At 38.4% G+C, this 130,990-nt stretch overlaps 12 protein-coding genes across 17 annotated transcripts; 9 read left to right on the forward strand and 3 right to left on the reverse strand.

The window, feature by feature from the left end:
• Nucleotides 1-14,135: 14,135 nt before the first annotated feature.
• Nucleotides 14,136-20,702, reverse strand: dbf4 (DBF4-CDC7 kinase regulatory subunit). The gene is made up of 12 exons (XM_079469167.1): nucleotides 20,214-20,702; nucleotides 19,799-19,959; nucleotides 19,243-19,425; nucleotides 18,853-18,903; nucleotides 18,688-18,763; nucleotides 18,404-18,480; nucleotides 18,115-18,160; nucleotides 17,967-18,012; nucleotides 17,753-17,884; nucleotides 17,486-17,606; nucleotides 17,224-17,339; nucleotides 14,136-17,057 (listed from the first exon to the last, which is right to left on the reverse strand). The coding sequence occupies exons 1-12, from the start codon at nucleotides 20,248-20,250 to the stop codon at nucleotides 16,274-16,276; spliced, it is 1,830 nt and encodes a 609-aa protein (XP_079325293.1). The 5' UTR covers nucleotides 20,251-20,702; the 3' UTR covers nucleotides 14,136-16,273.
• slc25a40 (solute carrier family 25 member 40) lies at nucleotides 20,478-24,292 on the forward strand. Its single transcript, XM_079469168.1, has 11 exons — nucleotides 20,478-20,973; nucleotides 21,064-21,171; nucleotides 21,415-21,474; nucleotides 21,560-21,666; nucleotides 21,784-21,851; nucleotides 21,950-22,074; nucleotides 22,178-22,351; nucleotides 22,436-22,542; nucleotides 22,898-22,979; nucleotides 23,082-23,162; nucleotides 23,488-24,292. Exons 2-11 carry the CDS (start codon nucleotides 21,072-21,074, stop codon nucleotides 23,670-23,672), a joined length of 1,089 nt encoding a protein of 362 aa, XP_079325294.1. The 5' UTR covers nucleotides 20,478-20,973; nucleotides 21,064-21,071; the 3' UTR covers nucleotides 23,673-24,292.
• Nucleotides 24,293-26,517: 2,225 nt separating this feature from the next.
• Nucleotides 26,518-38,278, reverse strand: rundc3b (RUN domain containing 3b). Its single transcript, XM_079470413.1, has 11 exons — nucleotides 38,054-38,278; nucleotides 35,346-35,461; nucleotides 34,055-34,188; nucleotides 33,494-33,579; nucleotides 33,165-33,254; nucleotides 32,883-32,963; nucleotides 32,614-32,785; nucleotides 32,270-32,427; nucleotides 28,509-28,655; nucleotides 27,735-27,862; nucleotides 26,518-27,093 (listed from the first exon to the last, which is right to left on the reverse strand). Exons 1-11 carry the CDS (start codon nucleotides 38,146-38,148, stop codon nucleotides 26,948-26,950), a joined length of 1,353 nt encoding a protein of 450 aa, XP_079326539.1. The 5' UTR covers nucleotides 38,149-38,278; the 3' UTR covers nucleotides 26,518-26,947.
• Nucleotides 38,279-40,760: 2,482 nt separating this feature from the next.
• Nucleotides 40,761-47,997, forward strand: sema4aa (sema domain, immunoglobulin domain (Ig), transmembrane domain (TM) and short cytoplasmic domain, (semaphorin) 4Aa). The gene is made up of 14 exons (XM_079470406.1): nucleotides 40,761-40,944; nucleotides 42,221-42,381; nucleotides 42,680-42,736; nucleotides 42,839-42,934; nucleotides 43,215-43,308; nucleotides 43,528-43,647; nucleotides 43,845-43,978; nucleotides 44,129-44,304; nucleotides 44,862-45,000; nucleotides 45,078-45,267; nucleotides 45,376-45,491; nucleotides 45,660-45,823; nucleotides 46,283-46,359; nucleotides 46,631-47,997. Exons 1-14 carry the CDS (start codon nucleotides 40,785-40,787, stop codon nucleotides 47,305-47,307), a joined length of 2,361 nt encoding a protein of 786 aa, XP_079326532.1. The 5' UTR covers nucleotides 40,761-40,784; the 3' UTR covers nucleotides 47,308-47,997.
• A 228-nt stretch (nucleotides 47,998-48,225) lies between these two features.
• Nucleotides 48,226-52,368, forward strand: LOC306901891 (membrane-spanning 4-domains subfamily A member 4A). Of its 2 annotated transcripts, none has more exons than XM_079470074.1 (7): nucleotides 48,226-48,462; nucleotides 49,397-49,601; nucleotides 49,786-49,887; nucleotides 50,179-50,235; nucleotides 50,741-50,896; nucleotides 51,029-51,130; nucleotides 51,483-52,368. In XM_079470074.1, exons 2-7 carry the CDS (start codon nucleotides 49,428-49,430, stop codon nucleotides 51,546-51,548), a joined length of 657 nt encoding a protein of 218 aa, XP_079326200.1. In that variant the 5' UTR covers nucleotides 48,226-48,462; nucleotides 49,397-49,427; the 3' UTR covers nucleotides 51,549-52,368. The 2 variants fall into 2 exon arrangements, with proteins under 2 accessions (XP_079326200.1, XP_079326201.1); XM_079470075.1 differs by having other exon boundaries at nucleotides 48,456-48,859.
• Nucleotides 52,369-52,818: 450 nt separating this feature from the next.
• Nucleotides 52,819-56,800, forward strand: LOC306901276 (uncharacterized protein). Of its 4 annotated transcripts, XM_079468949.1 has the most exons (8): nucleotides 52,819-52,929; nucleotides 53,088-53,184; nucleotides 53,673-53,783; nucleotides 53,878-53,934; nucleotides 54,224-54,340; nucleotides 54,723-54,791; nucleotides 55,342-55,455; nucleotides 55,578-56,799. In XM_079468949.1, exons 2-8 carry the CDS (start codon nucleotides 53,125-53,127, stop codon nucleotides 55,662-55,664), a joined length of 615 nt encoding a protein of 204 aa, XP_079325075.1. In that variant the 5' UTR covers nucleotides 52,819-52,929; nucleotides 53,088-53,124; the 3' UTR covers nucleotides 55,665-56,799. The 4 variants fall into 4 exon arrangements, with proteins under 4 accessions (XP_079325075.1, XP_079325077.1, XP_079325078.1 ...); XM_079468951.1 differs by lacking the exon at nucleotides 54,723-54,791 and having other exon boundaries at nucleotides 55,578-56,800; XM_079468952.1 differs by lacking the exon at nucleotides 55,342-55,455 and having other exon boundaries at nucleotides 52,900-52,929; nucleotides 55,578-56,793.
• A 243-nt stretch (nucleotides 56,801-57,043) lies between these two features.
• On the forward strand, nucleotides 57,044-62,509 carry nudt17 (nudix (nucleoside diphosphate linked moiety X)-type motif 17). Its single transcript, XM_079470607.1, is given in 9 exon segments — nucleotides 57,044-57,474; nucleotides 58,793-58,909; nucleotides 58,998-59,181; nucleotides 59,409-59,434; nucleotides 59,842-59,859; nucleotides 59,863-59,928; nucleotides 60,351-60,449; nucleotides 60,529-60,665; nucleotides 62,003-62,509. Coding segments are annotated over 9 exon segments (939 nt in total). The 5' UTR covers nucleotides 57,044-57,354; the 3' UTR covers nucleotides 62,175-62,509.
• A 14,940-nt stretch (nucleotides 62,510-77,449) lies between these two features.
• On the forward strand, nucleotides 77,450-94,332 carry mtx1a (metaxin 1a). The gene is made up of 8 exons (XM_079469519.1): nucleotides 77,450-77,579; nucleotides 88,577-88,646; nucleotides 89,132-89,211; nucleotides 90,365-90,457; nucleotides 90,531-90,713; nucleotides 90,980-91,056; nucleotides 91,162-91,319; nucleotides 91,604-94,332. The coding sequence occupies exons 1-8, from the start codon at nucleotides 77,499-77,501 to the stop codon at nucleotides 91,822-91,824; spliced, it is 963 nt and encodes a 320-aa protein (XP_079325645.1). The 5' UTR covers nucleotides 77,450-77,498; the 3' UTR covers nucleotides 91,825-94,332.
• Nucleotides 94,333-98,136: 3,804 nt separating this feature from the next.
• thbs3a (thrombospondin 3a) lies at nucleotides 98,137-109,786 on the forward strand. The gene is made up of 23 exons (XM_079469516.1): nucleotides 98,137-98,604; nucleotides 99,180-99,386; nucleotides 99,458-99,711; nucleotides 100,508-100,610; nucleotides 100,719-100,745; nucleotides 100,823-100,905; nucleotides 101,019-101,070; nucleotides 101,410-101,558; nucleotides 101,728-101,868; nucleotides 102,615-102,689; nucleotides 102,777-102,929; nucleotides 103,015-103,125; nucleotides 103,834-103,941; nucleotides 104,032-104,191; nucleotides 104,272-104,390; nucleotides 104,511-104,563; nucleotides 104,704-104,906; nucleotides 104,996-105,174; nucleotides 105,601-105,649; nucleotides 105,726-105,922; nucleotides 106,360-106,532; nucleotides 109,067-109,206; nucleotides 109,423-109,786. Exons 1-23 carry the CDS (start codon nucleotides 98,532-98,534, stop codon nucleotides 109,482-109,484), a joined length of 2,871 nt encoding a protein of 956 aa, XP_079325642.1. The 5' UTR covers nucleotides 98,137-98,531; the 3' UTR covers nucleotides 109,485-109,786.
• A 2,672-nt stretch (nucleotides 109,787-112,458) lies between these two features.
• On the forward strand, nucleotides 112,459-117,289 carry hjv (hemojuvelin BMP co-receptor). Its single transcript, XM_079469099.1, has 5 exons — nucleotides 112,459-112,703; nucleotides 114,132-114,204; nucleotides 114,479-114,727; nucleotides 114,855-115,360; nucleotides 115,710-117,289. The coding sequence occupies exons 3-5, from the start codon at nucleotides 114,625-114,627 to the stop codon at nucleotides 116,310-116,312; spliced, it is 1,212 nt and encodes a 403-aa protein (XP_079325225.1). The 5' UTR covers nucleotides 112,459-112,703; nucleotides 114,132-114,204; nucleotides 114,479-114,624; the 3' UTR covers nucleotides 116,313-117,289.
• A 968-nt stretch (nucleotides 117,290-118,257) lies between these two features.
• On the forward strand, nucleotides 118,258-120,893 carry txnipb (thioredoxin interacting protein b). 2 transcript variants are annotated; one of them, XM_079468581.1, is made up of 6 exons: nucleotides 118,258-118,880; nucleotides 119,052-119,127; nucleotides 119,231-119,378; nucleotides 119,467-119,826; nucleotides 119,913-120,212; nucleotides 120,303-120,893. In XM_079468581.1, exons 1-6 carry the CDS (start codon nucleotides 118,625-118,627, stop codon nucleotides 120,309-120,311), a joined length of 1,149 nt encoding a protein of 382 aa, XP_079324707.1. In that variant the 5' UTR covers nucleotides 118,258-118,624; the 3' UTR covers nucleotides 120,312-120,893. The 2 variants fall into 2 exon arrangements, with proteins under 2 accessions (XP_079324707.1, XP_079324706.1); XM_079468580.1 differs by having other exon boundaries at nucleotides 120,367-120,886.
• A 5,110-nt stretch (nucleotides 120,894-126,003) lies between these two features.
• On the reverse strand, nucleotides 126,004-130,990 carry polr3glb (RNA polymerase III subunit GL b). Its single transcript, XM_079468582.1, has 6 exons — nucleotides 130,300-130,990; nucleotides 130,050-130,115; nucleotides 129,908-129,964; nucleotides 129,330-129,400; nucleotides 128,300-128,416; nucleotides 126,004-128,173 (listed from the first exon to the last, which is right to left on the reverse strand). The coding sequence occupies exons 1-6, from the start codon at nucleotides 130,436-130,438 to the stop codon at nucleotides 128,087-128,089; spliced, it is 537 nt and encodes a 178-aa protein (XP_079324708.1). The 5' UTR covers nucleotides 130,439-130,990; the 3' UTR covers nucleotides 126,004-128,086.

Below are 130,990 nucleotides of genomic sequence, written 5' to 3' on the forward strand. Positions count from 1 at the left end.
AGCAGGATTTAAGCTCCATTCCACCTTATGAGCATGTTCCTGTTCAGGAACAGCCTGGACTTCAGATGAAGATCTATAAATACATAAAATATTGTTAAGACCTGTTGAACATTCGAACAACAAGCAATTTATGTCTGATAAAGGACAACAGGTAAACATTGCAAACATTTAAGATAAAACTAAGAGGATTTGCTAAACTTACTGAGACTTATCGAAGGGAGAAACTTCTGGATCACTGAAGACCACTGAATTTGGTGGTTTTGGGGCGAGTGGAGAAGTTGCTGAGAACAAAGCACAAACAGTAAATGAAGCACATTATATGTTGTTGCAGCCTTTAAGTACTTGAGTAAAAACACTCCTTAAATGTTTTATAAATGTCTTTGTTCTGATGAACACAGAAAGAAATTTGGAAGAATACCAGACAGATAGTAGGAAAAACTACTTTATACTTTTTTTGTTTTGTTGAACACAAAAGAAGAAATTTAGAAGAATGTAGGACAGCAAAAAGTTCTGGGGCACTTTTGACTACCACTTAAAATGTTCCTACTATAAAGTCAACAATATGCAAGTCGCAAAATATGTCTGGTTATAAGAATTCTTCCAAAACTCTTTCTTTTTTCGTGAGTAAATGATGACAGAATTTTCATTCAAGTAAGTAAAGCGCCAGGGTAACTTTAACTGACTAAAAAGTGCAGATTTCTCACATCGCCTAACTAGAAGCATCTCACACACATTTTCAGTCAATGTTTAAACTTCTTAATATAAAAAAAGTTCAGCCTTCATCCACCAATATTGTGATATTAAGACAGATGTAGCAAACAATCTCTGAACGCTAACCCGATTACACATTTGCTAAAGAGTTGACAGTGAGTTGATATCAAACACTTATCAGCTAGACAGTAAAGCTTCATTCGAAGAACAACTGTGAAAGACAAACTTACAGATTTTCTTCTCGTCAGAAGGCGGTGGAAAATAATCGCTCCACTTAGGCACATCTATCTTAACATTTTTCTGTGATGTTGAAGCGATGTCAAGCTTCATCTCAGTCCGCCTCGAACAACGTGCAGACTGGACACGTAGCGGCTTCCTTTGTAGCAACATCTCAAACTTCTCTATACGCCTTTGCTGTAAATACAACAGACAGAGAATGAATACATGTGCCACATTCATGGAAAAATTCAAGTTTCATGTAGTCATTGTGGTGAGGTATCAGTTATAACTCTAACCTTTGAATTATCACAAATGTGACGTCTGTGAGGACGATAATCTACTATACATTTCGTCGCCCCAAAAACAGGGGAGGGGACCAGAGCATATTACAGTGTCTGACATAGTTTTAGCCACGTCACACACCTCTTTAATATTAATTTTGCTGATCTCGGACAGACGGAGTTGAACCTCGTTAATGCCTAGTTGAATAATAATTCTGTCAAATCTATGCTTAGCATTAGCCAAGACAGTTAGTTTGTTTTTAATGTCAGACGCTCTGGCCCCCTTTATACAATTAACCACGGTCCCTGGTGACTCTATTTGTACAAGTTTCAAAGTAGAGTCACCTATTACCAGGGTGCTTACCACAGGCAATCCAACCGGATTATCTTCGCCGGAAGTGGATCTGTCTGAAATTATTACAGGAGCAGGATTTAAGCTCCATTCCTCCTTATGAGCATGTTCCTGTTCAGGAACAGCCTGGACTTCGGATGAAGATCTATAAATACATAAAATATTGTTAAGACCTGTTGAACATTCGAACAACAAGCAATTTATGTCTGATAAAGGACAACAGGTAAACATTGCAAACATTTAAGCTAAAACTAAGAGGAATTGCTAAACTTACTGAGACTTATCGAAGGGAGAAACTTCTGGATCACTGAAGACCACTGAATTTGGTGGTTTTGGGGCGAGTGGAGAAGTTGCTGAGAACAAAGCACAAACAGTAAATGAAGCACACACTGTTAACGATTTGCTTGTATTTTTACAGTACGTTACTGGCAGCACGGTTGCCAGTAAGTTACTGTATTTTGATTTACAGTGCTGTACTGTAATAGATTACTACAGTACAAAAAATATTGCTGTATAGATACAACACAGTACTTTACTGTATTTTTACTATATTTTTACTGCAATTTACTGTAATACCTATATTGACAAATTACTATTTAATTCGTATTGGCAATAATTACAAATATTATTATATATTTTAGCTAGTTTGGATATAAATCTGTAGTTATTAATATTATAAAACTGCTATACTTGACATTATGAATCAAAAGGCAATCCAGGTAAATTTTTTATTGAATCATTTCATTGAAACAAAAAGTATTAAAACATTTAAAACAGTATTGAAGAATGATGTATTACATTAACAACATATAATGACTATGTACAGTAGTCAACATTTAAAGTGGATCAAAAAGGCGAGAACAATACCTATTCTTGTAACTTTTTTGACCCACTTCAAATGTTGACTACTATATATATTACAACATTTAAGTGAGCAAAAATATTCATACATTACATATCAAAACAAACAATAGCAACAAAGTGACAGGTGTCATCTAACACTGGCAAAGAAAACACTGGTCTGTAGTTAAAATGTTCCATTCAAACTGAGTGTCGTGTGCAAGAGTGTTGTGTGTGGCTGTGTGAGAGTGTTGTGTGTGAGAGTGTTGTGTGTGGCTGTGTGAGAGTGTTGTGTGGGGCTGTGTGAGAGGGTTGTGTGTGTGTGTGAGAGTGTTGTGTGCGGGTGTGTGAGAGTGTTGTGTGTGTGAGAGGGTTGTGTGCGGGTGTGTGAGAGTGTTGTGTGGTGCTGTGTGAGAGTGTTGTGTGGGTGTGGGTATTTTTGTCGAGAAACTACATGACTTGCAGTTGTAACTGGACATCCTGGGATGACTTGCTTGGTTTAAAAATGACCAAATCCAGCCAAAATATCAACGGTGAGACTGTAACACAAAAAGCCAAAAATAACAAAATCTGTTAGCCATTGAAATAAGTACAAATTGTGAAGTAAATGGTGAATGAAAATTCAGTAACACTTTACTATAAGGTTTTATTCCATAACATTTATTAATGGTTTAGATAATATGAACTAACAATGAACAATATATTTTTCAACATTAATAATATTTGAGAATTCATTATGAATTAACTAATGTGAACAGAGATAAATTGATTGATTTAAAAATGTATTGCCAAATGTTAAAATGTATTAACATCCTATGTTAACAAATAGAACCTTATTGTAAGTGTTACTAAAAAGTCAGAAGTAAAACCAGAAACAAATTTGAATAAAAGTTGTATTATAAATACATGGTGAATACTTACAGAAACTCATAAGCCCAGGGTGCAAAAGTGGACCAAACTGTGACGTTAGAGCTGTAAGAAGAAATATATAATGATATGTTACTTGCTGAAATTTAGAAACCATTCTGTTTATTATATACGCTTAAGTTAGTCAATCAAAAATGTAGCAAAATGATCATTTAAATGTTTTCCCCTGTATACATTAACATTAAGAGTTCAAATATTTGGGATTGCATTTTCTATACCGTTGGTGTAGCGAAAGTCAATGTGTTTTTGGAAATGCATTTAAAGCTTGATCGCGCTCCTCTTTCTGTACAGCGTCATTACGTAAAGGCGGAGTCAGCAGCGCTCCTTAACAAAGTACGTGCATTGATTTGCAATATCGCTACAAATATATTGTCATACAAAACTTTTTGGCCAACTGAATGTAAAACACTCTAAAGAACATCATATCTGCTTCTGCGGATATACCGTAAATACAGAAATAAGCGCCGCAAACACATTTATAAATCTGTTAGTAATGAAATCTGTATGGATCGCACTCTTCACAGTTAAATATGACGTTTCACTTTGTGTGAATCAGTTTGGTAGCTGTGTGGGCTACTTTACAGTGACTTTGTTATTTCGTATGAGATTTATTTAGGAGGAATCTTAGTTGAATTGGTCAAAGATTATTTTATTTGAACACAAATGCGAGTTTATCTATTACCAAATACAAGTCGGTTTACCTAGCTTGCCATTATAAACGAACTTCAACTATTCGACAAAAAATAAACTCACCAAAACCCTCATAAATTGTTGAAATAATCCTATATTCATTAAGTGAGATGTGTAAAACGGGTTTAAGCAGTGGGCTGACTTAGTTTAATTTCTGAGGTAGAAGCAGGTAGTTTGTTGGCGACCATATCTCTCTCATTCCACGTTTAAAACAACACTGTGACAAACTGTTGTGCAAAATACAAAAACAAAATAATTTATTTGTACGAAACACATAAAATAAACCAAGCTAAAAACTTACCAAACTGCCAGAAATCGATTATCCTCCTCCAGCTGCAGCCAGTAGATGTGCTCTGTGTGATTTGACGTGATGACATTGTGGCGCACTTTCGCTACACGTTACAGCAAAGCTACAGCGAGGTTACAGCGAGACCAAAATTTACTGTAAAAGTTTCCCGCTCAATGAAAATTACCCAGAATGCATTATGAGCTGCAGTATTTTACTGTAATATACAGATGCAGTATTGTACTGTGGATTTTTACAGTAATGTGCTGCTAATCTACAGCGACATCTAACAGTGCATTATATGTTGTTGCAGCCTTTAAGTCCTTGAGTAAAAACACTCCTTAAATGTTTTATAAATGTCTTTGTTCTGATGAACACAGAAAGAAATTTGGAAGAATACCAGACAGATAGTAAGAAAAACTACTTTATACTTTTTTTGTTTTGTTGAACACAAAAGAAGAAATTTAGAAGAATGTAGGACAGCAAAAAGTTCTGGGGCACTTTTGACTACCACTTAAAATGTTCCTACTATAAAGTCAACAATATGCAAGTCGCAAAATATGTCTGGTTATAAGAATTCTTCCGAAACTCTTTCTTTTTTCGTGAGTAAATGATGACAGAATTTTCATTCAAGTAAGTAAAGCGCCAGGGTAACTTTAACTGACTAAAAAGTGCAGATTTCTCACATCGCCTAACTAGAAGCATCTCACACACATTTTCAGTCAATGTTTAAACTTCTTAATATAAAAAAGTTCAGCCTTCATCCACCAATATTGTGATATTAAGACAGATGTAGCAAACAATCTCTGAACGCTAACCCGATTACACATTTGCTAAAGAGTTGACAGTGAGTTGATATCAAACACTTATCAGCTAGACAGTAAAGCGTCATTCGAAGAACAAAGATTTTCTTCTCGTCAGAAGGCGGTGGAAAATAATCGCTCCACTTAGGCACATCTATCTTAACATTTTTCTGTGATGTTGAAGCGATGTCAAGCTTCATCTCAGTCCGCCTCGAACAACGTGCAGACTGGACACGTAGCGGCTTCCTTTGTAGCAACATCTCAAACTTCTCTATACGCCTTTGCTGTAAATACAACAGACAGAGAATGAATACATGTGCCACATTCATGGAAAAATTCAAGTTTCATGTAGTCATTGTGGTGAGGTATCAGTTATAACTCTAACCTTTGAATCATCACTATTGTGACGACCGCTTGGAGTAACAAGCAGAGGACGTGCACTCCAGGTGGATACAGGACCCTGAGATGAAGGTCTATAAATACAAAATATTGTTAAAAACGTTTCTGTAAACATTCAAGGACAAAGCATAATAGTTATTTTAATTAACACGGATAAACCTAAACAAATCTGTCTCTTAGAAGTTATTTTAAAACTTAGTAACTGTTCATTAGACTTTCAACTGGTTCTTTATGTTAACTGCGCAGGATCTTTCGTTACCCTGCAGCGAAGGAACTGTTAGTCCCAGCCATCGGTTCATAAGATGTGCAGTCCACTCTTCTGGTCTTAACAACTGGATCTGTATATACAAAAAAAGATCATAAACATAACAGTACAACAAGACTGAAAGAGCACAGCAGCATATTGTCAGATGGGTGAGAAAGACAAGTGATGTCAATAACATTAAATAAATAAATAAATGGGTACGTGACCTTATTAGGTTAACTCTACTATACAAGATAAGCAAACATCATATTTATTCTAGATTTGAGCAGATACCATTACCTGAGCTTCTCAAGTTATTTTTAAAGGGTGCAGCCAAAAAGTAACAATAAAACTAAAACGTATATGTAGGGCATCGTGTGATTGGGCCGTAAAATAACTTCAGTGACAGACACTGTCCGATGAGCAACACAATCAAATAAATAGATATACTTTATGGATGTAAATTGTTAATAACTTACAGATTTTCTGTACGATTTTCTGCAGTGACTCGAGCGCAGGATCTTCTCTGTTTTTGACCAGGCGCATATAAGGATGGCCTGTCGTCCTCTGGCGCTTCAAACGGAGCTCAATTGAGCTCAACGCTTTCCGCTGAACAGAGAAAACCTTTGAATCATCACTAGTGTGACGACCGCTTGGAGTAACAAGCAGAGGACGTGCACTCCAGGTGGATACAGGACCCTGAGATGAAGGTCTATAAATACATACAAAATATTGTTAAAACTGTTTCTGTAAACATTCAAGGACAAAGCATCACTTTGACTTTCATTCTAAACTTAAAAGAATCCGTCTCTTAGAAGTTGTTCATAACCTAGTTGCCGTTCATAGACGTTCAACTGATTCTTTATGTTAACTGTGCATGTCTTTTTTACCCTGTAGTGATGGAGCTGCTAGTCCCAGCCATTGGTTCAGAAGACTCGAGGTCCGCTCTGCTGGTCATCACAACTGCCTTAAAATGAAAAGCACATCATAAGCAAAACAATACAACAAGACTGAAGGAGCACAGCAGCACTTGTCATACGTGTCAACGACATTAGAAAAATAGTGACCTTAAAAGGTTTAGCATACTCTACTATACAAGATAAGCAAACATCATCTGTACACTACATCTGAGTAGATATGCTTTACGTGAGCTTCTCAAAATATTTTTACGGAGCAAGTTACAATAAAACAAACACTTTTAGGGCATCGTGAAATTGGGACGTTAATGCTTCGGTGACAGACACCGTCCGATTAGCAAAACAGTCAAATAAACATATATACTTTACGGACGTAAAGGATAAATGACCTACAGATTTTCCTCGATATCTCGAGCGCGGGATCCTCTCTGTCGATTGTTTGTTTTCCGTCGAGAGTGTCGCTGAAACCGTAAAGTCGTTGCAAGCACGGAACGCTGAACGCTGAACGCTTTACTGAACGCTTGGAAACGCCAAAATGCAAAACAAACTCGATAAAGCACCGTGAGCTCTCACAAGCATCAAACGACCGAACCGAGTGAGTAAAGCTGGCAAAGCGCTAGAGTTTAAATAACTTTTGCTCCACTATGACGTAATGACGAACTTTTTTATTTGTATTTGTATTTTTTAAAAATAGTTTTTTTCTAATAATCTCTCATTTTGAAAAGTAATCTGTGTTAATTACATGATATTAATGGTTTTACTTTAGAATGTGTTCAGAACTCTCCAGAATGATATTTGCATGTCGTGTAGTAGTAGTAGCCAATAGGCTGTCTTCCCTGGGCTCCAGTTCGCTCAGCCCTACAGTGCTGGAATTTAAGCCAATGATTCCCCGGTTGCTACGCAAAAAAGTTTATATTTCGCCAATCATCGTTGTCTAATTTTAAGGTTTAGGGGCTCTGAAAACAGCGCCCGTAGTACCAAGATTAGAGCAGTGCACCACGGGACATTTACCTCAGAGCGGAGTGCGAGTGCAGTATGGCGGCGCCGGCGACGTTGAATAGCATTAATGTAGTCGTGGGAGTTAATCTTGCCCCAGATTCAGTTAAATCTCTACACCTGTATCCATTCGAAAGAAGAACATTAGCGGAAAAACTAATTGTAAAAGAACTCGGACCAGACAAGCCAGAAGTGAATGTAACCCAACAGGTGCGAGAAAAGGAGAAAACCTAAAAGAACCTTTTCCCGAGGTTGGTTCGATCGAAAGGTTTGCTTACTAGCTGTGGTTACGCCAATGCAATATTTTGCTTCCCTTGCTTACTGTTTAAAACAAGTGCTTGTGATAGCTCGTGGACACAGACAGGGGTGACAGACCTGAAACATATGTCAGAACGCATTAAGAAACATGAATGGGCAAGAGTGCATATGGACAACTCTGTGAAGCTAGCCCGAATTAGCATAGCCACACAGCTAGATGAGGGACACCGCATTGCCATAAGAAGGCACAACGAGGAGGTGGACAGGAATCGGCATATTTTGGCAAAGATCATTGATGCCGTGAAATTTTGTGGTGCCTTTGAACTTGCTTTGCGTGGTCACGATGAGAGTGACACATCAGAAACCCCTGGCATTTTCTTGGATCTAATTGATCTTATGGCCTCAATCGACCGTGAGTTGGAGGTGCACCTGGAGAACGCCACTGTTTTTAAAGGCACTTAACTTGCTGAAACGTCAGACATCATTTAGTCCGGAATGGACAAAAGAGCACAACTTTATATAAAAAAAAAAAGTACAGACACTTTTCATGGATGTCGCCGTGAAGTGGACGTTTGTAGTAAAGGGACCTGCGACATGCCAGCACAGAAAAACAAAAAGTCACCGACAAGCTGCAGGAACATCTTCCCTTAAACTTAGGTCAAATATTCATTGCCAGACAATTAAAAAAAACGAGTAGACGGTTTCAGAATCACTGTATCATGAGACCATCGATATGATGCACAAAATTGTATTGTAGTTGCGAGTACACCAGAGTCCTATGCTATTATTCATGCCTCACTAAATGCTGCAAAGTGTCCTCCTTTTTGGTGTTATGGAAATAGCCACCCTAACGTTGTGAGAAAAGGTGAGTTTGTGATGTATAACAAACGAACGATCATCATCAAGTTTTATGAAATGAATTAATCTTCAAAAATCCAGGCTGAGTTTGCTACGTTTAGCCTAAAAAATAAGACAGATAGCTTGAAGACAAGCAGCCTAGGCTACTATTTTTTTTTTGGTAGGTAGGCATTAGGCAAACTAAGCTACTGTCATGGTTCTCGTGGTGAGACACGGACAGAGGACCCAGGTGCAGACAGCGGGTAACAAGGGGTTAACATATTTAATAAATAAAACAAACATCCACGAGGGGGTAACATAACAAAACATGGATACAATAACATGACTAAGAGTAACTACACTTAAACAAGACTAAAATAAACTTTCAACATTAACTACAAAACTACACATGCCTAAACTAGACTGACAAGAACTCACCACACAACCTCAATGAACCAGCACAAGACAGAAGACACAAGGGCATTAAATAAGGGAGCAAATCAAGAGGGGAACAGGTGAAGGGCATTAATCAATAACGAGGGTAACGAGAGGATGGGAACAAAGACGAGACCGGAGAGAGAGTATGGAAGGCCATAAGAACAATAATTGCCTCTCTCCACATTAAACATGAGGTTCTGTCATGATCCTGCCACTATACTAAGAGAAACATGACAGCTATGTGTCTGCTGATAGTTAGTTTCTCACATTTCGTTTGAGCAAGAAGAATGATTGATGGAAGCAATGCATCACATTAATTATTTTATTCTAAATGGTTAAATGCCTAAATCCTTTCACTATTTTGGGTATTGTTTGAAGCCAAGATGCCCACTGAAAAGAGGCGGATTCAGGAGAGGGAGAGATATTTCAGGGAGTTATGTTTTTCTGTGTTATTATTAGCACTAGTTACGGTGATTGAGTGCTGTATTTCAGTGTTTTACTTCTTTATATATATATATATATATATATATGAATAAAGATCCTGTTATTCTCAGTCCTTCAGCCTGTGAGGTTTTTTTGGGGGGGGTTGCCCTTTTTCTGGTCAGAGCAACTGCCCCTCAAAATTCCTGTGCACGTCCCTGATGCTTATAACCAAACAGATCTCAACGCCCATTGACTACCATCGTAGGAAAAAGAACAATGGTAGCCAATAGTGCCCCAGAACTGCTTGCTGTACTACATTCTTCAAAATGTCTTCTTTTGTGTTGAACGGAACAACAAGTACAGACCTACTAAGGAAAGCCTACATGGTAATATTATTGTTAAACCACGGTTACCCCGAAATAAAAATTCTGTCATCACTCGGCCTCTTTTCATTTCAAACCCGTATGACATTATTTTTTCTTCTGTAGACAAAAGAAAATATTTGTAAGAATATTGGTAACCAAACAACGGTGGTATTCATTTACTTCTGTTGTATTGACACAAACCCAATGTGAATAGGTATATCTTTTGTGTTTTACAGAGGAAAGACATTTATACAGGTTTGAAATGAAGAGGGATTGTAAATAATGACAGAATTCTCATTTTTAGGTGAACTGTCCCTTTAAGGGCCCCATGTATAGCATATAGCAAGGAATAATTGACGAAGGCCCGTTCAATTATTCGAAAGGACCGGACCGGAAATTATTCCGCTTATACCACAGTTACCACACACCGCAGGACATTGTTCAAATGTTTAATTCAACCTGCGTGTTTGCAGAAATGTGACAGAAAGCCAGTGATAATATTAGGCTATTATTATTCGATTTCAGGATATGTATTTCCATGTTGTTTTTTAAATGCTTTTGTTTAATGAAACATAACTATACACACGTTTCCATTAACAGAAAAGTTTGACATTATAAACATCAGATCAAGAGCAGAGTGCTGTGGGAGGTGATGGAGGCTACTCTAGTGTAACACTGGGTTCACACCAAACGCGAATTAAGCGTTTGGCGCGGGTAAATTACAAAGTCAATGCAAAGACGCGCATAGATACGAGCACGAGGCAGGCGTTGCAAATGATGCGAATCGGGCGTCATTCTCGTCTTTCGCGAAGGTTGAAAATATTTGTCATTTGTCATCGTTTCCCGCGAGTAATAAAAAGCGTGCAACGAGATTGTTCGTGTTTGGTGTGAACCCAGAGTTAATAAACATTGTTTTTGTGGGCGTATCTTAGGTGGCGGCAGAAAGATCCCCCTGACCTATGCTAGGTAGCACGTTTTGTTGCTTGCTTTTTGACAATGACTAGAAAAAATCGGATTAAATTTCACACGCATGTTCAATCACTGTCTAGGACCGCGATTGTTTTTGAAAAAGTTAACTTTAAAGTCCCAGTGAAATTTAAAGTAGGCCTAACATTCCTATTTTTTCTTGACATGTTCCAGCTTTTATCTTAAACAGCTTATCAATGTAGGTCCTTCTCTTTTTAAAATTCATGCTCCCTCATAATCTTCAATTCAAATCTGAAAATGCATGTCTTTCCTGTAATGACTATCTATCTCAAATGGACAAGTTAGACTGCTTGGGCGGGGCATCCGTTTTAACCGTTTTAATCTGGTTTTAATTTTATATTTTTTCATCTTTTCATACTTCGTGTTTTGGACATAAAATGGTCACTATCATCATAGATTGACATTGCAATACATTTCTATCACATTATTTTGGCAGTTCAAATTTGAGCTGGTTTTTGCTGGAGTGGGCGGGTTTTAGTGAAAAATTGGGCTGGGCTTAGGGCTGGAAATTGTACACCCAATCTGGCAACACTGTTCACCATGGCAACGGCACAAAAAAGCCACATGGGGCAGAAAGTGCTTGAGAGCGAGGCACACTCAGCTCTGCATACTGTGCATTTACTAATATGCTGAAAATGTTTTGTTTTGCCTCCTAATGCTGTGATGTAAGAGTGACGTCTGCGCAAAAGGGATCTATAGATACCAAGAGGCTTTCTCAGGCCATTTCGTCAAAAATGTCTTTAGACATAACCTGTACAAATGATATAACGCATGAATGCGGTTTTGGCTTTAAAACTGCAGACACATTCTTAAAAACATTCACTAGCACACTTAAAAAATACTGTAATGCACTCTAGTGTTCACTGTATAGCCTGGTAATGTATATAGGGATAGTAGCATTAGTAGGCTGTGTTATGGAAATTATATTTTTATGTATATTGCAGTGTTCTGTTGTGTTAAATATTGTAAACTATAATATCTAATAATTTTACAAAAATTTACTTTACAAAATTAAATAAATATCCATAAGCAGTTGAACTACAAACATACGTTTCTACTGCATAATGCTTGGGTAGCATAATCACCATATAAAATATACAATTTTACTCCACAGTGATACCAAACACTTACTTGGTATGACATCGATGTTTGCAAAGGTCTTATCTTATACAATGTCCCAACCTCGTATACTGTAGAACTCCAAACATCCCGTATCTAATGGCGGCCCTGATAGTTATTTTTTACAATGTACTAAAGTACCAGGGGGCAAAACTCAGGACGGTCACCATTACGGCGCTCAGCCGCCACCTCCAGATGTCTTTGAGCACTAGCATAAATGGAAGTCAAATACTCCTGACGCTGAGCAACCCAAGGGGGTGCGGTCCTCTTCCATTTCATCACTATTGCCTAAAAGCTGATCAACAGGAAATTTGGGGTTCTGTCCAAACATCAGCTCATAAGGGGAGCGTTGGGTTGACTGATGTACCGTGGTGTTATACGCAAAAAGGTGTTGGGGGAGCAATTGTGGCCACTTTCGCTTCTGTTCCGGGAACAAAGTAGGAAGTAAGTCATGCAAAGTTCGATTGATCAGGATGGTATGGGGTCGTCCTACTTTTTGCTATCCCATACAGTGGTCTATTCTACCCCTGATGGCCATGATTGTTATGGGGGCTGGTGAGCACTTCAACTTGGAGCACCTTAGGCAGTAGCAGCTACCACACCAGGTCTCTAGAGGGAGGGAGGTACCTGAACAGTCCTTTAGGACCCCATCCACTTCTCTTATCCGGGACCACTGCTTTACCAACTGCTAAACATCCTTCGGCAAGATCTTCCGCTCCGGTAGAGCAAGCTGTTTCCGCTGCCCCACCATTGTAAAAAAGTTTTAATGCATGGGTACAGCCTACTCTCAGATCAGACTTATTTCTAGCCGGTTTCTACCGTTGCTACTTCAACTATTTGGGGATCTAATCGAAGTAATCTTTCCTGTATTGGAATTGGGTCAGGACCAGTAACACCTGATACCACCATTGCTGTCTGATCTGCTGGATGTAGGGAGAGTCTCGAAAGTGTATATTCATTATGATTTGCAGTGCTGGCCGGTACTTAATCTCATAATTGAACTAATTTCACAGCCCCCAATTTTGCAGACTCAAGAAAGTGCAATGGTTGTTATCGTATAAACTGTTACTTTGCTGCCAAGAAGGTGTTCTCTAAACTCTTCTGTCATGACCCACTTAAGGGCCAACAACTCCAACCTCATTGCACTATAATTAGTCATATTCTCCTCACTTGGCCTAAACCCACGACACACACAAACACAAAAACAAACCAAAATGTTTAAATGAACCACATTCATGCATGTCTTCATTGAATCCTAAGAGAGAAAGAGAGAAAATGGACAACATTTTTAACTCTCTAATTTCTAATTTCTTAGAAAGTTCTAAGTTACCACAGAGCACTTTTTTTACTTCTGCATAGATTCCAAGTATGCAGCAGTACCTACCAATTGGATGTTCTCACCTCTTTTCTAATTTTTTTCAGTATTCTTCCACTTCCACAATACTGTTAATGCTTACAAAACATTGGACATTGTGTAAAAAAAAAAATACTCTTACCTGTGATGATAATCTGGACCAGAGATGAAGGCCTGCTCCGCATCCTGCAGTAGCAATTTTTTCAGGCCAGCCAGGCCATATATGATGGCCTATCAAAATAAAATGGTAAATTGAATTATACACAGGTCTGTACATACTCAGCATACAGTATACTATACAGAAGGCTATGAAAGGACAGAAACACGCACAATACATTACATGTATACAAGGATCTCCCTTCTTGGTTTGTTGTGTTTCTTGAAGAAGAGTCCCCAAGAGATCAACTAAAAATGTTAAAGTTCATTTAATATATAAAGAGACTTAAATTAGGCCGAAGCCTTGACCAATTTATTTATTAATCTTTTGCCAGACTATTGCCTACACTGAACTGGGTCCTTGAATAGACTACACAGTGCAACAAAATCTTAACTAGGTAGGGATGCACCGATATGTCAATTTTTGGGCCTATGCCGATAATTATTTAACATTGGAAGCCGATAATGATATATGGTCGATATACAGTATCTAAATATTCATATTAAAATTCCCTAAGACTGAAACAAAAGGCAAAAAGACAACTGCTTTTATTTGAAAACATTGACTGCATGTGACTATAAAGAAAACATTACTTTATAGTCACATGTCTAACAGGTCTCAAGACAGACAGCATTCAGACATCAGTTTGATTCAAACAATATGCTTTTGTTCGTATAATTTACACATTTAGAAATACTGTATACATACTGTACCTACATCAAAAATGTTTTACTAATAGCAGTAAGTGAATGATCACAACAGAAAGATACTGTACTGTTTTTAACTGTGAGCAGTGTGCAGCTGAAGAAGTTTAACCAGAGGAAATTATTTTTTTATTTATCGGCTATAATATATCGGCATAATATGTATTATCGGCTAATACGATAATATTAAAAATGACCATTTATCGGCCGATACCGATATGACCTATAATTCAGGCAATTGTTTTAACAGACAATAATTATGATAACAAAAGTAACAATAAACATTATAGAAACAGTGTCAAAAGGAAGAGACATGCATCGTGGGATTAACCAATTGACTGTGATCATGAGAAATTAAAACATTAAAATTTATTTAAATGACTTAAAACGGAAAAACAATAAGTAATTAACAAGGTTTCACAACGAAGAGTGCTACACTTTATAGTGCTGGCTAGGATAATGGTCCCATAGTCACAAAATCAACATAAACTTGCCAGTCGGGTTTCGTTAAAAGAATATTTCGTTTTACAGCATTAGAAGCTAAAATATTGTGGCTATATATTGCATTCAAGACTATTTAGCAAGTCACTTCGGCTACATTAACTTTCCAATAAACTGTAAAATGTTTTTAATTTTGAACTCATAAAAATGTATTCACATTTGACTGAAGTGTAAAGGTATGATAATATACTCTCATTTTTTGTATTTGTTATTCCTTGTATCCTTTTAGCAACAAAGGCCACCTACAAGATGGAGAAGGTGCTAATGATCAAGCATGTTCTTGGTGATGTAAAAAAGCTGAACCCTCTCTACCAAACATCTTCCTTGGAGAATTTCCAGTGTGATTTTGCGGTTCGCACCTAAAAACATGGGCAGCGCGTGTGCATCGGGACATCTACCCATTTTGGTGCCCATGTTGGAGTAATCCCATTTAATCCATATAATTTCAGACTATACTTTGCGTTTTCATGAAAATAGGGGAGAACTGCGGTTCCAAATAAAATTTCCAAGAGCGGAGAACATGCTGTGTGAAGCATTTATAAATATGTTCATTAATGATTAAAAAGTAATTGACAAATGCATTATAAAGCAGTTATAACTACATGAATAAAAAGGGGGATTCTAACGAAATGCCTGTCAAATAGTGGGCAGGTATAAGAAAAACAACATAATACCCTACAGTGTCCAGTCTGACAGCCTATATTCTATACAACAAAAGTTAATGCATACCCATAGAACGTTTGTCAACCACTCAGATTGAAGCATTCAACAGCCGTGTTTTATAAATATAAATAAACAAGTGGGATAATACAATGACCTCTGTTTTACTGTAAGATTAAAAACTAATATTAACAATGGTTTGAAATACTTTGAAATTACTTCCTGCTATAGTCTTTCGGTTACCCCTCAGCCACTTGAAGCGCCTTAATTTGATTGTGTATAGTATTTCCATTTGGATAATGGAGTTGTTACTCTGTGTACAGATTACTATTAAATTAGTGTTTCCTATATAGATGTTACGAATAGAAGGGAAACAAACGCATGTTATAATGTGCCAGAGACCCTGCTACTTTTTTTGAGCATGCGCCATAGCCAAAATAACATTTTTAAAAATACTGTAAAAATATTTGCAATTTATTACAGAAGCCAGAGAATCATAAGCTTCATTCCATTATGATTCAGTTACATACACGACATAAACTTAAAAATGCAATTAGCAAACAATGTATGTTTTTTCAGTAGGTATTATCCTGCATGCTTGTTCCAGTTTATAATAGAGTTTCTCTTAAAGCCGGTATGGTTAATAGACACATTTTTCATCCTACCGATTAAAGAACACAAATCTATGAATATATATATATATTAACTGGTGTATTCATAACACACTTAGATGTTCTCCACTCTTCATGCTGTTTGCATACTTCGATTTGTGCTCCCTCTAGTTTTTTTCAGTCCTATCTGGTTTTTAATCTGAAAAACCTTTGAAGTCTTCATGCATGTTGTCACTGGACTGGAATAGCTGCCACAGGTCCAGGGCACACACAGATGTATTCTCATGCTGCTGTACAACTCTAACAGGTGACAGAGAGCTCAAAGATTCTCTCTCTTTACTGGACTGGATGCATAGGTTTGGTCTTTCCTTTCTCTTCGGTCTAACATTTCGAACCTTACGCTGCAGGGAACTACAGGGGCTGTCCAGGCCTGGTTCAGGATCTGTACTGGCTAAAGGCCAAAAAGTTGAATTTTCAGCCTGATTTTCCAGCACGCTGTTTGTGTACAAGTCACTGCGGTTAGCCCTGAAGCACTCCCTTCCTGGTATAGATTCTACGTTTCCGTCACTGAAGTGTTGACCTGGGTTCAGGTTGTGGTCTGTCCTATATTTAAGTGTATAGGAGGCGCAGTCCTTCTCACCGCCGAGTAAAGATTTACGCTCATATGTCCGTACAACAGATTGCGAGCGGAATTCCCACTCAAAAGATCCACGCTTGGATTGGGATTTCTTCAGATCAGACAGGTCCAATAAGCTGTCCCTGTTGCTCCAGGGGAAATCATATTGGCCCCTGCTGCGTTTACGAACAAGTAGAGATTTTTCTCTGGTTTGGTCCGACAGAGATTTCTTTGCTGTAGAGCCCAAACGTAAAAAGCCCTCGCTTTTTGGCTTGTCATCACCAACCAGAGCTCCAATATCTTCCTTCACCACACATATGGTTGCTGCATGCAGAAGGGGGGTGGATACACTGCATTTCACCCTACAAGAGATACACATTGACGGAACAACCGGTTAAGGGTTTAACTGAAACAATAAATAAATGTATAGAACCTTCAATGATGTTTTGGATAAAATCATCTTCTAAAAGCACAGTTGTAAATGTGAACATCTGTCGAATTCTTGAAAATAATGACCTGTGTCTGTACCTTTTAGAGTGTGTGCTGATGTCAATGAGATCACAGTTGAGTCCCGCAATGACGCGATCCACAACTGCATACTCCTCGCTCTTAGAGAAAGTCTGATGTTGTGCCCCATCTAGGTGCTGGGGGTCAGAATATCACACGGTGAATACAGATGTTACACATTTAGCTAACATCCCAGTTTCAGCTAAAAAATACCATACTGTCAATTATCTGTTGCATGGAGAGCACAACCAATACTTTTTACACTTTGATTTAAGTCACATACCGCCTTTAGGTTTTCGAATTTGACCTCGCAGCACTCGCAGTATCCTCCTTTCCTTTTCTCTCTCCCGTCGTGTCCTCTTTGTCTATCTTTCTTTCCTCTAGCTCCACGGTCACCACCAGACCTTCACCAAAACAAAAATGTTCATTCACACACACAAAAGCCTTGAAAACTTACACCATGGCACATATAACTATGTGCTTTTCAACACAAGTAATTTGAATATGACTCATGGCCACGCTTCCCCTAACTAAAATTTTCTCATTCTACCTCTCCTCTTTCAGTTTCTTCTTTGGATCATCTTTTCCATGTTCCTCCATCAGAAAGGGACTGCAGGGTAGAGCAGATTGTAGGTTGCATGTAGGCATGTTGGTCATAGGGAGGTAGATGGGTCGATAATGTCTGAAAAAAGAAACATTTGACTTTAATCTAAAACACCGACTAGTTCCTTACACATATAATTGAATCAAAACAAAGTAAATACCTGCTTGAATCTTCCACTTTCACAAACGGTCGACTAATTCTTCCAGCTGAAAATAGAAAGTAAAATTGTAATCAACTGCAACTTTTTCTCATCAGGAGGAGATAATGAATTACACTATAAACAACTAATGCGGCAAAATCACGCTTACCACGGTGTCTAAGAAATGTATTTTTCTCTGGGGGTTTGATTTTGGCCTACAAATAAAGAGCAAATAAACAACTGAATAGATACTGAATAAGTGACCTATTATATAACCCTGTCTGAAATATGCATGCTCAAAATTATACAAAAAGATTTTCAGTATTTCTGTAGAATTCAAACAAATATCATTGAAATATTCTAATTAGAAATGAAGAGGTAACATTTTAATACCACCCAATATGCAAACATTAATTATATTTCAGGATAAACTGTGTGAAGTAATATAAATTACTTACAGGTACTTTTATGACTGGTTCCACTGTTTTTGTTGGAATGGTTTTTTCCTTCCTCTTGTCGATGTATGAAATAACATCTGTATAGAAACAAGAATATAAACCTCAACCCTTAAGCTTGCAGAAAACACAAATCACAATTAAAATATGTAAAACACCATGAATTACATACTCTGCCTTTTGCCATTATTGATTTAGCTGGGTGACAACAGCTCATTTTACTAACAATGCAAGCATTAATGGTGACAAAAATGTTCACAAAATGTTGACAAAGGTGTTGATGATACCATCAACATGCAGGACTTTGACCCCCCATTCCACAGCATTGGCCAAGATTCCATTCATCTGAATACGTTCCTGAGACTAAACCGAAAACACACAATTTACAAACGTCTTCACAGAGTTAATCTACAAACAAAACAAGAGAATTAACAAAACAAAGAACAACTCACTTGTTCCTTAACTACCCTCTCCACAAGCGATTTTCCTCGACTCACAGTTGCCTGAAAAATGCAAACATTTTGAATAACCTAATAGGAAAATGTTGCATAAAAATAACATGTTAATTAAAATATTAGAAACATTAAAAAAAATAACAAAGACAAATTAAAAACATAGCATATAATAAAAAACATACATGCAAGCATCTCAACTCTCCTTCACTTCAAGTGACAAACATTTGTAACATAAAAATGGACAAAATGTTACTGCAGCAATGATGTACCCCGTTTAGGAGAGTGACATTTACGCAGAAAAACACAAGATGAGGAGACTACTATACTTTAAAAGTATAGCAAAGCATAATTTTACAAGTACACAGATACAAAAGTGTCATCGCTAACCGTATCAGTGGGTCCCTGTGAGCTGCCCCTGTGTCCGTCCCTCTTGCTGCTGGGACGAGGAGAGCTGACCCCTGAATCGGGGCTGGGTGCTGGGGAGTCCGGCAGCAGACGCTGGGCATATCGAGCCTCTGGCTTGCTGGACACAAGATACTTGATCTCCTTACTGAAGAACCTCTCCACGGTCTGATAAAGAAAACAGACGAGAAAAGTGAAATTATAATAAATTGAAGTGAAGCAGAATGTACAGAATAAAACGTATGGAATACTGAGCTAACCATCCGACACAATCCAACCATAGCATAAACATCGGATTTAAAAAGGTAAGTATATTTACCCATCAAAAAAGAATAGCAAATACAGGAAACCCTTTCATACACGTCTTCAAATTGTTTGTTCCCATTAACTAAGAATAATTAAACTAAAACTTTCTTTAACGAAATAAAAAGTTGTTTGCATTCTGAAGCATTCAAACAAGTAGCTTTGTTTATAAACTCCCTTGGTGATAGTAAACAACAGAATTCTCTTTCAAAAGGAAAATAATTGACATCCGGCTTACCCCACCAAGACTTTTAATGTCATTTTCTAAGGTTTGTGTCCTCTTATTCCATGGCAAATCAAAGTAAAATATTCTTCCTTTGAAGGGTTTGTTTTGGAGAACATCACGTGTTGGTTTTACGTTGCTTTTAGATGATGCAACATTTTGTTCCAGTTTTGAATCTGTTAAGACCAACAACGGTACAACATCAGCTAAATACATGTATTCATTCCAATTCATACTCAGAAACACGCATATTTCAAAATGGACGTATACTACAGTACTTTAAGCTACACCGTGGTTTCAGACAATTACTGTGTTCATGCATTTAAATGGTAGTCATTTTAAAGAATACACGTCAAAAAGTACAGCATTGCCATCATATTTGTGTTAGTGTGATACACAACGATATGTAACCAAAGCACAAATACATTACCTCGATCCTTACATCTGGGGAATGATTCGTGCTTCATAATGTAAGTTTAAAGTCCTAACGGCCCTAAGACCAGCCTGTTATACCTTCAACCCGACGCACCATTACTCGGTCAATTTAAGCCATTTAGAATTAAAACAAACAACCGCGTTTTAGATGTTATGTTGCTTATCCGTGTTTATAAATATCTTCATAACAAACACTCGACGCGAGCTCTTTCTATTTTCCCGCTTCGCCATAAAACCCCAAGTCAACGTGGCAATTAACAGACGTAGATTCGACATATATTCGACGTCAGTTTATTAAACCAGAGCTTTAAAAATGTCAAACATTGACCTACAATCATTCTAATATGAAGATTGTGGCTTAAATTTAGGATTTACATATTTAAAACGTATATTCATACGGCACGAGACTTCGATACGGTTTCATGACCGTTGTGCGAATGGCGAAATTTAAAAAGACAGCAGTCACGAATGTGCTGCTGTGAATGATCAGGCACCGCGCACGTCATGTGTTGTGTAAGCGCAATGGCGCACACTAGCGTAGCAGCGTGAAACTCCAGGCGAATCAATTTGTTTTTAACTTTGTATTTAACTAATAGTAATGACACCGATGGCGTTGTCCAGTTTCGTCGGGTTTGGTTAGTTTTTACCGCTGACGTTGTTAAAAAAACGCAGTAGCGTGGCAGTTGACAGCTGATGTAATGCAACCGGGGGGGTGTTCTTGTAACGAACATGTGAGTTTTTAAACAAAGTCCAAGGTAAGTGAGACAAGTTCATAATGTTCATATCGGACACGTCTTCTAAAAACAAAGGAGTAGTTAATGATCCGAGCTTTGATTACATTACAGGTCTTGAAATGGTCTCTCAGAAAAGTTCTCTAGTAGCCACAACGGGCATTACACCGTTCCAGCAGATGGTGGCGTCCTGCTCTGGGGCAATTGTTACATCACTGTTTGGTAGGTTGATGGACAGATGACAATGAACTGTTTATATTTTAAACAAATAGCAAAGAGCATCTTACTGATGCTGGATGAATATGTCAAGCAGGCTTGTTTTTGAATGCAGATCTGAATTTCATAAAATATGCAGTTACATGTATGTATATGACTTTATACACGGCTGTATGTTCCCGGGTATAAAACCCAAGAACATAATAATATTAAAAGAGGATATGCAAATTAAGGCTGTTGTGTTCGCAGTGACGCCTCTTGATGTTGTGAAGATCAGACTGCAGGCGCAGAAGAATCCTTTTCCCAAAGGTAAACGTATGTGATTATCTAAGTGTCAGACTTTGATGTGGTTTATTTATTTGTTTGTTTGTTTGTTTATTCTTCTGACGGGCAGGAAAGTGTTTTGTGTACTGTAATGGCTTGATGGATCATATATGCGTCTGTGAGAATGGAAATGGTAAAGCGTGGTACAAAGCACCCGGCCATTTCAACGGCACCCTGGTAAGACAAACCATTCAAAGCAGTTTTAAAGATAAAATCGTAATCTGCAAGGACTGTTGCTGTACATGTCGTCACCTTACAGACTGAAGCGTTGCAGAATAACATTTTCTGTCCTAGGATGCCTTTATTAAGATCATACGCAGGGAGGGAATCAGGTCTCTGTGGAGCGGCCTTCCACCAACGCTGTAAGTGTTCAGCTTCATTTCTCCACCCTGAGGATGTTTGCTGCTTTCTGGACACAGCTGACCTTTACTGCGAGAACAATGAAGTGTTTTTATCGTAGGGTGATGGCAGTGCCTGCGACTGTGATCTATTTTACATGTTATGATCAGCTCTGCGCCGCTCTCAAGGTCCGGATGGGAGACAGATCTGACACGGCTCCACTATTGGCCGGTGCTTTCGCAAGAGGTACTGTTTATCCAGATTGATTAAGTGTTTGACAAGTGCATCCCATTCTTACCTACGGTATCAAAGCGTGCTTTGCTATAGCTGAGTTTTGTGTGTGTATCAGTGGGCTCGGTCACAGTAATAAGCCCCCTGGAGCTGATCCGCACAAAGCTTCAGTCTGAGAAACAGTCGTACCGACAGCTGAGCGCTGTGATCAGGTCATCGGTGCACAGCGAGGGCTTGCGGTCTATGTGGAGAGGCTGGGGTCCAACACTGCTCCGAGATGTCCCCTTCTCAGGTGATTTGACATTAATAGACACATAGCTAACACCGGTTAAATAAAGACTACATATGAACCCATGTGTTTGTTTTTTCTCCTTAGCTATGTACTGGTATAACTATGAGAAGGGGAAAACCTGGCTGTGTGATTACTACAGCTCAAATCCAACCTTGTCTATCACGTTTACAGCTGGAGCCGTGTCTGGATCGGTGAGTCTGTGTGATGTCTCATGGGAATTATTTATAGCTGTTATTAACATCTGTTGGATCGAAAATAAATCCAGATTAGTGAAATGCTGAAGGCATCCTGATGCATCCCACCTAATAGACCAAGTTACTCTAAACAAATCATGCGGTCAGGTTTCAAGCTTATACGTGGCTTTAAATGAAAACACATTTATGAATTTTGAAGAGACCTTGCATATACTGTACATGGGCAAGAATTTGACATATCCGACAGTATACACATAACACTGTATAAATATACAAATAACTTTTTCCAACATTAATATGAACTTATGAGTTACACATACACATCCGCCAACGTACTTTCTTATTGTTTTAGATTGCAGCGATTGTCACGTTGCCGTTTGATGTGGTGAAGACGAGGCGGCAAGTGGAACTTGGTGAATTGCAGGCAACGAATTGTGAGAATCAAAATTCAAGATGCAAGTAATCATGAATGACTGGAAAAATCGGTCATTGAAATTCATTGGTCCAAATGTGGGAACCATGTGTTTTCTTTGTAGTGTCCACACAAATCTCATCCAGCACATACAATGTGATGAAGCGGATAGTAGCAGAGAATGGCCTATCTGGACTGTTTGCAGGTATGTACTGTATTACATTTCTCCCACTATCATTTCAACTGTATTACCACAAATAAAATGTTTTAACTAGACAAGTTACTATAACAATAAGGGCTGCTAAATTATCAAAATGTGCATATTGCAATATTCATATCGCAGTGGTTTTCTAGTAACCAAATGATTTTATTACTTTTAATACAAAAAGTTATGTATAGTCGTTAAGTGTTAGGTTAATACAGAAGCAGATGCAAATAGTAATGCTTTTTTTTCTTAATATTGTGCAGCACTAATAACATCTACCACAAGATGTCTCTGTGTAACCGCTCTGACTCTATCTCATCCTCAGGTTTTATACCCAGGCTGATAAAAGTGGCACCTGCGTGTGCTATAATGATTAGCACATATGAGTTTGGAAAAGCTTTGTTCCGCAGACGCAACCTGGAGAAAGACTGGACTGCAGCCCAGCACCTGATCCATCACACACCTGAGACACCAGCTCTGCAGCAAATCACTGAACGATTTAATAGATAGTTTTCTTTAAAAATAAGAGGAATTAATTACACACTTTATCCCCATCATGCATGATGTCAAGCTGTGAAATAACCTGCCTGTCTAGTGAAGAGTAAAGAAGTTATATTCATTTTATTGTGATTAAAAATCAGATCAGATTTATTCTTTAAAATGCTTATTTATTTGTTATAATGGAACTTTAAATCGTCACATGAACAATTGGGATACCATTGGATATCATGGTTATTAATGTAATTGATTTAATCGTTTTTGTATATGATTTTTTTTTGTCTCTGTATTCCGTCATTTTGTAATGTCATTATTTGTTTGTTTTTGTTAATAAATAAGGACAGTGTGTGTAAATGGTGCCAAAAGCCCTGAAACTCAGGTAACGCTGTTATGTAAAAGCCCCATTAACTGATTGGATCTTTGATTTCTTTCTATATCGAATATTGCCTTTCATTGAATTGAACTATGCCCAGCTCTCAATATTTCAAGGGTTAGAAACTGTTCTTTGCGAGTCTAATATCGACAAAAAAAGAAAGATTAAAATCCCCATTCACAAAACACTACAGATGACAAAAGTCTATGTTTGGGACAAAACAGGCCTGTAGGCAAGAACCAATTTACATTTCGGTTTATTGAAAAATCATGGACGTAGATAAGGACATCAAATTAAATGACAGAACTAATTAATGCAAAATGATACTGAATATATGATATTCATCTCAGTGTGCCTTCATTGTGCTCACAGCATTTGTTTCTGTCACACTGTAATAGAACAGAAAGTTTGACACATTTTAACAATAGCTAAATCACCCAAAACGTAAAAAGCCATAAAAAAAGAATACATTCAAAAATGTCAGTAAAGGCATTCAAATTCAGCAGTCTAACTCAAACAAATGATAACTTCCATTTAAAAACAATGACTGTCAGCAACCTAACCTGAAGAAAAAATTAAAGAGTAATTCCTGCAGTATTTCAAGAGCATGTCTTAATGCACACAGCTGCATTCCTTCATTCCACTTGATACATCAAATATGTTTCGTTGCATGAGTTGAATCAGACAGTACTGTATGAATGCATTTGAAAAACATCTTCAGCTTGTGAGATGAACTGGCTTCTGAAGACATTTCAAATCTAGCTCTGAACAGTGTACACCATGCGTTTACGTGTAAAACGTATTTCTGTGGTACGTAAAGAAAATCGCACAGGCGGACGAGACAATCTTAAAGGCTAAAAAACACAGATGCTCCGCAAGGCAACATACAGGAGGAGCCAACAAGACAGTGATGCAACTAACAGGAGCTCTGCATATGCTTTTGCCTTGAATCTGAAATTCTATTACGCATTTCTGAATGTGAAGTTATTATAAATCATGGCCTAGCATGCCACATAACCTGATTTTTTCAAACCAGTCTTGCTACTATTAACACTTTTTCATACTTTTGTATCAAGTATTACAAGGAACCTGCTAGATTGATTAACAAATCTTAAACTAAGAAAACAACTATTTAATTCCAGTTCTGTCTACTATACAGTATTTTTATTGTATGCACATTAGCCACTATCTGAATAATGGTGAGAAAATATGCATAACTTATACCCTGTGTTTGAGGAATATGTAGTGGTGTGTGGATATGTAAATTAGATCATACATATGCATGCGCACTCCTTGTAAGAGGGCACTTTCACTGATTGAAGAATTCTGAATACGGAGTGAATCTTAAACGCTTATTTAAGATGTGTTAACATCTACATACAGCACACCAGACGTATGTGTGAGAATTAAATCAAACATAAAAGTTGAACATAATGTCAAACATCAAGACCATTCGTAACCCTTAGGTTTCTGTCTATGGTGAATATTTTAAGTCAAAATCACTTTTTACACTACTGTGCATGAGTCATGTTGTTTTGAAAAAAAAAGTCTTGTGTTTTCTGTCCCGAAAATGTTCCTGAACTGCTTTTTCTTAACAGTCAATGTCACCAAACCCCATTACATTTTAAAAAACACTTTAAAACCTCTTGATAGTTTCAGGGCTCAAAGGGGCCAAAAAGTGCCAAGTAAACATCACGCGGTTTTAAGGCCTCTTGTCTTGTCTTTTTTAAATCGCTTGATACAAAATTCAGACAAGGTGACACCTCCGTCCAACAATGATGAAGGAAATATTCCTGACAACCACCATCATGAAAAATGACTTTAAAACTGTCTATTTGACAGTTGTTTGATACATGAAAGGCGATATACCCACACTGTTTGTTTATGTAAACCTTGTACAATTTTAACACTGCAGCTTAAATGCGGTGCGAGATTCCCATATTCTCATTACAAATACCAAGTACTTATACTGTGAATTCATTAGGCCATTCAAGGGATTTATTACACAAATGTCTACTGGGGCATTATGAGTTTTAATATTTTCGTATAATGACCACCATAGCGTTTAATTGACCACAATCCTGCTGTGCTGATTCGTGTATAGCTATGCCATATTTATGTTTCTCATATCGCTCTGCCTCCTCTCTCTTCAACTCAAAATCAATATTCTGTTCATTTATTTATTTATCGCGTCAGTTGCCATATATCAAGGAACGTAATGTAGACTCAATGATCAATATCACAACGTACAGCTCTTTAGGATGATACAAGATTCCCTATATGCCCTGTGCCTAGATTTGACTGTACGATAAGCTTTCTCCAAAGCAAGATCTCATTGACTCATCTCAAAATAAATAAGTGTTGGAATTTTTAAATTTAAGAATGAATAAATATTTTAATATATAAATTAGCTGTAAATGTATCTAATAAAAGCAGAAAAGTCCAAATTTAGCTGGAGCCACAGTTCCACATTTCTACACAGATGAGATTTTACAAACAAAATTTAAATAACAAAATAACTGGTAAATGTAAATACAGCTGTGATTTGACATTGAAATCAGTTTTTTTTACAAAAGGCTCGAATTTCTGATGTCCTGAGTCAAGATTGTCGCTCCATACGATTCATTTAACAGATGGAAAGTGTGAGGAAGTCAATAAACAAAAATAAACACAAACTTCAATGACATACTGAACAAATTAAACTAGACTAAAACCAGTCAGGACAGAACAGGGGCGTTGCCTTGTCCATCAGAATTGTCTCTACGAGAAACACTGAGGATGGTAGTGTAGTTTTTCTTTCTAATCGTTTATCTTATATTTTCTCTCAATGTAAAGTCCAAACCATTGATTGTGACGTTGTGTTTGTGTGAACGTGCCTGTCTGTGCGTATAATATCCATACTTTTCTGGCCTGTTCAAGATGGAGTAAGTCCCGGGCTGGTCATGTCTGTTGTGGGACTGGCCAGATACTCACTTGACTTTAGGCTGGCTAGAGATTTGTAACTGGCCATCGAGGTCAATGATCCACACAAACCCCTAAGCGATGGAGTATCCTCTTTCCCTGTGAAAAACACAACCGTACATCGGCACACATTAGTGAGTAGACATCAACATCTCACATGTGATCTCTTCTAATGTTATTAGTGATTCTTTAAAGTGGAAAAAAAAACAGCGCTTCAGATACAACATCTGAGCAAAAGAAAAACTGACAGGTCAGAGCATGGCGCTAGCAACACCAAGGTCATGGGTTCGTTTTCCAGGAAGTGCACTTAAATGGTATAATGTACAAAAATCGCACAAGGCCCGAATTCAAATTTGACCACAAAAATATACAATATTTGTATATGGCAGTATTTACGGATAAACTTGTTATAATACTACAGTAAAGAATCTGAACAACAAGACCTTCAGTACGCATTATGGTAATGAGAATCTGGGGATAAATGACTAAATAAATAAAATAAAACGAGATTTGATGCAAAAAGATATATCATTTGAGTTTAAGGTTAAAATATGACCCAGACGTTGTCTCGTGCTTTCATGAGGTTCACGTGAACACTGCAGGAATAATGCTGCTGAAATCTTCCCTCAGGTGGTATGAAGATATAACATCATCTATAATTAAGTCAGTTCTAGATGTCAGATATCAGAGAATGATGATGTCACCAGAGCTGACTCATAACACACAGACATAACACAAACCTTCTCTATGCCAGTGTGAAAGTCCTGCCTTGCTGTCCAGACTGTGAGGGTTCAGCTGTGGTGGATCCAGAGACGCCTGAGATAGACTCATATCGGCAGAAAGATGCTCCAAACTCTGGAAGCTTTTACTGTGGGACACACACACAGGTGAATTTGATTAAACTTGTCAAAAACATGTCACATTTCACCCAAAATAACGCATAAAAGGCCTATTTTAATTATGATAACACATAAAGTGAGTTGAATGAATTATGTTCCTTTGCCTTTCTGTGGTGTGAATTATTTTGTTTTCCACTTTTGTGTTTAACAGAAGATACATTCATAAACATGTTTTGGATAACATGAGGGTTGCACTAATATAGTACTGTATTACAGTAATGAAAATCTAATAAAAGTCACCACTTTTAATAAATGAAATAACAAAAGCTCAAAACTAAAATGTCAGGACATTTTTTAGATTGTCCCAAAAATTTGCTTTAGAATGACCACAGCCCTTCAAAAGCCCTCTTTACGTTCCTCGTGAATGATAATGATGGCTGTTTAAAGTGTGCCAACACTATAATGTGATTTCAGAGCTGCATACATCAGCAAAAACCAAAATGAAGCTGAGATAAGGGGCCAAAAATACAGCTGCGCACAGCTGACGTTTGCTTATGTTAAACAGGAACAGAACTTGATTGAAATCCAATAATGTATAAGCTGTGAGGTTAAGCTGCGTGTATCAATACTAGGTTCATCCTTTGGATGTAAACTACAAAAACAGGAAGCACATACTCATCCCATGGTCCTGTGCGTTTCCTGTAAAGGAGCGTATCCAAGGCAACAGCGTTAGTATCCAAGGCAGCAGGTGAGGGCCACTGATTTGTCAAGTGGGAGGTAAGCTCCTGTCTGGAGCGCAGGTCATGGTTCTTCATAACCGTTCTGAGCGAAAGAAAAGGACACAAAGAGATAAGAGTAGAGTGATGAAGATGAGAACAACAGAGGACATTACGGAGGACTTTGTGTCTAACTTTAAGTTGTTAAAGTCACCTCCTATCCTAATATTTTAAAGTCTTGTAGACTACAGTTCCTGGTAGAGAATTGTGATGGCAGCGCGATCATGGGTTTGAACACACATACTCGTCAAATGTCTAGTATACTTTGGATAAAAGCGTCTGCATAAATGTGAGTTTTTTTCAGGTTTGCTGCAGAAACATGATGAGGGTCTGTTTATCGATCAATCACTCAACCTGCCAAAATCCTCAAACAAACAAACAGTCTTCAACCTCTGCTCAAAACTGCCCACAGCTGGAAATCACCCATTGTAAATCACTCACAGCAGTCTGAGAACAAACACGCTCATTTGTATTGATCCAGCCTCTGATGTTGCAACCGAAACAGGGATACACATACAGCTTTACATGGAAAGAGATAGCTTTAAATCTTCTCAGATTACAGCTTTAATCTCTAAACGTTTGTTGTGAGGTAAAGTGTTGCTTTTTGTTAGAACATTCATCATCACCAAGGTTTCTTTTGGACCGAATTAACATTTATTCCTTGCTTTACCTATAAAGCAACATACAGTGCATTCAATCCATACTTTTCTATTAGTATATGTGTTTCTTGGAGATCAAACCTTTGACTCAGGAATAAATTTAAATAAGATGAGATACTTAAATCAATCATTTTTTAAAGGTTCAGTGTTTGCATGTTTTCGGAAATAATCGTACAGCTGTCTTTTATAAATGTGTTCAATCTACGGATATTTGAAGGGTGCGATACTATTCTTTAAGTACTCAAGATTAACATGAGATGTGTGACCCTTTAAAAGAAAAGAGGATGTCTTTTATAGGTTTTGTAGCAAGGGGGCCGCCATCTTGCAGTACCGCTTGACGGTGACGTCACCGGGTTGGGAGAAACACTGTTAAATACAGGATAGTGGAGGACATATAGGGAAAGATAACAGTTGAGTCGTGAAATATGGAAACTGTAAAAGCACGGGATTATACAACCATTATCAGAGGAAATATTTACAGTTAGAAAACGAGAAATTCATAAAAAATGAATAGCGAACAGATTAAATAAAAAATGTATTTAATCCTCCGTGTGAGGCATGATTATATAAGTAAATAAGTAAAAAAAAACTATTTTAACAACGTGACTGTTTGGTCGTCAGGACGTGCTCATCACGTCTCCAAAACGTTACTTGGTACGTCGCGGCGATAAAAGAGGTACGTTCCAGGTATGTCTTCAGGAGGTCATCACCATGTCCCAACAACTCCAATGTTACTTCGTCACGACGAATATGGGAATCACAAAGTTACGTCGCTGGAACGTTATGATGGTACGTTGTGGCAACGAATATGGTCTGGTCCAGGTAATCCTATGTACCCTAACGTTCCCTAGACGTCTTCAGAATGTGGTCAGTAATGTCACGGTGACCAAATGAAGACGGCATGATGACGTCGTCAGAACGCACTGTATTAGCTGGGTAGTGCATTTCTGTCAATAGATCCTCGTAAATATAACACACTGGACCTTAAACACATATACACTCACCTAAAGGATTATTAGGAACACCTGTTCATTTTCTCATTAATGCAATTAGCTAATCAACCAATCACATGGCAGTTGCTTCAATGCATTTAGGGGTGTGGTCCTGGTCAAGACAATCCCTGAACTCCAAACTGAATGTCAGAATGGGAAAGAAAGGTGATTTAAGCAATTTTGAGTGTGGGGTGGTTGTTGGTGCCAGACGGGCCGGTCTGAGTATTTCACAATCTGCTCAGTTACTGGGATTTTCACGCACAACCATTTCTAGGCTTTACAAAGAATGGTGTGGAAAAGGAAACATATCCAGTATGAGGCAGTCCTGTGGGTGAAAATGCCTTGTTGATGCTAGAGGTCAGAGGAGAATGGGCCGACTGATTCAAGGTGATAGAAGAGCAACTTTGACTGAAATATCCACTTGTTACAACCGAAGTATGCAGCAAAGCATTTGTGAAGCCACAACACGCACAACCTTGAGGCGGATGGGCTGCAACAGCAGAAGACCCCACCGGGTACCACTCATCTCCACTACAAATAGGAAAAAGAGGCTACAATTTGCACGAGCTCATAAAAATTGGGCAGTTTAAAACTGGAAAAATGTTGCCTGGTCTGATGAGTCTCGATTTCTGTTGAGACATTCAGATGGTAGAGTCAGAATTTGGCGTCAACAGAATGATAACATGGATCCATCATGCCTTACTGTGCAGGCTGGTGGTGGTGTAATGGTGTGGGGGATGTTTTCTTGGCACACTTTAGGCCCCTTAGTGCCAATTGGGCATCGTTTAAATGCCACGGCCTACCTGAGCATTGTTTCTGACTGTGTCCATCCCTTTATGACCACCATGTACCCATCCTCTGATGGCTACTTCCAGCAGGATAATGCACCATGTCACAAAGCTCGAATCATTTCAAATTGGTTTCTTGAACACGACAATGGGTTCACTGTACTAAAATGGCCCCCACAGTCACCAGATCTCAACCCAATAGAGCATCTTTGGGATGTGGTGGAACGGGAGCTTCGTGCCCTGGATGTGCATGCCAAAAAATCTCCATCAACTGCAAGATGCTATCCTATCAATATGTGCCAACATTTCTAAAGAATGCTTTCAGCACCTTATTGAATCAATGCCACGTATAATTAAGGCAGTTCTGAAGGCGAAAGGGGGTCAAACACAGTATTAGTATGGTGTTCCCGATAATCCTTTAGGTGAGTGTACATCAATGTCGTGAGGTAGACGGGACGAGAGCCGGCAGTCGAGGGTCTCGTATCATGGAGGAGATCGGGAGCATAAGAGGACGAGCGATCGGACCGTCAGTGATAGAGGACCAGGCCTGGCTTTTAGTTATGGTTTCTCACGGGCGACTGCCGGCTGTATGTATATTTACTTTTTTGTTTATTTATTAATCAAAAGTTGTTTTATGTTCGCCGGTTCCCGCCTCCTTCCTTCTTTTATTGGATCTTTGTTACAATCAATGTTTCTCCATCAAATCCCCTCCTGATTTACATGCTGCAATAAACTTCTATGCATCTGTCTCCATAGCAACCCTGCTCTTGTCTTAGGGGTGACATCTCCCTGTGCTCAGATGAACCATGAACTTCAGTCTGACAGAGTGAAAAATCCAGTCGACATCTTTTGACATGAGTATCGAGATTCAGATAATGCATCTACTCCACAAAATAAATAAATAAATGTTTGCTTCGAACTTCTTTAGTTTGTTTTAATCCAGCTCTTATAAATATGTAAAGCTCTTGACAAAATTATTGTGGTCTTCCCCATTTGTAAGTCAATTTGCATGAAAGCATCTCTTAAATAAATGTAAAACTAATATTAAAGAGCTAAAAGATGCATACAAATAAAAGAGATAAATCAATACACTTCACAGACCTCTTGGAACAATATTTCGCATCAGCACCAACACTTTTCATTACCATAAATCAATTACTTTCACACAGAGAGTGAATTCACTAATGCTTCCACTTGTATAATAGTTTTAAAGAGTCTTACAGTTGATCCTGAAGCTCCAGGATGATGATCTCCAGCTGATCTTTCTCCACTTTGTGGCTGGTTTCAGTGTCTGTGAGGCGCTGCCGGAGAGATTTATTCTGAGACACGGATTCGGACAGCTGAGCTTCTCTCAAACGCACCAGCTCCTCCAGATAACCCTAGACACACACAACTGGAATCAGGGCTGACGGTACGACGTAATAAACCATGCAACGATGGAATTGCTCACAGCGAAATGGAATGGTCAAGTTCAGCGCAGTGAATTGTGGGATGCAATTTTGCATGTACCAGGAAGACACATCCAAAAATGCAATTTATGCATACTGCAGAAACAATTTTCTCACCTTCTGTTCCAGCACGACTCTGTATTTCTGCTCCAGTCTTTTACTCTTGCTATACCAGCTGCTCTGATCGGCCATCAGACTTGCCACCATGTAGGTTTCAGGAGTTCCTGCTTCACTTCCACTGCTGCCCAGCGTCCTCATCTCCTCTTCATCGCTGCTGATGCTGTCAGATCTGACACATGAACATATCCCACAGCCTGAATTAAGAGATGCGTTAACAGACGCGCTCACACGTATGGAAGGTGTGTATGTGTCTGTGCGGCACTCACGTTTGTGTGAATTTAAGGTACGGTGTGTAGTCAATGACCACTGGACAGCTCTCATCAAGCCCCTCCCCCTTTAGACAGAAACTGTCAAATTGAAGATGTAAATTTGAGCGAAACGCTATACGTGCACTTCATCAGTCACAGGATGGGATGTGATGAAATAAGTGTGTGTGGGAGGCTTATGTCAGCAGGTGTTTATGAAGTGCAACCCATATAATGACTGATCAAGATCCGGTCCCGCTGAATGTCACTGCCACCCAACAGACAGGAAACGAATGAACGTACCTAAAGTCAATGGTATTTAGGCCAATCAGAGTGTCCGCAAGAAGCCCCGCCTCCTCGCACAGAACTACCGCCCCCTCCTCATAGAACCTCCTGATAAACAAACACAAAATTAATCTGATGAAGACCAACAATTACAAAACACTTTTGTATTTTAGATTTCCCACACCTTGTGATTTTGTCTTTTGTATTTACTCAATTCTTTTCTTTTTAGATTTTTAGATTCACAAAGAGCAATTTCTATCATATGGAGCCCAGCATATAAATATATTTACAAGTGAACTTTCCGTGTGAAATTTAATTCATTTCCATGACACATTCAAGGCTCAAACCTGGTTGTTTTAAAGTCTTTTAGAGCTGCCGAAATGTATTCAGACAAACGTTTCTCCATTAACGCTACTCTGATCCAGGCACGACCCTGAGAGAAACACAGAGAGAGAGAATCCTCTTACCTGTCAACCACAAAAGCCTTTAAAACTAATTCAGCAGAGAGATGACAGAGGATGGCATTAACAATCATCTTGGACAGCACGGAACACAAGACCAAAACTTTTTTGCGATCGGATTCTTCAAACCACGTTAGAGATGGTCAGAAACGCATTTGACCACATCATATTTGTAGAGGCTAATGCATCCTGATGCATTCCGGACAACAGGGAAGGGCTGTCTCCTCATATAACAAACCAAAACAAGGTTAAATAGGCTGTACGCGAGGATTAAAAAATACAAAAATAATTCGTTCAAACAGTTATACATAAACAAGACTTGTCACACGTATCCAAAATTCTGTTTATAATACAACAATTAACTATTATTCTTCTCTTTAAACTTGTAGCGATGTTTCATTTCTTGTGGGAAGTAAAACGTTGTGAAGGTTTTATGTGTGTTCTGACCTTTGCCTTGGAGCTGCGGACGTTCTCCATGTTTTCAATGCTGTGGATGCAGCTGTGCGGTACTTTACTACAAGCTACACGTATGTAATCCCAGAAACTGCGTGGACTCTCATAGCCAAACCAACTGACCTGACCTAAAGAGAGAAAACGGGTATAAAGACAGCACATTAGTATAAGCAGATGTATATAACTTATTTCTATTAATCGGTTTACAAATATACAACAAAACATTATTTTAAAGTCTTCCATTTAATTGACTTAGAAGTCATTTTTGTGACAAATAACATAACGTTCTTGGTTCGTGTATTAAAAACATATTACATACCGACATTTACATTTTTAACTGTATATTAATGCATAGTTCACAAAAAAATGATGTCATCAATTATTCATCCTTATGAAAAGGTTGAAAACCTCTTTAAGACTCTTTCTTGTCTGGAACGCAAAAGAAGATATTTTGAAGAATGTTCGTAACCAAACAACGGTGGCACCCAATGACTTGAATCGTATTAAAAACACAGAGAAATCAAAGGGTGCCACCATGATTTGGCTACCAACGTTCTTCAAAATACCTTCTTTTGTATTTTGCAGAAGAACGCCATACAGGTTAGAAATGACAAGAGAGCGAGTATATGATTAAAGAATTTTCATTTTGGGGTGAACTTTCTTCCATATTTTAAAACGGTGTGACAAATATATGATTTGGTTGAAATGATGAACAGAGAAAAAACGAGAGTATCTTCTTTCAAAAGCCTCAAAAACTGTGGATATATATTTCCCAGATCTATAACTCATATACAGAGCCTGAGTCTATAAACAGATTAGAACTGAGAGAGAGAGAAACTGTTATTGTGTCAGAGTCTGATCTTCTCGAACCCAAAATGAGACACTCACTGTTCTTTTTATACCTCATTAACTCTCCTGGAGTGTGTGTCTTCGAGCAGCATACATCAGAGCATCATTATATAATGCTGGTGGATGCGTGTGAGACATCAGGCTTCTGGGATAATTCAATTTCACAGAGACTGTGTGTGTGGGGGATATTAATATCTTCATTTCACACGTGAGAAAAAATGCGTGTGGCCTGTTACAATTGTTCTGTTGTGACCTGAATATTCCTGCACGACTATCAAACTTCAGAAGATCTGGCATCATCTTTTTCTGTTTTTATAATGACCTGCATTCACTTGATCGAATGGAAGGGTTGTGTCACACATACACACAAATAAGAGCAGAAAAAGGCTTTCTGAAACAAATAACGTGCACCAATATAACACAGTTTCTGTCTCACCTTTCAGTCTGTGGCTCAGAATATGTTCCAGAATAGACACAAAGTTGATGAACTCAGCAGATGCGTCATCTATCGTTTCAAAACACGAGCGATCAATGAGGGTCTTCACCGAGAACCTGTGAACTCACAACACACAACCGTGAGCATTACGCCGACAGTTTATCTGCATAATCCAGTTTTACAGCCAACACTGAAACATTGCGAAACACTAAATGAGCTTTTAGGAGTTCTTTAATGGGAGACGCCACGTGTTTTATGGAGGCTTTTATTACGTCTTCATTACATGTAATTCTGGCATAATGAAAGTTCAGTTTATTATCGCCAGCTTTTTATGAGTCGTGATTTTTTCATTTCAGAGATAATTTCACATCTGACATTTCCTTCCGATAACACATCTAAAATGTGGAAAAACACAGACGAAAACGAGAATTTTTTTTCACCTTCTTGACTCTTTCTTTGACCAGGCGGTCACTAGTACAAAATAAAGTTGGACTAAAAATGCAAAATATCCATTTTTATTTATGAGCTCATGAAGGACTTATACTCTATGAATTAAACATGAAACATGGTGAGGTCATGTGACACAACCGTTCAAAATGTTTGCTGATGCATAATACAATCTCACTTTATGAAAAGAAATGCAGTCAGGATGCACTGTGCAATATGCAGAAAGATTACAACATAAGCAGACTCTAAATCACTTTAATAAAAGGTCACATAGGAAATATTAAATTGGAAATATACGCATGCTATTTATTTATTTATAGGCTATAAATCAAACAGAAAAATAAGCAACAGGGTTGATGCACAACCTGTGAACACAGCTACAGCACCAAATAACATTATTTCAACTTTTTTCTAAACATTATATAGAAAGAATTAACTTTTCGCTATCAAAATAAGGGTAGGCATATTCAGTTTGCTCGAGGAGTTGAAAAATTGTCAGAAACAAAACACAGTGCTAACATAATGTCTTAAGGTGTAATGTTAAACTTACAATTAATTTGCTCCATTACATGATTTTATCACAATGTTTCATTTTGAACAAATAAAAAAAACCTCAAATTCGAATAACATATTTTTGCAAAACATTAACAAAAAGTGTGTTTTTTACAAAATTCAAGGATTAAGAAATATGTTAGTAATTTCATAAAAACTGAATACTGTTTAGGTTTGTCCCAGAAACTCAACCAATAAATGCAATTAAAAAACACGTCATACCATAAAAAAATGCTACAGCTCTTTAACACCTAGCCTACATTTTTGGTATTGCACGACACCATGCATATAATATTACACATATGTTTGTAACACCACACTGAACGTCAACATGTTATCACCAAAAACCCACCTGAGGTGATTTATTCTGGCTCTGAATGAACTCTGGATCAGATTTCACAGGATAAACGGGAGGAAACTGCTTATCTGTCCCTTGTTCTCCCACAAACAAACATCAAAATGACTATGACAATCTGAGTCTCACACACATACACGTCACACTCGTAGCCTTTCCATTGGCTCATACCTGCTGTGCCCAATTAATAGGCATGACATTTATTTGTGTTGCTTTCCCTGCTTCAAACAGGCTCTGTGCGATGCTGTCTCATTAGACTTACTAATAAATAAGTCAAATTCAGCTAAATGTCTCTGAAAAATACATTTCTCAAAGTCACAATTAAGGAAAGCCAGAAACTAACAACTGACATCACTTCTTTCACCGGGTTGTGAAAATTTCACATAAATAATGATTTTTTTGTTATAATTTAGATATTTTGAATCGGTTGCATGCTCAACAGTATCAGTACTTCATAAAATAGTATGTATGCATTTACATTTAGTCATTTAGCAGACGCTTTTATCCAAAGCGCCTTTCAAAGAGTTTGGGGAGCAATAAGCGATATGTCATAAAAGAGCAATAGTACAGTTACTAAGTTACTAGTTACTAGTTTCAACAAAAGCTAGACCACTACCTGTTGAGAGGGAAGTGTACTTTTTTTTCTTCATTTATCTGTCTAGTATACACAGTAGAGGGGTGTTTTAGGTAGTTTTTTGAAGGTTGTGAGAGATATGCAACAATAAACAATTCAGCATGATATTTTGTTGTCATACGACCTCATTGCATTCAGTGAGTGAGGTCCTGTTATCATAAACAAATAAACACCTTTGTGTCTATTGTCTAAAACCCCTTTGTAGTTTGATCAAAGGAAGTCAAAATTGAAGATGCTACTAACAATTTGGCAAATGAAAGTCTAGAAATCTCCCTCATTTGTATGGATGAAAGCAGAAATAATAGGTAGGCCTAACATGTAAATTTCAAAAAGCTCAATTCTAGTATTTGTGGTAAAACCACAGCAACCGCAAAAGTACTTCTGTTTTAAGTATTAAGTATTTATAGTAAGATAATACAAATGCTGATCCATCAACACAGTGAATACAGTGGTCAGTACAATTTGTCATATAACAGTAGCTACTATGGTATTACCGCAACACTTTTTTGTAAGGGCTGTCAATTATGACGTGATGCTCACTGACGACAGACCTCAGATCGGCGTTTCTGTGTGCAGCGCACGTACATCTACACGATCGTCATCATCTCTCCCGGTCCAACATCAGCAACGTGCAAAAAACCAACTTGTAAGCAATGACATCAGCGCACAGGTTCGCTGCTGCGGTATGTCAGACGCAATTCATGTGTGATCAGACTTTACCTGCACACGGTGATCAGATTCCTCCTCTCCACGGCTCTGATTCGCGCTGCTGCTTTTTTCCGAGCCCCGTTAAATCCGAGATTTAAAGATGCCATGGTTTCTCCCGTACAGGTCTTCGTTGGTCTTTCTGGGATGCTTTTATCAGTCTCCGACTGGACTGACTTTCGCTAAAGCCATAGAAATATACGCACGTAGAGAAGCCAGTAGCAGGTAGCCTAGACATTATTGGGCGTGGTTTAGCGGCCCGGAAGCTCTCTATATTTGGTCAGGGGCGGTGGGTAAAACAATGGTTTGTTGTTATCTTATTTTGACCGTCAACGCGTCATTTTCAAGTCAATCGCTATTTTATGATTTAATCTTGTGTAAATTATCGTCCACGTCGCAATTGAAATGGATGTTTTGACCACGTGATACCCGCATACCTGTCAACATTGAGATTTGAAAACAACCATTTTATAACCAATTGAATTTAACCCATTTTATTATGACACAATTCTTTGCAAAACACAATTTACAAAGTCTCTCTGGTTGGGAGACTTAAGTGCAGAACATGGTTAACACAGTTAAGTAGAACAAATACAATAAAGAAAGTAAATACAAATAATATTAAATTAAATAAGCGAAGGCATTACAGTGCTTAAGGCATGTCAAAGTTGTTCACATTCATATATTGTTCTCAGTCTTCAAATATTCTTAAAGTAAAGTTACCTGGAAGCTTAACAAATAATGACAAATATTTGAATACATCTTCACATAGAGCGTTAATATTATCACTGGAATCTTTCAGGAGTTTCAAAGAAGCGAAGTGATCCCTCAATTCAATTTTAAACACCATTAAGGAAGTGTTTTTATTTTGCCATTTACATTTATGGATATGTTCGTCCATCCTCGGGATAATCCCGCCCTGCAGCCGATTCTAAAGATTTAATTGGTCATGGGAATCACAGTACCGATTGCCTACACCAATCACTGATCTCTAAACCTACCCGTCGTTGTAAGGCTAACCAATGAAATTAGCTGCAGGGCGGGACTTCCGCTTAACTGTTTTGCGCCCAGTGTTTTTTAAATAGAAATATTAAAAATACGAGAGAAATACGGGAAATATTTAAACGGGATGATAGCGGGATAGCAGGGTAAAATACGGGTCTTTCCCGGTCAAAACGGGACACTTTACAGGTATGTACCTGTTACTTTTTTCAACGCTGGTAAATCGCGGGTCTTATCATTCATTGCTCGAGAAGGATTTGACATATTGTTTTAAGAACAGTTTAATTGTCCTTCAGTTTCATGAATCAAATCTGAGATTTATAACATTTAGCTTGTCATACGTGATAATCTACTCGCGTGACGTCACCGGGAGGAGATTAAACGGGACTCAATGAAGGATTTACCTTTGTGAGCTTCCGCGCGCCCCCTGGAGGATTGCGCGTTCCGTGTCCAAACTTGACTGACGCTCGTTTGCGCGCATGAGATCAGCCTCTCATTACGCATTAGCAAGCATCCATAGTTTTATAAAGCCTGTGACACGAGGAAAAACTGGTTCTAATAAAGCTGTTAAGATTAGTTTTTATAGTTATCGTACAGTCATGCACCGGTAAAATCGTTACTGGTGGTTGGAGTATTTGTAACACACCACAGTTAAAACAACAGACAAAACCTTTATAGGCCAAATAAATACATGAAAAATACAAAAAAATATGATCTATGGCATTAAATATGATTATTATCGTTATTCATATTCATATTTTAATTATTAGTTGTATATTCACAGTCCCTGTTTCATATTTTCACACAAATAAAAAACACACTTTATAAAATGAACAAAATGTGTAGTCGTATGTGCTTTAGAAATAATCGAGTTACAGTTTGAGCTACGGTGGACTTTAAAAGGTGTTTTGCAAGACCTGTCTACATGCAAAACATATAACAAAAATAGTCAATTGTTGCAATGAAAAAGATGTTTTAAGTCAAACGGTGGTAGATATGTGTCGCTTTCGGGGGCCCAGTAGCACGTTTTAGCTGTCAAATCAGACACATCCCATTCAGGTCAAGAAGCTTCTGCTTTTCATCCGAAGAGCTGCGTGTGTTTGAGAAGTGCCTGAGTGCCCACTGAAGGCGGATGTGAGCCTCAATGTGGCAGAGAGAAAACAAGCCTTTTCAAAACACATCAAAGTTGTCAGTCATTACATTGCTTTCGCTATTATCCTCGTGAGCGCATGCATTTGGATCAGATAAAGGATAGTGTAATACAAAGCGAAAGTTCACCCGAAATTGTTTCGCTCACCTTCATGCAGTTCTAGATCCTTAAAACCTTGAAAACAAAACCGTCCTGAAGAAGTGGAAACTAATGGGGAACGATTAATGGTTGTGGTTATGAAACTGTGTGCAATTTTTGTAAGCATCGCTAAACTGAATTAGAATCAAATGTGGTACCCATAAAGCGTCTTGACTGATGATGGCTAAAATAGCTGTCTGTGTTTCTAACCTATGTACATTTCCCCCCAAATCGCCTCTTATAACCACATCCTGTCCGCTCTCTGTGCAAGGGAGGATTTATGTACTGATTGAATATAAATAGAAGATATAAGTATAATTCAAATGCACATAGCTCATTTGATGCTGCTGACAGAAAATGTGCCATCATTGAGTAAGTGAGAAGCAAACCTAATGTGGTTTGAGGTTTTCGTTTTCTTTCCTTCTGCTCTCATCAGAGGAAGTGGACAGACACCAAATGTTAGAGTGTTTCGTAAACACATGCGAGCAGTTTCTGTGCCGAAAAGCTCTTGTCGGGATGGCAGGATCACGTAGGATCTGGATTTTTACTGTTTTGGTTGTGGGACTGCTAAATTCGTTGGAGGCCTCTCTGCGCCCTCGTGTCTCTTTCCCCCAAGGTGAGTCAGTAGTCAAATATATTCTACCCATTTGTTATTTCATTCAAGGAATTAAGGTATGTTTTTTTTAATAAATCAACACAAAACAACTAAACTGGCTCATGGGTTTAACATATAGGGTAGTATTGTATGAAAAAGAAAGAAAACAAGAGTCTATTGTCACAATGTTGCATCACTTATTGTCAAGTGCGGGTTTTAAACAAACTGCTGTCTAGGTTTTGTTAAAATTAACAAAGCATTCAGTGGTAATGGGTAAACATGTTTAGTGACAGTAGAAATGTTACTGGTACAACTGCTTTAAAATAATTGACCAATCAACCAAACATCAACTGAACAGAAAGATTTTGCTGGACTGTTTCATTTGTTGCCACACAGTAACAAATCTCGTGTCACAGATTTTTTATGTGTTACAGTGTTTAGCAAAAATCTTATGGTTATATTGAAGATTTGTTAATGTCTTAAATGTGATGCCAGACACCGAAAAATATATAAGAGAAGCTTAAGCTATTAGCGTTCAGTTCAGGAAATGACACTAATGTGCATATTAGTTGCTACCGGGGAAACACCGCAATGAAACATTAATGACAAAAGGGCTTTGATGTATAGGGTACATGAAAGTCACATTTTTTAGGAAAACAGTTTGAGCAACCAATAGTTAAACAAAAAATAACAGGGTTACAGTTCTGTGTGTGGGTAAGTATTGCTTAACTTATTTCCTCAGAGCCAAAAAGAGGAAAAGAGTCTGATCTCTGCTGTTTCATTACTTATAGTGTCATACAAATGCTGTATAAGGGTCATGCCAGATTACTGTAAAAAGATACATCAAACATTCATGACCAATCGCTGTATAAGGGTCATGCCAAATTACTGTAAGATGATGAGTCAAACATCCTTAAAAAATATATGCGCTAAATTCTAAGACTTAAATGATTCTCATTTTTATATTCATGTTAGTTTAAAAATAAATAAGTAATCCTTATTTTAAATAATTTAAAAAAGATATTTTTAAATAATCAACATTATTGACTCACATTATTGAATCACATTACTATTATATTAATTGTATTATTATGTAGGCTATTTAATATTATGTAATATTAATACTATGTATTTTACATTAAATTAAAGACATCAAGTAATATTTCTTTATGTATTCCATACATGATAGTATTAATTATAGTATCATAAATATTAAAATTAGTTATAAAATTAGTTTTTTCCATTTGGCAACTCAGACTAACATATCTAACTAGTTGTCTTACATTATCTTTATCAGGTAGTCTTGAGCGTGGTTTGAGCATCTATCACAGCTCTACTGTAAAGAACACAACCACCCTGCTGCTCAGCAACGATGCTAACACACTGTTTGTCGGCGCCCAAGATGCTGTGCTCTCACTGGACGTCAGCCAGCCTGATAACATTACACTGAAAGACAAGGTGAGCAAGTTTACGTTTCGGGTAGAAACATATATGTTTCAATTCACAGATGTTTTTTTGTGATCATCTTTCAAGATCACACGATCATATTTAATCATTGACCAGATGTTGACATACTGTAAGGGACTTACAAATGAGGAACATCAAAATCAATTTGCCAAACAAGGGAGTGTTGTAACTCGCTGCCAAGTCTCAACAGTAAGCCAGTAAAAGAGCTGGAGCAGATGACAGAATGCCAAAGTGGAAAGGAAGTTTGGATGGAATGTTATACAACATAATGTTGTTATTGTTTTAATAGTTGCAATGGACACCATCTAAAGACAATCTGGATAAATGTGAAATGGCCTCAAAGACGGTATGTGTTATTGTTGAAATGAAAATACTTTATGATTAATAAATGTTGAATCTTGATATTACTGTAACACACCTGCTTTACGTTTGACTTTACCCCCTTCAGGACTGTGGAAACTTTATCCGTATTTTGCAGTTTTTTAACTCCACACATCTCTATGCATGTGGGACAAATGCATATGGACCGCAAAGCATCATAATTGTAAGTTATAATATATTGATAGTATTGCAAATTTTATTAAAGGGCCAAAAATGAAAATTCTGTCATCATTTATGCACTCTCTCTATTCTGTGGAACACAAATGAAGATATTTTGGGAAACGTCTCATACACAAAGATTACAATCAAATGCATCTTTCAATGAATTACATGCGTTTGGGTCACAGACATGAGCAAGAAATGTTTTAAGCTTTAGTTTTATTGCTTCAGTTTTGGATAGGGTAGATGTCACCGTTCTAACAGTTTTACCATCTCTGTTTTAGCCAGCCGATTCCCTAAATGAAAAGAGGGACGAAAAAGACGCCAAAAACTGCTGTCCTTACAGCTCCACTCAGAGAAACACAGCCACCATTGTTGGTGAGGATGACTTCATTTTTTTCATTTGTTATGATGATTTTTAATGGTTGAGGCCTATTGTCAAACATCCAAAAGCAATGTCAAGACAGAAATTGTATTTATTTGTCTGTGACTCCGAGACCATACCCATGACAAGGCCAAGCCCAGTGCTCTACTACAGAAACACCAAATGTATTAATATTTCAGTCTTCCGTACTGTTCTCATTCTCTTTTTTACAGATGAAGAGCTGTATACAGCAACCAATATTGGCTACTTTGGTGACAAAGTAATTTCTCGCTGTCTTAGCAAAGGGACACGCAACAACCTGGCGCTCGACAGCGAACCGAAATTATTAAACGGTTTGTATGTGTACCTGTACTTTTGCTCTGCTTCATTCCGTTTTATTTCTACAGCGGAATATTGTAGCATCTTTACATGCAAATGCTAAGTTGTGCCGCAATAATCACGTTTGTGAGAAGTAGGAATTTCCCTTTGTGCTCTATGGATGAAGAATAATAGTGCCTTTGAGAAGTGAAATATTTTCTTCTTCTCTTAGCTCCGGTTTTCATAGGTTCCAGTCACATCTCCAGTGAAGGAAAGATCCTGCTGTTCTTTACTGAGGTCGGGGATTTGTTCGGAGACTCATTTGTGAAATCGTTCACCGTGTCTCGAGTGGCCCAAGTTTGCACGGTGAGATTTGTCTTGATTCCGAATCAGGTTTTCCAGTCTGTGAATCCTCCTCAACCAGAGACAGTTTCAGTTTGCAAAAACTGCAAGCATTAGTTTTGATAGTCTTATTAAAACTCTCTCCTCAAACAATCAAACAATTCTTTATACCAGGATGACAACGGAGGACACAGGGTCCTACAGAAGCGTTGGACATCTTTTGTTAAGTCTCAGCTGGTGTGCCAACAAGGCGATGAGCTCCAGTTCAACGTGCTCCAGGATATTTTCACGCTGTCGGACGATGACTCCCCTGACAACACTCTGTTCTACGGTGTCTTTACTTCTCAATGGTGAGCGATTTCTATTACATACAGCCGTGGAAAAAATTAAGAGAACATTTCAAAATCATTTTCTGTTTTTCTGAATTTACTATTTATAGGTATGTGTTTAGGTAAAATGAAAGTTTTGTTTCATTCTGTGAACTACTGACAATATTTCTCCCAAATTAAAAAATATATATTTTAACTATTGTATTTATTTGCAGAAAATGAAAAATGGGTAAAAAAAAAACGTAAAGATGCTCTGTATTTTTACAGACCTCAGATAGAAAAGAAAACAAGTTAATATATACTTTTATGCAACGAAATTAAAATTTTCATAGTTTTCATGTGTATTGTCATGCTGTCAGTCTTTTTCACATTGCTTTTGGATGACTCTATGTCACTCCTGAGGTTTGATTTTGTTGAAATTCAACAGAGACTGAAGAGGAATGGCCACAATACATCTAGAAACGCTGATTCAATGAAAGATTGGAATGGTCTCTTAATTTTGTCCTTGATTGTAAATTGATTGTTTTGAAAGATTTTGTGCCATGACAGACTCATGAATCTTCACGTCTCTCTCTCAGGTCATCTTCCTCTGGTCAGTCAGCAGTATGTGCTTTTAGTCTAGGAGATATTCAAGTGGTTTTTTCAGGGCACTACAAAACATTTGATAATGTAAATCACTGGTCACGCTACTCAAACGGAGATGGCAAACTCGGGAAGGTAACGAATACCAAATGCATGTAATAAAAAATATTTTAACCCCGAAAATGACCCACAGTTATTTTATCTTCTCACAGTGTGGATTGTTTAATGACACGGACAGTGTGTTAAACACTGTAAAAAGGACTTTCCTCACTGAACGTGCAGTGCGTCCTGTGGGGAACAAACTCCTCCTGTCCTCCACCAAAGAGCTTTATAGCCGTTTAGCTGTTCAGAGAATTCGAGCTGCCAACGGACAGAAGCACATCGTGCTGTACCTGCTCACAGGTAACCACATCAACTTATTTTACTCTCAATTTAACGTTTTGAGAATTTGTTATTTCTGATGTTCATTTAGGCCAGAATGTTTTTAAGTTGTTCTACTGTTGTCTTTAGAGTCTGGGTTTCTTCATAAAGTCGTACTGCTGGATAAGGGTCCTCATACCATTGAGGAGATCCAGATTTTCAAGCGACCACATATTGTGAAAAACCTCATTCTGTCCACCAGCAAGGTTTGAAAGCTTAATGCGTTTTATATATTTCTTTATTTGTCCTTCTGCTGATTTATCTAGGACACTTTTATCTGAAACAAGAACTGGAAGTGCCCTATAACTTTGTATTCTGCATAATGTGATGGGTTTCATTCATTGCCATTCTCTGGCCTTTGTGAATTCCTGTAGGGTGTAATATTCGTTGGCAGTTCTGAGGGTGTCTTCAGAGTGCCTGTGTCCAGCTGTTCAGTCTATCCAAACTGTGCAGAGTGTGTGTTGGCCCGTGACCCGTTTTGTGGCTGGGATTCAGAGAATGGAGTGTGTACGACTGTATCCAGCACGAGGCCCAATCTGTAAGTCCTGTTTTATTGTGATCTAAGCAAGTGGTCCACAAACTGGGGGCCGTGTCCCCCTGGGAGGCCTGAAGATAGACACAGATTTTGTCACATTTTGTTCAAATATAGAAATGTACCATACTGTACATTTTATGCAATCAAACATCAGAATAATAAGCCAACCAATTTAAAGAATTGAAGTTCCAGCATTCTGTTACTGAATATGTTTTGGTTTAATTAAAATTCTAAGTTTAGGATTATAAATCTTTAAGGGGGGCGCAAAGGGATGCACCCTACTCAAAAGGGGCCATACAACTAAAAAGTTGATCTAAGCTATTTCTAATCTGTTTTCATGATGTATTGTACAAAAGTGTCCCTGATCTGCCTTGTATTTGTGTTGTCAGTGAGATTTTGTCGGTGATATGGTTGAACAAATTGACTATGCATAGGTCTGATGGTGCTATCTTTTACACACAGAAAACAGGATGTAGAAGACGGAAACGTCACAGAGCAGTGTACAGAGTTTAAAAATACAGCTGCAGGTCCTGCGACAGGTGAATGCGTTTCCTGTGCTACCCATAAATTCTGCCATTGGGTTTCATATCAAACCTAAAAATATTTATTTGCAAAATGTGCAGTGCTGTGCAAATGAAACACAGTGTCAGTAGGACATATTTTGGATTATACTAGATTAAATAAATAATACTATAGATTTCGAAACATTCTTTGCTATTACCACTAAAAATAAAGTGATATTATAAAATGTTTAAGTGTCTGTTTAACCTTAGGTCAAATTTAACACTTCACGCATGTGTTTCTCTCTAGTGACACGCCCTGCACAGTTGAATGAGATTGTGGTATTACCATGTCAGTCTAGAAACAGACTGGCTGAAGTGACGTGGAGGTTTTCAGACAACAGAGTTGTGTCCCAGTATCCATACGTGCACCAGGCCGACGGCAGTCTGACCTTTCGGGTAACTCCGGACACTGTGAGCACCTACCGCTGCGTCTCTGAGGAACTGGGCTTTAGGCAAACCATCGTGTCCTTCTATGTCACGCTCCCCGTCACCCCCCGATCATTTCCTTACCCATCACACCAGCAACCCTACATCACCCAGGACTCAAACAAGGTCACTGAAATGGAGCCTATCCCTAAGGATGAAATATTATTTGATAAAACTGAACCCTCTGAAGGAAAAAAGACAACTGCAACTGCATTGACAACTGGGACGGAAAGTGGCATGCGCATACGAAACAGAAATAATCGCATGAACTCTGCTGAAAAAAATGTTTGCATCTCACAGAAGAGTTACTATGCTGAAATGGTTGCTTTTTGTCTGCTGTTTGTCATATGTTTATGTTTGTTTATTGCTTTCGGGGTTTTCTGGAGGCACAGCATGATGCGATATAACAGAACCACTCCTGAAAAAAAACCTAAAGACTCAGAGACAGACAATATCTGTCAGACAGAATTGGAGGATAAGCAAACTCCGAACAGCTGATTCTAAAAAAACGGAAGTATCTATGCCTGGTGTCACAAAGAATTTCTACAAAGCATTATGAAATGAGACGCTTGTGTCATGTCAATGTCTTCAGTTTCTTTTCTGACACGTTTTCTTTTGCACTCTTTAAAAAACCTATGTATTTATAGCTTCGTGAACTGCGTAGGTTAACTGAGACCGGCATTGAAGCATTTATGCATTGTCGTCTTTTTACTGCGGCAAAAATCGTTTGTGAATGTCAATCTGACTCTTATTTCTGTGGAACACAAAAGAAGAGATTTTAAGAAATGTGTGGTTTTGTGTCCATACATAGCAGTCAATGTATGGAGGCCAGTTCATTGTGTTACCAAAGTTTGTTAAAACCTTTGTGTTCCGTAGAAGAAAGAAAGTTCTGGAATGACACGAGGGTGATGAAATTATGAAAATCATTTTTAGTGAAAATTTATATTTAACTGTATGTTTATCATCCAGATTTTCAATACATTCTCTGGGTTTTCAGTCCCATAAAGGTCCTGTAAAGTGTGTTTAATATGAAAAAAACTTTATTTTTAACTAACAGCCAAGAACCAAGTGTACGCATGATACAAAGTATAAATCATAAATTATGTTCTTTCCAACATATTTATCTGTTTGTGAAATCTCCTTGTGTTGCAGGAATTGAAAATAAAACCTTGTTGTTTTGTTACTGTTCCTGTATCCTTGACATACTTCTCATAATTTCAGTTAATCTGAAAAAAGTATCTCGCATGATACCAACAAAAAACGCCTTTTCAATACATCTAAAGATATTTAAATGTATAAAAACAATAAGTTTTAAATAAATTGAAGGAAATACGTTTATATTAAAAATCGAATTTAGAAGATATAATGATACTTTTTCGAACAGTCGTTTTATCTTAGTTATGAACTGAGCGAACCGATTCACAAGAATCAAATCCAACTGAACTAAGAAATATTGATTTCAGTGGAAAATGTATTTCTGTGTAAAACACTATTGAGATTTCCCACTGCTGTACTTTAAACACGTTAAGAAACGTTTTGCGCTCCAGAAATGTGGAATCAAAGGGTTAAAGAAGTTCAGTGGGCGGAGAATGAGTCGTTTCCCGTCAAACGTTTGTTTGTCGTCGCAGGTTTAAAGGCCAGTCTGAAGACTCGGTAAGTAAATGTCGTTTGTTCTGTATGGAGACAAACTGTTTATATGTAAATCTGGTTATATAACGTATTCGGAGGTCCTCGTGTATTACATTAGTTTTCACTGTGCTTTCATTTTGTTTTCATGTGTCTGATGCGCAGCGCTTTGAGGGCCATAACTAGTCGGCAACGTTTATGGGCTTAATAGTCTCCAAATTTACTGGGGTTTTGGGGTATTGTGTGTGTTTAGATAACTGTTACGTGTTTCTGAAGAAATATGTAACTTAAACAGCATAGCATAAACAGTACATAGCATTACTTCCTAATGCTGCAATAATAGTGTTCCCTGTTATATATTAAGGGCACGAGATTTGGATTCCTAGGTGTTTTTATAGAACCTGCTATGCCTACACTTTTCACGGTATGCCAAAATATCATACTATCTCACCCACAATAAGTGTCTTTTGTGATGCGAATAAAATAATTGTATTTGTAAAAATCGTATTGTGTTACAAAATATTAACAAATGACAGAATTTGAGTTAATCTATAGGAAAGGGATGAAGTGAGGTCACGTCGCGTGACAACAGGGTAATACTAAAAAATAATTCAAAATCAATATGGCTCTTGCTTCTTACTATTTTGTATACAACATACTACATGTAATAGAAGTACACGGTGTTCAGTTAGTAGTAAGATAAGAATATGTTCACAACACAGCCGTGCCATTAGTATTTGAGACACAAGCACTGTATGCGTGTCTCCGGTGTGTATTTGAGGAAGTAAGTTTTCGCCTTCGTCACACCTGTTTATTAGTACCATATAACGTGGATTAGACACAGTCAACACATTTACAAGTTAACTTCAAACTATTATGGCAGATAGACCTAAAGACTTTTCTGACCAGGAAACAAAAAGCAGGTTTGGCGAGTGATGTGTTTTTGGTTTCCTTGGTTCAGATAAAGGCCGATTGACGTATTCCTGTGAGATATGGTGTCTTCAATGATTACTACAGCGAGTGGAGTGAAGGTTGTGACTCATATTATCCCACTGGGTGAGAAAGTAGAATCTACAGACCTGACAGCGAGCATGGGGGAGACGGGAAAGGCCAAACCGCCGCCCGTAGCGAGGATGTTTCTGAAAGGAAGGCCCATGACGCTGGGGGTGAGATTTAAGTCCAGTTTCACACCGATCATGTAATAATACAATTCAACTTGATTTATATAGTGCTTTTCTCAGTGCATATTTAGTTTAAGTACTGTGTTTTAAGTTCTATTTCTTTTAAAGTTTCAAGTACTGTTTTTTGAGATGGACCGAACAGTTTCCTGATGTTCCTGTGTTTATTCAGTTGATGCAGGTGTTTATTGGTGCAGTGATGATATCGCTGTTGGCCATCACATTGGTGGTCAACACCCTGCATGCTGATTTTGTTGTCACTCTTGGACTTCCTGTAAGTGACAAACAAACTTTTACATTACCTGTGATTCAACTACCTATCCAATTGAGACTTGTTTACATATTTGCGTGTTAACCTTGTTTAATCATGATTCATCATTACATTTGTATTAAAGGATTTTACAATCGTAAACACCAACTTAAAGACCAAACTTAGACTTTGTTAAGCCCAATAATTTTGCATATAACTTTGTGTTTTCATTTTTTAAATCTAGAGTCAAAGAAAAATGTAATGTAAATGAGTGATTGCAATATGTTCTATTATATATTTTTGTTTGTTTTGCAGTTTATCTTGTCTGGGATTGTGGCCATTACTGCACACAAGCGTCTCAGTGCTACACTGGTGCATAAATCATAATATTTCTTTGAAAAATAAAACAGCTCTCAGTTATTAGAATAAGGCTTCACATTGCCTGTAAAGCACCTCGTGTTGTGCTTTATAGTGATGAAAATTTAAACAAAAATGATTTTTCTGTCGTCATTTCAAATCTGTATGAATTTGTCTCTGCAGACCACAACAGAAGATATTTTGAAGAATGTTGTTTACCGGCACCCATTCACTTGCATAGGCTTTGTGTTCATACAAGTGAACGGCTGCCGGCGCTCTTCGGTTACCAACTTTCTTCAAAATATTTAGTGTTCTGCGAAAGAAAGAAATGACAAGAGAGTGAATAAATTATGACAGAACTTTCATTTTAAGACTTTTTTAGCATTTATTAAACACACCAATCAGAACTATCAAACTTTTGGATCAAACTGCTTATTGACGCAGTTTAAATAATTTACATCATGTTACACATTGTCAGGTATATATTCTGTATAAACCACTGTTTTTTGTCTTGGAGCAGATCAAAGCCACACTGGCCATGAGCATCATCTGTGCTCTGCTGGCTGCGGCAGGAATCGGCTACTTCAGCTGGGAGCTCAGTCTTCGATCGGAGAATGACGATTGTAGTATTCTGGACTACGACCTGGGCTGTTCATTCATGAAAAGGAAATTTTACGTATGTTTCTAACTATTGATGATCTCAAGATTACATTTCAATTAGTAGATGTTGTCATTTTGTCTTACCTAGCTTTCCTGATGTATTTTATATGCATGTCATGTGCATTCATTTTTATAATATGTTATTAAGGGTTTGTTGGATGGAATGAGGGGTCTCCTGCTGGTGCTGTCTTGTCTTGAAGTGTGTGTGTGCATCACCCTGTCTGTTTTCTCCATCCGGGCCATCCGCCAGGTGAGACTGAACTCTGCGTAAACCTCAACCCGGATTCATATTTATGATCCACCCATTGGAACATATGCTGGTGTGAATTAGGGCCTTTATGCTTCATAACCATTAATTCGGTACACTATGACTAGACCGATAAACACTTTTAATTAATTCCTTACAAACAATGGTCCTTTATACAAGCATGATGGCTAGTGATAAAGTTTAAGGTGGTTTCTTGTTTTAAATTTCATTCTGTCACTTAAATTATACATTAGCAAAGCAATAGTAAATTATATTCTAAAAACAGCAATAGGGCCTACACTGAAAACACAACATATAGATATGATTTAACGCATCAATGATCTCTTTAATCCAGATTAAAACAGATTATGACTACACTGGCAGTGACTGCAGCCTTCTGAAGGATGAAGTGGATCCCTGAGGATTTGCACACTCAATATTCTGATAAGATCAGTCCAAAGGTTTAATCGTAGATGGACAAATGTCACTTTTTGGTTTAAATGCACTTCTGTATTAGGTTTTCTCTGTGGGACCTAAGGGGTGTAGGTCCTGCAAGCTCTACGTAGTTTCTGTGTATCACCCCAGAGCACTTTCTATGAATAGAATGTAATCACATTGAATTATATAAGGGTTTCCATTTTCATAAATATTGCATGCAAGAGAAAATAATTACAAAAGAACCGATTATGGGTTTCATATAACATTAAAAAAGTTTGAAATGTACTGTATATTCTTTTGTCATTATTTTAACAGACCTATAATACACTAACTTTATGAAATGTTCCTTATTGTCTTAAATAGGTTTTCGTCTGAAGGTGTATGCTTTAATGTCTGAAATTTGTTTTATAGACAAAAATATAATTGTGCAAATATAAACTTTTTTCATTATAAATTGCATGCAACTTGTAAGTCGCTTTGGATAAAAGCGTCTGCCAAAAATGAATAAATAAATGAATAAAATTGTATTTCCTAAAAAATACATTTGAAATGGTGACTTCATGCAAAATGCTATAAGTTTTAGTCTAAACAACCCTCATTGTTCCCTTTGTGTTATTCCACATTTTGATCAGTTTACCACTTTTCTAAAACGTGGAAAATATTAATAAGTGTGTGAAAGTTTTATTTTAATTTAAAGTTTTGTCACCATCCAGTATGAATATCCAGAAATGAACTATGATGCAGTACACTTGGAAGTGCTTCACAGACGTGCACAGAAAATAAATCCACACTTTACACACCTTACATACCTTTCAAATATGCAGCATTGCTCAATTTACAGGTTTCCCATCTACTATGCTTATAGTTACTTATAGTTACCAAACTGATATTCGTCTTCACGTACTGTATATCAGACAAAAAGCTGTCCAGAGTATTTAATCCTAACAGGTTGCAAACCTACGACCATCCCATTCCCGCACCATGGGTTCCATCCCGATACACATGCTGATGAAAAAAGCGTATAGATTGAATCCAAAGTAAATCACTTTTGATAAAAGTGTCTGCCAAATGCAGATATCTAAGAAGATACAAGTGAAGAATATAAACAGATGTTTCGTGATTCCCACTTTTCCCCGCGCGCAATCTCTGCTCGAGTCGTCTACATAATTCATACCCGAGTTTCATAATAGGCTACCTCGCGCGTTCAGGGCTGCAAACGGGCATAAAGGCCGGCGGAATGAGTGAGAATTTTCGGGACACAGCCAACCTGGATGTCTGCTTGTTTAGCCGCCTCCCATCATGACATCAACACTGCGGAGACGCGCACTGCGCGCAGAGTCTGCAGCAGATCGCCAGTGCGCAAGGTAAGCGAGCGCTCCTCTCCACGCGCGTGCATGTTCTATTGCGTCCAAAGCGCGCATTTAAAATAGCCACACATCCAAAAGTGCATGAAGAATACATGCGTTTCATTCACGCGATAGCGGTGCGTTTTTAATGCGTTGTGTTGTGATTGCGTTCGCAGTGTGTTATTGATGAGTGATCGGTGAGCTATCAAGAGGATGTCGCTGTACGCGTCTCAGATCAAAGCGTTTAAGAGCGCGGAGCCCAAAACGCTTGGCGTGAGTTTCACACAATATCACGTTATTGCATCGATTGTAGCACTCTTTACTCTGTTAGAAACACCTGATCGATCATCCTGCATCGTTATAGTTTTGAACAGATTGTTTACACGTTGTCTAAGATTGCGGTTTGTTGTTATTAAATCTGTTATGTATTTTAGGATGTACTATTCAAAAGGCTTCAGTTGTTATCATTTTCAAGCACACATGCATTTATGAAATGATAACTGGCCGACATCCAAGGACACACCCATATCTTCACATACAGACATAAACACACATTGTTGTAATATTATGATATAAAAGGACATTTTGAAACATGAATAATTACTGTGTGTCAAAATAATATTGTGTTATTTAGTAATATGCAAAGTAAGAACGCGTATTCTCGGATGAGAGTTTTTCTAACACGCGTTGATGCCTTTCAGAGAGCTTATGAAAACATTACAGTATATTTGTACTTGTAATCCTTTTTGTAATCCTTGTAGGCTATTCAGATCATCATTGGAATTTTGACTGTGATTATGAGCACAATTGTGTATAAGCTTCATTATCACATTCAGCGTGAAATCATCATCCTCATCGTCAATGGTGCTCAGGTACACACAGCTTGGGTTTTCTTTTAAAACAATTTCATTTAGTTCAGTAAACTTGAATATCTGTCATGTGTGACATGACTTGTGTTTACCACAGCTCATCATAACTGGAATTGTTCTGGTGCATACCGGGAGGAAGCCATCAAAATGTTTGGTATGTTCATAATGTCTTCATTTAAATAAGTGCAGTATGTTTCCATGCATCCTATTTTACCCAAAACTGAAGAGAAGAGATTGTTTCCCCGATGTTAATGTAAAGTGATCGTCCACAGTTTGTGCCATTTGTAACCACAGATATATGAAAGTCGATATGTTTCATACAGTCTTCATACAGCATTCTCTCATTACATAGTATATCACAGATCAAGTGTATTTGTTTTGGTATCTGTACATGCATATGTTTGGGATTGAAGTATTGTTAAAATAGATTTCCTTTGTCGCAGGTGCTGACATCCATTGTTCTGCAGTTACTAACAGCAGCATTTGATATTGTTGGATTTGGGCTTATGGCCAGACACTTCCCATTCAGAGGAGAGTCGTACTACTACAGGGACACAGAGGTAAACAAATAGAGATGCCCCGAGATAAAACCTCGTCCGTTCTACAAACATCTGAACGTTATAAATGCTGAAGCTATTCAGAATAAATCAAGTTGAATTATTAAACAAATGGGAAAATGTTATACTTCAATCAGCTTCTATTTTATGATTCTATTCCTTGTTTGTTGCCGAAAATTGAACATGGTCATATCTAAGACATCTGTTTAGTCGTCATTTCTTTACATAGAAACGAGGAGCAGATCGTTTTAGAGTAGGCGTTTGGAAGTAGAAAGCAATGCGCGTGTCAAAACGAGACCGAACCTCAGACGGCAGACTGTGGTTGAGTGTGTATCAGCATACAGAGCGAGAGATGTGATTTCAGGCTCTGTCCTGCTTGTTTCAGTGGTGTTGTGACCCACTTCACTCTGTTTGGGCTTGCTGTGGAGAAGGAGAGACAGGTGGACACAAAGAGGTGAGTCACACAAGCTTCACGATCCAGCAAGACTATCACAAACACATCTTGCGAGAACCCTTGGAGTAGGGCTAAGCCTTCAAACAATGTGCTGAAACCATAATTCAGATTCTGTATTTGAATCGGAAACTTGGTTTAAGACCTGTATAGATGTTTTCTGTATATTAGGAAATAACATTTGCTCTTTTAGAAACAAAATATGTAAAGTTGCTGTGAAGTTTGAACCGTAATGGTAATGGTTCAAACCAAAATGGTAATGGATCCATTTTTTAAATTGAAGTATAACATTTCCCCCCTTTACGAATTGTATCAAACCATTTGTGTCTGTTGTGTATGCATATTTAATTTAATTTAAAATTAAACTAGAGACAATTTTCTATGGGAAGTACATAACTTGAAGTGGAAATTATACATTTTTTATTTTATTACCAAACACAGACCGTGATTTATCTTTGGGCCATGCATGCATCCGATAACAGCGTCTATGTAGCTGTAATCTGCATTTATATTTGCTCATTTTTTACTTTGGGTTTCCTGGTTTGTATTACAGTTCCTAGTGAACGGAATCCTGGGGACACTGATCGGTTTCCTTGTGTTAGCATGTATCATCGGTTTGGTCGTTTCTCTCTTTGGAGTTTACGCTTTGTCTGTTAGTGCTATAAAGGTACTTATTTTATAATTACCATAAGGATGATTTTAAAATACAGGACCTTCATATTTGATTTATTGTTTGGTGTTTTTTGTTTGTTTGTTTTGTTGTTTTTCTAATTCAATGTTTGCTATCAGGAGCTGACCCCCATCCCGCATTCTACAGCAAACCAACATTATGGTGCTGGCCATCAGGCCCAGAATACAATCCAGGCTAAAAATTGACAAAATAAGAGACGTTCAGAGCAGAAAGGGCACAGTTTTAGCACAGTTTTACACCATCTGAAAATAAAGAGGAATGTTTCACCTACAAACCACTCACAGGTAAACTGCAACAGATAAAAAATCTTTTGTGATGTTGTAAATAACGTTTTGAAAGTAAAACAGAAATCTCGTTTTTGCTTGGCTGTCGCTCTCCCATGCTTTAGGAGTGCTGTAATTCTAAATGCTCAACTTAATAGTTATTCGCACCTTGATTGATTTTGCACTTACAATTTAAAGCTTCCTAGCATGAAATTTAACCAAATGTTTACCCAGAATCCAGTGTTATAGATGTATGATAGAGGGGGACGTGTATTTGTCTTTGTCTGAGAACTTGTGAAATTCAGCTTTAGGTACATTAGGTACAGAACATTATGGAGAAATTACAGTGAATAGAAACGGTAAGACAGATCTGTAATATCCTCTTGTTTTGTAGCATTTTGTACCATCTTTTGCATGAATCTTTGTGGGGTCAACTTGTTTGTTTTAGTCACATGAGGACATGCGGGGCAACATTTATCAAGTTTATATTTGTTAGTATGAATAACTTAAAAATGAAAGCACTAAAACTAAAATTCCCCACCATTGTAAGCAGGCCACACTTTAATTGCTTGTGAAAAAAAAAATATTGAATAAATACAAAAAGCTTGATAAATGTGGCCCATGTTCAAAGAATCCCCTCTTAAGCAGAGTTATCAGAATTTCAACACCAGTGGATATAAGTAAACAGCATCGCTTGGCTTTTTGTCATCTCGTTTTATCCGTACTGACTCTTCAGGAAAGCTATGATGACTGCCAACTCTGTAAGTGCCACCACTTGTGACCAAAATCATGGACACGCTAATGACTAAAGGTCAGAGGTTGAACCCTCAGTCAAGGGCTCGACTCTGGTGATGTAAAATCCTCTCGGTGAAGCATGTGTCGTCTGTTTCGTGTCAGTAGATCTTTGTCATTATGACAGCATGTGAGATTTACATTGTGCCTGTGGTCGGTGATCTCTTGACATGTAGTAACATGAAAATGTAGTCTGTAGTAACATGGCTGTGTTTGTGTTTGTATTCGACTGAACGATATTTCAAATAAACTTGATTTAATACACAATCTGTTGCTCTCGCTTTATTTAACACCACAGTTTTTCACGGTGTACAAATGGTGTTGTTGTATTAGTTAGAGCATATATGAAGGTCATGATCAGGGAGAAACAATTTGAGGTGCTAACAAGGCAAGATGCTTTTGTTTAATTTCTAATATTTAAAAAAAATATCATGAATAGACATGGTACTGTTCAACACTACAGAAGACTTTTATTTTGAAACTTCATAAACAAAGCGTGCTAGAAGCGTATGCGACATTGTGCCACCAGGTTTGCGACAATGTTTTTAAATGTATGGCTCCAAAATATATGAATGTTAATATAGTGACATCACTTAACGTACTTGGAAACTGTCAAGCAATCCCGCAGTTATTTGGCATGATAATTCCCGCTTGTTAGACTTTTATTTTGAAGCGTAATGTATAGTTTTCCAGGGGTGTCATGTTTTGATGGTCGGTCTAGACTGGAAGTGTTTTGGGTGAAATGTCAATCGTGTTTTTGGATGGTCTCCTCATGGACAGTATAGTCTAAACTTACTTATATATGTTACGAAGGCAATGAATGAAAGAGGTTAAAGTGTCATATTTTGTGACGGTGCCATGCAGCATGGAGAAAGTCCGAAAGATTCTAGTTCATTTGTCGAAGGATGAAGCCGCTCCGAAGTGCGCGCGATTCGTGCAGGTCAGTACAACTTATATGTGTGTTTAATATCAAATATATAATCGAGCTTAAATATAACGAATGTCAACGTAATCTTTACCTATTTATATACGTAAGCATAATATATTATTGACAGTGACAAATAGAAATGAATTTAGTCGGAATGATAACCTTTAGTAAAGCGGCACGGTATTGCATTTACATGAATTAACACTCAAATGTGTTATTTTCAAATGTCTGCGTTTACAAATAACCACTTTTCAACTGGAAATAAATACGTGTTATTTTTGACCAACATTCATGGAATTAATATGTCAATATTCACATCAAACATCGCATTGCATTACTTAATTATTAATTTTTTCCTTAGAAACGGTATCACAGACAATAATAGTGGTTTTGGAACCGACTCTTTCAAACCTCGGTATGCCTTGAAACCGGTATTCGGCCCATGCCTGGTGACAAACAAAATAATACATATCCCGCAGAAATTATATTGGATTTAAAATAGTAATTGTATGTGTTTTAAAAGAAGCCATTATGGTCTCTAATGATAATGTTTTAAGTTCTACCCTACTAAATATTTACCGTGATTATACCATAGTAGTGTAACCATCATGTTTTTGACAGTTTTAATGCATATATCATGATTCAACTATAGGTTACAGCAGGGGTCTCCAACCTTTTTGTAAGCGAGGGCTACCGAAATATCTAAAATCCTCTAGAGGGCTACTTGTTGATAACATACATTCAAACTTTAAACATGTGATGCCTTATTTTTACGCTCACAGAACCAAATTCAGTTTTCTTATATTAAAGAATATATTAAAGCTTATAACACTTGCTTATAAGAAAACTTTCATGACAATGTAGCACTTGGCTGATCGGCGTCGTCACAGATTTATTATTGGTGAGCCCTGTGTTTAGCGGGCACCTTACAGAGTTCATGCGGGCTACCAGGTGCCCACGGGCACCACGTTGGAGACCACTAGGTTAAAGTATGGTAATTGGTAAGTAAATTTGTAGTTGCTATGTGTTTTTTACTGCAAATAACATGGTAACCAGTTAAACTATTATTGGGAGGTTATCTGGCAAAGGAAGAGCAGCTGAACACGTTAAATCCCACTGTAATAAGGACCAAAACACAAAAGAAAACATAATTTATGTATTTTTTACAGTAATTTTATTGTTAAACGATGCATGGAAGTGAAACCATCAATAAATTGTGTTAATAGAAAATATTCTAGGTAAATAGATTTTAAATTAGGCTTTTCCTGATTATATTGTCTCATTTTGATAGTTGGCTAAACATGTTTGTGTAAAATTGTTTCTTTAACAGAGCATAACTGGACATTTTGTCGGGGATGTTAAGGACAAGGTGACAGTGAGCTGTTCTCTGCAGAACAACAGATTTATTGTATGTGATCAGCTGTGTGGTGCAGGTGTTCCTCTTAAGGTAAGATCACACACTGAACTGAACTCACTGTCGTGTCAGATATGATGCATTACTGTTAGTTTTTATGAATCAAACGATCTGATTCTAGAGGGCATCGTTTTGCCCCATCAAGTACCTCTCTCACTCAGAGGCAGCATCCCTGGCCCCTGATACCCTTGCGCGCGGGGTAGACGTGGGCGTTGCCATTCTGCTGCAGTCTGCCAATCAGAAGCTGTTGCTAACGCGTCGTGCCTCCAGTCTCCGGATCTTCCCCAATGTTTGGGTTCCACCTGGTGAGTGTGTCATGTTGCACTGACCCAAATGCCTAAGCGTACTCCTTAGCGCTATGTGTATAGAAGATCTTTTTAGTCGTTTTATGAAATGGTTTCTTTTCTTTCAAATCTGAGATCCTGACCTTAGTTTCTAAAATTGTTATTTGGGAATAACATATATGTGGCCTGCGTATATGTGTCACAATATTTAGGTATTTAAGACTAATGGATGAAATTTGTTTGGTCAGGTGGTCATGTGGAGCTGGATGAAAAGGTACATTCTCCATTACATAGTACTGTAAATAAATGAGTGAGTCAAAGCAATAAAAAACAATACAAGCTATTTAAAATTCTTCTTAAAAAGAAATTGTTGGGGAATCATATACTGTATGTTTTGTTACAATGTAACATTACTATTAGTGACCTAGAAACAGTACAGAATCTTGATTATTTAATATTTAGAATCCTAAATTATTTTACTTGTTTGTAATTCTTTACAACTCTAAATTTTGGAAATTAACATTGTGGTCAGCTGTAAATGTATAAAAAAGCATTTAAAACATCCTATATAATGTTTATACAATTCTATGTCATTTTTAAATACGTAATTTCATATTAATTTACTATCAAATGAATGGCCCATTAGCTCGATTTCTTCTTTCTGTGTTTGTAAAATTGTAGCTGTTGGATGCAGGACTCTGAAAGAAAGAAACGGGTTTGAGACTCAGTCCTGATGAGATCTCTTCTCAGCTCCTCGGCTTATGGGAGGTGTGTGTTTACAGCATGTCGGAATGATAAAAGTTGTGTGGTTTTGAAAAACAGAACTACAGCCAAAGTCCAACAGGTCACTTCACAGAGACTCTTGACTGTATGGATCCCAGCAGACTGTTGGAAACCACAGTTGTTTGACTTTGGACTGTCCATTCACTGTACATATACAGTACACTGTCCATCTCAAAGTTTATATTTATTGTGTTGTTGAATTTAAATCAATTCAAACTGAAGATTTCCTTATTTTCATATGGTAAAGACAGTGTAAATCTTCGTCATCTTCCACTGGGTTGCAAAAGACCAGCACTGATTTTTATAGCCTCTCATTTAGTGTTAAATGAACACAAAACTATTCCTTGGATTCAGATCATTGTGTTTTGTTTAATTTGATATATGTTGCACACTCATTCTCTGTTCAGTCTGTGTATCCCCCCATGCTATGCAGAGGTCTGCCACAGAGACACCACATTGTCACCTACATACTTCTGAAGAGCTCGCAGTCGCACCTGCAGCTTCAGGTACTGCTTCGGCTAACCCACCGAAAACAACTTTCACTGCTGATTTAATGTTAGAATCGTTCCTTTTCTCCTTTTTCAGGCCTGTTTAAGGCCTGATCCTGCTGAGGTCAGTGGATGTGTCTGGGTTGATGCGGGTCTGGTTAAAGCTGTTGTATCCGCTGTGGACGGCGAGGAGGATTCTCTGCAAATACCAGATGACATGCCACGTACCGTCAGGTATCAAGATCGTTTAGATCACATATGTCAGAGTCAAGGCCCGCGGGCCACATCCGGCCCGCGAGAAGGTTTTTTACGGCCCCTGGGATGATCTTGATTTATTATTAGAACCGGCCCGCAGACCGCAGCAAGCCGGCAGCCCGCAGATCTTTTACACGCACCAATACTACATTTCCCACAATGCAACGGTGACGCACCGAGCAGTAGGCTGCTTCATTTCAATATTTATTGGCACAGCAGTCGTCAGCATCACAGTAAAATTAACTTTCAGATACCCATCAAAAATGGCAAAACGGAAGGTGGACACTGAGAACCGGGGGTTTCAAACAAGGTGGGAGTCGGAGTATATGTTCACGGAGGTAGCTGGAAAACCTGTGTGTCTTCTGTGTGGAGAAAGTGTGGCGGTACTGAAAGAGTATAATCTGAGACGACATTATGAAACGAAACACGCGGACAAAAACAAGAATATGGACATGGAACAAAGGCTACAAAAGGCAGAGGAATTAAAACGAGGCCTCAAATCTCGACAGGCTCTGTTCAAAAAAGCCAAATTACAAGGCCAGGCTGCTGTCAAGGCCAGTTTTATTTTGGCAGAAGAGATCGCTAAATCAGCCCGGCCATTTACGGAGGGGGATTTCATCAAAAACTGCATGATTAAAGTTTGTGACGAAGTTTGCCCAGAAAAAAGGCAACTCTTTTTAAATGTGAGTCTGAGCAGAAACACCATTGCCTCTGAGTAACACTGTATGTAACATTTTAATCATATACCATGTTTTTGGTTGTTTTAGCAGCTACACTAATCATATTTCTGTGGTGAAACAGAATAGATTTTAAATTCATTTTACATGGCTATTATTCATAATATAATTCATAAATTCATCAAACAGGTCAGAGAGTGTTTAATTTAAATTCAGATTAAAAATATAACAATTACTTTGACCATAACACGACTGTTTCACCCTCAACCTCAAACAAGTGAACATTACTGTGCAATCACATATTTAGAGCCATAAGAAAATATTGCTTTATTTATCTGATCATATTGGAATATATTTGTTAGGTTTTCAGTAGGTTCAATTAGGTTCACTAGACTATATGCGTCATTTAAAAATTTTTCAATGAACATTCGAACAGTCCGGCCCTCGGCTTGTAGCTAAATTTTTTATTTGGCCCTCCGTCCATTTGACTTTGACACCCCTGGTTTAGATGATACTGAGTGACCCCGAACCTATGACATTTGCACTGCTAATGCAATACTGTACCAAGTGTGCTACAAACACGCTGTAATCCTTTGTAATATGTCAGCATTTAGATTTTTTGTTGGTTTTTGTTTCCAGTGTAACAGAAGTGTCTCTAAGCGGGGATTTAGAAGAGACCTCGCTGCCCGTCTCTCTGTTCTGTAACCGGGCTCCAGACCATGGTGAGGACATCGAGCGAGTCAGTACTGGAACCAAATTTGCCTTAGAACTGTGGTTAAAAACATTGGAACCTCACGCCGAGATGGGCTGACGACTACCGTCTACGTAGATCTTCTGTTCATGCAAACATTTAAGAAGCGCCTTCAGGAACTTCATACTGGAGCTGTGTCGGCAGGGCACGTTCCTCAGTCATATGTCTTAAATTAGGGGTGTCACTATATACCGGTATTGTAAATATTAAAAACATGATTATCAGTCAATGATAATTCACACATATGGTAAACTATTCAGCACCCTTAATTCAACTTTTGCCTCGAGAGTCACCCCACACCCTCTCTCTCTCCTTAAATTGTATTTTGAGTGTGATTCATTGACCAAATAAAAAGCAAAACATGAAATAAACCAAATTAAAGATGAATTAAACGTAAAAAAAAATTATCTTGTGATTTATTTTTGGCCACATTTTCTTTGTGTTTTTTTGTTGCCATTTTTGCAATGTCTTTTCCCACCACAAGAGGACGATAGACACTGCGTACCTTTTAAGAATGAATCTTTGTTTTAACTGTATGCTCACCATGGTGCATACAATGAGATTTGTTTAGCAGCTCTTCTTCAAGACTCATAAATATCAGTGTAAACAAACTAAGCATATACAATTGAGCAGTATCGACATTAATTAATACAAACAAAAAATAACACACGCTGAAAAACTGCATTGTTCATGTTAGTTGATGCACTTACTAATGTTAAGAAATACAAACTTCAAGTGTTTCTAAGGAAAGTCTGTTCAGCATCAGCAATGTCTATTTCCACACCAAACACTTTTTAAAGCTAAGCTAAGCATTACCCCCACAAACTAACAGAACTTTTAACAACACTGAAATATAATGAAATGACATAAAGCCACATGTTACTCATCATAACCCTTTAATAAGCGGACGTTTTAATTACAGAATAAAGTAAATTGTAAATAGTTTTTCTTCAATAGTCAGCATTGAATCCGTCAAGCAAAACGGAAAACACAATTTACTTGGTCCACCTTTAACTAAATTCAGATCATAAGATGAGAAACTTGGCATGAATGTATTTATGTCATTGTGTGTCCCAATGTGTTCTGCTAGCCGGAGGTATTGCATGCTTGCTTTCTATCCAATGGTACTCTACACTTATTTTTAGTGCTAATGATTCAGCAAAGTGTCAATATTCATGTAGGTCAAAGATAATAACATTAATTGTAACATCCTGTAGCAATCTAAGCCAGTATAATGTTTATTTAAAATGTATCTGTTGATAAATATTTGATACTGTAGAGGAAAACTTATAGTTGGGTAACTAGGAAATCAGGATGCTTAGGTGTGGAAGTTTCCTAGGAATTGTAATGCAGTTGTTATGGTTTTCTAGGGGGTTGTTGTTAAGGAGCTGCCATGGAGTGTTACTCTTGCTTGCTTGCTTGCTTTCCGGCCAAAGTAAAAAAGGCCACCCTGAATTTTATACTATTCTATAGAAATGGCTTTTGTCATTTTGAACATCGTCTAATTTCAACGTCTGCCATATGAAAATGGGAATCTATTAGAAAGATACTAGCAGACATCTCTCTTCAAAATGCCACGTGTCACAAATTGTGCAGAATGATTAAGGGTCCGGGGGTTTGTTTTAAATCCCTATCTTTATGTAATTCATGAGTAATATTAGTAGTCATGTTTGCTTTGGCAATCACCGCTCATTAGGACACATGTTATATGGTTGTGTGCATCATGACAGACACACCTTATGCTAACTTGCTTCAAGACAGAAAGCAAGACAGGAAGGAAAGAGTTTGTTTACTGAAGTAGGATCAAATATTTTACACGCCTGTTTGGATGAATATTCATATCTGTATCTGACTCCTTTAATAACCATACCAATAAATACAGAATTGCTCGATGACGTGACAAGCAACTTGGGCACTATTTTAGAAAGCTAGCTAACACATTAGAAGCTGTCGCACCTATGAAGTAAAGAAAGATGAATGAGAAAAACATAGCACCATAGTACAATATCACCACTCGCGCCTTTAAAAGAGAAAAAACTGGAGCGCAAATGGAAGCAACCCAATTGGAGGTCCATAAAATTGCGTGGAAAGAGAGTGCAAACTTTTATACAAAGGCACTAAAAGCAGCAAAGGCTGAGCATTAGCTAAATTAACTAATAAACAGACCTCACCTGACCTGGTTATTCCGCCGCACCTTGGTAGCAATGAATTCATGAACGTTTTTACTGAGAAAATTAAAAGACAAAATAGCAAAGACTCAACCTCAAAGTCTGTCCTATGAATTAGTACCAACCATCGTCCCTTAAGAAAAGCTACAGTGTTTTTCACCTATAAAAAAGGAAGATTTATTTAAACTTATTGTAACATCTAAACCAACAACATGCTTCTTAGACTCCATACCAACTAAATTAAACCAACTACCTGTTGCTAATTGAGACCATTTATAAAATTATCAACTCGTCAACTAATCTAGGCCATGTCCCAGGACCCTTTAAAGCCACAATATGGAAGAATTTAGTTGTGAAATATCCCAAAATCACTTGCACAGTGTGATATATTTCATGCAGTTGTGTACTTAGATTATCCCGAATGTTCTCCCGAAGAGAAATTCCTAATTAAAATAATGGCCCGTCCCTTGTCTTCCTTGTATTTGTTGCATATCAGTGATATTCGGTGCTCTGCAATACCCTCAGTTTCCGGTATATGTTTATGGTGGAAACTACGGCAACCCGCTATTGTGGAAGTGGTTATACCGCATCTGCGATGCAGCATATGTTGTTCTGTTATTATGGATCACGATTACTCTTTGGCGAGTAAAGGAAACCCAAAAAAGTGTAAATGTAGTTTACTTTTTAAACGACGACTGTATTACTGTTTTAATCATGTAAAACTGTGTAGCATAATGCTACCAAATCAATTGAAAACGTCTGATATCATTCGCGGGCTAATGTAGCTTTACATTCCACGTTTCTTGCAAGCTAATTCATTACCATGACATAAAATAAAATTCATTCATTACCTCGTCCGTGAACATGATAGGCGATCTCCATACGCCTCTGTATTGTGAAAAGGACATGTCCAATAATTCCACTCACTTACCTAACGTCTTTTAGCTTCGCCTTTTGTTGCACTTTCAAAACAAAGTGCACCATCTAGCGGTCCAAATTTTCATATTGTGGCTTTAAGTTGACCGTCATTATCAAGAAACCTAACTTAGACTCCAATGAACTAGGAAGCTATAGACCGATTTCAAATCTCTCTTAACTGTCTAAAATACTAGAAAAGTAGTGTCCACTCAGTTGTGCTCTTTCTTACAAAATAATGACATACACGACAAATTCTGGGTTTAGACCGCATCATAGCACTGAAACTGCACTCAAACGACCTGCTTATAGCATTAGATGAAGGTTACATCTCACTCCTGCTCCTGATTGCACTTAGTGCTGCATTCGAAACCATAACATACTTTTGATCACTTACACAATCTTACCGGTATTCAGGGACAGGCACTACCATGGTTCAGATCTTACTTATCCGATAACAATTTGTACATTTCAATGGGGAATCATCAAATCTAACGCAAGTAGATTATGGACTACCTCAGGGATCGGTTTTAGGACCCTTGCTATTATCCATATACATGCTGCCCCTTGGCAACATTATTATAAAACATGGAATTAGCTTCCACCGTCAGGCAGATGATACTCAAATATCAAAAAATATCAATATATTTCATCAAGACCAGATGATAACGCTAAACTTAGATCACATGACAGCAGTTTGAAGTTATAGCTGCACTCAGTTACATTATGCCGGTACTACTGCTTATAACATTCCTCTGTTTTCTAATATCAATCACAAAATAAGACCAAAATTGACCTAAACAGTTTCAACAAATGCTCTCCCTATTTTTCATAAACATTCACTGACGGCAGCTGTGACACTTCAGACACTTCAGAGGAGAACTGGTCCTCCCGGCTGAGACTGGCTTCTCCCGAGGTTTTTTCTCCATTTATTTATCATTGGAGTTTGGGTTCCTCAGCACAGGGCAGTTTTGGCTCACTCACCGTGAGACTGCATTTATTAGATCTTGCTTGTTCTATAAACGCCATGTTTTCAGTTTTTCTTCTTTTCTCCTGTAAAGCTGATTTGGAACAATGCACATTGTGAAAAGTGCTACATAAATAAAATTGAATAAAATTGAATTGAATATTCCCGTTATCACCGGCTACTGATAGACATGCTGGTTGGTGGCACAGAAGCACTTTTTAAATTAAATTATATTGTGTTTTACCAGCTGTGCCAAAATTAATATGGTTTATTCTCAGGTATATTTGATGCATTTTTGTGCAAATATAAATGTGTTGAAACAAAAGAGATGTGATGTCAACCCTTGATTTGCTGTTTGAAGCTATCATGATTGCAAAGAAGAATGTAAAGTGTGCCCTTCCCAATGGGCCACTGCAGTGGGTGTTCCATTAATGGCGTCCTATTACACCTTTAGTAAAGAACATGGGCTGAATGTTCTTTTATTATATTCAATCATCATATCTGACTTTGATTTCAAATGCAAATAATCTTAAAGGAATCGCTCGTCATCGCTCTGATAGGAGCCGCTGTTTGCAAACAACACACGAAACAATTTCTGTGTAAAACAGTTCAGCCTCTTTCTTAACTTTTAACCTTTAATCTGATGCCAATTGAAATGATTAATAAGGTGTTTCTTGTACGTATGGCTGATATGGTCTTGTATATGATACATTTTTGATGCATAGATAGTTTCAAATAGCAATTTTGTATTTTTAACACCACCAGAATTTTACTGGAAATTGTACCCACCAATGCCATCAGACACACTTTCACCTCCGACCCACCCCCCTCCTTCGTCGGCAGAACTGGTGGAGGGCCGATGTGAGCCGAATAGTCCAGGGCCGAATTTGCTTCCCAGTTCGCCCTGAATCTTCTTGTGTAACGTTAACACCAAGAGACTCTGATGGCAAGACATCTAATTTAGGCATCTTTATATTACAAAAAAAATATTTCTTTCATCCGAACTACCAGAAGATGTACAATATATGTGATAATAAAATCTAATTTATTTCCTTTGTCAGTGATACCATTGTATACCGTTTCTTAATGGCCAGAATGATGTTAGTAGCGTTTTGTTGTTTTAATTGTCAGGCAAGGAGCTTACCCATTTTTTCACATCCTTCATAAAACCTAGTCCGTTGTCTAAATATTGCATATTCAGCTTTTTTACGTGTTTACAAATATCCTGATATAAATCATTAGAGTAATGTCTAGCCAGCTCCTTTTCAATTGTACAAATACTTGTTTCCAATCTCTTAACTAAACATCTCTTTCCTATTTCTTTTTTTGCTGCTTGAGCTATACATTTCCCTCTTATTTATGCCTATGAGATGAGGCCTCCCGTACAGATGCCAATCTGTCAGTGCTTCCAATTTTCATCTTAAGAGTGTCCAAACCTTTGAGAGGTAATTTAACTAAAATCTCGACAAACCAATAGTCTCATGAATGTGTAATTTTATCACAGTTAAAAAATCTACAAGTACAGTGACTGAGCAGAAACATCAAGAACACACGTGATGTTAAGACTGAAATTCAATTTATTTGCCTTTATCAACCCTGATAGGGTAATGCAGTGGGTGAGCCTCACATGTGCTGTAGCTTTTTTTAGATGAATGTGTCATATAACTAAACAGTTTGTTATTGTTTCATTGTGTTGTAGTTTATTAAGCGTTATCAGATTCAGCTCCACCTCCCATCGATCTGAAGAGGTGGGACCAGGGTGTGTCCATCAACAGCTGCATCAACGGCTTTGAGGCAAAAGAAGTTAAGTTGTAATTTTGTAATATTTTTTCTTAAAAACATTTTGAACAGTAAAAGGATTTGAGAATAAAGAATATAGTCAATGCAAAGAAACAACAACATCTGTCATCAAACAAACACAATGGCACAAAGTTATTAAATGTCATAGAATATATATATATATATATATATATATAGCAAAACAGATTTATTTAACAAAAATTTATGAATACAATAATTGGAAAAAATCTGACAGTTCAAAAGAAACATTTGTTGAATATTTCATATGTTGCAAGGTTCTTCTACATAGGATTCAACAGTGTAAATGTAACATTTATGAAATAACATTTAATTCAAAATTAAAGCTCTAATCTCTACATATTTTAATGGATTATTTAGATTTGTTTATATGAATTTTACTTTTTAACCAATTTAATGTCAAATGTAAACCATTTATTCACACTTCAGTGAAAATGGCTGTTTTATTTACTACATTTCTCAGGAAAATAATTTAAATTAGGCTAAATCATAATAATAAAGCACACTGATGTTAACCATACTGTAAAAGAAAATTGAGGTTTTGTCTGAAGTAGTAAGAAAATAAATGGACATGGAAATGGACTCTGTCATGTTAAATGTCATGGAGAATCTTATCCCTGTGCAGAGATCGTCCTTTGGAGATTTCGTCAGTCATTCACTCTTCACACACAGGGAGTGGAAGGGGGTGGGTCAGATAACCTAAATGACGAAGATAAAATTGAGCTCTTTTATTTACAAAATATGTTACTGAAATGACTCATATGTTTGTTTCTCTACCTGTTGGCCTTCATTTGTTCACGACGTACATTCCTGTCCGGTTTTTGGGAGGTTTCTCTCTGTCGTCCTGTCGATACAGAGTTGGGTAAAATTAGTTATATTTATGAAAACTAGTAAAAATTATTTACAATGTGTTAAATGTCCAGTGTATGAAATTAAGCAGCATCTAGTGGTGAGGTTGCGAATTTCAATCTACGCCTCACTCCCCCGCGTACCCTCTCCCTTTCGACCACTATGGTGGCTGACACAGAACTAAGATGACATTACATTTTTGCTTATTTGCCGAAGGAGATAACGTACGAAATGTGCTCTGTAGTTTAGATGTAAATCACTCAATGCTCTGCTCAGTTGTCGACCAAAAATGACTACTTTGGTTTAGCCCTGGAGGCCTCTGCGAGGGTTCGATTCAGAATTCGATTCTTCTCTCTTCTGTTTTTGTTTGGATGTGGGCAGGTATTGTGAGCGGTGACGCTGTGGCTACTGGACGATGGAGGAGACACAGATGAAGGCCTCGCGGTCTCTGAACGGGAATCGAGTTTCCCACGCTTCAGGTTACCCAGTCACAGCCGCACAAAGAGGTGCCTGTGTAGGCATTAGGGACACTGGAAGGTTTGGAAACAGTAGCCAGTTTTTCCTACTTCAGATCTGTGATCGTAAGGTCAGTGTTTAACATGCAAGGAGATGCTGGTGGAGAAAACCTTTTCTTGTTCCATGCAAAACATATCAGCAACATCTACAGTAAACTTAAATGCAACTTAAGATTCATGAAACATATTTGCAGTTAGTTATAAATAGGTTTCCACTCCTCCCATTTTTCAGGCAAACGTTTGGTCCCATCCAAAACTTGGCATTATGTTGTCAGAATGCCCAGATGAAGTATTTTTTAATAGTGCCATGTGTTTACACTTTTCAGGGAAGTCAGTCTAGGAATGGCTTATCTATGAGGTGGTCCTTGCATATAAGGAAAGATAAGAAATGGAATTTTGTGATAAAAAGCAGTTATATAAATGACACATATTCATTTTATATTTTGTTGTTTGACTCTTTGTAAATTTAATCACAGCTAAAAAATACATTCTGAGAACGTTTTGCTAACATTCCCATTAAGTTATGAAAACCTTTCCGAACGTTTTTGAACTTTTCGCTATCAATATAAGTGTACTGTTTTGATACCAATACGGTTTTATAACATTTTCGAACATTTTGCAATGACATACAATTTTGCTGATGATCTTTTAATGTTAATGGAAGAACATGATTGATACCTTTGAGAAACCTTTAAAGAACGTTACCAGTTAACAAGGATTCAACATGTACCCTTTTGATGTCCTGAGTCATTTTAAGAACTCTTAAGAGATTGAATCTGGCGTTGAATGCGTTTCAACCACAAGACGCTGGATATGTGAATCACAAACAAACAGCTTCATCATTAACAAAAGCAGAGCTGCTTAAGAATGACATGTGGAAAGCATCTCACCACTTGTTTGCCGTTGGGTGAATCAATCGTGCTGTGTGTCGAGTACATGGGGATGTCTGGATTGAAGTACATGGGTGGAATAATGACTTCTGGCTCTTTAACGACAGTTTTTTTGTTCGGCCAACAGCAGCACATCACCAGCTAAGTGGAAAAGAACATCATGATCACCACATATCTTATGACCTGATGATTTTAATCATGCCATTTTCAACTATATTCCACTATATTCATATTGCTATCCAAAAGAGACAAAATATCACACTGCCAAAATGACATTCTTACTAAGGATTTTTCTCTTGTTTTTAGTGAAAATATCAAAAACTTCTTAAATCAATATACGATATATTGACAAGAAAAGTTGCATAATATATTTAGTCTTGTTTTATGAAAAGCATCTACTGATTTAGTTGAAGTTAAAAACAAGCAAAAAAATCCGTCCATGGGGTGAGAAAAATAAACTTTTCACCTTTTTTGAAGTACCTAATTCAAGTTTATGTTTCTTACCCGGTGAACAGATTTTTTTGCTTGTAAGCATAAATTGACTTAATTCTTATTTAGTTTTACATAAAACAAGACCCAATATCTTCCGTCACTTTTCTTGTCATGTAATTGTATTTTGATATTTCCTACAAAACAAAACAAAACAAAAACACTTAGAAAGAATGTCATTTTTTGCAGTGCGGTTATTCACCTTATTTTCAGTTATATTATATTACAAGCATAATCATATTACCCCTATTCATTTGGACATATTTTTTGTCACTTACCAGAATGATTAGAAGAATGATGAGAAGCAGGAGACTTATGGCTGCCAGCACTAACAGAGCGATGCCCCAGCCAGGTACCAGAGCACCAGCTGTGGTCAGTGAATCTGTTGGTCTGGAACTGATCGTGGAGATGCTGTTGGTTTTGTTGGGAATTGATGATGAGATTGTGGCATTGGATGGTGTGGTGGTGTTGGTACTGTGGTGGGGTGTAGTAATTTTGGTTCCGTTGTGAGGGGATGAGGTTACGTTGGTTCCGTTTTGGGGTGTAGTGGTGTTGGTGCCATTGTGGGGGGATGATGTGACGTTAGTGCCGTTGTGAGGGGATGATGTGACTTTGGTGCCGTTGTGGGGGGATGATGTGACGTTGGTGCCATTGTGGGGGGATGATGTGACGTTGGTTCTGTTTTGGGGTGTAGTGGTGTTGGTGCCATTGTGGGGCGATGATGTGACGTTGGTGCCGTTGTGAGGGGATGGTGTGACGTTGGTGCCGTTGTGGGGGGATGATGTGACGTTGGTTTGGTTTTGGGGTGTAGTGGTGTTGGTGCCATTGTGGGGGGATGATGTGATGTTGGTGCCGTTGTTTGGGGAGGATGTGACGTTGGTGCTGTTGTGGGGGGATGATGTGATGTTGGTGCCGTTGTGGGGTGTAGTGGTGTTGGTGCCATTGTGGGGGGATGATGTGATGTTGGTGCTGTTGTGAGGGGATGATGTGATGTTGGTGCCGTTGTGGAGTGTAGTGGTGTTGGTGCCGCTGTGGGGGGATGTTGTTATGTTGGTGCCGATAGGGGCCGCTGTGGTTGCTGATTGAGTTGAACTGGTGTTTGGGTGCATTGCAGTGTTAAGGGGTGTTGAGGTGGGGTTCAGAGTCGTGGTGGAGTGGAGGGTGTGTGTGGTGGTTTCTACAAAGGTACTGGTTGTTAGGGTGGTGGTGTGTGTTGGAGAATGAGTGGATGTACTGTGGCTGGTGGGGAAGGTGCTGTGTGTTGTAATGTTTGAAGTGGAAGTGAGGTCTGTGCTTAAAGTTGGTGTGGTGGTGACTGGTATTTGGGTGGGGACTTCACCTGCAAGTGGAAGAAAAGATAATTTACGGGAATTACACAGATTTTTCTTTTTAGAAATCCCTACATACTGTATATCTGGTTTGTTTCATAAAAATATAAACAACTCTGATCTGAAATAAACCATTATTTGCCGTTTATAAATAACGCATCTGTTATTTTACCTTCAACAAAATTGGTGTCTATCATTAGTTGTTGTTCAGATTCATTGTAGCGTTGAATAAAAAGGTTTTTCTCTAGTTCTGGGTTGACCCAGGGTGCCCCAAACAGCAGAACAGCACCAGCAATAACAGAGCCATTTCTACAAATAAAATAATACAGTTAGACACTCCATGAACCCAAGAGCTTGTGAATAGTATAAATATTGTATATAAATATGAGATAAAGTAAATTGCTTTCTAACCTGAAGATCATTTCGTCTGTGGTTATGTATTCCACAGGAGTAGTGCTATAAATGTCGAAAAACTGAAAAAAGAAAAGTAATAGGTAAATTTTTTATGTATGTCAAGTCAAGTCCAAGTTATATAGCGCTTTTTACAATTTTCATTGTTACAAAGCAGCTGTACAAGAAAACATTGCCTATAAGCAAAACATATAAGGTTATGCAAGTCAAAAAAAGGTCAAATATCAGACAGACTATAAATTCCTATATGCAGTGTTAATGAAATAAAACTATAAAATTCTAGCAGGCCAGGCAAACAGTGCAAAACAGTATGCAAACGGTGGCGAGGAACCCAAATCTCCATTGGAGGAGAAAAAGAAACTCATAGGGAAACCAGGCCTAACCAGGGGATTTTCTGTAGAATATGTCATCTGGAATAAGTGCTACTTTGAATAGTTTATAGAAAGGTTTATACATCTGCAGAAACATTTAAGAGACCATTTCAATCGTAATCTGCACTTCTAGATGTATTGTTGCCATTCTAGTTCAGTGTCTGTTGAATTATATCAAGGAGTGACAACGTCATCCAACAGCAATATGAAAGACTGACAGGATGACAAGACAAAGGTATAAAAATCAAGGTTTTCACATTTTGTTTTACTTTTCAGAAATACATGTGAAAATATTACTGTTGTTGGTTAAAAGTGAATAAGAACGTGTTTTCTTTGCAGTATTTGAGGTCTGAAAAAATACAGAGCATCTTTCTGTTATTTGATCTGTTTTCCAGTTTTCATTTTCTGCCAACAAATGCAAATAGAAACAATATTTTTATCGGAAATTTGGCAGAAATATTGTAACAAGTTCACCGAATGAAACAAAAATGATAATTTACCTAAACACTATAAATGGTAAAATCATTTTTAAATGGTCTATAAAAAAAATTCTGTGGCAGTATAAGGTTTATTGACATTTACACTTACAGATACATGGTATCCTCTTCTGACAATATCACTACCATGGTCCCAAAACAATAGTAACACAAGCATGATGTATTAAAAAGAGACCCTTACCAGCTGATCCACCTCTTGCCTGAGTGTTGCATACTCTGGTGATTTATGGTCTTTCAGTTTGGTATTAAAATTCCGGTTGGTGATCCTGATTTCCATGTAAAACATAGATTTCGTAGGGGGGGTTGGGACAGCAGTAGTTTCGGTTATGGAGTCCTCCGCAAACATACCGACAGAGTTCACACCTGAATGGGATTTTTCGTGATAGAACTTTTTAGTTTAAAATAAAAATATCTGATACTTTCTTAGTGTGCTTTGCTTATGCATTTTTGTAAACTAAAAGATGTAATATAGAATATACAGAAGATGTTTTACTTGCAGCGTAGTCCAGGTCAATTTCTAGTGTTGGTGAAGGAGATTGCTTGTACGTTGATAGAAATAAACTTCTTCCAAACACGGGATCGATCATGGACGTCCCAAACAGCAGTTGAGCGCTGACAATAACAGACCCATTTCTGCAGGAGTTGATTTATAAGATCAAATTTGTGAAGAGTTTCTAGTTAGACTGTCGAAAGAATCTACTTTTTAAGATCCAATCCTTTTCATGGTAAATGTGAGAGTTTGTTACAAACCTGAAGGTCATCAGATCTGTCCCCAAATATTCCAGGGAAGTAGGACCATAAACATGAAAAAACTGAAGAAGAAAAATTATAGAGATTATACAGTATCATAAACATTTCAATTGCGCCATGTTATCCCTTTTCTATGATCGTGTCATGACAATCCCAGTCTATTCTTGCTCTATGTACTTGTTTTTCTGAGGGGATGAGACCAGGGTAATGCTACAATGGTACCTTAGACATGTACCACCTGCTAGATGGTGTATTTTGCATGCTTTACCACCCCAAAATTCCTGTATTCCCCATATTTCCAGGGAATACAACCATGAATCATTCTGGATACAAAACATAACATGATGTATTAAAAAGACCCTTACCAGTTGCTCCACCTCCTGCTTGAGTGATTGATACTCTTCTGATTCCTGATCACTTAGTGAGTCACGATAAATCCGGTTTGTTATTCTAAGGTCCATGATAAATTTAGTTTTTGGGTGTGGAGTCGTGACGACTGTATTTTCAGGTAGGGATTCCTCCGCAGGGATTTCAAAAGAGTTCACACCTGTCAGGTTTTAATAGATTTGTAATGAAATATTATTATTGAGAGTAACAATATGCAGATTGAAAGATTTTATATATTTATGAATTTTAAATGATAGAAATCACACACTGTTCATTATATTATATCATCAAACATTCTGTCAACATTTCTATATGATTACTTCATTGTGCCATTGAATTAAGGTTTCATCACATAATTCATCACATAAAATAAATTTAATCTTGAAATTCAAGAATCAGTATTGATGCATTTAATCAAAGCAAAATATCACTTTTATGCTCTTTTTACATACACAACAGCATCTTAAATTTTTTCTCATTTTAACACATTTGCAAAGGAACAGATAAAGTTAAAAGTATCACACAAATAATTTTTAAGTAAAATCAATGCAATTCACAATCATATTTGTAAAACATTTACACTTACCCATGAAAATTACAAGCCAACCAAAAGCTAGGGTAGCAGGCATAATCTTAATCATGTTTAAAGAGGAATAAACGTAAGAATAGTTTGTGTTCTCGGCCAGCGGTCTGAGTCAAAATCAAGCAATGCTCAGGAGATAGTACCTCTTTATTAGACCGAACAGTCTTTTATTGTTTAAGCACCTGAGCAGGTACTGAACTCAAGTGGGTGGAGCTCCTGTGCTTCCTTTTCTCCAAAGGAGAGACAAAATATTTCAATGCTTTCCAATGGAATTTACACAAAGAAATATCTTTCATATATCTCAGACAGAATTGATTTTTAATGGAGATTTTGTTTTTCAGACTTTCTCGCTGGAAAGATACTAACAAAGTTCTTTTAGAGTTTCAGATATTTCAAAAGTGTCTTGCACATCAATTTACTCTCAATTCAATTCTTCTACTCCCTTACTGTATGCCGACAAGTTTCTTATCATGAATTTTAAGAGAATCATTTGATAGTTAACACTTAAAATACGTTAATGTCTAATCAATCAAAGAGGAAAATAAGTTATCAGGTTTTTTTAGATTCTTATATGAATGTGCATGAAAAATAACATCTGATCAAGTTCTGTAAATATTCCAAAAAAAAGCCTGAAGTGAATAAGTCTGGTATGCTTTGAAGAGAAAGATGAAACGTCCACATGCAGCTGCCAAGGGGTTCATTGTTAAGTATTTCTTACTCTGAAGCGCCAACTACTGGCAGAGAACAGATGATTTTATTTAAAGGTTCATGGCTTTTATAAACTAAAAGTTCATAATCTCAAACATTTAAACACTATTAGATTCAGTCTGTCCAGGTAAAAATATGCAGATTGAATACATCGTCTGCCAAAGACTGGCAAAGCCCTTTTTTTCTTTGCATACAAATAGAAGGCCTAAAATAAACCAGGAAGTAATTACTAATTAAACATATTATCCTGTAATACGTTAAACATAAATGATAACCAATGCACCGTATGGATATCTGTGCCAAAAGGATGACATCACTTGTGACATAAGCAGTGATGTCAGCTGTAATATTATCCAGAGATTTGCTTTTCCACTGGCTGCACCAGGGGTCTCTCTCTCTCCTTGTACATGTTTCATTAACTGCCATAATCTTTCAGACACGTGAAATTTTGTATGATTATTTGATCAATGTTTTTGTTTTAAGGGGATACTCCATCCAATAAAGAAAATGTTGCACCCTCAAGTTGTTCCAATTTCTTCGTTTTGTTTGAACACAAATGGTAATGGTAGTCAACGGTGCCCCAGAACTGTCAGTTGCTAACATTCTTCCAAATATATTTCTCCGTGTTAATCAGAACAATAAAAATGTATACAGGTTTGGAACCACTTGACGGGGTGTAATTCATGACAGAATTTTCCTTTTTGGGTTGAGGATACCTTTAACGTTTTAATGAAGAAAAAAAAGTATATCGGTCCATTCTGATCATGCGGATAAACAAATAGGATTTAGGAATATTCAGGAATAACATGCTAAACTAAAATAAAGTTGTTTTGGGAAAATGATGTGCAAGTAAATGTGCTCAATAAGGAAAAGGGTTAAGATCACTCGACTGTTCTTCCATTATTTAGCCTGTTTGTGGACCTATTTCGCAGAACTGTTCCAACATCATCGATCTATTCCATAGAGCTGTCTGTGATACATTATTTGAATAAGAACACACAAACTGGTTACATATGTGATTTATTGAGGCCATTTAGATTCAGAAAATGTGCTCCGGATAAAACGAAGGATTTGAGAAATTGCTAATGTTGCTCAGATTAGGGGAAAGGATGGGTCGCCATGTCCTGAACAGGAATTCTTGGATTTGTCTTTGTCTCTTGGGACTGATGATGTCATCATGTGTGCATGTAGTTTTGGCTTGTGGACACCTGGCAGCTGCTTCAGATGGAAAGTTGCAACACATGCAGCTGAATGTACATGTGCACAAGGGTTTAAGCCTACAGCCTTATGTTTGTTTAAAATATATGCTTTACAAACATGTATGCTCTATACATATCTGTTCCAGCTGGATAAAGAATAAAAAGAAAAACATGCCAATGTATTCTGCAGTTGTGTTTCTGCACTGCTGGTGGCTCATGCTTTGACTGTTGTGTTTTGCACCTTTATTGTACACACATGGTGAAAAAGTACAGTTTGTTTAATGGGCTGTCTAACTTTAACCACGGGCTATATATAACCTTCATATTGAAGCTGTTCGTACAGTAACTCCAATAACTATTGTAAATTGGTAAAAAAAAAGGAAAATGGGTTGGTATTTTCAACGGTTATAATGAAACAATTTCGCTCCGAATCTGCATTTTGTGCTGTTTTAGACCTAAATCATCAAACCCCAGACTTTTGCGGGGACTTTTATTTGGGGAATCATCACTTCCGTTTTAACGACGTTCGCGTGGTAAAGATGGCGGCGCCCTGTGAGCTGTTTTGCTGGAAAGCTGGTTTGGGGTTACCCTCAGTAGATACAGACTGTCTCATCGTTCTGGTGAGTTTTTTTATTATAACGGTGTAATGCAGATTGCAAGCTCTGATGGGTTGTGCTCACGTGTTTGTACAGAGATTCGGAAAGTTACATCCAAACTGAGATCCCTTACAAACACCGTGACACTAACACGGTTCAAGTTATATAATGATGCAGCGTGTGTACGTTTTATAAATGAATGCCATGTTACTGTGGCACATGTAGACGATGTTAATGATTTCCCCATGATAGATTAACATTAGGCTCTTCTGTTTCTATTCTGCATAATTGTAGATTACTGTGATGTTTGTGTGAACTTAATTTTAAGACATCCTACGTCATCAATTGACAAGATAATAGCATCCGTCTATTTAAACATGTTTAGTTTTTGGACAAACATCAGCATATTATGTTTTAACATGTCAAGTTCATATCCGTCATTGCAGATCTGCTGACATCATCTTTTGTCACATATATCTGGAAACTGTAGTCAATGATCAAGTATTCGTTCATGATATTTTCGTGCATATTGTGTTTATGTGTGTAGAACACATATATGTGAACAATGGTTTTATTAACACGTTTCCGGTCCTTGTTACTCCTGACCCAAACTCATAGCATTCATTTATTCACTACCTACGGTGCTGATCAATACATATTTTGGTTTAATAAATCATGTGGAATACATTTTCTCTATTTTTCCACTTCCGTTGCTTCAACTGCACACCACAAAACCATCCCTGTCATTTCCAGTAAGCATCAGTCTCATCTCCAATCAGCTTCCTTGGATACTGAGATCAGATTGTTGTTGTTTCTAATCAACAAAGGATGAATGTGGCCAAAGAGACAGTGTGATTGTTGCTGAATTTGTGTGTTAAAGCTATTATGTTACATCAGTGCTGTGTTTTTTGGAATCTCATGTCATGACTGTGGTGAGATTTTTCCAGCATGTTGGCGGTTGGGTAAATGGCGTGTGTGTTACAGTGTGTCTGGACCTACTGTGGGTGGCTAGAAAAACCGCAGGTGTGCTTTTGCTCCCTCCGTTAGGAAATGTTAAATTCATTCAGGTTTTTCCAGGTTATCTCGCCGTGCCAAAAAGATCCAGTGGCATGACATTATTATTGACTTTTCCCCATCATTGTGTTTTTGGCAGCTGGTAAGGAAGTCTCCAACTTCCTGAGGGTTTTGAAATATTACTTTTGAATCGACCAATAATGGAAAATATTTGAAAAGTTGATCTGTTAGGCACTTTAATGTTTAGTTCAGAGAGTTTTTTTGTATTATTGTTTGTTCTGTGTGTATCTGTTAAAATTTTGAACAATTATATGCTTATACTTAGTTTTTGCTTTGCGTTTTGATTCATGTTTTCTGGTTGACGCAACCGTGGATTTTTATGGTAACTCCTACCGAGATTACAGCATTATACAAAATATGTTGTTCATCAAATGTAGAGTTGCATAAATACCCGATTTGCAGGTGTTTGTTACCTTTTATATAATGGCAAAAAAGGATTGTTACGTATTTTTAATCCATTTTGCAGACAAGACTGCTAGTTATAATGCACTCTTGTTTATTTTTTATCAGCTTGTTTTAAACCCATAGATACACAGAAACACTAAATACTATGGTCCAGCAAAAAACAGGCAACAACATTTGTTTATTTTATGAATGAGTGAACCCCTGATGTAATGCTCTCTTTTTAATGACAGAGCTCTGATTGGACAAAACAGTAGGCAGGGGCGGGACATAAAATCAGGGCAGCCCGATTCTCATCTGCACCAAGCTATATACAAATCTAATTATTACCATCTGCACCTTCAAGGGCAGCCGTTCTGTCATCCGTGGCCTCATTTTGGCGTGTTTATGTGTACGCCAGGAGTCTGATGAACGTCTTTCCTTTTGTGAACTGTAAATTCTTCCTTGGCAAAGTGAACTTGTACTTTTCCTCCCCCGTATTTGTTTTGGACGGCACCGCGTGTTCACGTAAGTGATTTATTTCTAAACTTGATCCTCTCCACTTTACGAGCCGCAGTTTAGGATTCAGTCGGAATCGGTCCAGTAATAAATCTGAGGCGATGATGTCAGCCTTAAGGCCCCTTCCAGCTCGACAGTAGGCCGCGGGCGGGAAAAGGTGGAAAATCTTGAAACTCGACTCTTTCCGTTTACAGTCTCCACCATTTACAGTCAAAGTGAATTTTTGAGGCCTGCTGGTAACCTAATTTCACATGAGACTGAACATTCTGTCATGTTCTTCCAAACTTTTTGTTATGGTCACTTCATAGTGACCATAAATGACAAAAGCCACTAAAGACAAAATAAATCAATTGCACTTTTTAAAGCTTAAGGTACAATTCAGATAAATGTCCATACAATGGTAAATAAATGGGACCGTTGCCCCAAAAATGACAATTCAATTCCAAAGTATGTCAAAAGGTAACACCGTTTGTTTGGTTACCAACGTTCTTTAAAGAAAATGAAACCGGTTTGAAATGACTAGAAGGTGAGTAAATGACAGAATTAAAATATCCCTTTTACAGCCATAGTTACTTCAAACTGTTGATGATTAACAGTTGTTTTCCACAGCAAATAACGATTTTGGTGTGCAGTAGTCCTTTCAAGAATCAGAGTTGGCCATTATACAGTGCATCCGGAAAGTATTCACAGCGGTTCACTTTTTCCACATTTTGTCGTGTTACAGCCTTATTCCAAAATGGATTCAATTCATTTTCCTCAATTCTACAACAATACCCCATAATGACAATGTGAAAAGTTTGTTTGGAAAACAAGTTTGGAAAAAAAGGCACATGTACATAAGTATACACAGCCTTTGCTCAATACTTTGTTGAAGAACCTTTGACAACAATTAGAGCTTAAAGTATTTTTGAGTATGATGCTACAAGCTCGTAACACCTATTTTTGGGCAGTTTCTCCCATTCGTCTTTGCAAGATCTCTCAAGCTCTACAGGTTGGCTGGAGAGCGGTGCATAGCCATTTTCAGGTCTCTCCAGAGATGTCCAAGTCTGGGCTCTAGCTGGGCCACTCAAGGACAGTCACAGAGTTGTCCTGTAGCCACTCCTTTATTATCTTGGCTGTGTGCTTAGTGTCATTGTCCTGTTGGAAGATGAACCTTCCCCCCCGGTCTGAGGTCCAGAGCGCTCAGGATGTCCCTGTACATTGCTGCGTTCATCTTTCCCTCGATCCTGACTAGTCTCCCAATTCGTGCCGCTGAAAAACATCCCAACAGCATGATGCTGCCGCTACCATGCTTCACTGTAGGGATGGTATTGGCCAGATGATGATCGGTGCCTGGTTTCCGCCAGACAAAGAGTTCAATCTTTGTTTCATCAGACCTGAGAATCTTGTGCTGCAGCGATGGTTGTTCTTCTGGAATGTTCTTCTCTCTCCACAGAGACGTGCTGGAGCTCTGTCAGAGTGACCATCGGGTTCTTGGCCACTGTGCTCATTGGGACCTTCAATGCTTCTCCAGATCTGTGCCTCAATACAATCCTGTCTCGGAGGTCTTCAGACAATTCCTTGGACTTCATGGCTTGGTTTGTGCTCTGACACGAACTGTTAACTGTGGGACCTGATATAGACAGGTGTGTGCCTTTCCAAATCACGTCCAATCAACTGAATGTAAAACAGGTGGACTCCAATCAAGTTGTAGAAACATCTCAAGGAAGATAAGTGGAAACAGGATGCACCTGAGCTCAATTTTGGGTGTCATGGCAAAGGCAGTGAATACTTATGTACATGTGCTTTATTCGTTTTTTTAATTTAAATAAATTTGCAAAGATTTCAAACTAACTTCTTTCACATTGTCATTGTGGGGTATTGTTTGTAGAGTTTTTGAGGAAAATAATAAATTGAATCCATTTTGGAACAAGGCTGTAACATGACAAAATGTGGAAAAAGTGAAGCACTGTGAATACTTTCCGGATGCACTGTAGTCCCATTCTTGGCCTTGGGCACAATAGTATAACAGTATAAAATAACGTATATCTTTGTGGAAAGAATCTACCAAACAACATGCTGAAGTAGCGTGCGCATAGTATGGTATATTACTATAATTAAAAATTTCCGTCACACCCCTTGCGATTGAGCATTCACAACTGGTTTTGTAACCATTTTAAAAAAAATCATCTTTAGCTGTTCTTTTTTTTAAGGCGTTATGTGTTTACATTGAATACCGTACATACTTTTAATTAGGTCTATTATTAAATCTCTATATATGATTGTATGCATAAATATTATGCACACCTTACATTTCTTGTAACTTCAGAACAATTTATTAAACATTTGCATCTCATTACTCTTCCCCACTAACTATTTAATATTTGACACATCTCAGGGCAATTGTGGTGTAATGTTTAGAGAGATGGACTTATAACCCAAAGGTTGCATGCCTGATTCCCAGTATATGTTGTATTATAGTCCCTTTATCATTGTGATTCAGATACATATAAATAACATTAGAAGACTTCTAAGTGTGTTCATACCATCTGTATTTCTTAATAATGTTTTTCTGATCCTCTACTGTATTGAAATGCCCTTTTCCAAATTACAAGTTGTTATTGATCTTTGAAGATAGGACTTTTAGACCTCATTTAACATTTGGAAAGCCATGGCCTTTTAGCAAACAAAGTTTTTCTATATGTATTTGAAAGAGATATATATTAGGCTACATTACTTATTGGACATGTGACTGGGCCTAACATTTTAAACCTCTTCCTCTGTCCCAGCAGACCTTCAGCCTCTACTCCAAAATAATTATCATACATAGTGTAGTGTACTGAAAAGCATCCCAAGTTTTTCCAAAATTATAAAAACTGTAGCAGTTTATACAATTTAGAAATATTTTGTATTTAATATGACTACATCAGCAGGTGAATATAAAGCTGACTCAATACAAAATCCGTTTTTGGAAAACCAAATAAAGGTAGATTTTTTAAGGAACATACAGGGAAGGAACAAAAAAGAGGTTTAATACTGTCTATAAAATTAATGTAATCAAACACATATACACAACACAATTTTGGTAAAATACCATAGTAGACACAATAAAATAACAGTTACAAACATCTCAACAAATCTACACTTTTTGTAACAAAGATAGCCATGATGAGTATATTTGTTTTATATTTCGGTTCAAAAATAGCGTTTAGCATATAAATGAAAGGGGTCATATGACACTGCTAAAACAAATATTATCGTTCGTTTTAGATGTAATGCAATGTGTATACAAGTTTTAAGGTTAGAATATGCTGTATTTTCCACATACCGCGTTCTGTAAAGAAGACGTACGCATGTCTGCGCAGCTCGCATTGTATAAAGACTGGCGTGGCAACGTTTCACTGTAGACATCGTCCAGCCCTAAACTTTATTTAAATTGTGCGATTTTACGTGTCTAATACATGCATGGGCAACACACCAAAGACACAGAAAAACACGTATTCGTGCTATACGACCCCTTTAAATAATATGATTTATATGATTTTGAATCCCACACTTTATACACTGTTGCAGATTAAAGCCTTCGGTTATTTATAATGTTTCCTGGTCGCTTCCAGGGTGACTCGTGAAATCTGTGATCCACAGCCCACAGCACATGTTTAACTCTGGGAATCTTTCGTGAGGTTGATAAAACGTACTCTTCAAAGACGTACAGTTCTAAGCAGTAAGCAAGATTTGGGCTTTAGGTGATGGAAAGTTAACTTTGCTTTCTGGAATACCCCGCAGGTGTAAAGTGTTGAATCTGTCAGCTCTCGGCTGGATGTGCTAGAACGTGAAATTATGTCTTTCTGTATCGGACAGGATCATAAAACAGGCATGCGATCCGAAACTCATGTTTGCTGGTTTGTAACTATTGTTTAAGGTTTCTGTTGTTGCTTATTTTTTGTTGCTAGAGATGTTGTTACTTGTTTGATATATATTATCTCCTAAGAGGCCATGGATTTGTTCATTTTATTTATCTGTAAACAATCTCTCTCCTAACCGGTCGTTTTCACAGTAATTAATGAAAAAAACGATTTTTTTGTGTGCGTGTGTGTTGTTGTGGAATTTTCTTATTCCTTAATCAAGGTGAGTCAATTTTGACAAACGCAATATACAGAGACATCAGGTACTTTGCAAAGTATTTTATTGTCGTTTAATCTGCATCATAAGCAATGAGCATGGTGCAGAGCAAAGGCACTCTTTCCTTCTGCACCCAGAGTATATATTAAAACGTGAAACCCCCTCCCTTTGCCCCCTAGCCAGAATCCCGAGCTGGTTTCCGAGAAGTGATGCCCGTTATTCCAAACAGAACATCTTGGCCTCTGCTCGAGGGCAAAGGCAGAGTGGTATGACGCGTATAGAGAAAAACATGATAACATAGAGAAGAAAACATGGATAAAAACTTCATAAACATATAGATAGACACATCAAGAAGCTAGACTAGAAAATTTCCATTACATTCCCCCCTTTTATCATATATGATAACCAAAATCTTTATACTTTGACCCGTAAGATGAGCAACGCCCTTTCTCTTACAGGTTTCATTCTTCTATCTAAACAGTTCTTAAAATCCCACTAGAATCGGTAACACCACCTGCTTCAGCCTTCGTCACTTTCCATATTCTTACTCTCATTTGTGGAATTGCTCCCGTTCCCTCATAACTAAAATTTTTCTGAGTTACAGCTAGTCTAAAACTTTCTCTTTTTCCTTTTTATTTGGCCGTCCCAGGGGACATAATGGCCCACATTTTCAAATTTTGTTGCCTTATCCACAACATCAACTGAGGCACACGTACCTCTACACAAATACATATTTGTTCCCCAGTACCTAGCAGAATTTGGGTAACACTGTCCCTCCCCATACCATTTTATTAAACTTGGAATATAGTGTTGCACAAAAACAAAATTCTATAATCTCTAATTTCTCGGGGTTCGATGCGTCCCCGACTGGAACAGTTGATTCCCTTTGTCAGCACGACCATTGCGAAGAGCCATTGTGGATGCCATTGTGATGGGCCTATGGTTGGAGTTGCCACTCCTTGGACCTTTTTGCAGTGGGAGGTGTGTCTTTCCCACGACTTCCTGGAAGCTGTGTAATGATTTGTCAGCTCCATTTGCTACTGCTCTTTTCACCTGCACAAACATATTGAGAGCAAAAACACATTGCCTTGTAACATCCCCCCTTCAAAATCGCAAAAGCAGGGAAAAAAATGTTTGGCAAACAGGTGAGGCCATTTGGGCCCCCCCCAAACATTGTCTGTGTATTTACATGAGCACTCCTTCCCGAATGCACGCTCAGCTGGTTCTGCAAAATGTTTGCATCTCTGCAAGAGAAAGAGTTTTGTTAGTGATTTCTGGAGACAATCTGTCTGTCTCTGATGTTGCTTGCTTTGCTGCAAGGTCAGCTTGTCGGCTTCCTGCAAAAAAATAGTTTCAGATACAAAAGTGTGTGTGGCAGTCACACACAACAATGGCTGATGGGATAAGAATGGCAGATAGCATTTCAGCAACCGGTGTGTGATTAAGAATGTTTTTACCATCAGCTTTTAAAAAGTTTCTGTGTTTACACAGTGTGCCAAAATCATGAGTTACACCAAATGCATTTCTACTCTCTGTGTGAATGTCTACATTTTTATTCTTTGATAATTTGCATGCGTGTGTGAGTGCAATGAGCTCTGCTGTCTGAGCAGAGAAATGGTCCCTAAAAATGATATCAATTGCTTCTTTGCTTTTGGACTTGCGATGTCTGTAATTGCAGACACGCTTTGCGGACAGCTGTCTGCCGCGGTCAGTAATTTCGTGACCCAAAAAACGAACAACTTGTTTTGCCAGCTGGACTTTGGAGACATTTACTTCTACTCTCTTATCTTTTAAACTGGAAACAAAGGCCTGCGCACCGGTAAATTTGGGCATGGCACAACTATGCCTTTATTTTTTAATCTTTTTAAACTCATTAAATATTGGCCTTATGACATTGAGGGCTTCTAGTTTGAGGCTTCTGTTTTGAGGGGGAATTGCTGTTTGCGTGGACGAAAATTACCCTTGGGCGTTATCACACAACAGGTTCACAGTTCCTAATCAACCAAACATAATATTTTCCTGTTATCAACAGTTGTACGGGCACCTTTCCCAAAATTTCTGGTATGTAAATACTCTTCATTAATCTTTTTGTGTGTGAAAACACTTCAAGTCCCCTTGTTGCTGACAGACAGGCATGATTTTCACGATGGGCATGCAACAAATTTGAATATTGCACGTCGTCCCTTTTAACCCATTCTATGGCGTGCGCATATTTGTCAGCAAAACACCCACAGCTCCCCACACCATTGTAATCAACGTCATGAGGCTCTGTGAGGCAAAACTTTCTACATCATATTTACGTAATTCAAAACTACATCGTACAGCTGTACGAGCGCTGCACACGGGTCGTGTTGGTATCATGCTCAATCTGTCATCATACACATTATTACTCTGCCCAGCAAATGAATCGGGCAGCAGTCAGACATGAGAAACCTGTGTTGAAATTTGTCACTCCCCAACTCACATTGCACCCTTTTGACATAAATTATTTTACATTAGAGCCACTAGCATTTAGGGAAAACACAGCTAGTTTAGACTCTGGCAAATTTAAACACTTCTTGTGAATCACAGTAGGCTATTTGTTGCCCCTGAATCTATCAAAAATTCAAGCAGTTTGTTGCACACAAGCATTGTGCATTTTAGCAAAGTTCAGAAAGCGGTTTCATTCATCATGGAATGTGAGCTAAGCAGATCTTCATTGCATACAGTAGGAAAAAGCATTTCTTCATTGCATATGCTAAGGGAAATCATACTCACCACCCTCGGAATGATGCCTCACCTCCTCACTTCCATCTACCTTTTCTCTTGACCTCCGCGATCTCCGAGGCTCAGGACAATCATTTCGCCAGTGCCCCGTTCTTCCACAATTGAAACACTTCTCTCCATACATGCCAGAGGGTTTAAAACCTCCACTCCCTCGCCATCTTCCTATTCTTCCGTGTTCTCCTCCGATATTCATTAGAGCCATGTGGAGTTCTTTATCTTGTGTGTTTTTCTTCTGAAGCTCTTTCTTGCCTGTTTGTCTTTCGGCGTGTACAGCATGACGGACAATCTCACTCATTCTCGCGCGATCTGGCTCGATGCACGATTTTTCCACTTCTCGTCTCAGCTCTTCTCTGAGTTTCCGCAGAAAAGCGGACCTGAGATGTCCTTCGAACGGACCAATGTCCGGTCCGTCTGCATCAGGTTGAAGTCCAGAATGTTCTTTAAATACTTCCTCCACAGGCCATTTACCCTGTAACTTTCTCAGGTCAGATGGTTTCAGTTTGACTTTCAACAGTCTCTCTAATTCTTTCATTGAGGGTGAGAATTCTTTGCAAAATGTCAAAAGTTCTTTGTCTGTCAGTGCTGGTTGCGCTCTTTCTTGCTTTTGACACACCGCGGGCTGTGGCATGTGCGGCACTGGTGCTGGTGGAGATACTGGTGGGGGCACTGGAGCTGCCTCGATCGGGTTCAGATGTCGGTGAGGAGGGACACAATCATCCTCCGTTTGGTGTTTGTACTCAGTCATAGATGGGGGTAAAGAAGACAGAGGGGTTAAATCATTATATTCAAGCAAAACAGGGTACAATGGAGTTTTCGGTGGTGGCAGTTCTTCCAATGCCATTTCTTTAAAAACATAGTCACGTCTATTAGCTTCCCTCTCCCATAACTCTAAACATTTACACGCTTCATCATATTTTTCCCTTTCTTTTTTGGACATTTTAAATATGTATTTTTTCCCCATATGTTCTCTTATTTTCTCTAATTTTGTGGTACTAAATGTACTGTTTTCAGGAAAGTTTGCTTTTTCTTTCAGATAGGGTACACCTTGTAAACTTCCCGTTCCCCACCTTTTCCTCATTTCTCTGTATGTTGGTTTATCCATATCATTTCTTAGTAGTCCCCCAGACTGTTTAGAATCTCTCGATTCTGAGTAGTCTCCCCTCTTTAACGTTCCAGACTGTTCAGAAATCTACCTGACTCACCACTTTTCCTTTTTGTGCCTTGCACTGAGTTCTTTTGGGATCACGTCAGCTTGGGGTCCGGAGTAGAGTTCTCTCGTCCCTGTATGGGGTTAGAGCTGGATTTGCTATGTCCAGGATGATCAGTCAACTCTAGTCCGTTCTCCGTCAGCCTTGTGATCCCATACCTCGTCGCCAAATTGTTGTGGAATTTTCTTATTCCTTAATCAAGGTGAGTCAATTTTGACAAACGCAATATACAGAGACATCAGGTACTTTGCAAAGTATTTTATTGTCGTTTAATCTGCATCATAAGCAATGAGCATGGTGCAGAGCAAAGGCACTCTTTCCTTCTGCACCCAGAGTATATATTAAAACGTGAAACCCCCTCCCTTTGCCCCCTAGCCAGAATCCCGAGCTGGTTTCCGAGAAGTGATGCCCGTTATTCCAAACAGAACATCTTGGCCTCTGCTCGAGGGCAAAGGCAGAGTGGTATGACGCGTATAGAGAAAAACATGATAACATAGAGAAGAAAACATGGATAAAAACTTCATAAACATATAGATAGACACATCAAGAAGCTAGACTAGAAAATTTCCATTACAGTGTTCATATGTACAAAAAATGTGGCAGCACTGTCTGTGTTGTTTCACAAACATATCGGGCTTGAGTGTTTATAGGCTGTAAAACTGTCCTGTTCGAATCTCTGACTTTGGAATAAATAAATGTGTTTGCTGGAATTGCTCAATTAAGTACAAGAAAAAAGAACAAGATATTCTATATAGATATTTAAACAGAATTGAGGTCCTTTGTAATTGCAACTTTTCAGCTCCGTGCCACATTTTCTCTTCATAGAGGGCACAGTTGTGTTCATTTGCTCTTATCTTGTTCTGTTTCTGGACATTATGATTATAATTGGACCTGAACAGTATCTCCAATACACGTGAACTGTAAAAGTTAATTTAGTGGATATTTTAATAATGTCTTTTATGCAATATTCAGGCATACGCTCGCTTTGCCGGAGCCCCTCTGAAAATTCACAAGATCTCCAACCCCTGGAGAAGCCCTACAGGTAAGCACTTCCACATTTAACAATCTGCTTCTTGGCAGACTCTCAGCGTTTGTTAAAAAGGATATTTTAGCGCATGTTGACTGGAGTCTGTTGTTTAATCGCAGACCTTTTCCTCTTTCCAGCAGTGCTGCTGATAACTGGCGTCTGTCTGGTTTCACTTTCTTTCCCTCTGTTTTTCCAAACCCTTGTCTGTCTCCATTATCCTTTTCCCATGATTCTTGAGTTCTTCTAAACTGAACGTGAAGTGTGTGATTTCCGCACAACTAGCAGCATCAAATTGTGTATACAAGGGGAAAGAAACGCTTCATTTAAAGACAGCGTATATATATATATATATATATATATATATATATATATATATATATATATATATATATATATATTCTTTAATGTCTGTGGTATCACACAATTCTGTCCATAGAAAAAAATTGAATGATAAAGGAGTCAATACATGTGCTTTACTGATTCTGTTCTCTTCACTAAAGGTTCACTTCCAGCTCTCAGGACCAGAGAGGAGGGCAGCTGTTCTCAACCCAGTCAGATCATCATACAGTTGAGAAAACAGGTGATTTTTCTCATACCAACAGTGAATATCATTTTCCTCGATAATGGTGCTCTGTGTTTCAAATATAATGAAGTCATAGGCTCACTTGTACCCCACCAAACTAATTTTCAAAGGAATATTATTAAGTCTTAAATGACACACACAAATGACTTCCAGAGACTTATGTTTCCGCAATGATGTAATAGTTTAGATGTGGCACTGTTTCATTGCGTAATGAATGTACCCATTTGTTTTAGTTTATAAAGGAATGTCACGTGGATATAATTACAACCTTTCCCGGAGACACATGTTTATTGTGTCATCTTCTACCCAGTAGTAGTGCTGGACTGCCCAGAACCGTTAATGGAATTTTGTCCTGGAAGCTTCTCCGATTTTAGAAGCTTTTTACCTACAATATGGTTCAAATCAAATTTGCAACTCTGTTCACAAACCACTACATAACTTAAAGGTGAAGTGTGTCATTTTTGGATGTCAGAATACCTTCTCCAGTCCCAGATTAATATGAAGAGAGGCCAAACAGGCCTAAATTATTTAATCTTTTCCTTTCCAGTAGCTGTCAAACTAAATGCTTTTTCCAACATGTTGCATCATATTTGAGGTAATTTAACGTTTGGTTGCAAACGATATTTGAGAAGAGTTATGTGGGTTTGGAATTACATAATGTTCATCTTTGGGTATACAGCTCCTCATTCATGATGAACTCTTCGACGTGAAACATGACATATCTGTGCATTTCATGTCTACTTTAGACTGAGAAACTGTATCATAGATTAACATTGTTAAAGTGATAGTTTGCCCAAAAATGTCATTATGACTCACCCTCTTTTCCTCAAACCTTTTGGACTGTATTTCTTTCGCAGAACACACATAAGAAGATATTTTGAAGAATGTTTTTAACTGGCCCCCATTTACTTCTTTGGGTTTTGTGTCCATACAATTGAAGTGAATGGGGTCCAGCACTGTTCGGTTACCAACTTTCTTCGAAATATTTTCTTTTGTGTTCTGCGGACGAAAGAAAGTCAAAAAGGTTTGAAATGACAAGAGGGCGAGTAAAGGATGACACAATTTCTTGGGTGAACTATCACTTTAAGGCTAAACCCTGTGCATTTCTGAGCAAAGTCAGAAATAGTAAAGTCGTGTGTTTGTTATTCAGAAATACAATGCAGACTACGATCTCTCGGCCAAAGAGGGCGCAGACACGATGGCCTTCATCTCGCTGCTGGAGGAGCGACTTTTACCCGCGCTGGTGAGACTTAAAATCATACGTTCAACAAAGAGGTTTCTTTTGATACACGCGCAAACTTTTCGTCTCTTGGCAGATCTACGCTTTATGGGTTGATTCTAAGAACTACGTGGAGGTGACGCGACGTTGGCACGCAGAGAACATCTCCTTCCCCCTCAACTTCTTCCTGCCGAGTCACATGCAGAACAAGCAGTTGGAGAGACTTCGTCTCATCCGAGGAAACTCTACCCTGGAGTCGGGAGAAGAGGCAGAGAAAGAGGTGAGAAGATAGATATGTGCTCTATTGAGTACATGTTGATAAACCAGCAGTATGAATTCTGGGATATGGGTTCGGATAAAGCTTTTAATGATCCGGTTTTCTGACACAGTACTACTGTTTTTTTAGCGTAACTTCTCGCAGAAACACTGAAACATTATTTGTAGCATTTCCAACATCAACAGAGATGTTTCTTTCTTCATTTCTCTCATAATAAGTTTAAATTCTCTATAACTGTCCTTGTGTATATCCCCCTTCTTCTTCTTCAGCTTTACCGTGATGCTCTGGAGTGCCTGAATCTTCTCTCTCAACGTCTGGGTTCAAACAAATTTTTCTTTGGAGATTCGTAAGTCCAATCCAAAATAATTGTAAAGCGCTGTGTGTTGTTAATGTCATGAGCATCTCGGATGATGATGGGTGAGCTTTTGTTTGACTTCTGTGTTTTCTGAAGGCCCTCTTCTCTGGATGCATACGTGTTCGGTCATTTAGCCCCAATGATAAAGATTCAGCTGCCCAACTGTCGACTGCAACACCACTTGAAACATCTGGACAACTTGAACACATTTTGCAGTACCATTCTTAGCCTTTACTTCCCCATCGAGAGTCCTGGTAAGAAACCGTTTACTTTCATATACACACCATGACTTTTTAATGACATTAATAAAATTCAAGCTTGTACTACTTCCATTTGAGGAAAGTGCATTGTGAAAGCTTTTTTGGCACTATATAGTATATCTGGGTTACTTTAGACCATTCCAGATACCCCGATTTCTGTTTAATTTCTGACACATTTGTGATTCACACAGACAATTGTGAAGTTTGTAAAAAAACAAGATTGTTTTTCTGTTTTGGATCAAATGTGGTGTTTGATGATGTTATCTGTTTTTGTGCAGATAAAGTTGGCCACCCAGTGTCCCAAGCACAGCAGGGAAGCGACATTGACAACGAGCCGTACAAGAGACGCAAACAGTTGCTGTCAGTGCTGGTTGCCGTGGCAGCGATGTTGAGCTACGCTCTCTTCACTGGCATCGTTGCTATTGAGCATGGTCGCGAAGAGGAGCCTGGAGTCCACACCTCTCTTCAGGGCCCCGTCGATGAGGAAGAGGAGGAGTAAATGAAATTAGGGCGAACTATGAGTTGTGCTGGGAACGGTCACTTTTTCAAAAGGGAGGAACTCGTCTGTGCAACCATATGTTGTTAGAAATTTATGTATTATTTATTTGAGCCTTAATTGCATGATGATCATTAATCTTATATTTAGACTGCTTTAATTTTTCATACAGCTGTCCTGTTGCTTGCATCTATCAACTGGTCATTTGTTCACAAGTGTTAATTTGTTTTTCTACCAAAAATAAACAGGGCAACAGTTTATAGATGCTTTTTAAGGAACTTTAAATCAAGATCAGATGTGAAAGCACTTAAAACCTAGCGATGAAAGATTTCAGGACTTTTCAGCCGAGGGATTTATTGCATTCGAGCTGTAGACCTTTTTATTCTTTATTTGTTACCTTTACAAGTCAGTCTTTCTTCCCTCAGTATCGGTCCGCTGCTGTAATTAAGATATAAACTCAAATGTTATTGATGCGATTAAGGGAAGTAGAAAATGACCATGATCCTGAAATAATAATAAATAATAGTGCCCCTAAAAAAGACCATGCAATGTCCCATATCATAAATTCTTCTTTTTTCATGTGATGCATAACCATAATGAAGTGTGATTTTTTTCATTACCCTAGAATGAGCTATTTCTATCTACAAAAACACCACATGTTTGTGTGGTATTTGCCAGAGCCGTTGAAAAACAGAGTTACGACAGTCACATAGATGTCCGTTGGAAGAATGGAATGCGGAAGTAACTTGGAGTCACCAATGGTTCTAAACACTGTACAGAAGCCCATTCATTTCAATGACACCCAAACGCATTTGCTGTACAGTTACAATAACGGCATGTTTATACATTTTAACGTGTCGGCAGTCATATCTTGTAACTTATATTCATAGATCATCTTATCTTCAAATTACTCTCCAGACAAAATGATGCTATAAATGTAGTCAACGTAGTATTCAGTGTACACAATGCGCCAATACAGTATATTTAGCAAGAATTATGCAAATGTAGTTGCTGTTATCTGTCTCGCTAAAATCCATTTAAATAGGTTGACAGCACGGATATGTTTGGAACTATTGAGGGCTCCATGAACCACACTGTGGCGAGATCGTTGCTGCATCAGAAATCTCCTACTTCCATACCATATAGTTGGTGAAAATGTGTACGAGTCAAGAATAGTATGTGCAAAATCTCAGTATGCAAAAAACATTAGGTGAGAAGTACCCGGATCGTCTACTACTTGCATTTACATTTAGTCATTTGGCAGATGCTTTTATCCAAAGCGACTTACAGATGAGGAAACATTGGAAGCAATTATTACAACATAGGCAACAAAATACATAAGTGCATCAAACTAGTCCATTAAAGCCTAGCGCAGAATACAAAGCTACTTCCGCCGAGATTTGTGAGTACGGATCGGATGGACACTTCTCTATCCCATGATGCCACGGGATCAGAGAAACGGTGAAATTTCAAAAGTAAATCAAATAAATAAAGCAGAAAAATGTAAAGGCGGGCGTCTGTTTTAAATGCCAATAAATGAATTTCTCGTGACTAAATTATGTTTATATCAACACTCACCTATAGGTTGTTGTCAATAGGTCAAAGGGCATTTGGGTCACTTGGCCATAAAACATGGCAGCCGTAGTATGTCTGAAATGTATTCACTCCCACTCTTACTATAAAGAACGTACTATTTTATCGGCAAATAGGTAGGAACTTATTCAAAATCAGTGCGTACTGTCTTAGTATGTGATTTCGGCAGCATGAGTGTCGTAACTCTCATATTCAACGACTCTGGTATTCACCATGTTGTTTAGTAGCCCTAAAGTGACAAACTTCTCTTACGCGTTTTGTAAATACATTATCTCCTTCTTTAAAGAAGCGAAAACATGACAACATCTTGGCTCTGTGTCAGCCGCTGTAATGCTTCAAAAAGGAGGGGGGAGTGAGCCGTTGGTAGCAAAAACCTCACCGCTATGCCGCTAAATTTCATGCACGGGACCTTTAGTTGATAAAACCATTTTTGGTGGAGAAAAACTTATGTCAGAGGAAAATGTCTAAAACTATAAATGATGTGCTAGTTTGCGCAAACTGAGGAGACGGATTATTAAAACCAAAAGATGCTGTTGGTTGTTAGGTTTGCTGTAACTTTCCAGTTTTAAATGCAGCTAAATCCAATTTTGCTTTCTTATGAACTCATTATGAGAGAAATAATGCATTGTGCCTATAGATTAATGAAGAAAGGAATTTCCAGGAAATGTTTGGTTGCGTAATGTTTCATACCTATCGAAAATCCATTCACAAGTTACACTTAGTATGTTTGTTGAGAAATAAGTCCCAGTTATCTGTTTTTGGGTGAGGATAGGATTCTGTCGTCTCGCCCAAGAAATCTAAACTCAGCATACTAGCCATCTGTTCACATCTTCTCTCTGTGTGTTATGTGCTGTAAATATTATTAAAGGATTTGTATTTTCATAATTTAAGGGACAAATAAACAGTCGTGTGCCCTGGTTTTGTGTTGAGCTTTATCATTTGCTGACTATGCATTGATGCTGATGCAATTGCAAGCAGCTCTTTTGGGTTAGAAATGTTTCTTTGAATAAAATCTCTTGTGTCTAGACGTTCTTGCTGATATAGCTTCTAATGTGTGTGTTTGTGGGAGATGCAGAGGTTGTAACAGAGATAGTAACTCTCCTTAAGGGACAATTTACCTGCCAGCAGTGTTTCCGAACATCAGTGTGCATTGAGTGAGTCTTTGTGAATACACGCCCCGGGACACACAGCTGTGTGTGTTACAGCACCAGACTGGAATCTCATTCTGGCTCCTGTCTGCTCATGAGTTTGTTTCCATCTATTTGTGTGGAAATGTAACCCCCACCACCAGATTCAGAGCGATCGGGAGCTCCCCACAGCCTCACGACAGCTTTTAATGACCTCCAAATATCGTCTGTGAAAGAATTCCTGTTTGAGAAGGAAAAATGTGTTTGGATTGTGCTCTTTTTTCCCCCTGCACAGTTATTCAGACGGGAAAAGTGTGTGGGGGGCTGTTGTGCTCTGAACTTTGTGTCACGGACCCAATGGGTTCTGGTTTTGTTCAGGGTGTAGAAGTTTAATTCATGACTCAGAATTAAACGATTGTGAGCATTTCACTAAAACTCAGATTTTCCCTTTTGGGAAGAGTGCAATTTAACAAAACCCTTTTTTGAAGTAGACTCTCAGTTTTAGATGGTGTGTAGAGTAAAAACTTTTTTTTATGATTGCAGGGTCAAGTATAAAGCTGAAGTCTGACAGAAATGTTCCCCTGACACCTGCTGTTAAAGGCTGTTTCTAAGGAAACTCAGAGGTAATGAAAAATAAACATCACTCTGGGACAGACTGCTGAGACGGGACATTGAAACTGAACAGAGCGCATAATGCTTTGCTTTAAAACACCTAGTGCTGTCTTTCATTACGCCAATAGTGTCTGTGTGCAAGAGTGGGACAAAAACAGGATCTGACACAAAAATTATGGAAATCTGTAAGAACAGACATGGTCATTTGTGTTTGTTTGTCAACTCTACCAACTCTTAGTATTTGCACATACAAAAAGTACCCTTACCGTTTTTGGAAACATGTCGGTACCAGTTTAATCTGTGTTTCGTCAAAATGGAAACATTTTGTTGTGTCTGGATGAAAATGCTCCTTTATTTTTTCCTTTTGTTGTTTTCTTGCGTGTTCCTTTTTAAGTATATGCCTGTCACCCATCCGCGATCCCGGGACAAATTCCTGGACACAATTTCTGTGTATTTTCCAGGATCTCTGTGTGAAAAGGGCTTGTCAGTCAGTCTTGGGTCAGTGTGAGGTCAGCCTGCATTTGGTTTGGGGGTCTGACCCAAAATAAATGGAGGCCTTTTAAATACCATTTAAACATTGGGATTTGTTATATGAGAGCTTATTTTTGACATAAAGGAAAACTTACCACTAAATTTAAATTTGGCTACATGTCGACCAGAACGTATTGCACATGTTTGAGGACCGGAGTGCATTTTTCAAGTCACGTAAACTTTAGGGGATAACCATGGCAACAATATTACTAGCGTTTACTATTGCAATGGGCTTTATGCATGCGTGACTTCCGCGTTTCACGTTCAGAACCCTTTGGCAGTTTCCAGTTGGTAAGACTTGAAGCAGAGACAATTGGAAAATATGGTAGAAAAGCACTTCTATATACTACTGCTGTGTGTCGCAATGTACAGCTTCTGCTAAATGTAACTATTTTCTCATTTTTCTAATTCTCTCTGCTTTAAGTCTCCCCAACCGGAAACGGCTGAGGGTTCTGAACGTGAAACGCGGAAGTCACGCATTCATATATCCCATTCTATAGCCATCACTTCATAATAAATGTATATTACTAAAATATGTTTTGGTTTGTTTTAAACACTTTGAGGGTGCTTTGGCTACCTGTGACAAATGAATTTGAGTTTTTCTTTTTTTTCGTTGAGAATTTAACGCATTGAAGTTAACGTTAAAACATGTTAAGCGATGGGGTTAAACGTATATTTACATATTTTGATTCTACATATCAAATAAGAGATGTTTTAATAGCGTTTTCAAAATGAATAAATGAAAAGAACAAGCTACAAGTTATTGACGGATTCATCGGACGCAGACCCTTGCCCAAAGTCACCTTCCTGTTTGCTTAAAATATAAACATTTATTATATTTAATGAATATTGTATATTGTAATATTGTAGAATATTTATATAATCATTTTATTGAATATTGACTGTAGGCCCTACTGAATTAACTTAAAACTACTCAACAGCAATTGATTCTTTCCTGAAGTCTACATGAAGTTACTCTGATAGCACACATACAGTACATCTGGTTTACGTCTATTTGACGTCTGCATTTACATCTGCAAGACATCTCCAATACATAGTTTGCAAATCTGCAATACCTCTCGGAGATGTCTGCTGTCAGACGTCATGTAGACATCTAGAAGATGTCTGTAAGATGTTTATGATTTAGAATGGATGTAAAGCAGATCTTTCTAAGATGTTTAGCAGATGTTTTTGGCAGCAGATGTTTCCAGATCTTTAGCAGACGTATTACAGATGTTCAGACGTATTGCAGATGGGCAAACTATGTATCGCAGATGTCTTGCAGACGCCAAATAGACGTAAACCAGATGGATTTCAACCAAGTTTCAACCACATAATGTTGTTTATTTTGTTGCCGCAGAAAACGTCTAGATTACGGGAGACTGGGGACATTTGCAACATGGCTTATCCCTACGATCAGGAATGTGCTAGAGTGATGATGCTCCTACTGCATATGCTCAGTTAGCCCCTGGCATATGTGACCATTTCTTCTAGTCAAACCAAATTTCAAGATGAAAAACTACTTTTTTGTAACGCTCACATTTTTTCTCTTACTGTCTAAACTGTTTGTGCGAACCATTATACGTTTATATAATTTAAATCAGTGTTTTCTTAGCTTCTAATCTTGATATCAAGTGTTAAAGCTTTTATCTTGATATCAAGTGTTAAAGTGTTAAATCGCCATTCTAGCTAGAATGGCGATTTCTTTAATGCCTACCAGTGTTGTTGCAACTGTCCCTTACGACAACACTGCAAAAACTTCTCATATAAGCATAATACAATTCTAATTTTATGTATTAATTAATATGTCAAGAGTCACCTTTTAAATTAGATACCGTCAGAGCACAATGTGGACGATTATAATAACAACAATAAACCAAAACAATAAACATGGTTTGTTACTCATTTCTTTGAAATAATGTTCCAATTTAGTCTTATTCAATCAATTTGGCTGTTCCCATACAGTTCAGAGTTTAACTTTTTAAAGAGTCAGTTTGTTCACAAATAAAGTAAAGAAATAAATGATGGTATAGAATGTCCCCTGTTATGGGGTCAGTTGCAACGTTTGACTGTTCTGTTCAAGTATAAATTGTGCGTATATTAACACACAAACGCATGTTACAGCGGTGTAGATGGGTAGCTGACAGATGTGGGTTTAATATTTTAACATTTCGGCTTTCTACAGAAAACAGTCTCCTCGAAACTGAAGGAAATCCCAAGTGTTGCAGCCGTCCCCATGCAGTCTCCCCTACAAGTTGCGTGTGCGTGGGGCGGTAACCATGGCAATGGCTATAGCGCTTAGCTACGGTCATATATCCTTTATCTGAGCATCATAACAAAAATATTTTGTTTTTAATTTAAGGTCTGAAATGAGTTTTGAGTGCAGTGGAAAAAGAAAATCCTTTAGTTTTGGCTAAAGGTAAAAGAAAAGATGCAGTGCATGCGCGCCTTTGGAGCTGTGGATTGATTTGAGGAAGGCAAACGTGTTTGGTCGTCGTGCGGTAAAGCGTTGCGACTTTAACGCAGTTTTAAATGCGCGTTTTAAACCCTTCGGTTGTTTTGGAAAGCAAGATAGCGTCTTGTCCCTGGTGCCTGTAAACAGTCGTGCGATCAATCGTGTGTGTGTGTTTAACACGCGGTAAATGTGTTGAATGATGATGATGATGATGATGATGATGGGCGGATTCTCTCTCTCCACTTCTTAGCTCTGCTCTGCTCTCTCTCTCTCTCTCTCTCTCTCTCTCTCTCTCTCCCCGGCACAAAGTTGCGCTCCTGTGAACATACTAGACCTTTCAATGCACAGCTGACGGATCCGATATTCTGTTTTTGTGCTGCATTTTTGTCAATATGGGAGTTTGGGTTGCTTTGTTCGTGCTGCTGTTCGCTCTCGGAGAGTGCTCACTGAAGCAAGACGTGCCAGGTCATTCTTATGAATTTTCATCACTTATATAAACTTCTGAAACTTTTTCTCATAGTGATGCCTGCGGGGTCTTCGGTGTTTAGGCGCCCATCGCGGTCTCTCGCTGTTTACGATGTGCCTTTTTTCCTAATCTCCTTAATTCGCATGTACTCTTTTCCTCTGTCGTCTGGGTTCATGTGTATTTTATGCACGAAAACAGATACACGTGCACGAAGAAGAAGAGACGTAAATTATGTAAGAAGATAACGTAAGAAGTGGAAAAGCCAGAACGCCTGTGGTTTTTCCAGGCAGAGAGAGGAAGAGAGAGAGAGAGAGATCACTGTATTTCTGCTGCATTTCAATGCAAAATCCTAAACTTACAAACTGCTTGACTGGAATTCTGTGCAGCATTTTCCCTGTTATATAAATTGCATTTATAATTGCATTTATTAATTTAGTTTTAGAATACTTGGGACACATGCAGTTATTGTTTTTGTGCCATCCTGTTAATGCAAGGGGAGACAGGAGTATAGGTATGAAACCATTCATTTTTGGCCGATCCGTTCCCTGAGTTGTATCTCTCTCTGTTTTCTCAGTGATAGACATGTTGGGTTTGGATGATGTGAAGCAGAGCGTAGCAGCAGTGGAGAAGGTTTCTTTAGCTCTGAAGACTCTCAGTGATGTCTATGTGTTGTCTACCTTCCGTCTGCTTCCCAAACTGGGGGGAGTTCTCCTGGGCCTCTACAACAAACAGGACAACAAGAAATACATTGAGATGGCCATCATGAGCAAGATCAACAAAGGTAATTGTGTTCCGAAACACATTTGGAAATGTAAGGTCTTAGAACTGTCTAAAGGCTCTGTTCTATCTCAGTTCTGGTCCGGTATGTCCGTGAGGATGGAAAACTGCACACAGTGAATATGCAGACTCCAAATGTGGCAGACGGACGGCCTCAATCTATTATTCTGCGCGTCGGTGGCCTGCGCAGAGATTATCTGAACCTGGAGCTCTACGTGAACTGTCGTCTGGCTGACTCCGCCCAGCGGCTGCCACAATTGGTTGATTTGCCTAGAGATGCAGAGCTAGTGGAGATCCGTAATGGCCACAAGGCATATGCTCGGATGCAGGTGAGATCATTTGGTACATGTGGGAACAGTGTGTGTATAAACGTGATCCAATGATGGTGCTTACAATGCCAAGACTGCAAGTTCCCCAAAAATACAGAAACTACTCAAATGTATTCTTGTTTTATGTCTCCTTCAATAAAAGTGTCTACCAAGTGAGACATTGAAAATGAATTTTCCAGTTTTGGATGGATCCAGTTAAAAAATGACACGTCTGTCAATATTTACTCACCTCATGTTGTTTCAGTCCTGTATTCTGTAATTGTGTTTCCACTCGGCAGAAGAAATTGTGAATGTGGAATTAAATGAGTTCTAAAATGTTCAAAGATTTCTTATTTTATATTCCATGGGAAAAATAACAACATGGGTTGGAATGACATGAGGGCGAGCACATTTTATTTCAGTCTAAATATCGCTGCTGTCCTACTGAAAGCTTGTATCTCCATTTTCTGTGATAAATTTTTTTTGCCATAATTCATTAATAGTGACCCTTTATTTGTCACTAGGTTTTCCAAATATCTTACCAATTAAAACGTGCTTGTCAACTATCACAACACAGAATTAAATAATTTAAAACGACTATGTTTTTCCATTTCTTGGAAAACAACCAATTTGGACATCTGAGGTTTTGGAAGGACAGCGACGATATAATGGTTCATAATATTAAACCATTGTAGAATATTTTGGGTACGTTGTTTCTTTCACTAAGGATTGGATTTAATACCTAAATGCATACAAATGATATCATTACTGATGTTACACTGTATCAGATTGTAACTACATCGACTGTTTTTCGAAGGGGTCAGTTGAGTTTCTCAAACTGGCACTAGGGGGCACTGTGGCACAGGCTGGGGCCCTCACCGACTGTCCATTTCAGGGAGATGCCTCTTCATATAATGCAGGTCAGCCAGAAATAGAATGAAACTGTTTATATGGGGATTGGATGTGTACATATGTGATTGCTTGAAAAATGTTTGACCAAAGGATTTGTGTTCAAACTCTATTTTTAGTGAACGGTGAGATCAATTCTATTCTAGGTGAGTGCCAAACAATCACTATAAAACATATTTTTTGTTTTTTTATTACTGTTAAGAGGTTTTTCCTTTTTGTTTAGGCGACCACACTAAAGCTCTGATTGGACAGCTCATCATCTTTAATCAGATCCTGGGTGAACTGAGACAGGACATCAGAGAACAGGTGTGTGTGTCCCGCCTGCATTTTTGTAATATTTTGGACAGTTTATGTTTATAAATGCGCATGTTTCTGTTCAGAATATGTGTGGCTAACGTTCATGCAATTATATTCATCAGGTCAAAGAAATGTCTCTGATCAGGAATGCTATTCTGGAGTGTCAGATGTGTGGTGAGTAGCAGAACTGCCAAACTATCCGCATCTCCAGTCAAAAACCTGATTGAGGTCATGGTCTGTTTTCAGAATGTAGCTATCAGGCGTGTTTGGAATATTGTTCCTATGCAGTTCAGTTAGAAATGAAAGTGCATGTTGTTTAATACATAATGGATATTGGGTCAACACCGCTATTTAAACTTTAAAACAATCTGAGGACTGACAGACAGTGTTTGGGTTTTCAGATTTGGGGCTGTTCATTTGTGTGTTTGTATGATGTTTCCACTGATGTCTTCATTTTCAGCAGAACTAAGGATCATACGTTATCTGTTTTCAATTATTCCTGTTGGTTTGCAGGATTTCATGAGCCGCGCTCTCACTGTCAGCCTAGCCCTTGCTTCAAAGGAGTGGCCTGCATGGATACATTTGATTATCCGGGGTACCGCTGCGGTCCCTGTCCAGAGGGCATGAAGGGGAACGGCACACACTGTCAAGATATAGATGAGGCGAGTAAAGCACAGATCGTCTCAGTATTCATCTTGTGTTGAGTCTTGGTTCAGCTGTGACTATTTTTTAAAAGCTTTGTGCCTGTTCCAAGGATTCTGAACAAGCGTGCATTTGCTTTTTTTCACATTTGCAGATTCATCAAGTTTGATTCATATACATTTTTTTCAGTGTGCAGAGGCTCAACCCTGTTTTACACTAGGTGCATGTATTAACACGGCGAAAGGTTTTACCTGTGAGCCTTGCCCACTGGGCCTATGGGGTCCACCTCTCTCCGGTGTCGGTGTGGAATATGCCAAGAGCCACCGCCAGGTACAGCAGCACCAACATCTGTTGAGACAAGCAAACTTTGCTTAATAATTTCTGAATGTTGTTGCATTACATTACAAAATATTGAAGATGCAAAATGCCGCTAGACGTCACTTTTCTGAGTCAATTTGAACTCAATTGGTCATTTTAGTTGGGGGAGCCAATTTAAAATCTTTCCCCTAACAGGTGTTTTGGTAAAGAAGTCATACATGTAGTTACATTACATTAAATTTTGATGTGTTTCAATTGTTTTACACCCAGAAAGAGTGCAAACTACTTTAACTGTCACGCAGACATTAGCACACTAAGTTTGTTTCTCATAGTGTTAAAACCTTTTAATGTCAAGGTTTGTCTTTAAATTTATATTAACATTTAGTCATTTAGCAGACGCGTTTATCCAAAGGAACTTACAGATGAGGTAAACAATTGAAGCAATTGGAACGACACAAGTACAACAAAAAGCATATATTGCAAGTGCAATTGAACGGGTCTCATATAGCCTACCACCGTATACAAAGCTAAGTTTTTTTTAAATGTTAAGATTGTTTTTTTGTAGATAAATGTGCCGTAGTTTTGATTATATAACTCTTATTCTTAAATGTGTACAATTCTAACAAAGAAATGCTTTGTCTATATCTAAAATAAATGCTACTTATATTTATTGCTAATTATAGGTATTTATCCTACTAAATATTTAAATATTTAATCATCTAATGAATTTGGATAAATCAGAATAATGTCTCCTGCAGGAGTGCTTTGATATGGATGAATGTGTCAATTTGGAAAACGCCTGCATACCCAACTCCGTCTGCACAAACACTATCGTAAGTATGGTGCAGGATATGTCCGAGACGTTTTCTCTGACATCATACACAGTATATGTTTAATCGTTTTAATCTTTACCCCCTCAGGGATCATACAGATGTGGTCAGTGTATGCCCGGGTATGTCGGGAATCAGACAGTCGGATGTCTTCCACGGAAGTCATGTGCCTCCCTCAGTTTCAACCCCTGTGACACCAATGCTCACTGCATCATTCAGCGAAATGGAGTTGTCACCTGCGCTGTACGCTTACACCCTTCAGACGCTATAAACCTTACTACATCTTCTGGTTAATATAAGCTGTCTGATGAATGTTTTTCTCTTGCAGTGTAATGTCGGGTGGGCAGGTAATGGTCACACCTGTGGGAAAGACACAGATATTGATGGTTATCCAGACCGCTCGCTGCCCTGCATGGACAACAACAAGCACTGCAAACAGGTCAGACGCTATGATAGAATCTTTATACCCACAATCCTCCTTCCTGTGTATACTTACTTTGTGTAAGATCATGTGACTGTTTATAAAGTCTGGTTCCTAAATACAGACTTTCTGGGTTTTTAAGTTTCATTTAAACTTGAAATAAATGAATGTTTTCGAAAACTTGGAATAATCTCGAATCGTGCCGGGATGACATGAATCATCAGGTGTTGCACAACATTGTATAGTTGATGCCAGCTGGAAGTTTATGATGTCACTAGGGTAAATTTACGTAATTTTCTATTCACATTGATAGTATAATAATTCAAACTCGAAGCCTTAACTTTTGTTCTCAAACGTTTGGTCCATCCGTGTTTTGTGACCACATTGTGAGGGTTTATTGAAAAATAGAAGACTTGATTTATTCCAGTTCAAATCAAATTGTTTACATGTTGTACTTCTTAAAAGATTAAGCTATTCATCCTAGATGAGGTCATTCATTTATATGGACAACGTTTGTTTTGTGTTTGTATTATAATATTAAACTCAAAACCCAAACTAAAGTTTCCCATCAATTTTCACAAATTTTCATTTGACAAAAGCTTAAATGTTCTTTCATTTATAAGTTGCTTAGGATAAAAGTGTCTGCTTAATGAGTAAATATTAATGTAGATTCTGTATTAAGGTGTTTTGGAAAGACATTTTTAAATCAAAATCTGTGTTTTCCAGGATAACTGCATGTTCACACCCAACTCTGGTCAGGAAGATGCAGACAATGATGGAATCGGAGACCAGTGTGATGAGGATGCAGATGGAGATGGAATAAAAAACGTAGAGGTGTGTTCCTACGACCCAAAATCGCACACACATTCCCAATCTTGTCTGTGTGTGGATTTATTCAGACTATTTTGGTGTGTGTTATTTCAGGACAACTGCCGGCTGGTGTCTAATAAAGACCAGCAGAACTCTGACACGGATTCCTTTGGTGATGCGTGCGACAACTGTCCGACGGTTCCCAACATCGACCAGAAAGACACAGATAATAATGGAGAGGGAGACTCCTGTGATGACGACATAGATGGAGATGGTACACTAAGTTCTGATTTGTGAAATCAGCAACCCTTGTGTCTCTCTGTTCCATGTGTGATGTTTGTAGGTGTTTTGCAGGAATCCAGAATGTGTTGGATAACTGTCCCAAAGTGCCAAACCCCATGCAGACCGACCGGGATGGAGATGGCGTGGGTGATGCATGCGACAGCTGTCCTGAGATCAGTAATCCTATGCAGGTACCGATGGCGCATCTTCATTCTCATTGCATGAAAGTTCATCATTTGGAAGAAGCTTATGACTGAACATTTTAATAATAAGTGTTTTCTTTTTCATAAAATCATCTAATACTCTTGTAGACAGATGTTGACAACGACTTAGTGGGCGATGTTTGTGACACCAATCAAGATACGTGAGTACACACAACTGGCTGAAAAGTTGTTGATTTATTCATCTGTATATGGAAGGATTGCTCTGCTGCCATCTAGTGATTTAATATGGATGGCAATTACGATCCGATTTATAACATTCAAAGTCTCGTATGCTTTACAGGGATGGAGACGGACATCAGGACACTCGGGATAACTGCCCTGACATTCCAAACAGCTCTCAGCTTGATTCAGATAACGATGGCATCGGTGACGACTGTGACGAGGATGATGATAACGACGGTGTTCCAGACAACCAGGCCATCAATGGAATTGGACCAGATAACTGCAGACTGATTTCTAACCCCAACCAGAAAGACTCGGACAGTAAGAGCAGATTCTCGTACTGTAAACTCATTGCCAACAATCATGGATCGATCACTAAAAGTAGCATCTTGATGTTTCTCATCCTCTAGGTAACGGAGTCGGTGATGTATGCGAGAATGACTTTGACAACGATGCAGTATTGGATTTTATTGACGCGTGTCCAGAAAGTGCAGAAGTCACACTTACTGATTTCAGAGCCTATCAGACAGTGATATTGGACCCGGAGGGTGACGCTCAGATTGACCCGAACTGGGTTGTGCTAAATCAGGTAAAAGGGGAATCCTTAGGAATTCACAGATATGTTATGAGGTATAACTGAATCCGGCCACTGTTCTTTCCATTTACTTATACGGTTTGAACTATTAATAAAATATTTAAATAATATCAATATAAATATTCCTATGCCACAGAATTTCTAAAATAACAATGGAACAAGTTTCAAACACTCTTCCTATCCTCCATTGCTGAAACAAACAGACATTCCTGCCCCAAACTTGTGCCACTGGCTAAGACAATGTTAGGTCTGGCCCAGTCAGGTCACTAAAACAAATTCTGTTTGGTTCCTTTTGGTGCTTCTAGTGGCAAAAAATATCCAACACTGCACTTCTGAGTATAAGCTGAAATGTTTTGTTTTGTTTCAAGACTTCAATGTACTTAGGTTGCTTGTGTGACAAAAAATGAACTTGGGTTTCAGGGTATGGAGATTGTTCAAACAATGAATAGCGACCCAGGTCTGGCAGTGGGTGAGTCTTAAAAGTGTTTAAAAGCCAAGTTCCCAGCATACCCCGGTAGCGCAACATTAAAAATGTATATCCACAGGTTACACAGCATTCAACGGGGTGGACTTCGAAGGAACATTTCATGTCAACACAGTGACTGATGATGACTATGCCGGCTTCATCTTTGGCTATCAGGATTCGTCCAGTTTTTACGTGGTGATGTGGAAACAGACGGAGCAGACTTACTGGCAGTCCGTCCCGTTCAGAGCCATGGCTGAACCGGGACTACAGTTGAAGGTGAACAGAGACAGCTCACTTTCATTTCAATCCATATATTTTTTAACGAAATTGTTATCAGCAAAACAAGTTGGTATGTCCCACTGTTGTTTAATGGTTTAAATGTTTGTGCAAAATCTGATAATCTGATCGATTTTTGAGACCAAATTGTTTTCTATACTAAAAAAAGATACAAGAAAATAAAAATTATTAATATAATGTAACAATTATGCTAATTTGAATAGTGATAATAGTGCACAATGCCAAAAAGTATTTTTTATTTTCACATTTTAATTAGCTTTTTAATCCTTGTTTTTTATTTAGCATCAGACTTTTGCTCAGCCTCATAAAGATCGCTAATGCCCATATGACCATCAAATACTTAAAGAGAGAAATCAGTTTTTTTTATTTATTTCCAGTTATTTTTTGGAAAATAGTTTTGTATTTATCTGCTCTAGGCGGTGAAATCTCGCACCGGTCCCGGTGAGTTTCTTCGTAATGCTCTGTGGCACACAGGGCACACAGACGGAGAGGTGAAACTGCTGTGGAAAGACCCACGAAATGTAGGCTGGCAAGATAAAACCTCATACCGCTGGCAGCTCACCCACCGGCCACAGGTCGGCTACATAAGGTGAGGCTCTTAACTGACTTTAACAGATCAATTCTGTCCCGTGCCTTTAAAATGTTCACTAAATATTCTGTATTAAATTCAACTTTTTAAAATATTGACAATTTATTACATTGAGATACAATTGAGGTTAGATCTGCACTCGAGATTGAGATCTATCTTACAATAGGACTCTACAAATCTATTTTTATTCAGAGCTACTTTAACAAATTGCCCAATAATCACATACACCAGCTTGCCATCATTTTTGTCTCCGGCATTGAAGACTGCCTATATAGTTTTCTGTGGTCACAAGAGGGCGCTGCAGCAGATGGGGCAGTGTGAAGTAAGCATGGGCCTTTAGGAAGGGATGGGGCGTACTTCTGGCTATCCTTAAAAATTCTTCTCAGTTGCCCCTTCTTCCTGCCCCCTCGTAGCCCTGAGACTCCGTTGAGTGGTTGGGCCCCCTGGCTGCCCATTGTTGTGGTTGCCATGCCAATGAAATCCTTTGGCAAGAATTTTCTTGGTGCCTGTTCATATGCAGATCCAACGGAAACTGCTGTAGTAGATGGGCGTTAGGAGAAAAGACAGAGGGAGCAAACTGCAGAGGACAGTTGAAGATGTATTGTGTATTATTTCCTGTGCCAAATAATTTTTTGGCATTGTTGTGTAAATTAAATGCTCTTTACCCAATAAAAGTGCATAAATTCTATGTTCCTGTTAGACGTTTAGTTGGAATAAACAATTATTTGACGGTTAAACAGTTCTGAAGACTTTTCCCAAATTTACACTTTGCCTCTCTGAGTTAAAGAGCTGTTTAGATCAGAGGTTTACAAAGTCTGTTTGAATAAATACCTACGGGGCAGAAAGAGCTGCCTGGTGCTCACATTGTTTGTGTGCGTGTGTATGCACATTTGTGTGTGTGAGATAATGTGTAGCCAGGGCTTTGTACAGCCCTTTTCAAACACACACCTGCTTTGTATTCAGAGGATTGAATAGAGAGCACTGGACTTCAGAACACACACACCGTGAACCGCTCATACATAATGCTATGCAGAAACAGCCTGCTGCTAAATCAAATCAGATCTCATTTATTATCAGGTACTTACAGGCTGTGCAGGTGGAGTTTAACAGCCAAGCTCTCTGCTTTCTTGGATCAAGTCAAGTTTATTTTTATGGCACTTTTTACAATTTGTAGAGGAAAAAACAAACATAAATATATAGCCCTTAAATAATACCGAAGCCTGCTCGCTCCCCTCTTTCTCCCTGCTGTCTGAAGCTGATGTTTCCAAGGTCATTGCCTCTAATCACCCCACTACCTGCCCTTTCGCCGTTCCCACCGACCTCCTTCAAGCCATCTCTCCATAGGTTGTCCCTGCTCTGACCCACATTATCAACTCTTCTCTCACCCCTGATACGTTTCCCACAGCTTTTAAGGAGGCCGGTATAACGCACTACTGAAGAAACCAACTCTTGATCCTGCACTGCTACCAGTATCTCTCCTCCCCTTCATTGCAAAAACCCAGTACCCCAGGGCTCAGTTCTTGGACCGCTGCTCTTCTCCATATACATAACGTCCCTAGGTTCTGTCATTCGGAAACACAGCTTTTCCTTTCACTGCTATGCAAATGACACACACCTCCACCTGTCATTTCAGCCTAATGATCCGACGGTGCAATGCTCTACTGGCTGGTCTTCCAGCTTGTACAACCAGACCTCTTCAGCTGATCAAGAATACAGCGGCAAGAGTGGTCTTCATCCAGCCAAAGAGAGCGCACGTCACTCCTCTCTTCGTTAGCTTCCACTGGCTCCCTAAAGTCACATCCAATTCAAATCTCTGCTCTTGGCCTACAAAACCACCCCTTGTTCGGCACCCCCGTCTTTACTTGCTAATTCAGATTTATGTACCCGCCCGATCCATGCGCTCTGCAATCGAACAACGTCTTGTAGTGCCGTCCCACAAAGGGAAAAAATAACTCACACGCACTTTCTCCACATGTGTTCAACGACTCTGGAACGAGCTCCCTCTTGCCACGAGATCAGCGAATTCTGTAAACCAAACAAATCTCTTCTGCCAACAGCTGACACATTAGTACAGTCTTCTACTTCTTTTCTACTTTTTGAAACCCCCCCAAAAAAGGTATTCATAGCTTCGTATACTGTGGTAGGCTAACTGAGACCAGTTTTAGTGCACCTATGCATTGTTGTTCTTTCGTTGCACATATTGTTCTTCTATTGTTTTCCCCTAGTCGCTTTGGATAAAAGCGCCAGTTAAATGACTAAATGTAAATATAAATATGAAACAGAAGTAAAAATATTCTTAAAATCACATTTTCAAGAATCCTATACAGTGATGTTAGAAAGTCTAGAAGTACTGCACATCTAATAGCAATTTATATGTGTGTGGAAGGGTAGGACACAACATTCCTAACATGAAAACAAATCATTAAATGTACTAAAATAATGTAATGCAAAACATGATGGGATATGGGATAAGAGAAAATGCATATAAACAAGTTAATATGTTTGTGTAAAATATGTGTTTGTTCCTGTGGCAGAGTGAAGCTCTACGAAGGCACAGAACTGGTAGCCGACTCAGACGTTGTGATTGACACCACTATGAGAGGGGGGCGTCTGGGCGTATTCTGCTTCTCACAGGAGAACATCATCTGGTCTAATCTGCGGTACCGCTGCAACGGTAAGAATTAATCCACTCTTTGATATTTAAATCGTCATCCCCAGTTTCTCACATTCGACCTTGAACACAAAAACAGTTTCAAAACGGTCTCAAAGTTTTGAATCAAAGTTCTTTATTGACAAAAGTATAATTAAAACAGAACTGCTGTACAAAAGTTAAACAGAAATATGACTATGCATTTACAAACCAAATACAATCTGTACTTTTCCCCTCCAGATTCAGTTCCGGAGGACTTCAGTCCACACCGTAAACAGGTTCTTATGCACATAAAAGTGTGAGGAGACTGAAACGCCCTCCGTCTCTCTATAGTGCCCCTGAGACTCAGTATGGGGCCATTGAACTCCTGTGTGTGCCGGGCTGAACAATCAGGACACAAGAGAGATTTACCCAGTACCGTTTGTCATTCTGAACTGAAAAGCCTGTGTGAAATGAGAGAAAATACTTTTATTTTACATTTTGCGTGTTAATGCAGGGGCGGTATAACGTGTGTTACTGTGAGCGTGTGTATGCGTGAGAGGGTCCATTAGGGTGCGTAAGCAATAACGATGTGTTTAAATAAAGGAATGTTTTTATACAACATAACAAACACCCTGCAGTACTTCAGGCCCGTAATTATGATAAATACACACATAAATGGCATTTAAAAATGTTGTCACCCTGACATTTCCAGAATTGAACGACACAAATATGTGTCTAGAAATTGATGTACAATCATTTTGACCACTGTGGGATTTAAATAATGCTTCTTATCTACATCTTTATAAAGCACAGTTCAAATATAAAATAAAAGTAGATGCAGAAGAGAAGTTCAAAACCTCACGGAGGCAGACTGGCGCCGCCCTAGCGGTCGCACTGGGGTCGTGCTGTGGCGGGAGATTCCAGCGGAGAGTCGCGTGTTCCTCGTGGTCAGGGAGGCCGGGACGAGTGCAATATTGGCGGGAGATTGAACAACAGTGCACAACATCCCACACCTGCCAGACCGCAGGACTGCTCAACACAACTACAAAATAGAGACATACATTAAACATACGAAAAGCTTACCTTGAAACAAACCAAAACATACAATACTAATCGAAATTTCCTCATTACTTTTCCTATCTTACAAAACTGAAGAAGGGAAATGTGGCAGGTGGACTTTGGACCCCCAGAAGAGGCCCCCTACAGCCAAACTTTACAGACTACACGTGTGTTTGTACAAAGGCATTATCTATTAGCCGCGATCTTTAGACTCTTCTAAATGATCAATGATCATATTTAAGATTGGATATTTTTGGCAGCCTACATAACCCCAAATTTACCATCCTTTACCTAAAAATCAACATCGGAGACCATTGGAGAATTTGTCAAAATGGTTGTTATATTTGTATAAATCTCCTTTATACCATAACGTGATACGTTTTCTTGTCCCGCGTGCGTTTTGATAAAACGTCCAGGTAGGGAGACGAGAGTAATACGCGCTCGTGCACAAATACACCTGTCCATTGTACATAAGGTTAATACTGCTACGAGTCTCATATACATGGTTTATGATACACACTGCTTTAATTTCCTTAACATGACAAAAATAATGACATCAATCACCACAGGTCTAATATTTAATTTAATCATTATCCTCTATACTTAGTTTTTTTTAAATAAGCCATAGCCGAACTCTCTCGCCTGCGCGCACCCGGGTTGGAAATCACTGTCCTAGACACCCGGTTGCTTAGTTACGGGGTAATCTGTTGACCAACGAGTTGTGTAGTTGACAGAAATGAACAGCACCGAAACTGTCTGTAAGAAACACACAATCTTATAATGTGACTAAATATCGCCAACCTAACCATTTACAATAAATATTTACATTTTGAACGCAACTTCTCAACTAAACGAACGAAGAGTTTACTTACCCACAGCTTAGCAACGCGTCTTAAAATCACATCTGGACGAAACCGTTTATATAGGCCTACTTCAGTCTTTTTACAAATAACTTTGTATAGTCCGGTGTTACGCTTTTGGCGCGTCTGCAGCTCTGCGGTTCTGGTTTTGACCGAAATCTGAGGGGCACAAAGGGACCTGCGGCCCCGCCTTCAACTAGCCAACAAAGAGTCTGAAACCCAGTGATGCATGCATGCATACTGCGGACAACAGCCCAGATCACACAAACACACACAGTAAACCCAGATCGCACTTTCTGCTCACTAATGCATGCATACTGCACACACACAATAATGCATGCATCAGCATACACCGAAGGCTATACGTGCACACAACTCAGCACAGACTTCAGTTAACAATTGAACATCTATAACGGTATAAGTTTTCGGTATTCAATTAAATAAACATTTCTGATCACAGAAACCCACGTTGAAACTCACTATTTACAACAAACTCTCTTGCCCACAGTTTTGGTCAACACCGCCATCTGCCGATCGCACACTGAATTACGTCAGACTTTGATTACATTTACATTTAGTCATTTAGCAGACGCTTTTATCCAAAGCGACTTACAAAGAGTTCAGAGAGCAATAAGCGATATGTCATACAAGAGCAATAGTACAATAGATACTAATACAAAGTTACTAGTTTCAAAAGATAGAACACCTGTTGAGAGAAGAGAGAGGGTTAGTGTTTTTTTATTACGCAACATACACACTAGGAAGTACATTTAAAGTGTGCAAACTGGATGACACCGTAAAAGTGTTTCTCTTATGCGTGTTGGTAGTGGTGCCCACGCTAAATAAAACCAATATGTGCACACACAAACACACACACACCCACCCACGAACGCACGCACGCACACATCTAAAGCCAAACAGAGAAGCCACACACGTGTTTCACAGAGTAAATAAGAATAAGTCCCACTTGTAGTGAAATGGAGTGCTGGGGATGTATCATCTAAAAATGCTTTTCTAGCTTATGACTGCTTGACATTGTGTCTACGTGCCTAATGATGTAATGATCTACATAATTTTCGTAGTATGCATTTTTTGTCTGATTCTATAAATATCATACATAAATAGTTAATTTACAAAACGCTTTGTATAAAAGTGTCTCCCAGCTAAATAAATGTAAGTAAGCATAGATAGATAGATAGATAGATAGATAGATAGATAGATAGATAGATAGATAGATAGATAGATAGATAGGTAGATAGGTAGATAGGTAGATAGGTAGATAGGTAGGTAGGTAGGTAGGTAGATGATAGATGATAGATGATAGATGATAGAAGATAGAAGATAGACAGACAGACAGACAGACAGACAGACAGACAGACAGACAGAATGTTGACAAACAGTGAGGCTGGAGCATGCTCTTCGTCAGCTGGTGCGCGCGTGGCAGGTGCGCGCTGCGGGTGATATACGCGTCTCACTCGTACGGGACTGTGACGTGACGTGGGGGTCACACCGCAGAAGATTCCGTCACACGCGAGTGCCTATGTCCCATTGACGGAACATTGTTGACGGGAAAAGATCTTAGAGTTGTGTTCGGTCTACAAGAGAGCGTCTTCTAGTTCTGTAAGTGTATTTTAAAGTGAATTCTTAATTTTATATCTGTAATTTTGTGTTAATAACGAACTACACGTCTACAGTCTTAGTACGTCATTCAAGTTGGAGCACATTTTTTTATAATGTTTAATATTAGAGATATGACGGTGATCAATCCATGCATTCACTCCTTGCAACTATCAGTGTGTTTAAAAAAAGGACAGTTATGTTATATAATATACTGGTGTAAATGTAGTATATACTACACATCTAGCCTATTATTATTAGTATTAGCATATACTAATACAAATACTATTTTTTATATAATCATTTGTAGAAGGTTTAGAATTGATTGTAACCAAGACTTGAAAGGAACCCAAGTTTGATATCAGGATTTGGGGGAAAGGACATTTACTCCTAAAGAATTTGAGAAATGTATGTATTCACAAAAAGGTGTTGCAGTAGCAGGGCCTTTTTTATTAGTTTTCACAGACAGACAGACAGACAGATAGAGACACACAACCTCACATGCTTGCCATGGCACATACAGTCAAACATATCCTTAAGACTTTTAACTTGATGGCGTAACACAATCTAACAGAAGTTGCAGTTTAAAGGACAATACTGTTCTAGTCTTCAACATATACAAAGTGTTTGGGACCTGAAGTGTGTGTTTATTGAAGTTTGGATCAGAAATGAGTTCTCTTTAAAAACGAATTATGCAGTTATACACCAGTCACAGAAAGAATCTGAGATGTAGCGCTGAAATAAGACTGCAGAATGTTACAGAGCTGTGGAGTTCCTGCTATCCATCTCACACCTGCTTCTGTGCTGCCGAGCTCTCAGCTCTGATTATTTCCACTGGGGCAGGTGCTGGTGTGGCGGTGTATATTTAGACCCCTCTATTTCTGCCCTGCAACTCCCGTAACTGCCCCATATGCTACAAGCCATCCCACGAACTAGAATAAATATCAGCTGTCTGTGCTAGAACAGTAAAACCCAAAGCTCTGCTGCATGTGAATCAGTACAGTAAGAAGAGATGGCAACGGAAGATTTTAAGGGGTTCAAGGAGATGTAGCGCTGCATGTTTAGTTATTTTATGGGGGACTTACGTTCATCTTTTATTAAGAGTTCATTTGCAAAAATAAATAACAATAACATTTTTGTGTTATAATTACTTAATCAAAACAACATTAGTGCTGCTTGACTGACATTACTTGGAATGCACAACAAAAAAAATATTTTGAGCATTTATAAGTGTGTTTTGCAAATGAACTCTTCACATTCAATAGAAGCTAACATATAATAAACTAGGATGTCCTAAATTGTAAGTTTAAGCTTACTCTACTCACACACAGAGTATTTTGCGTTTACTTTTGTGTTCCACCAATGTTTGCTTTGAACTCTTAGTAAATAACATGAGAGCGAGAGGTCAAACTGCATGTTTTCCTCCAACAGATGTTCAACATGTTCACAATATCATCAGTTCTCTGATGTGTCTCAAGACCTGAACAGATTCAATGAACTCAACGTAAGTTTTAAGAGCTATAATATATTTTTTGCATGAATTAGTTCTGTCGAATGATTGACCTTATATATGGTCAAATATTAAACTTGAATGACATATTTATTCAAACAATCATTGTAGTATGCGTCCAACACTCCAGTTGTCAAATTAAATGCATATGAATAGTCATAAAGAAATAAGACCTCTTAGAAAATTTAGAATTCAAAATGATAGAAATAGAATCTGAACAATTACAACATATTTTTTAAGAAATAATAATTATGTTTGTTTTCCTCAGATTTGTTATTGGATGTGTTCGGGTTTGTCTCCCCTGTGTGATTTTTATATGTAAATTATAAAAATATAATTTACATATGTCCGCACAAGCCCTCAGCTCTTGCCACTGACCCCTGCGAGCAGGCCGTCCCGCCTGTGTCTGTATGGATGGGAATGGCAGCACCAGCTGCTTGTGGGAATCACTCACACACCTCAAGGAACCACATTTATCTCATTATTACAACAATCCTGCTGTTAAGTGCTCCTTCAGGTAAGGTCCTATATAAACTTTCCCAAAATGTGCCAAAACGTGCCCTCTTTAACTAAAATTCCCTGTGATAAAAAAAGTTTAAACATGCATTTAGAGGAAACTGATCTTGTTTTTCTTTAATCTTCAGAATGTGCACAGTGTCGTATCCTCCAGTGCAATTCCGAATTTGTGGCTGCGACTTTGGAGATGGGGGTCATAGGAGGAGGGGGACGTGAAGGGGGTAATGCCGGCTACTGCAGCGCCCTGCGATCCTATGCTCTCTGTACCCAGCGGACAGCCCAAAGGTGCCGCGGAGACCTGGCTTACCACTCTGCAGTGCAGGGCATCGAAGATCTGCTCATTCAACAACGCTGCCCCAAAACAGGCCCCACGGCTCAGCCCCGACCCCTGCCCCAGGCCCCTCTCTCAGGGGACGGATGCTTCTATGAGAAAGCGTTTGTGAAGAGGGAGGGCCGGATCCCAGAATACCTGCACTGTGGGGTGTTTGGGGACCCTCATATCCGCACCTTTAATGATGAGTTCCAAACATGTGCCGTGCAGGGAGCCTGGCCTCTCATTGATAATCAGTACCTGTATATACAGGCCACCAGCTCGCCCACTAGAGGGAGCTCTTATACCACAGTACTCACAAAGGTGTGGACAAAATTCACACACACATTTCCAGTGTAAAAGCAAAAATATGTTATTTATGCCACTAGTCAAAGTGAGGGGGCACTTATTATGTATTATTATGTAAAACCTTGGATAAATATAAATGTCTGAGGTTGAAAAAGCAATTATTCGCAGTATTTTCCAATAACATTTTTAGTTTTGAAAATAAATAAATAATTTTGAGTTCTTAAGAGTTTTTGACTCATAAGAGTACAACAAAATGGAATAACAGTATGTACAAGATTTCAAAGTCAACCCACATCAGTTCTGTGAATGTTTAAATATGTTGTGTACCTTTGTGTAACAGTTCTCATGTCTGTTTCCTAATCAGATCACCGTTATCTTCAAGAACTGGCGTGAATGTGCAGAGCTGCAGATATACCAAGCAGAGGTAGATAACGTCCCCCCAGCGTTTGTGGATGGCTCCATGACCGGCAGCGATCGCAGAGGCCTTCAGAGCCTGCGGGTCACCTCACGTGACCCCGGCCGACACGCTGAGATCAGCGCTACACACATCGGAACGACGCTCGTGGTGCGTCAGATAGGCCGGTCGCTGAGCCTGTTTGTCCGCTCCCCTCGGGCTATCATAGAGTCTTACACACCCGAGCAAGACTTGCAGCTGTGTGTATGGGGATGTCCGGTCTCACAGCGTCTAGGAACCCCACCTCCATCCACGGTTGCGTACTCTCACTGTTTGTCTGTGCTTCCTGTGCGGGATGTGTATTTTCAGGCCTGCCTGTTTGACCTGCAGGTCACGGGGAGCACGAACTCTAGTGCATCAGCTGTGGCTGCGTTAGAGGACGCTCAGGCGATGATTTCTGACCCAAAGAGGGTTCACCTGCTGATAAGCAGGGCGGGTTACACACCTGCGTCTCTGCCGATGGTTGTGGTGATAAGTGTCCTTGCAGAAATCCTCAGACGTGCTTTGACTTAATGGCATGACAGAAATGCAACAGGTGTACTGAAAGCCTGAACCAGGGATAGTGTGATGTTTAATGCATATTTATAACGTTTACATGATTTCAGAGTTTTGTTTGGGTGTTTGTATGTTGTAAACGCAGAGGCAGTCTGGAACCGCCTTGCAACGACTGATTATTTGTTATTTTGTTGCGTAAAGTGTGTGATCTATGAATGTAACACATTTGTCAATATCTCCATAAGGAGATGCATGCAAATGCTATTGAAAGTTGTGTTCTCTAAAAGGTTTTACAGACATAATATGAGTGTATTTATAATAAACCAAAAACGTGATTTTTTACTTTTACATAGCAGCAAGTTATTTACTATATACCAATAGATACCAAACTGTTTTAATATTTAAATTAAATTAAATAAATGTTTTGCTTTTTGTAAAATAAATGCATTTATCAATTAACCATGAAATCTGTTTATAATATGCTTTGTCGCTTATTTATGATAAATGCCCGATTAAGATAGCTTTGTAGTGTCATCACTTTGAATATTAACATTATACATTCATCTATGCATTTGGCAGACACTTTTATCCAAAGCATCTTAAATTGCATTCTACCATACATTTGTGTGGGATCGAACCCATGATCTTGGCGTTGCTAGCACCAGGCTCTAAGCACTGATATTCATTTGGCGTCTTTCACTCTGATTCAATGAATTGTGGTGTGCGGTGGAGGTTGTATTTTGATCTGTATGTGTGTCACATCGGTTTATTGTTTCACTCCTTGTACCCACATGGAATGAAAATCAAGTCGTATAATCTATAACCATTCTATACATAACTGCGAGTGCTTTATCATCCACAAAGTGCTGGCAGATTCTGAGATATTTCACACTATTAAGCAGTGACCCATAGTGTTCCTTTCAACTTAAATGGGCCATTCGCTGGTTTTATGTTTGGGTAATGTATGAGAACCCTTAATAAAAGTAGACAGCTTCAGTCTAGTTCCATAATGGAGGGTGTCCTTTCCTCAGAAAGGCTCATAACTCTGAAGATAAAGAGTGTCAATGTGGAGGAATGATGCGAGCATGTATAAGGTAAGCAGCTGTTTTTGTATTTACTCTCAGTGATTGATAGGGTTATATAAGCAGAACGCTCTTGAACTTCAAGGAGGAACCTGTGCAGTAAAATGTGTTGGACCTGTCAGTAGATGGCAGTGCCCATCCATCCAGAGGTGTCCATGACAACATCAGTCTTTCACAGACACCTTCTATAGTCTGGATGCAATTGTTTGGTCCGCTCTGATGACCTATAGCATCGCTTTACTGTACATTATGTTCGGTTTGATATCTCTGCACAGTGACATCTTTTTGCTAATATTATGCAATGTATGCAAACGAGTGCAAATAAATATGGTGTGTCAAGGTAATAATCAAATTTTCTGTCTTCTGTGGTACGGTATAACATTTAGTTAAATCAGAATTATATTTCTATAGCGCTTTTGACAAGTTTTCATTCACTGTAATACAAATTTCAGGCCTCAAAATGTTCTGGCAACATACTTTTTTGAATTGCGCTGTTAAATACACAAATGTAGATGCTTGATGTTAGAAGATGAGGCCTAAATTTACAGCGTAAAAATACAATAGTCCCACATATGGTTGCAAAACAATTTTACAGAAAATACATTTCAGCACAAAATGCAAGGGGAAAAAGACAGTATAAATAAAAACAAAATAAACCCTCATGGCACATGAGCAAAAACGGTCCTTTTTATGGTCTGTTATCGGATGTTAAATAAATATAAATACCACATGCTTCGGTGGTGAATAATATTTACAGTTAATCTGTCCTAGTGACTTTCCATCGCAAACATGTTGCTGTGGCGCAGGGAACATGCGTCTCCAGTGGGCATTCGTGACCCACCCCGGTCCATATAATTAGCCCACCTCCTCGAACGCCCATTGCCACATTCCCACGAGCTGTCCACGCGCTATAGCAGAGTGCTCATTGGCCGGAGTCGCCGCGAGTAGCCCGGCGTCCTATGAGGGAGACGCCTGTGGGGCGATCCACGGGCGCATGTGAGTGTCCTGAGCCGATGCCCATATGTGTTTCCAACTCCCATCATCAGCAGAGCCGCGTGTAAACTATATAACCACCCACTTCCACTCAGTGTTTACACAGAACAGAGTAACCATCACATTACAAGCACACAATATAGAGAATTACAACAATAATAATACAGATATCTTCGCTAGGTTTTGGTGAGCTTTACGCACAGCACTGATTCACAACACTTAGTGGTTTTGTAAAAGTTATTATAAGTTAAAAAAATGGGTGTGCTGACCAAGAAACCCAAGACTTTCGAGGTTCGGCTGAATGATGCGAACAAGCTCGTGTACGCCAGCGGAGATAAAGTGGCCGGCCGTGTGATAGTGGAGGTGTCGGAGGTGATGCGCGTCTCCGCCGTCCGGCTGTTCGGGATCGGATGCGCAAAAGTCGATTACGCTAAAGGAAAGCTGCGCTGCAGAGAGGAGATCGACTACCTGAAATACGAAGAGGTTCTTCGGCTGGATCATCAGCAGACAGGTGAGACCCAACCTGGTTTTATAATGAGAATGAATAGATGCTTTTTATCTTTTTTTGCCTTGCGTAGCTATATTGAAAAGCAGGATTTGTGGAGTTATATCAAAAAATAGTTTCATGTAAAATTGGATTGGGAAAATGTGTAATTCTTAAAGCACAATCTCTCCACCACAGATACAGACGGCTCTGTCACTCTGAGGCCTGGAAACAGATATGAATTCATGTTCGGATTTGAGCTTCCACAGGCAGGGTGAGCGTCTTTGTAAACTGCACATTACAAACAGCAATACAAATATTTATCTATGCATAACTGTGTGAATACTTTTAATGCAAGACCGTACACCCCTTAACAGGTGCTTAGTTTCCTCCTATGATGGGAAGTTTGGCTCAGTTCAGTACTACGTAAATGCAGTCATAGAGAAATCAGGCCAGCCGTATGTGGAATGCAAACAATATTTTGAGGTGGAGGAACCTATTGATGTGAACACCCAAGAACTGATGGTGAGTTAATGCGGAGACTCGGAAGATGATGTGATTGAAATGTGAGACTATCGTTAAGCTCCTCGTAATCTTATCCGCTTTCTATCAGCTTCCAGTTACAGGTGCAAAAGAGAAGAAAGTCACCTGCATGTTTATTCCCGACGGCAGCGTTTCCGTGGCCGCCCGCATTGACCGGAAGGGTTACTGCGAGGGAGAAGACATTTGCATCAATGCGAAGTTCGAGAACACCTGCTCTCGGATCATCATTCCTAAAGCTGCCATCATGGCCAAGCACATCTATCTGGCAAACGGCCGCACCAAAGTGTTTTGCGAGAAACTCACTTCGGTCAGGGGCGACCACATCATCTCCGGCATGTGTGACATATGGCAGGGTCGAGTTCTTTGTGTGCCCAAGCTGAAGCCCACTATATTGGGCTGCGACATCATCCATGTTGACTACACACTGAGGGTGAGTCACATATCTGATAATTGATAATCCGCTGGCACCTGTGTGGTCAGGGTTTAACCTCACTGGTTTCTCTTTCTCCGGGACAGATCTATGTGCATATCCCAGGCAGCGAGAAGCTGATCCTTGAGCTGCCTCTGGTCATCGGGACGATCCCCTACAACGGCCTGAACAGTCGAACCAGCAGCATGAGCAGTCAGGATGGCAGTGCCACCTCCAGCACCTGCGTGTGCATGCCGTCCTCTCCTCCCAGCTACAGCGAGATCTCCCCGGACGACCGCTTTGACAGTTCCTTCATCCCACTCTTGGGCGATTACGACGAAGATGACAGTCCTATCTTCATACGCATGAGCGGGCACAATCTTCCCCCTCCTCCGGCGTACACTGAGGTACACACAAACACTGACATGCACATAGAAACACAGCCTATGCTCCAGCTGAGGTTGCACTAAGGATTTCTTCTACCTCTGATCATACAGGTGAATTGAACTTCTAGCAGAACAAACACAGTTCCTGACAAAATATTCTGATCTTTGAATACAGAAGAACACTTTACTCCGGACCTACGTTCTAGGAAATGCTGTGGCGCAGTTGGATATGCTTTATTGAAGCTGAAAAATGATTATTCACATCTTCATGTACATTACCACGGATCCTCAGCATCTGAGAGAGTTTGTGGATTTGTGTGAAGTTTTGCCATATTGGTATAATATTTTGTCTGCTTTTATTGCTGTTCCAAATTGGAAAGCCGTCACTTCTTGAAAGTGAAGAGTTTTCTGAACACTCTTAGTAACTGAAAACACTATTGTTATTAATATTTTCCATTTTTAGGTACTGTAGTTTTAGATTCTGATTAGATTTTTACATCAGAACATTTATATAGAATAATGAATTGAATAATTAATCTAATTAAAATGGCCTTTTTTAATATATTTGCCTTTATATTTTTGCCTTTTTTATATTTATGCCTTTTCATATTTTTGCCTTATTTGAAGTCAATGCATTATATACTGTATCAGTGTTATAGTAATGTTTGCAATGCATAATACGATTAAAGCATTTGAAAAACTAAAAAACGACCAAGTGTCATAAATGGAATCCCTCCATCCATTCCTCCATCAAAATACCAAAATACATTACTGTTGTATTGCTTAAGTGAATATGAACTTGTTTTTTTTTGTAGTATTTTAAGTCTAAGAAAATACAGAGCATCTTTTTTGACTTGTTTCTCCAGTTTTCGTTTAATGCATATAAATGCAAATAGAAACAATATTTTTATTAGAAATTTGGGAGAATTTTTGCAGCTGTACCGAACTTTGATGACTTTAACATTGACTGAGTAAGGTCATGTCAAAGATTGGATTCATATTGAAATGAATGACTGAAATCAAACTTTGATGCTCCTAACATCATGATTATGTTGTGAGACTTTAGCCTGGATTTCACAGACAGGGTCACATATTATCCCACATTGTGTGTCTGTGTTGTGAAACATCCGGTGTGTTTATAGAAGCTCATCTTCTGTTTAGACTCATGAGGTGAGATGAGGCGAGAGGGAAAGCAGGGGAAAGGTTGACATCAGGAGACAATGGAATGAATGTAGCGGTACGTGATGAGCACCTGTTATTGTGACTATCTGGAAGGGTTTATTTACAGGCTTTGTACAGCTGGAGAACATTCAAGAGCTGTTTATGCATCACTACAGCAACTTCCATTCATGGGCGTGCGTTCAGAATAGCATTTGAGTGATGTAACTGTAATCCAAATGGGCAACGTGAACGTGCTGGTAAGTACGAACACACATGCTCAGCAGGAAGATCCGATCATCTACAGTGTAAAGACTACACTAATGTGTTTGTGGAAATGCTTTATGTGCAAAAGCATTCTTTGGTGGGATACAACAGTCTGCATTTTTCTCATTTTAATACATTGCAGAATCACAAAACGGCATATCCCATCATTTTAAATGTAAAATATTTATTATACGTATTTCTTTCATGTGATTTCATTTTTACATTTATTTAAAATTTCTGATTTTTAATGTGGCTCCAGGACACCGTCGTACTGACCAAACTGAGAACTGATTGAATATCAAATGACTTACTTGAAAAATGTGTACAGAATACAAAATAATATCCGACCGTTCTCCCTAAGGTCCAGAATCTTTCGTGCAAAGCTGCACGAATGCCGGGTACGATCAGTAATCCTGGAAACCTGATAGGGTTGTTTACTCAGAATGCAGCTGTTCCTTCAGATCTCAGAAAGGACCTGCACCTTTCTGGGACCCCCCATCTCTTTCTCACTTACTCTGTCCATTTCCAGTTCTTGAACTTGAGCCTTGTTTGGAAATCTAAGAACTGTGTCTTTATGTGTCCTCTTGTATTCGTAAACTTTATTAATGTTGTAATGAAATCTATGATTCTGTAGCATAAAATTGTGATAAAGTTGATTTGTTTTGCATTGCTCGGTGGTCAACGTCGTACTGTATACAGTGCAGTAAGGTACCTACCATTGACTTCAATAGCTCAACGGTTAAGGGAGTTCACCCAAATATTTTGTCATCATTTATCCCAATCATGTCGTTCAAAACCTGTGCATGACTCTAATGTCTATTCTGTGCAAAAAAAGAAGATATTTCGAGAATTATCTCTGTGGTTTTGTGTCCAAACAATGGAAGTCATGAAGATGAACCTGAAATTCGAGATACCAAATTTAAGTGGTTAATTCCCAAAGAGCGGGCAGCAGTGAGTGATGTCTGCGGGCATTTTGGGTCACGGCAGGGAATTTACAAAATATCTTCATGGAACATGATCTTAACTTAATATCCTAATGATTTTTGGCACAAAAAGAAAAAATCGATAATTTTGACCAATACAATGTGCTGTTGGATGTACCCATGCTACTTAACCGGATTTGTGGTCAAGGGTCACAAATCAAATTGGTGCCTTTAGACTATGAACATTAACCAGAATATGTTTCTATTAACACAATATATTAATTAGATATCTGAAGGAAATTCAAGAACATTCTGAACTCATTTTGCCAGTCATATAGGCCTTTATCTTTATTAGGCCTGTTATTATCCAGGTGTCTTTTTTTTCTCCAGTTTAATGTGAGTCTGGCCACCCTGCTGACTAATGCTGTCTACTGCCAACAGAGAGGACAGGACCCTGTATGAATGACAGGTAGGAGATGAGCCTTGATACACATCAGTCAAAAAATATATTATCCTTTGTCTCCTGTGTGGTACATAAGACATATTGTACTTTCTCCAGCACCCATTGTGCAAAAGAACAGCCTTTATCACCTTTAAGGTACAGAGTGTCTTCTGTGTATTCTTCTGTGTTAAATGACTTTCTCGGATCCCACTTAATTGTACAACATACTATAAGTAAGATATGGATACGCTTAATATGTAAACACTGTGGATGCTATTCCAGCTCAGCAATATTACTACACAACATTAATAGCACAACTTCAAAAAACGACCTAAAACCCACCTCTTCTGTGAGTATTTGACCGACAAATGAAGAAAATAAAATAAAAAGTACACCAACCCTCTTCTCTCAATAGGTCTAGCTTTTGTTGAAACTAGTAACTTTGTACTATTGCTCTTTTATGACATATCGCTTATTGCTCCCCGAACTCTTTGTAAGTCGCTTTGGATAAAAGCGTCTGCTAAATGACTAAATGTAAACTCAGCAACACTGGCTTAACTACTGGCACGAGATCTGTTTCATGAACCTAGTGAAAATATTTCACCTTTAACACAACTACCAGGCAATAACAAACAATTGGCAGCCAACACAGAACCGTCACCTGCAACATACCGCATCAATAGCATCACCAGCAATCTTGGGATACGTGATGCGGTTGTTTACGCAAGTTTTTCTTTTTCACGGAGCTCTCAAAAAAGATCTGTACCTCTCGTGAACTTCGTCACATTCTTCCTGTATCCATCAAGCCCTTGAACTTTAGCCTAGTTCTGATGTCCACTTTAGAAAGTGAAAGTCTCTTCTCTTTTTCTATATACATACGTTTGTCAACTCCGTTTATGCTGTGAGACAGATTTACATGTTTTCAATTTTATCCATAGTGACTTACATTTTGTCTAATAACAATAAGAATCGACAGAGCAATGTTTACATGTAGGATTAGTTCTGAAGTTAGAAATGATGACAAATTCTTAATATTCATATTGTTTTATATTTTATAATACTTAAAGCAATAGTGCACAATTCTGTCTTCATTTACTCACACTCGAGTTGTTCCAAATCTGTATACATGTGTTTTTTCTGAAGAACACAGAGAGAGATATTTGGAAGAATGCTTGTAAGGAAACAGTTCTTGGCCACCATTAACTACCAAAAACTGGTTATAAGCATTCTTTGTTTCATTATCCCATGTTCCTGAAAGTATCTGACTGTAATACCTGTGCCATTTGTTCTAAACGTTTACCAAATTCATTTACCATGGTATTTATTTACACCAGAGTATCTCTACGATTGCCCTTGTATTATCATGGTGCGTGTCCAAAAGCCATAATGCTGCTTTGTTAATCTCAGTTTTTTCATTATACCAGTGCCTTTGGTTACTTTAGCGTAATGCGAGCGGAGTACAGGTCGTGCTGACTACTGCTGTCTATTCCCATTAGAGGCTGGTACTCTCTGCTTTGACTGACAAGTGGAACATTAGCCTTGATATTTGTTACACAGCGTCGCCTAGAACGCAAAGCATTTGATAAAATACATCATAGAGACGATTTCAGTTGGGCGTGTAACCAATAACCTATTGCTGGAGTGAAGCGAATATTTGATATAAAAGTAAAGACATATAGCACATACAGTGAAGATGGATGGCCTGCTTTATGAATCGTCAAAAGTGTATTGTTAGTTGTGCTTTCTTTTGAAAGCTGTTATTACTGCCACTCAGAAAACCTCAGCAACCGCAACCGCATGTGCTAAAAACCACCCACAGCATCATAGCATCATGGTGCCCACTTTTTTTGAGTGGGCAATCACCACTAACCAGTTTCTTACATTTAAAATAGCTTAAATTATTGTTTTAACTTTTTACTATTTGTGTAATTGACTCACTCCAGACTGGATTTAGATGGTTTAAATAGAGGTCAGCCTATTAAACGTAAATGGCCTTTTAGATGACTGATCGTGGCATTTGGAGATCCCCATAATAAGCTGTAGATAGCCAGATGGATAGACGGACAGACAGGGTAAACTTGAGCACAATGACCTTTTCGGGCCGAGAGAGAAAAGTTTTCTTGTGCTCACATCTATATTACAGAATAGTCACAGAAGATAAAGGGAAATCAGGACAGTGTTTAAAGGGATAGTTCACTCAAAAAAATGAATCATTCAAATTCAAATCATTTATTCACCCGCTATTTCAAACCTGTATGACTTTCTTTCTTCTACAGAACACAAAAGAAAGTATTTTGAATAACTTTGGTAACCATTGGCTAACATTGACTTCCATTGTATGGACACAAAACCAAACCATGACAGTCAATCACACAACCCAGTACGATGTCTGGGAGCAAATGCTTATATTTTCAGATTCATTTATATGCCATATGAACGCTAATTTAACATGCTGAGTTTCCTACAATCTCGGACCTCAAGTGTCAAATCTTCCTAGAAAAGCGTTTGTGTGCGTGGATGGAGTGTTCTGTGTATAGAACTGAATTATTCACCCTCCTGTGGAGGGCAAGACAGGTTGTAGATTGTTATGGAGGGTCCTTGGGTTGCTTTTGTTTTCAGTACACGATCACCACAGGCAGCGGTGCATCCTAATGAGAAGTGATTAAGGACGAGGACATCTCCACACATCCTTAGTCAGGATAACTGTCTCGGAAAGTGTGCGTGTTTGTGTATTTGCGTTGCTTTGCTTCACTCTGCTATTAAAGCACAGGATCCGGAAGACGTGTACTCTCAGCACACATACAGTATGTACATGTTTTGATGTCTGACATCTTGTCCGCTCTCTTCACCTGGACACTTGCAACACTAAGGAAATGGGTTTGATTCCCAAACACATGCAATGTACATGCATGCACCGTAACTTGTTTTGAATACATCTAGAGCAACTCATCATGTGTTATGTATAATATTAGAATAATATTTTATGAAATACACTCTCAAAAAGGTTTGTTTTGTGCTTTTTAACACATCATGTTATATGTCATGTTTTTTATTAAATAAATGAGAGCCGAAAGTCCCGAAATAACACAGAACTGTGTTCATCACATCACTTTTTATGTGGCGTCCTTAACTGAATACAAAATGTGTTGTTTCTTTCTGTTTTTTAGTTCACCTCGTGGATTTGGAGAGATTGTAAAAAATGATAAAGGCCCTAAAAAGGAACTGCAGTTTTCTTGACAGAACCTGGATTTTGCCTCAAAGAAAACTTAGGTCGGATAAAGAACATCCAATATCTGATTTTCTTTTATTATATGCTCCGTCTCCTCCCGAACTTTGTTAATAAAACATCATTATGTGACCCTGGACGACTAAATCAATCTTATGGGTCAATTATTTGAGATTTTTACATCAAGTTGAGTGAACAACCTTTCTATCGATGTATGGGGTGTTAGAATAGGACAACATGGAATCTGAGGGTGGAAAACAATCTTAATGAGAAAATAGCCTTTGAGGTTGTTAATCAGAGGCACCGTAGTTGGCCAACCACTCACAAAAATAAAGTTCTGATATATTTATGGTAGGAAATTCACATATCTGCATGGAACATGATCCTTACTTAATATCCTAATGATAATCGGCATAAAAGAAAAATCTATCATTTCGACCCATACAATGTACTTTTGGATTTTCCTAAGAATGTTCCTGTGCTGCTTAAGACTGGTTCTGTGATCAAAGGTCACATATATCTTTGAACTGTAAATTATTGAATGCTCTAGATTAGAATGTCCTAAGACATTATGTGTACATTTGTATTGTCTGATCATTCACTTTTAAGTCTGCTGAATATATGTCACCGCAGCTCCTTCCGTGGTCAACCCTCTGCCCTGCTCTTATTTCAGATGCTGTAATCTTCCACTGGACACGAGCTGCACTTCACTTCCTTGAAACGAAGACCACGTTTATTCCTGGAAGAATCCCTTTGCCTTTCCTCTAGTAAAGCTCAACTGGTGTTAGAAAAACTGTCAGACAGCAGTGATCTATCATAAGGGTCATTATATTTTCTTCTATGCTCATCATTGTCTGAGCTACGTTAACATTTATGTATGTGAATTCTTTCCTGGCGTGTGGGAGAAAAATAAGAAACCCCAGCTTTCATTTTACAGGAAGAAATAGATACACGTGCAGAAAATCCAAAGTGAATGAGATGCAGAGAACACGCGTTTCCGTAAAGGAATAGTTTAACCCCAAATAAAAATTCTGTCATTGTTTATTCACCCTCATTCCGTCAAAACCTGTATGGCTTTCTTCTGTGGAACACAAAACAAGATATTTTAAGAAATGGGTCAGCGGGGTCCAAGAGTTGAGTTACCAACATTTCTCAAAATATCTTCTTTGCATGTCACACGACACACCAAAAAATGTAGTCCAGATTATGTTTGATTATCAGATCTGCGTATAACAAGCAGTTCTGGTGTGTGGGTACAGTTTTGTACAAATGTGGTGTAGAAAGTTAGTAGCACCCCCTACAGACCGCATTGAAAAAAGTCTCATATACAGAGGCCATTAAAAGTCTAAGATCTTATGTTACTGTTTTGAAGCACCTGTCCATCTATCCATTCCTTAGGTCTTGACAAAGTGTCAATTTCTTAGATAAAAGCAGTCTAATATCAGATAAAACTGTACAAGTACAAGAGTTTGGGTAAAACATAATCTTCATTACAATCTAAAACAAACATCTACATTTGCTGCCATTAATACAATTCTTAAAATGTATAAAATATATTTATACAAGACTTATTGCAAATACGTAAAACTATTTCCGTAAACTCTAAAATCACTTACTAAGCTCTAGTAAAACACAGCTGCAAGTTATCAAAGTAAATCTCAAGTCTCTCTCCATCTTCCAGCTCCAGCGCTCTGATTCTAATGCTCCTAGTCAGCAATCTGCAGCACTGCCGACCAACCAGATGAAAAGAAACTATCTGCATACAGATCTCAACATGAGCTGCCACACAGAATGATCCATCACAGAACAGTCCTGCGGGATTGACGGCGCCAGACATGCACACTTTCCAGAGGAGGGCGCTACAGAGCGGTCGCCTGCTTCAGTAAACAGCTTCATCCATATTATCATCGCTGTCACCTCCAAACTCCTCTCCGTTGTCAAAGTAAGACATGGCGTAATCTGTTTCCTGTCACACACAAATACAGGCAATGCATAAAGTGCAGATCTAGTTTTGTTGCTAAATTTAGGAACACATTGTCTGGTGTCCCCTGATAATCCTGATCAACTGATCTGCCACAATAAAGAGTCTTACGTCTTCAAACTCCTCTTCGTCGTACACTTCCTCTCCATCAACCTCTTCCTCTTCTGGCTTCTTCTTCTCTGCCTCTTCTTCATCAGAACTCCCTTCTTTCTCTTTCTGCTCCAGAGTCTGAATGTAAAAACACAAATGTTGGTACTCTGATCAATGGATTTTCAACACCTAACCCTCACAGTCACATTTTTACATGCAGAAAAAAGGCATTTTTCCACAATGAAGGTGAAACCAGAACACACGCGATAAGTAGATGATAAAAAAATGTAAACTGTGTATAGCTTGTTTAAAGTCAATTAAAACCGTTTATTTGATTTCAAATGTGAAATGTTGTGCATTACAGATTAATGGCATTGTGAGAAAAAAATGTGTGCGAATATGTGTGTTAGATTTTACCCACATGTGTATGATCATTGTCCACATGATAAATCTTTTTGTAAACATGAGTAATATAAAAAAGTAAAAATTCAGAAATCTTGAAATGCAATGAAATGTAAACGGTTTCATTATTTACTCATCCTTATATCATTTAAAACCTGCATGTTTTTCTTTCTTTTGCATAACACAAAAAATATTTGAAGGATCGTTGGTCACCAAACAACATTGGACTCCATTGACTTCCATTGTGTGGACACAAATGTCGACATTTCTCAAAATATCTTCATTTGTGCTCATGCTTGTAACCAAACAGTTCTTGGCCACCATTGACTACCATAGCAGGAAAAATGACAATGGTGTCAAAAGTGCCCCAGAACTGTTTGCTTTCCTACATTCTTCCAAATATCTTCCTTTGTCTTCAATAGAACAAAGAAATGTATAAAGCAATTATTCCAAGCTATAATGGTAGTCAATGGTGACCAAGAACTGTTGGGTTACAAGCATTCTTCCAAATATCTTTCTCGGTGTTCATCAGAACAAAAAAATTAACACAGATTTGGAACAACTAGCGAGTAAATGAAGGCTCACTATAAACACAATGTCACCACCACAACAGATAAAACACGTGTATACAGTATGTGTGTTTATGCACCTCCAGTTTATGCATGATTTCAACTTTGTCCACTCGCGGCCGTTTGACTTGTTTGGGAACAGCTGGGCTTTCTGCAACAACATAACCCAAGTGCGTTTGAAACAGATGAAATGACATCAGCAACATCCATTTGTAGACTTCCATAAAACCATCTACACACCGAGCACAGCATCCCTATTGATTTTTTTGACGTAAGGTACAAAACGACTAAAAATAACCTCCTCTTTCCTATCTTAGTGACTGACGTGTTTCCAGCCTAAACCTTCATCCAACTCTCTCTCTCTCATCTTTCTCTCTTTCTCCACCCTTTCATTTTGGAGATGTGTGTAGTGCGGCTGTCTCTCTGATTTCCCCTGAGACGGTGATGAGTCAGAGTGAAGCTCAGGCCTGCTGGAGCGGCACATCTTTACACACTCATTCATGAGCACGTCTGCCTCACCTGCTCTCTTATCTGGGCTTTAAAAAGAGCACGATTATAAATGTGTCGTCGACATAATGGGAGGCTTTATGTGTCTGAACTAGACTGGATCAGAACTCTGTGTCCAGCGTTAGAGTAAGTTAACATCAGATAGACTCACTGTCCTTTGAGGGTCTCGTTTCCCGCACACGCAGCTCCTTTGGAAAGCATCTCCAATCTGAAAAACACACACGAATGTAGAGAATACAGATTTTTTCACGGGTAAAGAAACACTCTGTGAAAACCTAGATGTGTTAACTCACCTGGCTTCCATTCCAAAATGTCAGACGTCTCAATTTTCTGGTATTTATCAGAATAGCGTTCCACGTCTGTTGAGGAACGAAAAAACTTCTAGTTCACACATCCCGCAAAACACATATTCCTTAAAATTTACTTTTTACATCTAAAAACTTAAATGTATACATGTTTACCCATAATGCACCTGTGTGTGCTTTTATCAAAAAGCAGATTGTCTAAAAGAGGTGAATGGCCTCTCCTCGACCATAATCTCACCTTTCTTGGGTGCAGCTGGGCGGATATAAAACGGGAGCGTTTTCATGGCTCCTCTGAACTCTTGTTTGAGTGCCAGCATGTATTCGGCCTCTTCGCCCGTCTGCAGGGGCACCGGCTTCTGCTCCAGTGGCTGGAACATCAAACACAGGTTTGAGTACTAGACACAGCTGATGTTTCTGCGCACATCTGCCCAGTCTCAGGGGTCACACAAACACCTGCTGAAATACTGACTCCAGGTGACACACATAAATCATTTGTAGATATTGGCAACATTACTGGGTTGTTTATCAGGGATCTTTGACATAAAATGATAAACCAATAGAAGTAGCGCCGGGCAGGATATAATTATATTACCACATGACTTGACAGAGGAGCTTTATTATACAGTGACCCTCAAAAAGTATGTTTTTGACACAATTTACACTTACAGACGCCTGAATGTGCTTCATAAGTGGTTTCAGAAACAATATTTTTAGGCTTTTTTCTCACAGGATGAACTCATCACATTAAGGCACATTTTGAAGCGTAATTATAGCTTGTTATAAACTTGTTATAACATGGTTTGCTTGAAAATTTTGCTTTTTATTCTTGTTGTTTATTGTCATGACAAATACCGTTTCATAAATGTTGGCAAATTGTTTAAACCCTTTTTGTGTGGTCAATGATCATGATACAGGTTTTCTAACAGTGC

The sequence above is a fragment of the Barbatula barbatula genome (genome assembly GCF_947034865.1).
Source record: "Barbatula barbatula genome assembly, chromosome: 12".
Classification (NCBI taxonomy): domain Eukaryota; kingdom Metazoa; phylum Chordata; class Actinopteri; order Cypriniformes; family Nemacheilidae; genus Barbatula; species Barbatula barbatula.

Bases quoted from the DNA above. Each gene is read 5' to 3' on its own strand.
- dbf4 (XM_079469167.1), bottom strand. From the start codon at position 20,250: ATGAAGCACGAATCATTCCCCAGATGTAAGGATCGAG. The intron at 19,426-19,798 runs GTAAGCCGGATG...TTTCTTTATCAG, and splicing joins ACATTAAAAGTCTTGGTGGG to ACCGTGGAGAGGTTCTTCAG. The intron at 18,481-18,687 runs GTATCATCAACA...GTTTCTATACAG, and splicing joins CAAAGTCCTGCATGTTGATG to ATGTTATTTCATACATCGAC.
- slc25a40 (XM_079469168.1), top strand. From the start codon at position 21,072: ATGGTCTCTCAGAAAAGTTCTCTAGTAGCCACAACGGGCATTACACCG. The intron at 21,852-21,949 runs GTAAGTGTTCAG...TTTTTATCGTAG, and splicing joins AGCGGCCTTCCACCAACGCT to GGTGATGGCAGTGCCTGCGA. The intron at 23,163-23,487 runs GTATGTACTGTA...TCTCATCCTCAG, and splicing joins CCTATCTGGACTGTTTGCAG to GTTTTATACCCAGGCTGATA.
- rundc3b (XM_079470413.1), bottom strand. From the start codon at position 38,148: ATGGCATCTTTAAATCTCGGATTTAACGGGGCTCGGAAAAAAGCAGCA. The intron at 34,189-35,345 runs GTGAGACAGAAA...TTCTCTCTTTAG, and splicing joins TCTGAGCCACAGACTGAAAG to GTCAGGTCAGTTGGTTTGGC. The intron at 32,786-32,882 runs GTGAGTGCCGCA...TTCATGTGTCAG, and splicing joins TACCTTAAATTCACACAAAC to ATCTGACAGCATCAGCAGCG.
- sema4aa (XM_079470406.1), top strand. From the start codon at position 40,785: ATGTTAGAGTGTTTCGTAAACACATGCGAGCAGTTTCTGTGCCGAAAA. The intron at 45,001-45,077 runs GTAACGAATACC...ATCTTCTCACAG, and splicing joins GAGATGGCAAACTCGGGAAG to TGTGGATTGTTTAATGACAC. The intron at 45,268-45,375 runs GTAACCACATCA...TGTTGTCTTTAG, and splicing joins CGTGCTGTACCTGCTCACAG to AGTCTGGGTTTCTTCATAAA.
- LOC306901891 (XM_079470074.1), top strand. From the start codon at position 49,428: ATGGTGTCTTCAATGATTACTACAGCGAGTGGAGTGAAGGTTGTGACT. The intron at 50,897-51,028 runs GTATGTTTCTAA...TATGTTATTAAG, and splicing joins TCATGAAAAGGAAATTTTAC to GGTTTGTTGGATGGAATGAG. The intron at 51,131-51,482 runs GTGAGACTGAAC...TCTTTAATCCAG, and splicing joins CCATCCGGGCCATCCGCCAG to ATTAAAACAGATTATGACTA.
- LOC306901276 (XM_079468949.1), top strand. From the start codon at position 53,125: ATGTCGCTGTACGCGTCTCAGATCAAAGCGTTTAAGAGCGCGGAGCCC. The intron at 53,935-54,223 runs GTATGTTCATAA...CCTTTGTCGCAG, and splicing joins GGAAGCCATCAAAATGTTTG to GTGCTGACATCCATTGTTCT. The intron at 54,341-54,722 runs GTAAACAAATAG...TGCTTGTTTCAG, and splicing joins ACTACTACAGGGACACAGAG to TGGTGTTGTGACCCACTTCA.
- mtx1a (XM_079469519.1), top strand. From the start codon at position 77,499: ATGGCGGCGCCCTGTGAGCTGTTTTGCTGGAAAGCTGGTTTGGGGTTA. The intron at 77,580-88,576 runs GTGAGTTTTTTT...TGCAATATTCAG, and splicing joins CAGACTGTCTCATCGTTCTG to GCATACGCTCGCTTTGCCGG. The intron at 91,057-91,161 runs GTAAGTCCAATC...TGTTTTCTGAAG, and splicing joins AAATTTTTCTTTGGAGATTC to GCCCTCTTCTCTGGATGCAT.
- thbs3a (XM_079469516.1), top strand. From the start codon at position 98,532: ATGGGAGTTTGGGTTGCTTTGTTCGTGCTGCTGTTCGCTCTCGGAGAG. The intron at 100,746-100,822 runs GTGAGTGCCAAA...CTTTTTGTTTAG, and splicing joins TGAGATCAATTCTATTCTAG to GCGACCACACTAAAGCTCTG. The intron at 109,207-109,422 runs GTAAGAATTAAT...TTTCCCCTCCAG, and splicing joins TCTGCGGTACCGCTGCAACG to ATTCAGTTCCGGAGGACTTC.
- hjv (XM_079469099.1), top strand. From the start codon at position 114,625: ATGGGAATGGCAGCACCAGCTGCTTGTGGGAATCACTCACACACCTCA. The intron at 114,728-114,854 runs GTAAGGTCCTAT...TTTAATCTTCAG, and splicing joins GCTGTTAAGTGCTCCTTCAG to AATGTGCACAGTGTCGTATC. The intron at 115,361-115,709 runs GTGTGGACAAAA...TTTCCTAATCAG, and splicing joins ATACCACAGTACTCACAAAG to ATCACCGTTATCTTCAAGAA.
- txnipb (XM_079468580.1), top strand. From the start codon at position 118,625: ATGGGTGTGCTGACCAAGAAACCCAAGACTTTCGAGGTTCGGCTGAAT. The intron at 119,379-119,466 runs GTGAGTTAATGC...GCTTTCTATCAG, and splicing joins TGAACACCCAAGAACTGATG to CTTCCAGTTACAGGTGCAAA. The intron at 119,827-119,912 runs GTGAGTCACATA...TCTCCGGGACAG, and splicing joins ATGTTGACTACACACTGAGG to ATCTATGTGCATATCCCAGG.
- polr3glb (XM_079468582.1), bottom strand. From the start codon at position 130,438: ATGTTCCAGCCACTGGAGCAGAAGCCGGTGCCCCTGCAGACGGGCGAA. The intron at 129,965-130,049 runs GTGAGTTAACAC...TGTGTTTTTCAG, and splicing joins CATTTTGGAATGGAAGCCAG to ATTGGAGATGCTTTCCAAAG. The intron at 128,417-129,329 runs GTGCATAAACAC...TTTTACATTCAG, and splicing joins AAATCATGCATAAACTGGAG to ACTCTGGAGCAGAAAGAGAA.